The following is a 141,586-nucleotide window of genomic DNA, read 5'->3' on the forward strand; positions in this document are numbered from 1 at the left end:
TAATTTTCCCATTCTGTGGATTCTTTTCACCTTTTTTTTTTTTCTGTATTTTTCTGAAGCCGGAAACGGGGAAAGACAGACAGACTCCTGCATGCGCCCGACCGGGATCCACCTGGCACGCCCACCAGGAGGCGACGTTCTGCCCACCAGGGGGCGATGCTCTGCCCCTCCGGGGCGTCGCTCTGTTGAGTCCAGAGCCACTCTAGCACCTGGGACAGAGGCTGAGGAGCCATCCCCAGCGCCCGGGCCATCTTTGCTCCAATGGAGCCTCGGCTGCGGGAGGGGAAGAGAGAGACAGAGAGGAAGGAGAGGGGGAGGGGTGGAGAAGCAGATGGGCGCTTCTCCTGTGTGCCCTGGCTAGGAATCGAACCCGGAACTTCTGCATGCCAGGCCAACACTCTACCACTGAGCCAACCAGCCAGGGCTTCACCTTTTTGATGGTGTCCTTTGAACCATAAACATTTTAATGTTGATGAAGTTCAATTTATCTTTTTTCCTTTTGACACCTGAGCTTTAGGTGTCATATCTAAAAAGAAACGAGGACCTAGGACTGCTTAATCCCAGGTCCCAATGACTTACACCAGGGGTCGGGAACCTTTTTGGCTGAGAGAGCCATGAACGCCATATTTACTTATTTTTATTTTTATTTATTTATTTATTTATTTATTTACAGGGACAGAGAGAGAGTCAGAAAGAGGAATAGATAGGGACAGACAGACAGGAACGAAGAGAGATGAGAAGCATCAATCATCAGTTTTTCGTTGTGACACCTTAGTGGTTCATTGATTGCTCTCTTATATGTGCCTTGACCGCGGGCCTTCAGCAGACCGAGAAACCCCTTGCTCGAGCCAGCAACCTTGGGTCCAAGCTGGTGAGTTTTTTGTTTTGTTTTGTTTTGTTTTTGCTCAAGCCGGATAAGTCCGCGCTCAAGCTGGCAACCTCAGGGTCTAGAACCTTGGTCCTCCGCATCCCAGTTCGATGCTCTATCCACTGCACCACCGCCTGGTCAGGCTGAATGTAATTCCCTGAGAGCCATACAATGACTCGTGTATGTTACGCATTATCCAATACAAATTTGGTGTTGTCCCAGAGGGCAGCTGTGATTGGCTCCAGCCACCCGCAACCATGAACATGAGCGGTAGGAAACGAATGGATTGTAATGAGAATGTTTTATATTATTTATATATATATATATATTTTTTTTTTTCATTTTTCTGAAGCTGGAAACAGGGAGAGACAGTCAGACAGACTCCCGCATGCGCCCGACCTGGATCCACCCGGCATGCCCACCAGGGGGCGACGCTCTGCCCACCAGGGGGCGATGCTCTGCCCATCCTGGGCATCGCCATGTTGCAACCAGAGCCACTCTAGCGCCTGAGGCAGAGGCCACAGAGCCATCCCCAGCGCCCGGGCCATCTTTGCTCCAATGGAGCTTTGGCTGCGGGAGGGGAAGAGAGAGACAGAGAGGAAGGCGTGGCGGAGGGGTGGAGAAGTAAATGAGCGCTTCTCCTGTGTGCCCTGGCCGGGAATCAAACCCGGGTCCTCCGCACTACCGCTGAGCCAACCGGCCAGGGCAGAATGTTTTATATTTTTAACATTTTTTTAATTAAAGATTTGTCTGGCCCTGGCCAGTCAGGGCAGAATGTTTTATATTTTTAACATTTTTTTAATTAAAGATTTGTCTGGCCCTGGCCGGTTGGCTCAGCGGTAGAGCGTCGGCCTGGCGTGCGGGGGACCCTGGTTCGATTCCCGGCCAGGGCACACAGGAGAAGCGCCCATTTGCTTCTCCACCCCCACCCCCTCCTTCCTCTCTGACTCTTCCCCTCCCGCAGCCAAGGCTCCATTGGAGCAAAGATGGCCCGAGCGCTGGGGATGGCTCCTTGGCCTCTGCCCCAGGCGCTAGAGTGGCTCTGGTCGCGGCAGAGCGACGCCCCCTGGTGGGCAGAGCATCGCCCCCTGGTGGGCAGAGCATCGCCCCTGGTGGGTGTGCCGGGTGGATCCCGGTCGGGCGCATGCGGGAGTCTGTCTGACTGTCTCTCCCCGTTTCCAGCTTCAGAAAAAAAAAAATAACAAAAAAAAAAACCAAAAAAAAAAAAAAAAAAAAAAAAGATTTGTCTGGCCTGACCAGGCGGTGGTGCAGTGGATAGAGCGTCAGACTGGGATGCAGAGGACCCAGGTTCGAGACCCCGAGGTCGCCAACTTGAGCGCGGGCTCATCTGGTTTGAGCAAAAAGCCCACCAGCTTGAACCCAAGGTTGCTGGCTCCAGCAAGGGGTTACTCGGTCTGCTGAAGGCCGGCGGTCAAGGCGCATATGAGAAAGCAATCAATGAACAACTAAGGTGTTGCAATGAGCAATGAAAAACTAATGATTGATGCTTCTCATTTCTCTCCGTTCCTGTCTGTCTGTCCGTCTATCCCTCTCTCTGACTCACTCTCTGTCTCTGTAAAAAAAATAAAATAAAAAAAAAACAAAACTAAAAAAAAAAAAAAGATTTGTCTGCAAGCCAGAGACAGCCATCAAGAGCCACATCTGCCTTGCTAGCCATAGGTTCCTGACCCCTGATTTACACCTATGTTTCCATCTGAGTTTTAATAGTTTTAGCTCTTATGTTTAGGTCTTTGATCCATTTTGAGTTAATTTTTATACATGGTAGGAGATAGGGGTCCAACTTCATCCTTTTGCATGTGGATAGTCAATAGTTCCAGCACCATTCGTTGAGAACTATTCCTACTCACTGAATTGTCTTAGCACCTTATTTTTTAAACTAAATCTTATTTCTTATTAAACTAAATTCTCTAGGTTGCTCAATAATTGGCTATAGTCAGTAAAGTATATGACAACAAATACACAACTGAATGTGGTTGAAATGTGTGTATGTGAAAAGCCTCAACTGTAATCATTAGTTACTTTTACTTTACATACATTGTGGTTATGCTAGCCAGTACATTGGATATATTTACTATCTTGACTGTGGTGACGGTTTTATGGGTGTATACCTATATCAAACGTATCAAATTCTACATTTTAAATATGTACAATTTATTGTATGTCAATTATACCTCAATAAATCTATTTTTAAAAAGAGATAACCTGCCCAGGTTGGGTGGCTCAGTGGTAGAGCATTGGTCCAGCGTGTGGAAGTTCTGGGTTCAATTCCCGATCAGGGCACACAGGAGAAGCGCCCATCTGCTTCTCTGCCCTTCCCCTTCTCCTTTCTCTCTATCTCTCTCTTCCCCTCCTGTAGCTAAGGCTCCATTGGAGCAAAGTTGGCCCCAGGGGCTGAGGATGGCTCTATGGCCTCTGCCTCAGGTGCTAGAATGGCTTTGGTTGCAATGGAGCAACGGCCCAGATGGGCAGAGCATCGCCCCCTAGTGGGCATGCCGGTGGATCCTAGTTGGGTGCATGTAGTAGTCTGTCTGACTGCCTCCCATCTTCTCATTTCAGGGAAAAAAAAAAAAGATAACCTAAGGGCAAGAAGAATAAGTGAAATAACTTCTTTTCCTATTCAGTTTTCAGGATCAGCTTCTCTGGTTGGGCCTAAGGATATAATACAGACTAGTAATTTAGTAAAACTTGTACTTCTACACTTCTCTTAACTGACTGTTCTAAAATGAAAGCAAACCATTTAAATTCAGTATTTGTGAGGCTGGGACCAACTCATCACTATGAGATAAGAATTAACTAGAGCTGGGACTGACCGGGTGGTGGCGCAGTAGATAGAGCATCGGACTGGGATGCGAAAGACCCAGGTTCGAGATCCCGAGGTCGCCAGCTTGAGCGAGGGCTTGTCTGGTTTGAGCAAAAGATCACCAGCTTGAGCCCAAGGTCGCTGGCTTGAGCAAGGGGTTACTCAGTCTGCTGAAGGCCCGTGGTCAAGGCACGTATGAGAAAGCAATCAATGAACAATTAGTGTTGCAACGTGCAACAAAAAACTAATGATTGATGCTTCTCATCTCTCCATTCTTGTCTGTCTGTCCCTGTCTATTCCTCTCTCTGACTCTCTCTCTCTGTTAAAAAAAAAAAAAAAAAAAGAATTAACGAGAGCTGGAAATGTGTTTTGACTCTTAAGGAAAAGCGTTTTTAAGTCCCCATGCAGAGAGAAGTCAGAGACTGGGTTTTCTTTCCCACATAGAATGTAAGCCCTCCCAACTGCACCAAGCTCCATTTCAGCAGAGAGGTCATCTGTCTGCTCATCCTCACATCAAGAACACTGCCAAACACACAATAGCGCCTCAGTAACTATCCATCGAATGAATGAATAAAATCCCATTTAACCCACACCATCTTTTCCTGGGACCACTCTGGACTGAGGCAGATGACAAATTTGTTCCTCCCTCTAACTCAACAATTCCGTCTCTAGACACAGATGCTGTTTTCTGCAAAATCTTTTTATGTGTTCCACTTTTTTGTTCAAAAAAAATTTTTTTTTCAATTTTTAATTACAGTCAACACTCAATATCATATTAGTCTCAGGTTGCAAATTTTATTATTCAACTTTTTATATTTGGAAAAACAAGGTAGTGTGGCTTAGGACATCTCACATCCAAGAAATGAACTGAAATACTGGATCAAATATTATGCACAGGATCTACAAACTGGAAGCAACCAGAGAAGAGCAGTAAGGGAAATCATGGGATACCCCCTGGAAGAAATAGCTGGTAGTTTTAAAACGATCAATATACTGCATCTGCAGTGACATGTAAAAAGGGTTAGTGTCAATCAGGGGATGAAAAGCACCTTCATCATGATTACAAACAAGCTTCTACACAGTTACCTGCCAGAATTTATACTTCACGAAGGCAAGATGTTCTGGCTTGTTCTGACCACTGGTCAGTGCCTGGCATATGGAAGGTGCTTATCAACCCTTGCCGAACCAATTAATGAAACTAAAAGTAAAACATACCTGACGGGAATGCACAAACGTGGAAGAGTATGTTCAAGTAGTGGGCCTGTGGGTGTTTCCTCCATTTCCCCTCTAATTTCCAATTCTCCTAAAGTGACAGAACTGGAGTGACAGAAGTGACAGAAGTGGGCCCGTTCCACCGCCCCCACCCCCACTGCAGCAGAAGTTTGGACCTTCGGTGGGGTGGGATGCCCTTTCACCTAAGCTGTCCCCGCGGGCCCCTCCCGCAGGTGCTCGTAGGTGGTGGACCCCCTGAGGGGGGTCACTAAATACCCAGGACCAAGCCTAGGCCCCCTGAGGGGGTAACTCCCTGCCCAGGGAAAGTTCACTCTCTTCCCGAAGGTCTCAGCTCCCTTAAGACGGTCCCAGCCCACCTGAGGGATCACTCACCCCGGCCCCGGCCAAACCCCTCCCCCCCCCCCCCCCCCCCCCCGCCCCGTACCCGAGGGCGAGGGGACGGACGCCTTCCGCCCAGCCCCTGGCCTCGCCTCCTTCCGGGCCCTCCCCAGCTGATGACGGCGCCGCGGGCGGGCCGGTCGGGCCTCCTGGGCGGGGCTCCCGCGCGCGGCGAGGCTGCGGGGCGGCCGGCGGGCCCCACTGCGCGGAGCCCCGGAGGCGCGGCGGCGGGCGCGGCCATGGCGGGCTGCTGCTCCGTGCTGGCGGCCTTCCTGTTCGAGTACGACACGCCGCGCATCGTGCTTATCCGCAGCCGTAAAGTGGGGATCATGAACCGGGCCGTGCAGCTGCTCATCCTGGCCTACGTCATTGGGTGAGCGCGGCGTGGTAGGCACCCCCGAAGTTCCGGGGCTCACTGGCCCCTGGGGGGCCCGGCCGTGCACCTGCTCTTCTCGGCTTAGGCCCGCGGGGGAGCCGCGTGGGCGTCCTGCAGGTGCGGCGCGGTGGGGTCCGCGACCAGAGGCCGGCGACACACTCCTCCCGGACCGTAGCCCCGGGGGACGGGCTCTGGGCCAGGCCCCGTGGCAGAAGACTGCCTTCCTGTGGTGTTGGAAGCGCAGACCCTGGCTAGACCTTCCTCCTCTCCTGTCCTGCTTCTTGTCATTCTGACGTGCTCCATGGTGTCCCGTGACTGGGGGCGGGGGTCATTGCCTCAACTTTTCAATCTTTGTTAGTCACTTCCCATTCTGATGATCTGCTGACAGAAACCAGAGTTTGGGATTCCACTTGGTTCCTTTTGGGTCTGTGGTTTCCGGTTTTGTCCCTTAGCTCCGTGTGGTAATCCAGGATAGTGGAGGTCACACTTTCAAAAGGCATTTAAAGTTCGCTCCCTTCGGTTTTCTGGGCTTAGGCACCTGCCTTAGCCTCATGTCTCCATATGCTGCCTTCTTTGTTTACATATGTTCTCACTGTCATTCCTCACCAAGTGTTTAATTTTAGCCGAATGCAGCCCTTACAAGCTAATAAAACTGGAGAGAGGAGGTGGAAATTAATTTACCAACTGGGCCTGCTTTCAAGATACACCTGGGGTGTTATGGTGGGTACAGCTGCCGAGCTGACAGATGGTATCTGCTTTTATCATTTCTGGTCTTAAAAGGCCTACTGCAGCGGTACCCAAACTGCACATCGAACCTTTTGGGAATCTTTTAAAAATACTAATGGCTGGCTGCCCTCCCCAGACCTGATTCTGAGGTGCAGCAAAGTGTGAGACTGGTGTGTCCAAGGGTTTCCCAAACCTACCTGATCATGAAAGACCTACCCTGAGGAATTGTTTTAAAGTAACCTGGGGTGGGGCTTGGAATCTGTTAATTGCTCAGGGAATTCACCTCATCTGACAGGTTCAGCCTCTGACATCTGTCAGCCCAGCAGCAGTAAGGATTGACAATATTCAATAAAATGGCTTTTCAGGTAGGGACTCTACAGAAGAACCACCTAGCCCACCCCCAGGTTTGGACTCAAGTCTCATCTATCCCACCGTGAACTCCTCACCACCCCCAGTAATTGTGATGTACCCTTCAGTTTTGAGACCGATACCTAGCTAGCGGGTTAACTGAACTCACACTGCTGGGTTGGACCAGAAGATTTGGTATCCCGCGCTCATGCAGCTTTTTACTCTTTGCTCTTGATGCTTCCATGGAGATCAATTTACATCTACTTTAGGGCATCTGTGAAGTTCTAGATTGAAGATAATATAGTTAGTCCCCCCTTATCTGCAGGTTTACTTGCCACAGTTTTTGTTACCAAGGTCTGAAAATATTAAATGGAAAATTCCAGGGAAAAAAACCAACTTGTAAGTTTTAGATTGCATGCCATTCTCAATGGCGCAATGAAATCTTGAGGCTTCCTGCTCCATCCCACTTCAGACATGATCATCCCTTTGTCCAGCGTTTCCATGCTAAGTCATATCCCTTCCCAGTAGTTACTTAGTAGCTGTTTCAGTTATCAGATCAGTTACCAGAAAGAGAGTGACCATGTTCACATAACTTTGATTGCAGTATGGTGTTATACTTGTATTTTATTAGTTATTGTTCATCTCCTACTGTGCCTAGTTTGTAAGTATGTATAGGAAAGAACACAGTATAAATAGGTTTTGGAAACTACTCGCAGTTTCAGGCATCCACTAGAGACCTGGGACCTTATCCCCAGCAGATGCAGGGGGGATTCTATATCTATATCTGCACTGTACAGTATGGTAGCTTCTAGTCACATGTGGCTATTGAGCACTTGAAATGTTCCTACTCCAAAATGAGATGTGCTATCACTGTAAAATACACACTAGATTTCAAAGGCATAGTACAAAAACAACCCAACTCAGTGGAATATCATACTAATGTATATTATATTGATAACTTTAAAATATATGGTTACATAAATATATCATTAAAAGTAATTTTACCTCTTTATTTTTTAACATGGCTACTAGAAGTTTTTAAATTACATATGTAGCTTATGTATATTTCTTTTGAGCAGTACAGCTTTCTAGGATTCCTATGACATGTTTTCTACCTTGATCATGAGGGTTTTTTTGTTTTTGTTTTTTTTTTTTTTTTTTTTTTAAATAAATTTTTATTAATGGTAATGGGATGACATTAATAAATCAGGGTACATATATTCAAAGAAAACATGTCTAGGTTATTTTGTCATTAAATTATGTTGCATACCCCTTGCCCAAAGTCAGATTGTCCTTCGCCACCCTCCATCTAGTTCTCTGTGCCCCTCCCCCTCCCCCTAACTCTCCCCCTGTTCTCCCTCCCCCCACCCCTGGTAACCACCACACTCTTGTCCATGTCTCTTAGTCTCATTTTTATGTTCCACCAATGTATGGAATCATGTAGTTCTTGTCTTTTTCTGATTTACTTATTTCACTCCTTATAATGTTATCAAGATCCCACCATTTTGCTGTAAATGATCTGATGTCATCGTTTCTTATGGCTGAGTAGTATTCCATAGTGTATATGTGCCACATCTTCTTTATCCAGTCTTCTATTGAAGGGCTTTTTGGTTGTTTCCATGTCTTGGCCACTGTGAACAGTGCTGCAATGAACATGGGGCTACATGTGTCTTCACGTATCAATGTTTCTGAGGTTTTGGGGTATATACCCAGTAGAGGGATTGCTGGGTCATAAGGTAGTTCTATTTGCAGTTTTTTGAGGAACCACCATACTTTCCTCCATAATGGTTGTACTACTTTACAGTCCCACCAACAGTGAATGAGGGTTCCTTTTTCTCCACAGCCTCTCCAACATTTGCTATTACCCGTCTTGTTGATCATAGCTAATCTAACAGGGGTGAGGTGGTATCTCATTGTAGTTTTGATTTGCATTTCCCTAATAACTAATGAAGCTGAGCATTTTTTCATATATCTGTTGGCCATTTGTATCTCTTCCTGGGAGAAGTGTCTATTCATGATCATGAGGGTTTTTAAAAGCAATAAGTGCTTTGCTTTTATCCATCTTGCCATGATCAAAACTGACTCAGGATCCGAATTAAGGACCTTAAAAAAACAAACAAACAAAAAACAAACCTCTTAACTTCCTGATCCAGTTCATCTTGATGAAACTGTGGTTTTTTTCCCCTAGTGACCCATAGCAATCTTTTTTCAAAAATAGACTGAACATACATTTATCAATTATCTAATGCTGTTATCAGTCACATGATGAGGAAACAGTTAAATGACATAATGATTATTGTGATATTTTGTGTCTCTTTCGCAATTCACTGTACTGGTGGTAAAATAATAGTGACTTTCCTGCCCTAAGCATCAGTGTGTCTGACTAGAATTAAATGAAAGCTTGTACTGCAGGTGAATTCCTGGCAGTACTGAAGAAGACGGTTCGTTAGGGGAAAAGCTCATGTCTAGGATGGGAAATGAATTTGGAGACTGGTCAGATCAGACAAACCCACAAATAAGTAACTGAAACCAGTGATTTCTGAAGTTTCAGCATCTAGAAATTATAAGGAGAGAGGAATGCTAGCGTCTCTTGATTCTAGAAAAAATAAGAGTCAATCTGTATTGGCCAATTTCAGCCTATGATGGCGACTCACATTGTTCTAAGCATATGACACGCACTTACTCATAGAACCTCGCAACAACCATTCTGTGAAGTTCTGTGATCATTCCCATCTTACAGACTGAAAAAACTGAGGCACAAAGAAGTTAAGCAGCGTGGCTAAAGTTGTGCCTGGTGAATGGCACAGCTGAGACATGAACCGGAGATCAGCTGGCTTCAGTCTGTTTTCTGGTGTCCTGACCACTATGTGCTGAGGCCTTTAATTATTCAGACTGATATTAAGGAAAGAAGCGTACATGTGACTTGCATTCTTGGAGAACAAAATAAGTTACTATAAAAAGCTCATTGGAAAGGTGTATCTTTTCTAGAAGGAGTATAGCATAGAGGGCAAGAGAAGAGGCTTCAAAGGCAGAAGGCTTGAGGTCAGATCCTGATGATGCCATTAACTCACTAGCTGTGCAGCTTTGGGCAAATGACTTAACTTCTCTGTGTCTCCGTTTCCTTCTCTGTACAATGGAGATAATAATACTTGTCTTACACAGGGGTCAGGAATAAATTAGTTACCATCTATAAGGAGCTTAGATCAATGCCTGGCACCTAAAAACAATCATGTGGTAACCATTATCACCATACTTTTTATTCTCTCTTGGTGATTCTGCAAGTCATGGTGCATTGAAAGTGCTCAAATATCTAATAAGAAAGATAGCGTTAACTGAGCGTTTTTCTCTGTGCTAATCACTGTGCTGTAAGTGCTTTACTTGCATAATAGCATTAATTTCCCACAAATCACCCTGTGGTTTAGGTGCTGTTATGCCTATTTTGCAGAAGTGGAAGCGGAACCCCCACTACCACCACCGTTGCAAAGCTAAGCAGCTCTTGCAGTCACATAATTAATGAACGCAGTCCTTTCAGCCTCTGGCTGGCAGAGGCTCCCTAGTATCAATTCACATTCACCAAATCCTAATGGCAATTCAGGAGGCCTGTTTTATTTTGTAGGTGGGTGTTTGTGTGGGAAAAGGGCTACCAGGAAATGGACTCTGTGGTCAGCTCAGTTACTACCAAAGCCAAGGGCGTGGCTGTGACCAAAACTTCTAGACTTGGATTCCGGATCTGGGACGTAGCTGATTACGTGATTCCAGCTCAGGTATGCTGTCCATGATGACTGTCTAACACTAAAGCCTCTAGTTACCTCCTTTCTCTTTGCTGACACTTGCGTACTTGATTAATCATTGGCATGGCCAGAGTTCTAACATCCCCAGTGCCCAGACAGATTGCTTTAGTCCAAACAGTCAGTACACACAGATCTCCTTTTGGCTTGCTATCTAAGAGGTAATATCCAATCAGCTATGTTTCTTCAGCTTTAAAACATGGCTGGCTTAAACACAGGAAACTTTCCATATGGACATCTCTGTCTGCCTCAAGCCCTGAGATGTAAAATGGCAAACGTCTTAAATCCTGGGGGAGAAATTCATGTAGAAACATCGCCGTTCCACGTTTTGTATTTGCTTTATGGTTATAAACCCACAAGGTGAACCTTTTCAAACTGCATTAAAACCTTTAACGGCATCTAGAGATGAAAAGCCAATCAGAAGTAAACAGACACACCCTCACAGGATCCCATCAGGAATAAAGGTGAAGGAAGAAAGTTATTTGATACAGCGCCCTAGTTTCTAATCTGTGAACCCACAAAACTCCCAAGTCAAATATTGACTTTCTTTAGCCTCACTAATGGCTGTGCTCCACACAGTCAACCCCAACATATCTCTCCAGATGGCTTATGTACTAGGGTGGCCCGGAGTGACTAAATGCAGATAAGCTGTCAACTCTTGGCTCAGAGCTCTGCAAGGATTTTAGAAACTCTTTCTTCAACTGTGTTCATTTTCCCCTTGCCTTCTCAAGAGATGGGTGTTGTGGGGTGCCCAGAGAGAAGAGAAAGCTAAGGAGCCATAGAAGTAAAATGGAACGGGGTTCCCAGTTGCTGGAGGCAGCTGGTCCTGTTGGCATGCACTGTCTCAGCAGAGACCTCTGCTTCCTGTTAAGTCACAGCCTCATCCTGGCAAGCTCTGGGGACATCACCCAGGCTGTGGATTGGAACCAAGGACAGATAGGGCCCTTGCTCCTGCCCCTCAGTGGGAAGAAACACACCACCACTTCACCTTGCCTCTCAGATCTGGGGGTCGAGAGAGCTCCCCATGCTCTCCTCATGAGCTTCCACGGCACCCTTCTGCCTCTCCGAGGTTGGAACACAAACATCTGTTTGTATTGCACTCACTTGGCTCATCTTGACCCTGATGTTTTCCTGAACATACATGAACACTAGGAACTAGAAAGGAAATCATACTGAATTGTTCACGTCTAACTCAGGAGAGGTGGAGGGGCAGCCTTCTGTCAACACCACGGAAAGCGTTTTGACCTACGGACACCTGGGAGTCGGGCGGGGGCGGGAGTGGGAGCAGGTGCCCGGGGAGACTGGGCTCCCTGCCACCACCTCATGCTTCCTCCTATGGCCATTTCCTTACCTCCCAGCATGGCTTGTTCTGGAATTTTTTTTGGAAGACGCCAACTATTCCCAGAGCTTCCACCACTTTGTCAGACCTGGGAGAGGAAATGCCTGCAGACCTCAGTTACTGGGATCATCCAGGTGGCCATCAGCACCAACTCCGCCCTTCCCAGGAGCAGGAAGTGCTGCCGAGGCCTGGTCACATCCTTTTCCAATGGCAGTGCCTAGTGAGGGGAAGATCCAGCTAGAATCTTGGGGGCCTTTGTCTTCTACTTCCTGTGCTAGGAGGTCATGATCAGCAATTCTTTAGTCTCGTCCCCAACAAATGGCTCTCAAATTTCTCAGAAACTTGAATAAATTCATCATTTGGAGAAAACAGAACCTTCTCAAAGAGAGAAGTGTCGATTGCTGACCCTGACCGAGTCTTCTCTGGAATGTTTGATTTATTTAGATTCTGGTTAGGGAAGAAAACCAGCCAAATTTGATACCTTTAAATGTTTGTGGGTGTTTTTTTGTTTGTTGTCCCTCTGAGGTAATCCAGTTGGCAAAGGATGTTTGGAGTATTTGTTGGCTCTTTTTCCCTCAATAAGTCAAGCTTTATTTAAGGAATCATTTTAGGTTATATAGACTTCTCTTTTAATTGAGGTGACCGTCACATATCATACTATTAACCATTTCAAAATGAGAAATTCGGTGGCCTGTTAAGACATTCATGATGTTGTGTTCCATCACCTCAGTCTAGTTCCACATTTCCATCACCTTCAAAGGAAACCCCATACTCATTAAGCAGTCACGCTATTCCACCCTCCCCCTCACCCCCCACAGCAACCGCCAGTCCGTTTCCCGTCTCTGTGGCTTTGCCTGTCCTGGACATTTCGTATCAACAGGATAGCATGGTATGGGACCCTTGTGTCTGGCTTCACTCACTTGACACCATGTTCTCGAGGTTCATCCACCTTGTATACAGTAGGTGTCAGTGCTCTGCTCCTTTTCATGGCCGAGTAATATTCCATTATAGGCATAGACGGCAATCTGTGTATCTGTTCACATGTCAACAGATGCTGGGGTTGTTCCCACCTTTGGGACATGGTGAATAATTCTTCTATGTACATGAGTACACAAATATTTGTTTGAGTCCCTGTTTTCAGTTAAATTGTAAACTCTCAGAGGAGAGAATGGGAGACCCTAAGTTGTTTTTTTGTATTTTTCTGAAGCTGGAAACGGGGAGAGACAGACAGACTCCCACATGCGCCCGACTGGGATCCACCCGGCACGCCCACCAGGGGGCGTCGCTCTGTCGCGACCAGAGCCACTCTAGCGCCTGGGGCAGAGGCCAAGGAGCCATCCCCAGCGCCCGGGCCATCTTTGCTCCAATGGAGCCTCGCTGCAGGAGGGGAAGAGAGAGACAGAGAAGAAAGAGAGGGGGAGGGGTGGAGAAGCAGATGGGTGCTTCTCCTGTGTGCCCTGGCTGGGAATTGAACCCGGGACTTCTGCACGCCAGGCCGATGCTCTATCACTGAGCCAACCGGCCAGGGCCTAAGATCTTTTCTTTTTTAATAAAATTGTTTTCTGGAGAAATGAAAGGTACCGTCTTGTTAAATGAGCATCTGGCTTTCTTTGCAGCTCTGCTGGGCTCCTCTGAAGGTAATACGGCTCCCTCCCTTCTGTCCCTTCTACAGGAGGAGAACTCCATTTTTATCATGACCAACATGATTGTCACCATGAACCAGACCCAAGGTCTCTGTCCTGAGGTAGGGAACAGCCTGGCACCTCCTGCCCCCCTCTCCACCCATGACCCACTGTGTGCAAGGCTGGCCCCGTGGAACCCGTTTTAACTCCTTTATTCAGATTCCGGATAAGACGACTGTGTGTGAGTCAGATGCCGACTGTCCTGCTGGCTCTGCAGGCACCCACAGCAATGGTATGAACCTGTGACTGTATCCTCTCAGCCTGGGAGGACAGCCCCCGACCACATCACCTCCCCTGTGGGGCTCCTTGTCCCCCACATTCCCCAACAACTTCATGACTCACAGGGAGCCTGGTGTCCAGATTGAGGTCCTGTGACCCTCTTGACAGTCACCTCTGTCATCCGCACCCCAGAGGCCATCCCAGATCTTGCCCTGTGGTGTGGCTTGGCATCACCCCAGCCCTGCAAAAGCAAAGCAGAGATGTGCCTAGGAATTAGGCAACAATTTTCCTCCAATCCCAATTTTTGGACACTGTCTAAATCCCAGAGTTGGATGAGCTCAAGGCTGACTTCATAGGACGCCGTGGTGGGCCTTCCACTCTCTACTTCACAGAAGTAGAAAACAGACCAGCTGTGGACCTGGGTTCCCCTCGCCCCTGCAGGAGTGGCGACAGGGAGGTGCGTGCCCTTCAACGGGACTGTGAAGACATGCGAGGTGGCAGCCTGGTGCCCGGTGGAGGATGACGCTCACGTGCCAAAGTGAGTCGTGACCAAGGGAAGGACGTGCCCTGAGCTCGGGTTTTTGGGCCCAAGGGACAGCGGCAGGGGAGTGAGCAAAGCCTTCGTGTTATGGCTTTGTGCTCTTGACGTCTGGGATGGCGGCTCTCAACCGCCACCTGCTGCCGAAGGGCAGCAGCCATCAATGTCGAGGTGGGTCACAGCGTTGTCATGATAAGAGAGCAAATGCCTTATTTGTGTTAAGATTCTGTCAGGGGCAGATAAATGCACAGGAAACAGTTCTCAGCTGCCTTAAGTCCATTTCTCACAAAGAACAAGCCACAGACAATAATGGTAACTGTATTTTTAGTAACATTGTTTGACTTTGTTAAACAGTGACCTCTAACTTGTGGCAAAGGATGTTTTTTATGGCCACAGTTGCAAGTTTCATTTCCCAATGAATGGCTGATCCCGAAGGTGAAAACAACAGACGAAGAGACAGACTGTGGTCCATTTACACGGTGGCATGTTATCCGGCCCTAAGAAGCAATGATGTTCTGGCCCGTGCTCCAGCATGGAAGAGCCTCGAAAACATCATGCCAAGTGAAAGCTAGACACAAAGGACCACATATGAAACATCCATTCATGTGAAATATCCAGAACAGACAAACCTCAGAGACAGAAAATAGTTCTCGCTGGTTCCCAGGGGCCGAGCAGAAAAGAGACTAGATACTAACTACTTAATAGGTGTGGAGTTTCCTTATAGGGCAGCGGTTCTCAACCTGTATTTCCGATGGCTTTAAGCGGCCCGTGTTTCGGTCGTTCAACCCCCGCCAGGGTCGCGACCCACAGGTTGAGAACCACTGTTATAGGGTGATGACTGTTCTGGGACTAGATGGAGGTGATGGTTGTACAACACGATAAATGAACCGAATGCCACTGAAAGTATTGCCTCTGAGATGCACAGAGGTAGGGAAAGTTATGGTATAGGGAATGACAAAAGTTTGAAAAACCCTGATGTAATCCCCCCCCCATACAGGGATGAGGGAGTTTGAGGTCCCCAGAAATGTATGTTGGTCAAGGTCGTCAGCAGCAGAGGCAGGCTCAGCTCTCACTGTGTTGCCTTGTCATTGGCCTTGCGCCTGTCTCAGGGCTGGGAAGACTACTGTTGATATTTTCAAAGATTCCATCTGGATTTGGGGAGGCCGCCCCCACAGAGGGGCCAGCCTACAGGGCCGGATCCTCCCATGGGAATCCATCCAAGAAGCGAGGTCCCCTTAGGGACGCATACTACTCATACTGCCAGCCAGGAGCTGACGTGGCACTTGTGAGAAGAGGCTGTGAGCCAGAGGACGCCACTTTTTGTGTATCTTTGAGAGGTCAGGATCTAGCCTACAGGTGGATTGACCTTTGCTTTGACTTTTGTAAAGACCAGATTTCCAGAGCATTTCCCTGCAGGCAGCAAGCACCAGCATGGAATAGGGAGAGAATTCCAGGGAGGCCACCGGGCGCTTCCCACCTTTGCGGGTCCTTCACACCCCTTCGTGGGGTCCGCCACCTTGGTTGAGAGGCCAGGAGAGGAAGGCCCCTTAGGGCTTGGTCTGCAGCCTCCTCTCTTACCCTGTTGTTTATGCAGAGAAGAGTAGAAGATGCTAGAAATGTCTCACTTTTTCTTCTTTGTCAAAATGACCTTTTAAGATGTGTGTATATATGCTTATAAAAAATAACACATTGGTGAGTATACATATATTTATACTTACATTAACAAGAACAATATAATTAACAATGTGTTATAATTTTTCTCAGACCTGCTTTTTTAAAGGCTGCGGAAAACTTCACCCTTTTGGTTAAGAACAACATCTGGTATCCCAAATTTAACTTCAGCAAGTAAGTGGTGGCCAGCTGTGTGGGTTCAGCCACATCTTGGAGAAGCATCCAGCCCCTTTTCTGAGATTTTGCTCACTTCCGTTTTGTGCTTCTTCCCGACTTCAGGAGGAACATCCTTCCAAACATCACCACTACCTACCTCAAGTCGTGCATTTATGATGCTGTGACGGATCCCTTCTGCCCCATATTCCGTCTTGGCAAAATAGTAGAAAACGCAGGGCACAGCTTCCAGGACATGGCCGTGGAGGTAAGCGCCGGCCCTGGCTTGTCTAACACAGCCTCCAACAGGTCTTGTTCTAGAACGGGCTCAAAGAGAAGCTCGTTCCACCTCTGCTTGCAACCCACAGGGAGGCATCATGGGCATCCAGATCAAATGGAACTGCAACCTCGACAGAGCGGCCGCCCTCTGCCTGCCCAAGTATTCCTTCCGCCGCCTGGACACCCGAGACCTGGACCACAACGTGTCGCCTGGCTACAACTTCAGGTGCGTGGGCCCTGTTTCTCTGTGTGTGTGTGTGGGGGGGGGGGTGGCTGGATCATTCCCTGGTGGGGACATCCACGCCCACCGAAGACCAGCACTCCGACGGCCGCCAAGGGCAGGTAGGATCGTGCGCCAGGGAGAATGCTGTGAGCGGGGCCCTGCGCCTGGGGTATCCTGGCCCGTGAGAGAGCCCTCCTTGCCCTTTCTTGCTTCAAGAAACACATTAAGATGGTTTACAGAGTAGCCGAGAGAGGCTGGCCGCCTGAGCTTTCTCAGGCCGGCCTCTGCTGGGACCTCGCTCACTCATTTTGAGGAGTGGATGAGCTTGTGATCCTTTAGTCCAGAGGCTGGAAGTAGGTGGAGGTGGGCGCTGCCTTTGGTTGGAAACTTCTGGAAAGTGAATGGGGGAAGGGGCATATAAGCCTACCTTGCACCCAGAAATTGGTTTCTCAAAGACCGAGTCGGCCTCGGCATCTCCAGCATGCAGAGGACACGGGGCTAGCCTCAGGATGGGCCTTCGCTGGTGTTTCTCTGCTGGAAGTGCGGTCCACTGGTTTCCTAGGGCTGCCAAAACATGCTAACTGGGTGGCTGGAAACAGGAATGGATTCTCTCACGGTTCTGGAGGGTAGAAGCCCCAAATCAAGGTGTCAGCAGGGCCAGGCTCATTCCTTGCCTCTTCCAGCTTCTGTGGCTCTCAACAGTCCTTGGTGTTCCGTGGCTGGTAGACACATCACTCCAATCTCTGCCTTTGTCGTCACATGGCCTTCTCCCCTGTGTCTGTGTCTCTGTGTGTTCTTACCTCTTCTTATCAAGATAGCAGTCATATTGATTTCACCTTAAGTCAGTATGTCCCCATCCTAACTAATGGCATCGGCAAAGATCCTTTTTCCAAGTACAGTCACACATTCACAGGTTTCACATGAGTTTTGGAGGATATTGTTCAACCCAGTACACAGCTAATAATCTGATGAGAAGGCCAAGGGATCAGGGTCATGTTGCCACTTTCCTGAGGCAGTAAAATCAGCAACCATGTATGTTTTCACATGCCCTTCCTTGCATCTTGCACACAAGTAGCCACTATTAACAATAAGCTGTAGGAGGGGTCCACCTGAGTGGGTCAGTGGTGCTTTTGTTGCACTTGTCTCCCTCTAGTGGTGACATGTGGAATCCAACGCAGACCAGATCTACTGTCCTTGGAAACCATCTGGCTCACTGAGAGGGCAGATAGATGTTTGAATTTCTTGCCAGAAAGGGAGTTAGATTGTGTCCTCCATCTCTACTCTTACACAATTCTTGTAGGAACCACTGGGTTGGAACTCCAGAACAAAGACAAGCCGATGGGACCCTCACAAGGACACCCCACTTCCTGCCTGGACCGTGACATGGAGACAGATCACGGGCCACGAGTTTAGGAGCTGGTGGACCCCCTGTATAAAACAGGGCAGCACACGGTGCCACATCTCAGTGGTTCTCCCCCAGTCATTTCCCTTTGTGTTTTTTTTAAAAAAGGCTTTACTGAGACATAGTTCACATATCACACAGTCCACCCATTTAGAGTGTAAACGTCAGCTTTTTATTTAGTACATTCACAGAGTTGTGCAACTATTACCATAGTCACTTTTAGAACATCTTCATCACCTCAGAAACATTTCCATCACCTGCACCCTCTATCCTCCTTCCGCCAGTCCCTGGCAGCCTCTGATCTCATCTCCTTTCTGTCTCTCTGCATTTGCCCATTCTAGACTTAGTCAATGTGTGGCCTTCTGTGTCTGGCTTCTTTCACTTCGCATCATGTTTTGTTTTGTTTGTTTTCAAGATTCATCCATGTAGGCTTGACCTGTGGTGGCGCAGTAGATAAAGCGTCAACCTGGAAATGCTGAGGTTGCCGGTTCGAAACCCTGGGCTTGCCTGGTCAAGGCACATATGGGAGTTGATGCTTCCAGCTCCTCCCCCCCTTCTCTCTCTGTCTCGCCTCTCTCTCTCTCTCCTCTCTAAAATGAATTAAAAAAAAATTTATCCATGTTCTGGCATTTATTAATACTTCGTCTCTTTTCATGGCCAAATAATATCCCATTGTGTGGATGTACCACATTTAGCCATTCATCCATTGACGGATCACTGGTTCTTTAAGAAAAAAAGGCCAGGCCCTGGCCGGTTGGCTCAGCGGTAGAGCATCGGCCTAGCGTGCGGAGGACTCGGGTTCGATTCCCGGCCAGGGCACATAGGAGAAGCGCCCATTTGCTTCTCCACCCCTCCGCCGCGCTTTCCTCTCTGTCTCTCTCTTCCCCTCCCGCAGCCAAGGCTCCATTGGAGCAAAGATGGCCCGGGCGCTGGGGATGGCTCTGTGGCCTCTGCCTCAGGCGCTAGAGTGGCTCTGGTCACAATATGGCGACGCCCAGGATGGGCAGAGCATCGCCCCCTGGTGGGCAGAGCGTTCGCCCCATAGTGGGCGTGCCGGGTGGATCCCGGTCGGGCGTATGCGGGAGTCTGTCTGACTGTCTCTCCCTGTTTCCAGCTTCAGAAAAAAAAAAAAAATGAAAAAAAGGCCAGTGCTGACGCTGTGAGATTCAGGACCAGTTTTTCTGTCCCGGAGGTAGCTGCTGGCTGGCTCCATGCTATTAGTGGCCAGAGTCCTTGAGAGAGGCCAGTGGGTCCACTGCGAGGAGGAAGGACATTCAGAGCAAGAGGTTCTAGTTTAAGACATCGGAGGCAACGGTGATAACAGAGCAGGGAGCTCTCCCTGGGCCTGGTGGACCCTGATGCCCTCTTTGTCAACAGGCTGGCTCCCACTGCGTGGCCCACATGAGCTGGGAGGGGCCCCGAGGTGCTCAAGGTCATCTTAGGCAGAGCAAACCTTAGGCCAGTGTCAAGTCTGCAAGGCCGTGGGTTGGGGGTGGGCTGTAACATCCAGGGCCCGGGGTCTGGAGGATAGATCAGCCTCTGTCTCCCTACCCTGTGCGTTTCCCTCTCACCTGGCCTCCTCTCCCCAGGTTCGCCAAGTACTACAGTGACCCGACGGGCACCGAGCACCGCACACTCACCAAGGCCTATGGCATCCGCTTCGACATCGTCGTGTTTGGAAAGGTAGCCTGGTCACCAGCTCCTCACTCAGGACCCCGTCAGCCCTCTTGCCAGGGTCGAGGGGTCCTCTCCCCACGCTTTACCGGCCCTTATCCACCCCTACCACACCTCTTTTTTCTTTTTCTCCTGTCACGTGCAGGCTGGGAAATTTGACATCATCCCAACCATGATCAACATTGGCTCTGGCTTGGCACTCTTAGGGGTGGTGAGTAAGTAGGTCTCTCTGCTCGCCCCCAGGGCTGGGCCCTCCTCAGCAGTCAGTAGCATGGCAGTCCAGCCCCTCAGCTAAGGGCCGGGTCCCCCCCCCCCATCCCTGCCTCCACATCCCTTTTCTGAGGACCGCCCCTCCGGGCCTAGCCTTCTCTAGATTAACACAGCCTGGCTCTCCTTTCAGACAACAGTGCTGTGTGACGTCATCGTCCTCTACTGCATGAAGAAAAAATACTATTACCGGGACAAGAAATATAAATACGTGGAAGACTCCGAGCAGGTAGGCCACCTCCTGAACTCGGCGAGGAGGAATGTCCAGGCGTCTTACCTTGTCAGCCTCCTATAGCCGCGGTGACGACCCTGAATGCGGGGTCTGTCCCAGCAAGGCCCAGGCGCAAAGGCTGGTGCCGTCTCAGTGTGCCATCCACCCAGGCCACCACACGCCACTCTCATCATCTGCTCCTTTCCTAGACCATCTGTGCTAGGACTTACTTCACATGGACTCACTCTTTAAAACGGGTCAGGAACCTATAGCTCGCGAGCCAGATGTGGCTCTTTTGATGGCTGCATCTGGCTCGCAGACAAATCTTTAATAAAAAAATGTTAAAAATATAAAACATTCTCATGTATTACAATACATTCATTTCCTACCACTCATGTTCATGGTTGCGAGTGGCTGGAGCCAATCACAGCTGTCCTCCAGGACACCACCAAATTTTTATTGGATAATGCATAACGTACACGGGTCGTTGGTGGCTCTCACGGAATTACATTTTAAAATATGTGGCATTCATGGCTCTCTCAGCCAAAAAGGTTCCCGACCCCTGCTTTAAAACCTAGCCTATTGTAACTAATGACATCTCAGGTTAGTTATAACAACACATGGATATTATGAGAAAAGTGACGTCTGCACACTACGTAGATGCACCTTGCAGAGCAGGAGTCGGGTACCATGCTCCGAGACTGCTGCCCTGGGACCAGCTTCAGTACGTGCAGTTGGGAAGGGCTGTCCCAGGTCCTCAGGAAGAGCACCTGACCCACGCCACCCCAGATGCCCCAGGCCTGCAGGAGGGCAGCGTGGGGTGGGTGCACCCTTATCTGTAAGCAGTGATTAATGAGCATATGGTTCTTCGCAGGGTTCTGACACTGAGAGGGACCAGTGACGCCTGCCCCTCCCTCGGGCTCCCGACAGCCCTCATCAGAGCCCAGTGGAAAGCAAAGAGAAGGGAGAAGAGGCCCGCATGGCATCCCAGAGAAAGTTCGAGCCTCCGAGTCAATCTGCACTCCACAGGGACCTCAGGGTGGCCCAGTTGATCCCATGTTTTGTGTGATAGCACGTGCATCGTACACCAGCCTGCAGGGGGTGCTGTTCTTTCAGCAGGCTGTGGCCCAAGGGCAGTGTGCTGCTGTGGCTGCAGGGCCCAGGCCTTCTCCAGGGCCAGCATTCCTCGGCAGCCTCCTCCCCAGTGCCCTGCAAGATGGGTCCAGCAGCTCTGTGCTCTACCCATGGCTGGCACACAGGGCAGCTGGGTGCGGTCACTGGAGGCAGGGTGTGCTGCGGGTGTGGGTGGGAGATGCCGGTCCCCTTCCCCCACCAGACTTTGTCCATGGGATCATGAGGTGGAATTCGTGCTTCTCTTGAGAAGAGGTGTGTTGAGATGGTTGAGGACCAAACATTAAAACAAGTGTGATTTTCTTCATCTCTGTCTGTGTGGTTTCACGGCACGAGCCAGGACATTCCTTCCATCCCCTCGGAAATCCACTTGTGGTCCCAGCTCACTGTTCTCCGAGGAGGCTCCCAAAAGCACGCTACCGGGCGTCGGCATCTTTCCTGCTTTCACTTTCTCCTCGAGTTCCTAAGAAACTCGATCTTCATTAGGTTGTGTTCTTCCCAAGTGCACATTTCTTGTCCGTAGCGACGGCTCGCCTGGCCTGTGCTTACATCTGACCGAAACGATGGTATTCCATACACTCAGAGGGAGGAACGCAGTTTTAGGTAACATGAAAACGGGCTTATCCGCCCCTTCTTCCCCACTTGCTTTCCAGAAGATTCCAACCAATAGCAGCACCACCTCCAAGCACCTCGCCATGGGTTTGAAATGTTAATGAAGCTATTTCTAGCTCAGCCTTCACACCACTTAATTCTGCATTAGGTGTTCAGGATCTCCCTACAGAAAGCAGCAGGCCCTCCCCCTTGGCTTGAATTCATTTCCAAGTATTAAAGGAACATTTTATTATTATTTTTTTTTTTCTATTTTTCTGAAGCTGGAAACGAGGAGGCAGTCAGACTCCCGCATGTGCACGACCGGGATCCACCCGGCATGCCCACCAGGGGGCGCCATCCGGGGCGTCACTCTGTCGAGACCAGAGCCACTCTAGCGCCTGGGGCAGAGGCCAAGGAGCCATCCCCAGCGCCCAGGCCATCTTTTGCTCCAATGGAGCCTCGGCTGTGGGAGCGGAAGAGAGAGACAGAGAGGAAGGAAAGGGGGAGGGGTGGAGAAGCAGATGGGCGCCTCTCCTGTGTGCCCTGGCCAGGAATCGAACCCAGGACTCCTGCACGCCAGGCTGACACTCTACCACTGAGCCAACCGGCCAGGGCCAAAACATTTTATCTTAAAAGCGCTCTGCTTCTGTTGGATAAATGACCCACACCTGGGCTTTTCTTGCTTTGGGGGTAAAAAAATTTACTCAACCCCTTTGAAAATGCTCTGGTTCATGCTGCCTTTTTTTGAAAAACACCTGCTTGAACCTCATGGCTCAAATGGAGCTGGCATTTTTAGGAATGGCTTCTTCCCTTGCCGGCTGAGTGACGGTTACAGGGAGTGGAGGAGACTCCTTTTAGTCTCCCCTTTTTTCTAAGAGAGTGCTCGGACCAGCTGGGGTGAGGGATGGGGGCCACGGGCGGCATCGCTCGTGTCATTCAGCACAGTCACCTTGCATTCAGCTGCATCCTCACTTGTGGGCGCTGCCTCGTAAGTGGGGGTCCTTGCATCCAGGGATGGGCTTCCGGTAGTCTCTGGGACCTCTAAAAGTTGGCAAAGTGAGGCGCCTGTGTGCATTCTCTTAGCTTTCATCAGCTTCTCAGAGGGATCTTTAATAGGAACGCCTGCTCTGGACCCTTCATCAGAGGCCGGTATTTCAACGTTGGATTTCTGCAGCAATAGGACAGGCCTCTTGCAGACTTCATCTGCCATCCTTTGTTATCAGGACAGAGGTGCAGAGCCCGTCCAGCAATGCCGTGGGCTAGATCCACAGCTGGAACGCAGGGAGCTCATCCAGCAATGCCGTGGGCTAGATCCACAGCTGGAACGCAGGGAGCTCATCCAGCAATGCCGTGGGCTAGATCCACAGCTGGAACGCAGGGAGCCCGTCCAGCAATGCCGTGGGCTAGATCCACAGCTGGAACGCAGGGAGCCCGTCCAGCAATGCCGTGGGCTAGATCCACAGCTGGAACGCAGGGAGCCCGTCCAGCAATGCCGTGGGCTAGATCCATAGCTGGAACACAGGGCACCCTCAGCTGCTCTTTCATAGAAACCATCCATCCTGAAACAGTCTCCAGACACCACAGAGGCTGGCAACCCTGGAGGCACGGTGAAACGCTGACTTCGCTTACAATCCCGGGCAAAGCCCCTGGACGACCGACTGAGCTTTCCTGAGCCTGTTTACAGATGATCCATAAACTGGGGTTCACACCTACCTTGTGACTATCCACAGGGAGTGGTTCATGTCTGATTAAAACCGCTGCTCACCTGTTTGGTCTCCCCCAGAAGAATCGAGTGATGTACCTGCCTGCAAGAGCCATGCTCCTCCAACTTTAGCTGAGCTTGAGATGAGCCACCAGGGCAGCCTACTGAGGTGAGGCCTGGGAATCTGCCTTTCTAACCTGTTCCCAGGTGCTGATGCTGCTGGTCTGGGGACCACACCTGGAACAAGACACTAGGACATGCTCACATTAGGGATGAATAATGTAACACTAGACACATTAACCCTGACTTGGTGATCCCACCATTGACCTAAGGAGGAAACACAGACATAAGGACAGAAGTCATGGAGAGCGCTGACTTAAGGACCAACAGAAAAGTCCTCCCCGGCTGGTTGGCTTAGCGGTAGAGCATCGGCTTAGCCTGTGGAAGTCCCGGGTTCAATTTCCGGTCAGGGCACACAGGAGAAGCAACTATCTGCTTCTCTACCCCTCCCCCTCTCTATCCCCCCCCCCCTTCCACAGCTCGAATAGTTCGAGCAAGTTGACCCTAGGCACTGAGGATGTCTCCATGGCCACTACCTCAGACACTAAAATAGCCCGGGTGTTGAGCAACCAAACAGAGGCCCCAGATGGGCAGAGCACTGCTCTCTAGTGGGCTTGCCAGGTGGATCCTGGTCAGGTCCATGGGGGAGTCTGTGTCTCTTCCTCCCTACTTCTCACTTAATTAAAAAAAAAATTAAAAAGAAAGAAAGAAAAGTCCCAGGGAGGCCCGGCTTTGCACCATTTGGCTGTCTGTTTATTTCAAGTTTACAGAGACGGCTTAAACATCTGTGGAAAAACACCAAAGGCTTATTTTTCTCTTAGGTTCATGTCTTTTTAAGTGATAAATACACAGTATTTAACTTTGTACACCTGATAAAAGGAAAATGCATAGTAGAAAGGATCAGGAATGAAACAGAAGCATTGGGCAGGAAATCAATCACAGAACAGAGAAGTCAGCAGTCCCGCAACCCGCGGCCATGAAGCTGGACAGAAGATGGGAACCGAGGACCTTGGAACCTTCCCTAGCACCTTAGAAGCCAGAGGAGGTCGTGGTTCTTCCCCTCTGGCAATGTGAAGCTCCCCTTTGGAGGATGAGTGAGAGCGACAGCTCAGACCAGTGTGCCTAAACGCACAGATATTTGCCGCCTTGTTCCAAAAGGGCTTTGAGGACAGGAGCCCTAACTCGCAGGAAAGGCCAGAACAGTGGGGAGACGGCCTCCCCGGCCCCCAGTGCCGACAGGGAGCGAGGTAACGCTTTCTGGAAGCCACTGGTGAGCCAGCAGAATAGATGGGGATGCAGAGCAGAGCAGAGCAGAGGAAAAGATGGGGAGAACTTGCGCTTCCTTCAGGGCCAGAGATGCAGGCCACAGCTTGCTTCCACCGAATAGGTCCCCCCCGGTGAGCCAGCAACAGGAGGAACGGACAGGCATCCTTTCGGCTCACCTGAAACACCTGCTCCTATCAGCTCCTCCCCTCTCCTGACAGAGCTGGCTTGTGAAAAACCAATGTCTGTGCTCCAAGAGGGTGGTAGTGAATGCTTTATGTGACAGCCCTCTCTGCTCAAACTTTTGGGGAGTGGCAGCTCCTTTCCACAGCTTCCTTTGGTGTTTGTTTTTTAAAAAAAATTACGAACGCGGGACTCCCCCAACACATCGGCCTGAAGAGTTGGGTGCTGCTTGGTGGCTGGCATCCCACGTGAGAAACCTTCTATGCCATTTCGTGGGGGGAGAAACGGCACTGCCCGATGCAGCTGTGTAAACACAGGAGTCATGCAGAAGCTCTGCATGCTGCCCGCCCTCCCGGGGCGAGCCACCAGCCTGGCCAGTCCACACAGACAGGCTGGGACGAGCACGAAGGACCTGCTGACTTTAACCACTGCACGGTGCTTGTTGCAAACTCACCAGGCTCCATCGGCTCCCAGAGGGGTGGGGCCCATAAAGTTAAACAAGCATAGGAGGGCCAGAGGAAGTATGAGGTTACAAAAAGCAAGCAAGCAGGCTAGAGAACCCTCCATCAGACGGGTATCCCTTTGCTCTTGGAAACCAGTGGTTCCTAATTCTGTACTTTTATACGATAGCAAGAAAAGTCTGGCAACTGACAAAGGCCTGGGCTCTGTGACCTCTCTGGGCAGGGGCCCAAGTCCTTGCTTCTATATCTCTGCAAAAAAGTCTTTGTACCAAGGTTGATCAGACAGAAACTACAGGAAAACAACACATCCTTTCAGCCCCGTTACTATTTCCTCAAGGCAGGTTCCACAAAGCACTGGGTATCCCCCAGGACAAAGTCCTCCAGGTTTCCTACCCCTTGAACTCCAGACTCACCCACGTGTGGCGCTTGAAGAAGTCGCCCTTGAACTGCAACCAGACTTCCGAGTATTAGATGGAAACAAAGGTAAACCTTTTCTTTCTGGACGGCTGGCTACAAAAGGGAACGTCCTGTGTCAAGCAAGCCCTGGATCCCTTGGACCCTGAGAAGTGCTCTGGGTTTCAGCAGCCTTCGCTAAAGGGCGCCCAAAGTTCTTGTGTCGATCCTAACAGAACTTTGCTGGTACAGATGATCATCTGCGTCTCAGTCGAATGAAAGTATTTCCTAACCGGCCCTCCAGAAACTGGATAAAACTGTTTCAGTAATTACAACACTCAGCTAATATTTAAGAAGATAACAAAACGTTAGCAATGTCTACACTACACAGGTTATAAACAAGCTAAACTTTATAACAACAAGCATAGGTTCCATTGGCTGTCCCTCCGATCACATGCCTGAAGCCGTGGGTGGATCCTGAAAGCCCTCAATGAATTCTGAACTACTCTGGGGTTCCGCCTAAGCAAAAAATTGAAAATTTTTTCTTGTTTGTTCACTCTTAAGCCATGTAATGTACATGGAAGTATAGGATTTCACCCTGATGTTTTTGTAATTTAACAAGAGGTTTACTAAGAGAGCTCAGTGAACTCCTTCAGAAATCTACTTTAAGTGGCTTAAAAAAAAAAATGCATTCAAGTCCTTCAAGTGAGACCTCTCCCAGCACAACCACAAATGCCCTTCAAGGGTTGGAAAATCGCCTTTGCAAAGCAAACATCAAGCCCTTTCCGTTTTTCTGACTACAACTCTAGCCATAAAAAAAAATGTTCAAGTCTTTCTTACAAATAAGTTGCACAGCAGCTCCCTGCAGCTACTGAGGGCCAGCCCTGCCTTGACTCCTTGAGTCCACAGTTCAGTTCCCGAAGGTGGCACAGGTTTTAGGTTTGGGGTTTGCAGGAGACACCACGTCCACTCTGCTCCCTTTCAAATACAGCAACTGACTAACTCTGTGGTCTGAGGCTACACCGCAGGAGTTTTCTGCCAGTTTATCACGGTTTTCAAACCTCACACACGTTCTCTTGGAATACCTGACACGGTTCCCAGTTCACAATGAAGGATTTTTGGCATAACAACGTTTTAAAAAGCAATTGTCCCCAAATGCAAGTGGCTCTGGGTCTGCAACTTCTCACACCTGCCCATTCAGCCAGCCAGCGGTCAAGGTCGATGTCATGGAGTCTTTTTTTTTTTTTGTCCCCTTTAAAACAACAAAGGAAAAAAAAAACCCAACAAAACAACCAACCAGAGATGACGGGCAAGGCTCTACACACGTGCTCAGTTTCCGTAGGACATGCTGCTATGGAAACGCAGGGTGCGCAGCCCGGGAGATGAGACGCCGAGCATGCGTGGTCACAGGCGGTCCGGCAGCTACTCCATGGCGTCGTCTGGTGGCAGAGGATGCAAGCATGCTCGGAGGCCTGGGCCTGGGGCCCCACAACTCTCCGCGGGCAAACCGCCTTTCACAAGAACACTTCCTCCTCCCCCACAGGGGGCGGGGCGGGGACCCGCAGGCTGTCTTCGCTGCCTTGCTTCCTGCTCACGGAACAGAAACCCAACGTTAAGATCAGGCAATGCTGGTAAAAGCCCAGAACCAGTGTTCTGGGGTCCTGCATGGCCTGCAAAGTTGTTTCCTTAACCTCTTCTTGTAGGTTCTCTGACCCTTTTTCCTTGCTAATAGAAAATTTTGTATCACCTCTGAAAATGGAAAACCAGCGTCATTTGCCAACAATAGCTGAGAATACTACAAAATACAGGCAGATCTTCCTACGTGATTTAAGCCTTAAATCATGGCACAGGTAGTCCTTTGTGGGACCCACTCTGCAGCCTATTCACTGAGGTCTTTTAGGTTATCTCGACCCCCGTCCCTTTTAGGGGTTACGCTCTTGCAGGGCAGGAACCATGACACTTGTTTTCAGTCACTAGGTGAACTTCTTGGGAACAGCAAGTAGGACCACCTGGGCTTGTCCTGGCACATAACCGGCTTCTAAAAACAGTTGTCAACAACAACAACAAAAAAGAGAAGGGCCCTCCCTCCTCTTGGCAATGCGAGTGATCAGAGTAGAACAGACCAAGTTGGTGGGAGGAAAGGAGTCCTTAGGTCCCAGAGAGGCCGTAGCCCCAAACACCCTGATAGAAGCTGCCTGGGGGGGGGGGGGGGGGGGGAGCAGGCCTGTGGAGTGATGGAGATGGATGGAAAATCCCTAAGGAGAGGCCCAAACCCTCTGCCACCTCCAGGCAAAGTTGCCCTTTCTACGGGAAGCCACTGGACTTGTCATACAGGACTAATGTTCACTGTGTGCCCCTGGTCGGAAGGGAAGAAGTCCATTTGTTTAAAAATCACACTCTGGCCCTGGCTGGTTGGCTCAGCGGTAGAGCGTCGGCCTGGCGTGCGGGGGACCCAGGTTCGATTCCCGGCCAGGGCACATAGGAGAAGCGCCCATTTGCTTCTCCACCCCCCCCCCTTCCTCTCTTTCTCTTCCCCTCCCGCAGCTGAGGCTCCACTGGAGCAAAGATGGCCTGGGCGCTGGGGATGGCTCCTTGGCCTCTGCCCCAGGCGCTAGAGTGGCTCTGGTCGCAGCAGAGCGACGCCCCGGAGGGGCAGAGTTTCGCCCCCTGGTGAGCAGAGCATCGCCCCCTGGTGGGCGTGCCTGGTGGATCCTGGTGGGGCGCATGCGGGAGTCTGACTGTCTCTCCCCGTTTCCAGCTTCAGAAAAATACCAAAATAAATAAATAAATAAATAAATAAATAAATAAAAATCATACTCATTGGCTCTACGTTTCTGCCAAAGAAGAGGGTTCAATTCTCCAGGGGAGGAGTGTGGTCACTAGATGGCCAAACAGACTCTCAGTTTATGCCCTACTGGCTGGCCTTGCTGCAGACAGCTGGCAGGACTTGGGACCAAGGTTTCCGATGACTGACTAAGCCCTGCAGCTACTGACTGCTGGACAAAATGGACAACCGAAGTATCCCACTTGTGGCCCGAGGGCAAGGGCAAGCCAACTCCAGGTGTTGCTGGGTCTGCAGATGAGGGAATAAAGGGGCATTAAAGCCCTTTGGACCAATTTCAGCCTGTTAATGTTGTGAAATGTTGATCTCATGGGGGAAAAAAAAGAATAAAAAGAACAGATTTGCATCCAGACTGGAGGCAAAGCCTACAACTCAGGTTGAAAAGAGAAAGGCCAGTCCATTACACTTATACTCCCTGTCACTCTGTGAGGCTCCAACTATAGGAGGGCCCACCCTGTCATCTGACTGCAGAGACATCTGGCAGGGACTGAGGCAGCCTTCTCCGTCTGGTGATGACCGGCTCTGACTGAAAATTATCACTTTCCCTGCTCCAGAAAAGTACAAGTAATCCCCAAACATCCCTCCTATGTTACCATCTAAGCCCTAACTCCTATGGTATGGGTGTGGACAATACATTTCATCTAAGCCAGAGGTAGTCAACCTTTTTATACCTACCGCCCACTTTTGTATCTCTGTTAGTAGTAAAATTTTCTAACCGCCCACTGGTTCCACAGTAATGGTGATTTATAAAGTAGCGAAGTAACTTTACTTTATAAAATTTATAAAGCAGAGTTACAGCAAGTTAAAGCATATAATAATAATTACTTACCAAGTACTTTATGTTGGATTTTTGCTGTTTGGCAGAATAAATCTTTATAAAACAACTTACTATAGTTAAATCTATCTTTTTATTTATACTTTGGTTGCTCCGCTACTGCCCACCATTAAAGCTGGAACGCCCACTAGTGGGCGGTAGGGGCCAGGTTGACTACCACTGATCTAAGCCAATCCCTAACAAATGGAAAAAGCTGATGCTTGTGCAAGAATGTTCACGGCAGCGTTACTCATTCATGATAGCCAAAAAGTGGAGACAGTCTCCATCACCAGTTGAAAAGATAAATAAAATGTGATCTCTCCATACAATGGAATACTCTTCGGACATGAAAAAGAACGAAGCAGCGACACATGCCACATCATAGATGGAACCTTAAAGACATGATGCTGCCCTGGCTGGATAGCTCAGTTGGTTAGAGCATTGTCCTGGTCAGGGCACATACGAAAATGGATCAATGTTCCTATGTCTCTCACTCCATTTCTCACTAAAAATCAAGGAATAGATGTAAAAAAAAAAAAAAAGAAAGAATGAATGAAAACATGATGCTGAGTGAAAGAAGCCAGACACAAAGGACCACATACTGTGTGATTTCATTTATGTGAAATGGTCAGAATAGGCAAATGCAGAGAAACTAAAAGTAGATTGGCGGTGGCTGGGGCGTGGGGGAGCTGGGTGCTTGCACAACTCTGTGACTATGTTAAAAAACCATTGAAATATAAGCTCTAAACGTGTGAATTGTACGGTATGTGAATTATACCTCGATAAAGCTGCATTGAAATTACAGAAACGGCTGCCCAAAGCTCCCGGCTGAGGCTGAGGTGGTGAGTCAGGCTCAATGGGAAGAATGCTGGGACAGCCACCCTGCCACAGGCACTGGGGGGATGAGTGGCAGAAGGGGTACCATTGGTCACCTCAGTCTTTCAGGAACAAAATTTCTCATCTGTCCCGAAATGCCGGTAACACTGACCTGGGTGTGTGTTTGGAAGAGGGGTGGCCAGCCAGAGGAGAGAGCACCAGACCCTCCTCCCCAGAAGCAGAGGGCTCTTACATTAATTCACAGCAGACTGGAAGGAGACTTATTTTCTATAATAGGTCTTAACGAATCGCAGGACAAAGGGCAGATGCCAGAGAACCACGAGGGAGAGCCACATATGCAGCATGCCTGATCTCCGAGCTGACCATGCCGACCCAGAGGAGCAGGGGCAGCCACGGGGCCCTGGGACAGAGCTGCAGCACCACTGATGGGTACTGAGGACCTGTGGGTGCCCGGCTGGGCCGTCAGACCTGAGCGAGTCCACAGGCATTCCGGGTGGAGCGCCATGCACCCGCAGCCCCAGTCCACATGCATGACCCGCCTTTGGGCCCAAGCCCCTGGACAGCCCTCCTTTCCATCCTGGGTCCAGAGGTCCAAGGTGAGCCTGGCACAGCAGGAAGAAACATCTGCCGGCGGGGTGCCCACCTCCCCTCCCCCATGCCCTGCAGCTGCCCCGCCCCCAGGTCCCTGCAGAGGCGGCTGAGCAGGCAGGCTGGCTTTACCTTGGGCTCAGACAGGGGTTCCCACTCCCTGGTTGGCTTTTTGCTGGAATCGCCAGAGGGGAGGGAAAAGGGAAGTGAGAAGGGACAGTTGGGGGCCATGAGATGCCCACTGCCCATCTCCAGAAACACTCAGACCCCAAACACCAGCTGACAGAGCTGCTGCCAGGGAGGTTATAAGGATGCCTCTCTGCCATGACACATAGGGTCCCGAGACTGGCTTGCTCACCCAGCACAGGGCAGAATACCCCTGCATCAAGCAAGCCTGCTTCTGGCCACAAAAGTGCTTTCTAGTTGTCAGGAGTCCCCCTCCCCCGTTAAAGTGCAAGCCCCCTGAGAAAGGTGAACCTTCAGGGTGGATGAGCTCCTGACAAAGGGAGGCGGCAAGGGGAGGCGGGCTGAGCCCGGGTGGGGTGAAACTGCAGCAGGCAGCTGCTCTGCCTGCCCCAGTGTGCCCGGGCCGGTCTCGGTCTGTCCAGACAGTCCTGCTCCAGGGACGGGTCTGGCAGAGTGGGCCCACTGACACAGCGGGCTGACCGGCAGAGCAGGCCAACTGGCTGCACTGCATGCGCCCCCCCCCCCCCCCGCGCCCCCGGAAGGCAGGCGGACACTCACGCGAGAGGGTTCCCGGGCGCTGACAAGCGCTCCTCACGCCGGCTGCCCTCAAACGGGTTCCCGAAGGAGCGTTTTCGTATCATGGTCTTCACCAGGATCTGAAGGGGAGAACATCTGTGTCCAGCACTGGGAGCAGGGATTCCAGGCAACATCCTCCCTTCCTCATCTTTTCTCCCCTAGCCCCTTGCCAGCTCCCAGGGCTGGTGGCCCACGGCCGGCCTTTGAGAGACACTAGGCAGCATCCGGGCTAGAGCAGCCCAAGTCGTCACCTCCTCAGACTGGCCCACTCCCAGAACCTTCCCGTGCCAACGAGATTCAGTCTAAACTCCTGGGTCTGACATTCAAGTCGGGCATAATCTACTCTTGGCCTGCCCGGCCCCCAGAGAACCCTGTGCTCCCGGAGAGCGGGCCTGCACTGTCACTCCAGTCCACCTGTTACCACCGTCTCACCTGAGCCATTGCTGATGTGCCCTGCTGGCTCATCAACCTGTCCCGTCTTCAAGGCCAGGCCTCTAGCTTCAGTGAAAGCCATTTATGACCACACCAACAAGAAGCCAACTATTGCTTCCCAGGTATAACGGAGGTGTGGGTATGGGCGGGGGGGGGGGAAGGGGGGGACGGGGGGGTTACTGTACTTTTTAAAAATTGAAATATAATTCCCACAACATAAAATTCACCATTTTTTAAGTGTACAATTCCATGGCTTTTTGTATGTTCATATCACCACTATCTAATTTCAAAACATTTCTATCACTCTATAAAGAAACCTTCTCCTCATTAGCAGTCAGTCCCTCCCTACCTCCCTATTCCAACTCCCAGTCCCTGGCATATACCAAACTGTGTTCTGTCTCTGAATCTGTCTATTCTGGACATTTCATGTAAATGGAAGGACACAGTCAGTGACCCTTTTATTATTAGTAGTATTAATCGAGAGGCAGGGAGGCAGACAGACTCCCGCATTCTCCCTGACCAGGTTCCACCTGGCAAGCCAATTACTGGGCAATGCTCTGCCCATCTGGAGCTGCTGTTCCACTGCTCGGCAACCAACCTACTTTAGTGCCTGAGGCAAGGCCATGGAGCCATCCTCAGCACCTGGGGCCAACTTTGCTCAAATTGAGCCATGGCTGAAAGAGGCAAAGATAGAGAGAAAGGAGGGGGGGGGGGGTGAAGAAGCAGATGAGCGCTTTACCTGTGTGCCCTGACCAGGAATCAAACCCAGGACTTTGACACACCGGGCAGATGCTCTACCACTGAGCCAACCGGCCAGGGCCATAGGTGACCCTTTGTGTCTGGCCTCTGTCACTCAGCATCATGTTTTTGAGGTTCAGCTACATTATATCAGTATTTCATTCCTTTTTGTGGCTGACTAGTGTTTCTTTGTATGGACATACACTTTCTCTGTCCATTCATCCATCGGTGGACATGTGGGTTGTTTCCCCTTTCTGGCTATTGTGATTAATGCTGCTGTAAACATTTGTGTCCAAGCTTTTGTGTGGATATGTTTTCCACACAAAATGTTTTCACTTCTCTTGGGTCTCTCCTCAGGAGTGAAAGCCTCAGATCACACGGTAACTGGGTTCACCAGTTTGGAGGAACTGCCAGACTGTTGTCCACAGTGGCTGCACTACTTTATATCCCTGACTTAGAATCTCTCACTCTAGGAGTTTGGAACTTATCCTCTTGCCAGCCAGGGAGCCATGGAAGGTTCTGGAGCAAGGGAATGAACCAGTCACCCTTGGTTCCCATGAAGGAATTTTCAAGAAAATGGCCTCAACACCCGTAAGTCTATGGCCCCTACCCCCTTCAGGCAGAGCACAGTGCCTCTTCAAGCTGACTCACATATTGAGATTCTGATTATTTAAGGATTTACTGCTAAGAAGATAAATGTTACACACACACACACAAACACACACACACTGATTTACCAAAAGGTGGAAACACCCAAATTTCCAACTGAAGAACAGATAAACAAAATGTGGTCTACCCATACAGGGGAATATTCCTCAGCTATAAAAAGAAATCGCATGCTACAATATGGATGAACCTCGAGAACATAATAATTAAAAGAAGCCAGACACCAAAGGCCACAGATTTTCTGACTCTTTTTATATGAAGTGTCCAGAACAGGCCAATCTGTACAAACTCAGAACAGACGAACAGACTGGTGGGTGGCAGGGGCTGGGGAGGAGAGAATTGAGAGTGACCACTAATGAGGACAAGGTTGCCTTTAGGGTGACGGCATCACAACTATCGACCTGACAGTCACGTATTATAAATGTAACACATGCCACTGTATTGTTCACTTTGAAATGGTTCGTTTTATGTTACATGAATTTCATCTCAATAAATAAAGAAAAAAAAAAAAAGACACTGACTTAGAGAACGAAGGCCATCGCTTGCCAAAGCCTGGGATCTGCAGCCTCTGGGTCACAACAGCCCTCTCCTCCAGGCCTTTGCAAGGGTCGCCTCTGCCCACTCCCTGGCAAGACCACCCTGCCCTGCGCCTCCCCTGTGGTCTTCTCTAACTAGCCAGCCCTTCCCAGCCTCTCCTCTGTGAAGCCTCCGCTCCTGCCTCTCTCCGCGCTGGCCTGTCACTATGTGGTGGCACAGTAAGGAGATTCATCCCAGGCCCATCTTTCTCATGAAGCCAAGAGCCCCTTGAGGGCTGATATTGTGCCCAGTTCCTCTCTGTAACCCCATGCCCAGCACCCACAGGGTGCCAGGAGGGGACCTGGACTCCCCTGCTCCAGCCACGCCCCTCTCAGATGGCTACAGTAGCCCCCACTTCCTTCCTGACCCCTCACCGTCCACCCTCCACGTGGGACCTTCCAGAGGCCAACCCTGACTGTGCAGCTCCGGATTCAAACCCTGCATGTGCTTCCCACACCTCTCAGCACACAGCGCTTCTTCCAGGTGGCCGTATCCAATCCGTCACCCAAGTCGTGTCCCCCCTTAGGGGTACCCCTTGCGGCCCCTCCGTTACACCGTACATTTGTTGGTGGTTTGCCCAGCGTCTGCCTCTCCAGGACGGGGGGGGGGGGGGGGGTGTGTTCCCTGTTAGTTTTCTTCATCACTGCACCCCTGCTCCCAGCACAGGATGGGAGACCACTCAAGTGTTCAAGAGCTTCCTAGATAACCAAGGACTAGCTCAGGCCTCTAGGGTCAGATGCCTTCTCCCAAGAACATCCCAAGCCTGGAACAGGTGGGTGCTGGGGTCCGACACCAGCCACTGGCCCCACTAGGGGCGTAGGACATGGGCGCAGGAGGTGGATGAGAAAGAGTGAGCGGGTGCAGGTGAGTTTTTAATAGTGCAAGTCATGCAGAGGCCCCAGGAAGGGAAGGAGGAGGAAGATGTGAATGGAGGCCCTACACAGGGGCTCAGGGATTGAGAGCAGGAGAGAGAAAGTGTGTGGGGAAGCAGAAGGCAGAGGTGCAAAGCTAGGAGAAAAGGGACCAGCACTTGGGCTCCTACCCGAGGAGTCACACGAGGCCCCGCCCAGAGCCCAGGGCCTAGGGCCCTGCCTGTCTGTGGGGGCTAGGGCTTTGGAGGTGGCCATGGTGGGTGGCCACTGGATTCTGCCCCAGGACTGTTGCCGGGGAGCTGGGTCCCTGAGGGTCCTGGTCTCCCTCCTGGGGCCAAACACCCTGAAGTGCAGGGGCTTGGCTAGTGGGTGACCCCCAGAGTCTCTGTCTGAGGTTGAGCTGGAGGATTCCACATTCTGGCTCCTTCTTCCTGGATCAGGATCCAAGTGTGAGGCTATGGAAGGGGCCTGGTGCCTTGGGAACGAGCCCCACCCTCGGGAGTGAGGAAGAACCTTATGAGGTGTGTGGAACGGGACCCTGCCCTTATCCCTGAAGCTGTGCGCACAGCAGACACGAGAGAAGCTAAGCCATTCGCCCTGGAGACTGGAGATCCGCCCAGGGTGGGGGGAGTCCTGTCTCGGCAGCCTTGGCCCTGGCTCTTCCCTGGCACCCGCCCTGCCCCTTCTCTTCCTCCTGCTCCCCGACATGCTCTGAAAGCAGGCGTTCTAGACGGGGCAGTAGGATCCTTGCAGAGGGGACACCGCTCTCCACTGCAACACGGGGTCTGGCTATAGATAGAACTCAAGCTAGAAGACACGGGGGCACCTGGCCCGATGTGTGCCCGACACCCAGAGGCCGGTGGCCGTGGGTGAAGTGCAGAGCCAGCTGTCCGTCCCCTGACCTTGAGGCCCACTGCCTGCTTCTCAGATGCCTGCCTGTGTCCTGGCCTGTCCTGCCAGGGCCCGCCTTCAGCGACTCTCTGTCCCTGTTCTTGGTCAGTGGTTCGTCCCGCCTTACCACGGTCGCCAGGCTGGGAATGTGTTTGACCGAGTTCTCGACTTCCTCTTCGGTCACCTCGACCAGCGTGCAGTTCTCATCCTCCGACGGCAATGGCTCCGCCCCGTGCCTCGTGACCCAGGGGTGCAGCTTCAACGAATGACAGGAAGGGTGAAGGGTGGGCCCTGCTGGCTCCAGAGGCAGGACAGCGGAGCCAGGGAAGGGGTGCAGGAGGGGAGAGGCAGTGGCCTGAGGTCAGACATGCAGGAGAGCTGAGAAGCTGGGCAGAGGGCAGGGGTGAGCAAGATGGGAGGGAACATGGAAGAGACGAGAGACAGAGAATGGGAGGGAGCAACGAGGCTGAGATGTGTGCAGACCAGAGTCTCCATCTGGCCCAGATCTTGGCAGAAGTAACTGGGATTTGGTATCTGCCCCGCATGGTTTCCAGAGGAGCGCCCATCACCCCATCACCCACTTCTCTCATGCTCGGAAAGCTCAGCTCAGGGCAGGCAGCCTCCTCCCCATTTTATAGCAGGGCACACAGAGGCTCAGGAAGGCACCGTGACCACAGACCAGCTGGAAGGACACAATAAAGAGAGGACCCAGGCAGGGGTCTGTCCCCCATTAAACACCCCTGGGTCCAAGTCCTAATCTGTGACATCCTGGGCTTCCCCCTGTTTTAATGCTAGTTAGCTAGGCACCGAGGGGTCCTAGAAGCAAAGCTCTAGATTTCTTAAAGAACCAGATGTGTGGGTGTGGCTGTGGCATTGGTTGGGGTGCTGGGAGTAAACAGGGGTCTCTCCTAACAGTGCTTTCTGCAATAGGGTGGAAGTCGGCAGGCCAGGGTGAGGAGTGGGGTCACACTGCTCACTTCTTCCCATCCTCACTGCCATTTCTCAAAGAGATGGGCAGGGTCCAGTCAAGGGCCCAGGACTTGGGCAGCCAACGCGTGGAGCACACAGAGGCCACCGTCCTGTCTGGGGAGGGTGGATGCCATCAGCCCGAGCCAATCAGAGTGCGCGCAGGCTGCCCTGGTGGCAGCAGGCCCCCACTTCCACAATCACATCCGCACAAGCCCCAAATCCTCCTCCCGCCTCCCAGCCAGCAGCTCACAGGCCTCACGGTATGGAGAGCAGCGGTCCAAGGAGGGCATGGCACGGAGGGTGTGGGGCAAGGGGCCTGGCCAAGGCAGTGCTGAGCCAAACAGTTCCAAGCAGAGGACGCAGGCCAAACCACCAGCACGTGCCCCACAGGACAGCAGCAGTCCCCAGGTACCTTGATCTCCGGCACCATGATCCTAGACTCGGGGTTCTTGTCCAACATGCGGGTGATCAGGTCCTTCAAGTCCTCGGCTATGTCAGGTCTGGGGGCGAGAGACGTGTCAGAAGTCTGAGAGACAGACGCACAGGACCACTTAGGGCTCAGAGAATGAGGCGACTCGGAGCAGCCAGTCGATACTCACTGGTCTGGAAATTCCAGAGCCTGACTCTTGATCTTACTGTGTAAATACAGGATCCGCTCGTCCATGAACGGGCACTGCAAAGAGGTCAGAGCGGCCGTCAGTGGCTGGCACACCTGTCCTACAGGGGCCGCTCTGTGCGGTGTCACTCCACAGGGGTTACAGCAGAGAAAGAGACAGCCCAGTGGCCTGATCTAGGGAGGGAGCAGCTCCCACCCCTGTCCCCCACCAAGTTCTAGAAGGATCAGAAAAAATGCAAACACTCTTCTTTACCCACCTACTCGGTGAACAACACAAAAGTCATCACAATCATAGCAGAGATTTGTGAGGGCTTACCCTGGACCAGGACCTGTACTGAGGTTTCTCAGGACGAATATTTCATTGGCTCGGAATTTCCTCTGCCTGGAATGTTTGCCCCACCAACACCTGCCTGGCTTTTCTCCCACCATTCAGGTGTCTGATCAGAGCCCACCTTCTCAGGGAAGCCTTCCTGAGTTCCTGTCTCAGGCAGGCACGCCCTGCCCACCCTGCCGCCATGCGCCTTCTCATCACGGCATCTATTCCTGATGCTATATTACATATGTATTTGTTTTCTGTTTAACTCCTGTCCTGGAACATCAGCTCCAGGAGGGCTGGGATTTCTGTCTGCCTTGCTCATTGCTGCCTCCCCACTGCCCAGCAGCATCCCCAGGCACAAAGTAGAGACTCAATAAATACTTGTTGAGTTAATGAGCACTGGTTTCTGTTGATCCTCTCAGTCACCGTAAGAAATAATAAGTATTGTTCTCATTTTACAAAAGAGAAAATCAGAAAGTCAGAGAGGTGACATGTCTCAGGAAGTGCAAAACTGGGATTTAAGTCTAGACTGGGCTGACTCTGCAGCCACTCACACGCCACCTCCTGGGGACAAATCAGCCATCTCCCCCAGCAGGGGAGGGCCTGACTCCGGAGAAGCTCAGTTATTACGTTGGAAACAGGAACCTTTATGTGAATGCTTAGAAGGTTGAAAAAGTCTCAGAAAGTGACCTAGTCCACTCCTGTCCCAAGGAAAATGACTTAAGAGCAGTATCTTGAGATAAGAAGTTTGGACGACGCAGGTATATCTACCTAACAAAACTTATTAAACAGTACACTTAAGACCTGTACATTTCACTATATGTCATCTTTACCAAACACACACAAAAAGAGAACTACGAACACACAGTGAGAGCTCCAGCTAATCACTGCACCCTGGAGCTCTGGGAAGTGTCGAGATGCTGGTAACTTACTCTGAAATACGTAAAAAAGGTAACGTAGACTGAGGCAAAGCAAGATTCTTTATGGCAGAATCCAAGTGGCAGGCTCATGGGTGTTTACTGTACAATTCTTTCAACTTTGCTATATGATTGAAAATTTTCCAATCAAATGTTAAGGGGAGGAGATTACAAACTCCCCTACGTTCTCACAGAACCAGTTTTATAAACTTTCCTCAATAGAAGCACAAGCTCACAAAAAGAAAATCCATGCTTTTATCTCTGGATATCAAGCCGCACTTCAAAGTTAAAAACAGAAGCTCCTAATTGGCTCAGTGGTAGAGCGTCGGCCTGGTGTGCAGGAGTCCCGGGTTCGATTCCTGGCCAGGGCACACAGGAGAAGCACCCATCTGCTTCTCCACCCTTCCCCCTCTCCTTCCTCTCTGTCTCTCTCTTCCCCTCCCGCAGCCAAGGATCCATTGGAGCAAAGCTGGCTCGGGTGCTGAGGATGGCTCCTCTCCCTCAGGCGTTAGAATGGCTCTGGTTGTAACAGAGCAGCGCCCCAGATGGGCAGAACATTGCCCCCTGGTGGGCATGCCGGGTGGATCCTGGTCGGGCGCATGTGGGAGTCTGTCTGACTGCCTCCCCGTTTCCAACTTCAGAAAAATTAAAGAAAACTTAAAAGAAAAAAGAAAAATAAATAAAAAAATAAAAAAAAACAGAAGCCCCTAAATATCAAGATTAACAACGGCAAAAAAAAAAAAAAAAAAAAAAAGAGGACAAAAAAGGACAAAACACCAAAACAATACTCCCTAAATCAAAAACGCTAAATGGATTTCAACATCGATTCCAATTCTATCCCTCTAACAAACAGCTTCTAGGAATGCTCTGTGGAGGAAAACATCAAAGCAGTGTTGGGCTCAGGAGGAAAAGTGCAATTATTGATTAGTATTGTCTGTCTCAGGTTTAGAAGTGGGGACAGTAGCACACTTGCTGTCCTTGCCCTAAGTCTATCAACTATGTACAACCTCTAAGAGCCTCTGCCCATCTTTCTATTTTAACAGATCATGTTTTCACAGATATGACTATCACATACAGATATATACCTGTGGGAAGGAATCCTTTTTCATTTTCAGACCTAACTGTAGAAATAAAAATATACGACTTCTAAATGAGTAAGTACTGTTTCCCTGCAAAGGTCACTATTAATCTGAGGCAGCCATCCAGCCACACTCAGGAAGCAGGGCACCACCACGCTGTTACCTGGCCAAACACAAAGCAGTACAGTGTCACACCCATGGCCCAAACGTCCAAGGCCTGCAAGGAAAAAAAGAAGGAGTTTCATGACAGGGGACAACAGTGGTGATGGGCACCTACCGCTTTTGCTTGTCCAGCATCAACTCCTCCAGCTTTCCTTTGGGGAACCACCTCTCACTGATTCTCAGTCCATGGAGTTGAGGTGGGGTTGATCCTGTCCCTAGCTTCTGGGCAGGCACATGACCCAGGCCTGATCAATGAGAGTACTGCTTCCCCCAGGCACAGTGATTGGTTCAAGGATGGGCACATGACCCATGCTGAGCCAATCAGAGCCAACCCCAGGATTTCTGCTGGTGCTCTTCAGGAAGAGGAATGATTATTTCTTGTTGGTAAACTGATAGAAAGGAGCCTGGAGCTGCTGGTGACCCACCCACCTGGGGAGGAAACCCATTCAGGAAAACAGACCTAAGAGGTAGACAGATGGATTCCTATTTGAATCTCTGTATGTAACCAAGCCCAAAGCCAAATGTACCCCACTCATCTCCATAATTGAATGGATTCACTGCTTCAGCCACTAAGTTGGATTTTTGCCACTTACAACTGAGAGGACCCGAACACAGGCAGAACTCAGCACCTTAGGTAAGTCCAAACCTACCTTCCCAGAGAAGATTTTCCGGGTCTCAGAGAGCGACTCGGGCGCCATGAAGGCGGGCGTGCCCACAGTGTTAGACAGGAGCGCATCGCTGCCCTTGAACTCGTTGCTCACGCCAAAGTCGGCAATCTTGATGTGCCCATCTTCTCCGACCAAGAGGTTGGAAGGTTTGATGTCCCGGTGGATGATCTTCTGATAGTGTACTGGGGGGCAGAGAAGACACCGGATGGGAGAGAGGGGGCAGGAAAACCACAGGAGGCATTCCAAGTGGTCAACACAGCCCAGATACCCGTGCTGGATGCCTCTGTTCTACCATGGTCCCAGAGCCTTCCTACGCTCCCTCTCCAAGACCTGCTAGACACCCACCTGAACATCTTTAAGGATGTTCCCCGTCCTCAGAAATGATGAAACACAAATGGCCAAAAGCAATTACGAACTACCTGCTATAGTCTTAGTCACCAGTGACAGAGCATGGAGAGTTTTTGTGGAGCTTGGCTCCCCACTAGAAGCTTCAAGATTTGTGACAAACACATTCTCATTTACTAATGCCAGCACTCAACCTGCTCACCAAACCAACAATGACTAGAGCAGGTCTATTTAAAGTGTCAACCATGAAACAGGACTGAGGACTTAGTTAGTTCTTCCTGCCAATAGCCTGGATGTCAACCCACGGGGGACAACAAGCCTATGGTCCGGAAGACCCAACTGCATTTCTGTGGTGGTGATGATGATGATGATAATGATGGAGGAGATGATGACATGGGTAGTAGCGTCCTGTGTTGAGTGCCCAGTCTGGGACCTATTCTTGTGATAACTACTTCCTATTTACCCCATTTAAATCTTGCCACAATCCTAATGTGACAGGCAAGGATAAGAGTCAAAATGTTTAACAACCAGAATCAGGAATAACACCTGCCAATCAGAACCACTGATGTGCACTGGCTGATTTCAGCCCTGGTAACAGACACTTTATTCCCATTTTTCAGATGAGGAGACTAAGGTTCCAGGAGATAAACAGGATGCCCATCCCAGGGTTGCTGGGAATAAGGAACAAGGGAAATAGAATCCCTAACAATGCCTGGTCAACACAGCAAGTGATGGATAAATGTTCACTCTTGCCATTGCTCTTAATTTTTGCTGTGGGGTAGGAATAAGGGTTTCTGCTACCAGGGCATGGCCACAGGAGGGTTCTCTGCAGCTGCCCGTGACTCTGCATCTCAGACAGTTCTGTTTCCTGCCCGCCTCTTTGAGCTCTAGGAGAAAAATAAGAAACTCCCTACTTTCCACTCACGCCCTAGGAATGCTAACTACCCTGGGAGAGACCCTTCCTCCAGGTCCCACTTACAGTACTCAATGCCTTTGATCAGGTCCTGGAAGTAGAAACGGGCCTGGTCTTCGGAGAGCGGTTTGAGGGTGGGCACCTCCATCACAGGCCTGAAAGTTCGACACCCACATGAGGAGCGGAGAAGACATTGCGCATCTGCCTCCTCTCACAGCAGAGCCCAGAACCGCCTTGCTCAGCTCCGCAGCCCACCAAGCTTTGGGCATCACAACCGCCGGGGGTGGGATGGGGACACTCACCCTTGGTTGACCAGTTCAAACACTGTAGGGAACAGAAGGGGTAAATTGTTTCATTGGGATATTAGAAATCCATCTTCTTTCCCATCATCCCCTCCTCCCAACTGCCCCTAAAAACACCAAGAAGCACAGAAGCTAATTTGAGACTAGAGAGAGAACAGTACACCAAATCAAGCCACTAAGTTCCCATCAGGAGTTTAGGGGTCAGAGATTTCTTTCTTTTTTTTTTTTTTTGTATTTTTCTGAAGCTGGAAACGGGGAGAGACAGTCAGACAGACTCCCGCATGCGCCCGACCGGGATCCACCTGGCACGCCCACCAGGGGCGATGCTCTGCCCCTCCGGGGCGTCGCTCTGCCGCGACCAAAGCTACTCTAGCACCTGGGGCGGAGGACAAGGAGCCATCCCCAGCGCCCGGGCCATCTTTGCTCCAATGGAGCCTTGGCTGCGGGAGGGGAAGAGAGAGACAGAGAGGAAGGAGGGGGGTTGGAGAAGCAAATGGGCGCTTCTCCTATGTGCCCTGGCCGGGAATCGAACCCGGGTCCCCTGCACGCCAGGCCGACGCTCTACTGCTGAGCCAACCGGCCAGGTCCGGGGTAAGAGATTTCTGATGTCCTTGGGACCCCAGCCTGCCTGGACTTCTAGTCCTCAAAATACCCAGAGAAAGCTCTGGGACAGGAGGTTCAGTTGGTTAGAGCATCTTCCCAATATTCCAAGGTTGCAGGTTTGATCCCCGGTCAGGGCACATACAAGAATCAACAAGTGAATGCATAAATAAGTAGAACAACAAATCGACGTTTCTTTCTCTTCTTTCCCTTCCTCTCCCTAAATCAATTTAAAAAAAATACTGCCTGACCTGTGATGGCGCAGTGGATGAAGCATCATCAACCTGGAATGTTGAGATCATTGGTTTGAAATCCCAGGCTTCCCCAATCAAGGCACACATGAGAAGCAACTACTATAAGTCAATGCTTTCCGTTCCTCCACCCTTCCCGTCTCCCGCCCTCTCTCCTCTCTCTAAAAAGCAATAAATCAAATCTTAAAAAAAAAATACCCAGAGAAAACAAAGCAGGAACACAGGAGACATGCAGGGACATCTCTCTCCACTCATACCTCAGAGGTCCCAGGGATAAGACCAATGCTAAACTCTGTCAGATGTAAGGGGATACAACCCAAATGTCGATTTACTTAGGTTCAAAGAAGTAGCCCAGGGGTCTTCAAAACCCTAGGAAAGCTTCGAGTCAAGAAACAGCATGAATAGGTATCAATAAACTGGTGAGCCCGCGTCAAGCTGGCAACCTTGCGTTTTCAAACCTGGGTCCTCCGTGTGCCAGGCTGACACTCTTTCCGCTGTGCCACCGCCTGGACAGGCTACTAATCTGATTCCTGTCTCTACAGATTTGCCTATTCTGGAGATTTCATATATGTGAAATCATCCACTGTTGACTTTTTGCAACTGGCTTTTTCACTTAGCACAATGTTCTTGTCCGTGTTGTAGCATTTATCAGTGCTTTGTTCCCTTTTATTGCCGCGTATCATTACACTGTGTGGACGGACCACATTGTGTCTATCCGTTTCCCAGTTGATGGGCACCTGGGTCATCTCTACACTTCAGCTGTGGTGAATAATGCTGCAGGGAGCGCTCACATACACACATTCATGGGCAAGTGTTTGTCTGCTTATGTTTTCAGTTCTTCTGAGTCTATGAATTCCACCCAAGTGTGGAATTACTGAGTTGCGTGGCATTGTTATCTTGATTTTGTTCTGCTTGGGCAAACCGAGCTGGGGACATAAAGCTGTCCTTGAGAAAGTGAAAGCATGGCTCAGTAGGTTTCAAAATCAAGTAGAGATGACTTTAGAGTTGCCTGTGGCTAGATTCACCTACCCATGCTGGAGTGAGTGTATGGGAAGAGACCAAAAGGTTTTTCAAAGCTCTCCAAGGGCTGAGGTGGCCAAGGGGAAAGAGCGCCAACTGCTTCAACAAACAGGTTCTAACCAGAGAAGGAACTTGACTCTCCGGGGGCAGGCCCCCCCCGTCTTCAAGTTCATCAACCAGCGCTGGGCAGAACAGAGGTCGGGCAGACCCGTTGTGGCTTCAGACTGGCCAAAAGCAAAGGCAACAGCCCTGACGGTAAGGCCGCAGACTGGAGCGCTGGTCCCTCAGCCCTGGTCCCCCCCCCCCCCCCACCAAGTGGTTATGTGAATTTCATCTTTCAAGAGCCCTTTTGTGAATTTCTGCTCCTTCCTCCCACCCACCCCAGTACCAGAAATCAGTTGGCACGGAGGGGGAAGCTGGCTTGCTGCAACAAGGTCTATTTTCAGTCACTCACAGTTTAACCACACTTGAGGCTGAGCAGCAAGCAGGTGGGAAGCTTTTAACCTCTAGCAATACTGATCATGTTCGCCACCCTTTGAGGATCAGGACGGCAGCTGCAGGACTCGCACTGACACCTGCTGTGGGCCACATGTGCTACCCTGGAAAGATTTCCAAAGCCTTCAAAATCAAATACCAAAGGTCAGCATGGCTCCTTGTCACAACAGCACCTCAAGAAGTGACAAACTCTGTTGGCAAAGCTGCCTGCCTCACACTTAAGAAATGGCTCTTTGGCCTGACCAGGCGGTGGCGCAGTGGATAGAGCATCGGACTGGGATGCAGAGGGCCCAGGTTCAAGACCCCGAGGTCGCCAGCTTGAGCGTGGACTCATCTGGTTTGGGCAAAGTTCACCAGCTTGGACCCAAGGTCGCTGGCTTGAGCAAGGGGTTACTCGATCTGCTGTAGCCCCATGGTCAAGGCAAATATGAAAAAGCAATCAATGAACAACTAAGGTGTCGCAACAAAAAACTAATGATTGATGCTTCTCATCTCTCTTTATTCCTGTCTGTCTGTCCCTATCAATCCCTCTCTCTAACTCTCTCTGTCTCTGTAAAAAAACAAAACAAAACATGGCTCTTTGGAGCTTGGGTCATGTTCTTTTTATCCTTGTTGGACTTCGCGGCTCAGACCCTCCAATGGCGCCCTTCTTGCTCAGAGTAACGGACAAGGTTTTACAAAGGTGTAAGGTGTCCTCTGCCATCTGGCCCCCACGGTCCTGCACAAATGCCACTCGGTGAGGCTCCTCTATAGAGGAGCCATTCTATTTCCCAGTCCTCCAACCTGGACTCCTGGTTCCCCTGACCCTGTTCGGGTCTGCTCTTCTCCACAATGCTGTCACCTGCGGACACCTACACATAATGCTTGGGTACCAAATGTGTCCATCTGCCCTCACTAGAGCGATAAAGTATCCCAGGGGCAGGGAGTTTTGAATTCTTGTTCCGTGAAGAATCTGGAACAGGGACTGATACATTGTAATGTTTGGTGAATGAATAAACGACTTTCTCAAAAACAGGCCAAAGCTATGGGGAGTCAGGTCTGGGGTCCCAAGTGAGCGAATTAGGCTGGGGATCCCACCATTCTGAGCCAGAAAGGATCTTTTACATTTTGTGATTTCTGCTGAATTTCCTCCAATTTCATTCATGGGCCTACCGTGTTTATAATCTAGCCGTATCTATACATCATGTAAACTGTTACTTGTTTCATTTTTCTCCTTCTCTCTAAAAGACTCAGTTTTAAATTTCCTGGCCTTATCCTAGGTAATGTTATCCATGAAGTCATGAGTTTAGTGTGCTGGTTAGAGTTTTTCCTATATAATGGCAAAATGAATCTAAAAGAAAATTTTTTTTTTATGTTTGGCTACGTGCCACCTAAATCATCTATATTTAAAGTAGCGATGGCACCACATTTTGAGAAATATTGTAACTCTGTAATGTTCACATTTTTATTCGTACTTTTGTAATGTTCACATTTTTAAATGTTCACATTTTTCTTTGACAATTTTTTTTTTTTTTTTTTTTTTTTTCATTTTTCTGAAGCTGGAAACAGGGAGAGACAGTCAGACAGACTCCCACATGCGCCCGACCGGGATCCACCCGGCACGCCCACCATGGGGCAACGCTCTGCCCACCAGGGGGCGATGCTCTGCCCATCCTGGGCATCGCCATGTTGCGACCAGAGCCACTCTAGCACCTGAGGCAGAGGCCACAGAGCCATCCCCAGCGCCCGGGCCATCTTTGCTCCAATGGAGCCTTGGCTGCGGGAGGGGAAGAGAGAGACAGAGAGGAAAGCGCGGCAGAGTGGTGGAGAAGCAAATGGGCGCTTCTCCTATGTGCCCTGGCTGGGAATCGAACCCGGGTCCTCCGCTCTTTGACAATTTTTTAAAGTGAACACAGCTGATGTTATTTTCTATATAGCTTCTAAATTGTTTGTAAAGGCATCCTCAGTGCCTACAGCGGTGCCCAGCATTCATACTCTTCGATATCTGCAAACGAACGCATAGGACATCCAGACAAAGGAAGTCCCAGCAAGTCCACGTCCTGCTTCCCATGAGGAGTGCAGCGCTCTTTGGGGCTCCCGGTTGGCCCCCCGCTGACACGGAAGAGGAGAAGCTGTCCTTGGTGAGAGATGTCAGGGGCGGGGGCTACCTCCAGAGGACACCTGGGCTTGGGCAGGCACAGCTGCCTGAGCAAGGGTGGCTGGAGGCAAGGGCTCAAGTCTTACCCATGTACAGATGGTCCTCATTAGGGTCATCCAGGACCTGGTGGCACGGCCACGCAGAACAGGCCGGAATCAGGCACAGGGAGAGGAAGAGAGAGAGAGAGAGAGAGAGAGAGATCAGATACGAGCGGAGGAGAAGCAGCATCTGCGTGACCACATTTGCCAATGGGGGGGTAGCGCAGCCACTACTTTTCCTAGTTAAGATGAAGGGCACAGGAAAAAACCCCCGAGTGTGCCATCCCGACGGCCATCTGGAAAAGAAGCACCATCCGGCGCAACCCTCAAGGGTCTGAAATACCCAGACAGGAGATTACCAATAGGAGGGGGCAAATTCCTCCCTGGGAAATGTCTCAGCTTGAATAAGACTCCCACCTATCTCCTAGGAGACAACTGGATGACCTTTAAGGTGAAAATTCAAACCCTATCCCTTTTCTCCCCACCCCAGCAGGACATGAGGCCTCCGAGCCTGGAACTCCCCTCAACACTCTCTCTTTTCCTTCCTTCATGGCCTCTGCTTCCATCTCATACTATTTCTACCTTTCTTCCTCCTCTCCAAAGGACACGCACCAGGCTGTATCCACCTCAGTTGACTACAGGCTACCCTGTACAGGACAAGGCACATAGTAGGTGCTCAGGAAATATCTGATGAATGGAACAAACAGGTGGGCTGGCAAACACTGCTGTTGGGTGGAGAGGCCACCTGTCACAGGGCGGTGGGAAGAAGGGAGGTCCCATCAGGACCCAGAGCCACCTGCTAATGAGTGCCCCTGGGCTTCCTGTCAGATGCCCACTCAAGAACCCGGAGTTGAGACAGTGCCGGCTTGCAGCCACCATCTCTCTACTCTCTCAGAAGAAACAAAGGCAGGCTCTTCGGCTAGACAGGTCCTCCTGCCTCCTCTCACATCACACTCCCCTTCCCCAGCCACCCAAGATCAACAGGACAAGAGCCCTGAGAAAGGGATGAACCCTAGGCAGAGGCCCAGGGAAGCCAATCTGGAGCCCTAAACCCTGCATGGCAGGGTCAAGACAGACCCAGGGGATGACCCACCTAGAGTTCAGTACCCAGTGGATACCAGGCAGTGTGACTGCTGACCCTCACACCTACCAAAAGTCAGGATAAGCCCCTTCACATAGAAGCCTCAGGCCCTTTGCATATGCTGTTCCTTTCCCTGTGATACCCTTCCTTATCCTCTCCATCCAGGAACAACCAGGCCATTTCAAACATCACTTCCCCCAAGAAGCTTTCCCCAGCCTCTTCAGGCTGAGCTGGCTCCTCCTACTCCGTATTCCAAAGGACTGGGAACATACATTCAATACAGGACGTATCATGCATTTACAAGTCCTTGTCATCTAGATCGGAGGAGCTCTAAATATGACCCAGGGACTTCTGGGTGTCCCCACGATGCTTTCAGGGAATCCACGAGGTCAGAACTATCTTTACTTTAAAACAAAAGCAATGTGTGCCTCTTTCACTCTCATTCTCTACTAGTGTAAAGAGAATTCCCGAAAACCACATGACGTGGTATCACAACAGGCTGAACGCAGGAGCAGACTAGAGAACCTAGCTGTTCTCTATTAAGGCAGACCTCAGCCACAAGGACAATCTGCAAAAATGTAAAAACCATGTCTCTCTTCTCACTACATGTCTTTATTCAGAAAATATATTTTTCCATATTAATATGAAGTAGGATTAGTCTTTTAAATGACCCAATAATTTTTAGATTTCTCAGTTTTAAATTCTCATGTAGTAAATATTAGTAAGTAATATTTACCCACATAAATAAGAAAGTAAGACCAACATAAGCAAAAGCTTTAGAGGGGGGTCTTCAGTAATTTTCAAGAGTATAAACGAGTCCTGAAACCAGAGTGTGAGAACTGCAGGTCTAGAGCCATGGCTGGCAAGCTTTCTAGTGTCCACACCAAATCCGGCCCGTCGCCTGTTTCTATAAATAGTTATATCAGAAGACGGCCATGCCCATCTGTTTACTTATATATGGCTGCCTTTGTGCACCAATTACACATATATGCACTAGAAAGAGAACCAGCTTCAGAGTGATAAAAATGAGTGAAGGGCACGCCTCAGTATCCATCTGAACCTCAATTTCTTCATCTGTAAAATGGGAGTAGTCTCAGGGAGGGGTAAGGATCACACGAAATAACAGGGTTGTGAAGGAGCCTAAATCGGTAATGACTACTGAGCCCCACAATAAGCTATTTGACATGACGTGGCTCTACCCCAGAAATACCCATGTGGCATTTGGGTGATAACAGAGCCAGGCCCTCCTCCTCTGTGTCCCCCCCCCACTGCCGACCTCACCTCTACCAGCTTCACTACGTTGGGGTGGTCCAGCTTCTTGAGGATGGCGATTTCCTGGTACACCTGCTCAATGGGGCCCCTGGGCTGGATGCAGCCCCCTGGGGCTGGCCGGGTGCCTCGTGGCGGGGGGCGACCTGAAGGAGACACAAACCACCTCAGGGTGAGGGCAAAGAGACAGTCCCCTGCCAAGGGCTGAAGTGACTGAGGCCACCAGGGTCTTTATGCAGCCTTCTCATCATCTGTCTCTCCTGCTGTTGAAAACCAGTGAGGCTGAAACCACAATCCCCTTGCTCGGCCTACTGTGAACCCCCTCCCTTCCCATCCCACGTCCTAGGCCACAGGGAGAGTCAGGTTCACCAAGGTACCGAGGTCTGGTTTGGTAATGTCAGCCTATCAGGGTGGGTCGGTCACTTCTCTCTGGAGCTCCCAACCATTACCCCTCCTCTCCTTAACACTAGAAACAGCAGAGATAGACAACGAAGTCAGAAATAGAAAAAAGTTAAGAGCTGATGAAACAAACAAACAAAAAAAACTAACCTACAACACTACGCCAAAAAATGTTTACAGATCGGTGACAAGGGCCAGGCACAGGATCCGGCTGCACTCGGTCTTCCAACACGTCGTACTTCCAAACTCAAGACCAGCCCAAAGCTGTTTTGCTAACATCTCAGGGCACACCATATATGCAAGCAACGATCTAAGCGTGATTCACAGAACCAAATGTAGGCATGGCGAGGCTCGGGAAAGTAAAACCAAGGAGCAGGGGTCAGAACTGGGATGTGAAGAAGAGTTCAGAGGAAAAGGGGAAAAGGGACGGAGGGGACAGGCAGGGGACAGGACACTCTCACAAAGTGAGTAGTTGGGAGACACCCACGACAGCTGTTGGAACAAGGAGGGAGGTGACAGATGTAGCAACAATGCAGGGGCTAAGCAGCATGGCATCGTTTCTTTGACTGGTTGGGAAAGGGAGGTAAGGCGCGTGGCTGAAGCACACGAAGTCCTCCGCTGTCTTTGAGGAAGTTGACAATGGATAAATCCAGAAATAATGGCACAGGATATTATCTGGCTCGGAGTTCAGAGAGGCAGGAGAAACAGGGTCTTGGTGAGAGGAGGGGGTTTGTGATTTTCCTTATCTACTTTCTCTGCTGGGCCCATGCTGACATCCTGCCCAGAGATGTTGTTGCGGGGCTTATGTCGGAGCTGCCTCGAAGAGGGTCACCTGCAGGTCTACGATATGACCACATGCCGTAATTACCAGCTTCTAAAAGAGCCAAAAGTAGAGGCTGCCCGGGGGGGGGGGGAGCCCCCTCCATTCTCATTTCTCCTTTTTGTTTTTTTTTGTATTTTTTTTTTCCTGAAGCTAGAAACAGGGAGGCAGTCAGACAGACTCCTGCATGCGCCCGACCGGGATGCGCCCGACCGGGATCCACCCGGCACGCCCACCAGGGGGCGAATGCTCTGCCCATCTGGGGCGGTGCTCTGTTACACCAGAGCCACTCTAGTGCCTGCGGCAGGGGCCACGGAGCCATCCCCAGCGCCCGGGCCATCTTTTGCTCCAATGGAGCCTCAGCTGCGGGAGGGGAAGAGAGAGACAGAGAGGAAGGAGAGGGGGAGGGGTGGAGAAGCAGATGGGCGCCTCTCCTGTGTGCCCTGGCCGGGAATCGAACCCGGGACTTCCACATGCCAGGCCGACGCTCTACCACTGAGCCAACCGGCCAGGGCCCATTTCTCGTTTTATTAGACATTCTTTATAAAAGGCAAACAGGGCGAGCTTTGGCGAGGCTAATTTTACATCCAATATTAATATCATTGTAGGTTTATTTTTTTTAAATTGGATTTATTAGACTGACACTGGTTAACATAATTATACAGGTCTCCAGGTGCCCAATTCTACCTCACGTCTCTGTGCACTATACTGGGTGTTCCCCCCCAAGAACCTGTTGTTCTCCATTACAAGCCTTCCTGTTCTTTGCTCTTTTGGTAGACATGGCTTCAAATTCCTCATAGTATATAAATTTTTTTCATTCATCTTTTTTTTTAATTAATTAATTTATTTTTTAGAGAGGAGAGAGAGAGAGAGACAGAGAGAGAGAGAGAGAGAGAGAGAAGTGGGGGAGGAGCTGGAAGCATCAACTCCCATATGTGCCTTGACCAGGCAAGCCCAGGGTTTCGAACCGGCGACCTCAGCATTTCCAGGTCAAGGCTTTATCCACTGCGCCACCACAGGTCAGGCCTCATTCATCTTTTTGAAAACTAGACTTCGGTGGTTTTTAGCACATTCATGAGGTTGTGCGACCATCACCACCATCTAATCCAGAACATTTTCATGGCTTGCCCCCCAAAACCCTGTATCTATCAGCCGTCTTCCCCAGTTCTCCTTATCCCCTAACCCCTGGAAATGACCCGTCTGCTTCTCTATAGATGGATCTATTCTGTGCATTTCCCATAAGTAGCATCACACAACAGGTGACCTTATGACTGGCTTCTTCCACTCAGCATCATGTTTCCAAGGTCATCTGTATGACAGCATGAATCAGCACTTCATTCCTTCCTACGGCTGAGTAGGCCCCTCAGACGGACCACTTTTTGTTTATCCATTCGTCGGCTGACAGACATGTGGGTGGTTTCCACTTTTTGGCTATTATAAATATGTTTGTAAGAACACTCATGTGCAAGCTTTTGGGTGGACATATGCCTTCATTTCTCGTGGGTGTACACCTAGGAGTGGAATTACTGGTTCATGTGGTAATTCCATATTTAACTTGTTGAGGAGCTTCCAAATTATTTTTCTCTCATGGGTGTTTTGACTTGAAATCTGTATTATGTTAATAAATATTTTTTAATGAATATTAGTGAATAAAACCTCAGTAGGAGACCCAGCGCTGTCTCTGGGATGTCCACCCAAGGCACCCTCCGCAGGGGACACCACTCAGTGGGATCTTCTCTGCCAAGCCCAGGCCCCCGCACCCAAGAACAAAGGCCACCCGGCCTGCCCAACTCACGTGGGAAGCCCGCCTGTCGGATCAGCTTCTTTTTGGACAGCACCTTCATAGCCTGCGGGAGGAAAGACCCCCATGTCCTGATTAAAGCGCGGAGGAGGGGGTAGGGAGGGCTCCCTCCACTCCTGGGCTGGCCCAAGTTCTCAGCGCCCCAGGGAACACGGTGAGTACCTTGTCACCAGAGGGGGTCAGGCAGCCGCAGGTCATGCGGAGCCCTGAGGGTGCTTCCGAGGTTCCAGGTCAGCTCTCCCAGCTGGGAGAGCATAGCCTCAGGACTGACTCACTGCCACTTTATCAAGACAGGAGGGAGCCCGAGCGATGGGCGAGGGATGGGTCTGACGGCTACTTTCCACAGGGAGAACTGAGGTTCCACTGTTATGACAGCCACCCGAGGCCATGCAGTTGGCACACGGGAGAGGCAGGCTGTGAACCCACACTGGAGTGACTGCAAAGCCTCGGCTACAAAGGCCATTTGGCTCACTGCCTCCCAGTTGTGAGGGCTACGGTGGATGTAGAAATGGGAGCCCAGAGTGAGCACTATAACACATCTGCTGAATTCATTCATTCACTCTTCCTGAGCCATCACGTCACCTCCCTCTGTCCCCATCTGTAAAATGGGAACAGCACACCCTTCCTAACGCACAAAATGACTATGGACTAACAATAAAATGAGACAACAGCTAAGAAAACCTTCAAGGAAGCTGAGTGCTAGAAAGGAGACTTTTGTCCCTTTAGACAAGGATGGGGGAAGGGAGGGGGAATGTGGGTACTCACATAGTAGGTATTATCATTTTCATTGTAGGCCAACTTGACCACGCCATAGGAGCCCTGGATAAAGGGAGATGACCATGACAGACAATCAAAAATTGAGTCGCTAGGCCCTGGCCGGTTGGCTCAGTGGTAGAGCATCGGCCTGGCGTGCAGAAGTCCCGGGTTCAATTCCCGGCCAGGGCACACAGGAGAAGCGCCCATCTGCTTCTCCACCCCTCCCCCTCTCCTTCCTCTCTGTCTCTCTCTTCCCCTCCCACAGCTGAGGCTCCAGTGGAGCAAAGATGGCCTGGGCGCTGGGGATGGCTCCTTGGCCTCTGCCTCAGGCGCTAGGGTGGCTCTGGTCACAACAGAGCGATGCCCCGGAGGGGCAGAGCATCGCCCCCTGGTGGGCGTGCCGGGTGGATCCCGGTTGGGCGCATGCGGGAGTCTGTCTGACTGTCTCTCCCCGTTTCCAGCTTCAGGAAAAAAAAAAAAAAAAAAATTGAGTTGCTAAACGAGGACCGCAGTACGGGTTATAAACTGGCAGCCCGTTGGCCAAATCTTCTCTGCAACTGTATTTTGTTAGATCTATAGTTCTTAGAAAGTTTATTTTTAAAAACAGAACTGGGTATAAAAATTCAGATTCCCAGTCTCAGAAAAGCACATGATCTGACCATATGGAGTTATAATCATTTCCATATGTTGGTTTGCCACAGACCTCACTACTCTCTACTCTCATACCTAGTGTGCTTCATGCATGGAGCTCTCATTTCCGTAGGTTAAAAGCTGACCACAGACCTCACCACTCCTTACCGTCATACCTAGCATGCTTTGCTCATTTATGTTTGCTCTCTATTAGCAGGTGAGTTCTTTTTTTTTTTTACAGAGACAAAGAGTCAGAGAGAGGGATAGATAGAGACAGACAGACAGGAACGCAGAGAGATGAGAAGCATCAATCATTAGTTTTTTCATTGTGACACCTTAGTTATTCATTGATTGCCTTCTCATATGTGCCTTGACCGGAGGCCTTCAGCAGACCGAGTAAACCCTTGCTCGAGCCAGTGACCTTGGGTCCAAGCTGGTGAGCTTTTGCTCAAACCAGATGAGCCCGTGCTCAAGCTGGCGACCTCGGGGTCTCGAACCTGGGTCCTTCCGCATCCCAGTCTGATGCTCTATCCACTGTGCCACCGCCTGGTCAGGCGGTAGGTGAGTTCTTAACATTTATTTATTGATTGATTTTTAGAGAGCAGAGAGAGAAAGAGAGAGAAAAGGGAGAAGCAGGAAGCATTAATTCAGAGGAGTTGCTTCCTGTATGTGCCTTGACCAGGCAAGCCCAGAGTTTCGAACTGGCAACCTCAGCATTCCAGGTCAACACTTTAACCACTGTGCCACCAAAGGCCAGGCATAGATGTGAGGTTTTATTTTTGTTTTGTTTTTATTTTAGTGAGAGGAGGGGAGGCAGAGAGACAGACTCCCGCATGGGCCCTGACCGTGATCCACCTGGCAAGCCCACTAGGGGGCGATGCTCTGCTCATATGGGGCTGCTGCACTGTTCCAACCAGAGCCATTTTTAAGTGCCTGAGGTGGAGGCCATGGAGCCATCCTCAGCATCCAGGGCCAACTCACTCAAGCCAATCAAGCCATGGCTGTGGGAGGAGAAGAGAGAAGTGAGAGGTGGAGGGTGGAGAAGTAGATGGGTGCTTCTCCTGTGTGCCCTGACCCAGAATCAAACCTGGGAAAACCACACGCTGGGCCAACACTCTACCACTTAGCCAACCGGCCAGGGCCGGATGTGAGTTTCTTTATTTTTCTTTTCTTTCTTTTTTAATGTTTATTCTATTGATTTTAGAGAGAGAAAAGGAGAGAGCAGGAGAGAGACCGGAATATCTGATCCTGCATGTGCACTGACCAGGGATCAAACCAGCAACCTCTGTACTTCAGGGTGACACTAACCAACAGAGCTATCCATCCAGAGCCAGGTGTAAGTTTTTTTTGTTTTTTTAAAATTTTTTCTGTATTTTTCTGAAGCCGAAAACGAGGAGAGACAGTCAGACAGACTCCCACATGTGCCCGACCGGGATCCACCCGGCACGCCCACCAGGGGGCGTTGCTCTGCCCCTCCGGGCGTCGCTCTGTTGCGACCAGAGCCACTCTAGCGCCTGGGGCAGAGGTCGAGGAGCCATCCCCAGCACCCGGGCCATCTTTGCTCCAGTAGAGCCTCGGCTGTGGGAGGGGAAGAGAGAGACAGAGAGGAAGGAGAGGGGGGGGGGGTGGAGAAGCAAATGGGCGCTTCTCCTGTGTGCCCTGGCCGGGAATTGAACCCGGGACTTCTGCACGCCAGGCTGATGCTCTACCACTGAGCCAACCGGCCAGGGCCCAGGTGTGAGTTTTTTGAGTCCTGTGATGATACTGCCTTTGGGTAAAACAAAAGCAAAAAGAGACATGAGAGTATCTCAGGGGGAAAAAGAACCAACTAATATGGGTGTAATGTCACTATCACACCATGGTGATATGGATTTTCCCAGACGCTTTCTGTGCTGGTCCAGAAACATTAATATTATGATATAAAAACAAAACAAAACACACGAACCATGAATCATAAAACTCTGCCTCCACCCTTGTCTCTGAGGACTCCCCTCCGACTCCCGCTCCCAGCTCAAGCAGTCCCCACCCCACCCCCGTGCTGTCTGAGATGCCCTGGCTCCTAGAATACTTACCTTCCCAATCTCATCCTTCAGTGTGTACTGGTTCAGCTGCACACAGTCCTGGAAATTAAGCAGAAACACACAGAACATGAGTGGTATATTTGCAGCTAGACTAATGTGTCACAAATGGAAACAAACATTTTGTTTTTATTTTTATTTTATTTTTTTCTGAAGTGTGAAGCAGGAAGGCAGAGACAGACTCCCGCATACGTCCAACCAGGATCCACCCCACATGCCCACTATGGGGTGATTCTCTGCCCATCTGGGGTGTTGCTCCACTGCAAATGGAGCCATTCTAGCGCCTGAGGCAGAGGCCATGGAGCCGTCCTCAGCACCTGGGCCAACTTTGCTCCAGAGATAGAGAGGAAGGAGAGGGGGAAGGATGGAGAAGCAGATGGGTGCTTCTCCTGTGTGCCCTGACTGGGAATCAAACTTGGGACATCCATATGCCAGGCCAACGTTCTACCACTGAGACAACTGGTCAGGGCTGGAAACAAATACTTTGTAACCATGACCTCAACCAAGAAAGAGGGCATTCCCTGTTCCCTGGAAGCATCCTCAGTCACTGGCCCCTCTGCAGGGTGACTGACCAGTGTCCTGACTTCTAACAGCTGCTTCTGTACACTGCAAAGAAGTAACCAAACAGGATGTCCTCTCTTAATACCCATTTTTAAAAAAAATGTTCCCACTTATAAAATGTTCGCTTGAAATTAAGTTGCAGAGCCCCCGACACAATTTCCAACCATCAACACACACACATCTCTTTGCTAGAGGCTCTCTCTGGCCCTGAGCTGCTCTGCCCACACCCAGGGCAGGTCACCCACTGTCAGCTGCCCTCACCAGAGACTGAGCGGGGGTATAAAAGACCCAGTTCCCCTGCCCTCAGGTGCGATAACTCTGAGACTTATGTTTTACCTGTGCCCCGTGCTCCCCAGTTGCCCAGTAGTAACTGACTCCCTAACTGCATCCTTTGTTGCCTTCCCTTCCCTCGCTTCCCTTCCCACCTGGGGTCACCTCCCAAATCAGCTGGTCTCACTAGGATGTTCTGGGAGAGCCAATCTAACGTAGAGAACCCAGGCCATGATGTCCCTGCTCACGCACCTGCATACCAGTGATGGAGACATGGTGGGACTCCACCGTGGGCCTCCGGGGCAGCCGCGGCGAGGACTGTGGCGAGGCGACCGGCGAGGAGGGCTGGGCTGGGTGGACGCAGCGGCCATTTGCATCTAGCTGGGATTGCTCCTGCAGGGACAGCTTGCGACTGGACAGGTGGGGCCGGACCTGGGACCTGGCATCAAGGAGGACTTCTTGGCCATCAGCTTCCAGGGGCGGGTCCCGGGCCAGGCCATGGTCCACAGCGCAGCCTGGCTCACACTCCGTGACTACAATGAAGGACTCCATGCCCAGATGGATGCTCAGGGACGAGAGGCCCCGCAGGGCCTCGCAGGGCTTCTGGCCTTCGCTGCTGCTGCCAGCCCCGCCCCCCAGCTCATCCTGGGGGGCAGCCTGGTCACTGCTGGGCTGGCTAGAGACGCATGATGACATGGTGCGAGCAGGGACCTCACCGGATGTGGACACACCAGGGCACGCCCATCGGCAAGGCAGCGGTGCCGCCTGCGGAGAGAGGAAGGGTCTGTGACCACCCCCTGCTGCAGACCCAGGCTGGTGCCTCCTTCCAGCCTCAGTTGACATTCTAAAAAAAAAAATCTTGCAAAACCCGATCTCTGAGTCTACACAGAAATGAATACTTTACATTTCCTTATTTTAAAAGCCCTTCCTCCCACATATAACAAGAATTCCAAACAATTCCATTAGGAATCAAGTACAAGAAAACGCCAACATAGAGCAGAGACGCCCCCTATGGACAGGGCGGCTAATTCCAGCTCCGGACACCTGTTGCTAAGCAGGGATCTGAGCTGACTACTGCACCGCTCTCCCGTTTTTTTCTTTTCTTCAAAAGAAGCCCTAAACCCAGAATGTCAAGTGAGATCCCAAGATGTTTTTCTTAATTATCAATTATTTCAAGTATTGTTGAATGCTGGGCAGGCCAAATGGAACACTTGTGCAGGGTGATCTGAAGGCCGCATCACTTCGCCGGCGCAATGATTCAGACAGCTCTTCACAGTTCACAAAACATCCACACCTTGCCCTGGTGGGCTGGTTCAGTGGTACAGCCGTTGGCCCAGCGTGCAATTCCCGGTCAAGGCACATAGGAGAGATGCTCATCTGCTTCTCCACTCCTCCCCCTCTTGCTTCTCTCTCTCTCCCCCCCCTTCTCCTCCCCTCTTTTTCTCCTTCCCCTCCTCCTCCTCCTCCAGCAGCTATGGCTTGATTGGAACCAGCTGACTCCAGGCGCTGAGGACGGCTCCATGGCATCCACCTCAGCTGCTAAAAAAGGCTCTGGTTGCAATGGATCAGGGACCCCAGATGGGCAGAGCATCACCCCTAGTGGGCATGCCGAGTAGCTCCCAGTAGGGGCGCATGCAGGAGTCTGTCTCTGCCACCCCTCCTCTCACTAAGAAAAAAAATGTTTTTTAAACAAAAAAAAAAACAAAAACATCTATGCATCAGCATAACCTCACAAGCATCCTAGATTATTGGTGTGCTATCACACCCCCGTATTACAAATGGGGAAAGAGAGGGAGGCTTGAGAGAAAAAAAGGGATTTGGCTCTGAGGTCTCCTAATGTGCCCACGTGCACAGCAGTTCGGTCTAGCTAGCCAGTGATCCTCAACTGAGAGGTGGGACTCAGGGCTCCCATCAGACAAAGGACAGGTGCTCCAGACAGTGTGAGCTGGGGCAGTTTATGTTATCTGAGGGGCCAGACTTCATATCAAACAGGTTGATGGTTCCTCAAAAAATTAGAGAATTACCGCATGAGCCAGCCATTCTGTTCTGAGGTATATGCCCAGATATCCCGATGCTGGATAGCCAAAAGGGAAAACAGCCTCCACGTTCACCAACAGGGGAACGGGTAGGCACGGTGGGGCCCATCCACACAACGGAATATGATTCTGGCCTAAAGAGGGAGGAAGCACTGACGTGCTACAATCTAGATAAACTTGTAAAACATCACTCCAGGTGAAGGAAGCCAGTCCTGAAGGTCACATCTGTCTGAGTCTATTTATACAAAATTCCTAGAATAGGCCAAGCCCTTCAGACAGAAAATAGATTAGTGGATGCCTAGGTCTGGGAAGATGTCGGGCAGAATGGGCATGACTGTTCATGGGAGTGGGGTTTCCTACTTGGGGTGATAAAAATGCTCTGGAACTAGATAGATTGTGGATGTACTAAATGCCACTGAACTGTGTATTTTTAAATAGTTAATAAAAAAAAAGACTGACACACTCCCTTAGACTGTCAATTCCTTCTGTCCCTGGGATAGAATATTAACCTGTGGTTCATGTGTTTGACAATTTCTGTTGGACAAATGTCACAGGTGCCGCTGGAATTCAGGGAGTGTCCACAGGTGTGGACAGTGGCAGTTCATGCTGATCACCACAAAGGTGCTAAGAAGAGGGATTTTTTATGAATAAATTATCTCTTGATGACACTGGGTGGCAGTGAGGGAACAGAGAGGAAGGTGCCGATGGGAGCAGAGAGCCGGTGCTCCCTGGAGGACCGGAAGGAGGAGCAGAGGAATGCCACTGGCCCTCCTGGGACAGTCCTGCAATAAGTATTCCTGGACAGCTTCTATGTCAGGCCATCTCGACGTGATGCAGGCAGCTGGAGTCTCAGCCCTTGTGGGGTGAGGAAAGGCCAATGGAAAGGCATTGAGGAAATGCCCATGGGTCCCAGCCTGGACACAGACACGATTTATGAACACAGAGTTCACAGTAAAGGACCAGCAGAAACCCAATCATGCGACAAGATGCTTGCTTGGCCTTGGTTATGGCAGGAGAAACTCCAACTATCACAAAACGGTTTGATAGGTCCTCAAACAGTTCAATGTTAAATGACCGCATGACCCACCAAGTCCACTCCTAAGTACTGTATATACCTCAAAGAATTCAGGGCAGGGATTCAAACAGATACATACACATCCCTGTTCACAACAGCCTTTTATTATTCAGCCATAAAAAGGAAGGAGGTTCTGATACATGCTACAACATGAATGAACCTTCAGAACATGCTAAGTGAGACAAGCCAGATCGCAAAGGACAAATACTGCGTGATTTCACTTAGATACCGCGCTCAGGCAGAGTCACGGAGACAGAAAGTAGAACAGAAGCAGCCAGAGGTTAGTGGAGGAGATGGGGAGTCACTGTTTAAAAGGGACAGTTTCTGTCTGAGGTGATAAAAAAAAAGTTCTGGACGCAGTGCCAATGGTCACACAACACTGTGAATTTAACTAAATGCCATGGAATGGCACACCTAAAAATGGTTAAAATTGTTAATTTTGTGTTATGTATATTTTACAAAAATAATAGTAAAGCTACGGTGAAAACCACTTTTTCCAGCTGCCAGGTAAGGTGAAGACAAAAAAAAAAGTAATAATAACACGACTTTGGAGAAGTTACGGTGAGTATGAATAGGCACCGTCTCTACGAAGGGAAATTCATCACTCTTTAGCAAAATCCCGAATGCATATATCTTTGACTCAGCAGTGCCGCACCTGAGTATTTACCCCACAGACAACCTCACACACGTAAAAAGGGATGTACGTACAAGACTGCATTGGTAGTATGGTGTCAGTGAACCATCCACAGGGGAGTAAATAAATGAGGTAAATGTATCCCAGGAGGAAAACCATGCATTTATTTGAAAATAGGTGACTCTATACATCCCACGGGAAATTAGTCCAAGGCACACTGGTACATGGAAAAACCAAAGCATTAGCATGCTGTCGCAGACGCGGGGGCACAAAGGGCCATCCATGCGCCCATAATCAAACACAGAGCATCTTCCCAGAAAGGTACACGAGAAACCTTTCTCGTGTACACGAGAGTTGTTCTTTCTTGAGGTAACAGTGGCCTCAAGAGAGAACAACTGGTTTGCAGAAGTGGGGAAACTCGGTGGGTGGGACGTGCTTCTCACTGTCTTTACCTTTAAAAATAAAAACTCAGGAATACATGTTTAAAGGACAGAGAATGACTACAGCCATGATAGGACCTGGGATGATAAGGCCCAGCATGCTACCTCCCTCCTTGAGAGGAGAGGAGGGAGCAGTTGGTCCATCTCCCGCTCCTCTATGAGCCCCTTTTGTATCTGAGTCCCTCCCTGTCTTGGCTTCCCTATCAGCGAAAGAACACAAACCCAAGTTCAATGTTCTCTGCGGTCCTGGCTGCTGTTACTTTACAGATCCCTTTGATGGTCCTTGTCTCCCAGGAAGAGAAAAGCAGGGCCTCTGAAGTCCAACTGCTTAGGCTTGTCATGAGCAAGTGACTCAGTCTCTCTGGGCCTTGGTGTTCTTATCTATAAAATGGGCACTCGACCTGGAAATGCTGAGGCTGCTGGTTCGAAACCTTGGGCTTTCCTGGTCAAGGCACATATGGGAGTTGATGCTTCCAGCTCCTCCCCACCTTCTCTCTCTGTCTCTCTCTCCTGTCTCTCTCTCTTTCTCTCTCCTCTCTAAAATGAATTTAAAAAATTAAAAAAAAAAAAAAAAAGCCTGACCAGGCGGTGGCGCAGTGGATAGAGCGTCGGACTGGGATGCGGAAGACCCAGGTTCGAGACCCCAAGGTCACCAGTTTGAGCACAGGCTCATCTGGTTTGAGCAAAAAAGCTCACCAGCTTGAGCCCAAGGTCGCTGGCTCGAGCAAGGGGTTACTCGGTCAGCTGTAGCCCCATGGTCAAGGCACATATGAGAAAGCAATCAATGAACAACTAAGGTGTCACAACGAAAAACTGATGATTGATGCTTCTCATCTCTCTCTGTTCTTGTCTGTCTGTCCCTATCTATCCCTCTCTCTGACTCTCTGTCTCTGTAAAAAAAAAAAAAAAAAAAAAAAAGGCACTCATACTAAAGTCATGAAGATCATCCATCTATTCTCGTATGTGCCCTGACCAGCGTTCAAACCAGCAACCTCTGCCCTTCAGAACGATTCTCTAACCAACCAGGCTACGTGGCCAGGGTCAGGTCATGAGGATTATCAAATGAGCTATGTACTCAACATTCTGCCTGGGAGATGGTTAAGGGCTCAAAGAGCTCTTCCTTCTTCAAATACCTATCCAATGCCTACTACCTGCCAGGCTGTGTTCCACAATGTTCCTACGAGGCACTGATGTCCACACGAGCCAGCCTGCTCTTATGTGGCGTCCGGAGCGCTGGCCAGGTGGTCCTGTCTGCCTCAGAGCAGGGTCGCAGTTCCAGTGGCCCATCCTCCCTCCCAGAGCCACCTTGGACAGCTGCAGCATTTCAAAAAAGAAAACTAGCCCTGGCAGGTTGGCTCAGCGGTAGAGCGTCGGCCTGGCGTGCGGGGGACCCGGGTTCGATTCCCAGCCAGGGCACATAGGAGAAGCGCCCATTTGCTTCTCCATCCCCCCCTCCTTCCTCTCTGTCTCTCTCTTCCCCTCCCGCAGCTGAGGCTCCATTGGAGCAAAGATGGCCCGGGCGCTGGGGATGTCTCCTTGGCCTCTGCCCCAGAAGCTAGAGTGGCTCTGGTCGCGGCAGAGCGACCCCCCCGGAGGGGCAGAGCATCGCCCCCTGGTGGGCAGAGCATCACCCCTGGTGGGCGTGCCAGGTGGATCCTGGTCGGGCGCATGCGGGAGTCTGTCTGACTGTCTCTCCCCGTTTCCAGCTTCAGAAAAATACAAAAAAAAAAAAAAAAAAAAAAGAAAAGAAAAAAGAAAACTAGCCTGGCAGCACCTGAGAAATTTAACAGAGACTTTTTTTCTCTTGCCAACAGAAAAACAACTGCTTATTGATCTCCAATCCAGGCCAAGGACACCAAGCCATCTGCCCCCAGCAACATTGCTTTTAATCAGTCTCCTTGACAGGCTGGCGCCTGGCCTGGCCTTGGCCCGAGAGGTCTGCAGGAGGGAGGAGAGGACATGCACACTGGCCAGGAGGAGGTGGATGCCTCGTGCTGCACAAGCGGGTGTGTCTGGGTCTCAGGGAGCACAGGGCAAACTCAGTTTCTCCAGGCCACCTGGAGGCCATGGGTCTGCCATGACACCCAGCAGGCTAGGGCTTGGCCCTTCAGCCTAACAATTTAAGATGTTCTGCCACTGACCCCTGCAGAGTCCAAGCCAGTGTTCTGATCAGTTGTGGGGTCACAGGTCCTATAAGGATGTCATGAAACCTATCAACACTCTCCCCAAGAAAAGAAATGCTATACAAAAAGACAATGGTTTGCATAATAACAGCAACAGCTAACATCCAGCTGGGCACTTACCATGTGGCAACCAAGGCTACCTGCTGGCCACCAGGGGTCATTCAATCCTGTAGCAGCCCCCGCCCCGGGGGCAACAGAGGGACTGCTTGCTAAGCATTGGATTTCAGGGCCCCAAAGGAAGAGGACCTTTCTGCAGAATGGCTTGGGATGGACAAGATGCCAAGAGCCCTCTCTCCCCTGAGCCTCCAGCCCCAAACCTGGGCTCTTCCCTTACCCCCAAAGGTCTCCCCCACTGCCCTGGGCTAGCAGCCCAGAGCTTCCCTCCCCTCACGGGGCAGCACAGTGGAGCGACCAGACCTTTCCTGGACCAGATGGACTGGAGCTGGGGGCCAGGAAGGAGGGGAGTGCTCCTTCCACTGCCAGGAAGCCAAGTGGCACAGGCCTCTCGGAAACGGTTCCCATTTCCTGGAGGCCATTTCCAACCCGCGCCTTCTCACCCAATGCAGGGGCCACAACAGGAGCTGCAGCATGGCGTGTAGCCAGTGAGTGGGCCAGGGCCTTGCTGGTGATGGACACACACACACACACAGAGGGCACAGGGTCCCCTGAGATCTGGGGCACCATGGGACAACAAAGGAGCCCAAAATAGCTGCAGGATCCTGCCAAGGCCAGGGACGACCCCTCCCTGGGATAACAGGCCTGGCCAGCCACACCCGCTCTCATGTGGGTAAACTGAGGCCCAGGGAGGTCCTAAAGGGAAATCACTCACTTGTGTGTTCTATCAACTACTTACTGAGGACCTATTCTGTGCTGGAGAAATAGCACAGACATGCTTTCTGAACATGTGACTCTCTAAGCACAAGCTAGGGGAGGAGACCAGGAGGCAATCAGCAAGAACACAGGGCCCCAGTTCAGACCTGCACAGCAGGAGGTGGTCAAGGACGGCCTGGCACGCAAGCACTGGGAAATGAGACAGGCTGAGAATCCCCCCCTTGAGTGAGGCAGTGCTGTGGGGGCAGGAAAGCGGCCCCTGGGGCTGAGTGAGGGCGAGGGGAGCCGGGCAGCTCAAGGGCCCAGCGACCACGTGCTTTGTAGGCAGCAGGCTTTCCAAGTCAAAGCCATGGGGACCCCACTCAGCACCTGCTGTGGATTGAACTGTGCACCCCCCCAAAAAAAAAGATAGGTTAGAGTCCTAACCCCAGGACCTCAGAATGTGGCCTAATTGGACAGAAAGTCCTTACAGAGGTCATTAAACTACAATGAAGTCATTAGGGTGGGTCCCAATCCGATATGACTAGTTTCCTTATAAAAAGAAAAAATTTGAACACAGAGACAGACCCCGCACAGGGAGAAGGCCATGAGAACGTGACGGCGGAGATCGGGGTGCTGCACCCACATGCCAAGGAAGCCAAAGACCGCCAGCAACCACCGGAAGCCAGGAGAGAGACATGGGACAGATCCTCCCTCGCAGGCTCAGAAGGAACCAACCCTGCCGACACCTGGATCTCAGACGTCTGGCCTCCAGAACTGAGAGGGCACATTTCTGCTGTCTAAGCCCCCAGGCTGGGGGACTTCGTCATGGCAGTCCTATCAAACTAACACAGCTCCCCAGCCCACCAGAGGAGCCAGCTGCCTCAGAGGCCACACCATTCAGAAGTGTTCCCCAATGCGTAAGTGGGGAGACCTGGAAGGCTCAGGTGCACTAGCTACAGAGCTGAGGTTTGACACCAGCTAGACTATTCCAGATCCAGGGCCTTGGCCCAACCAAGCAGTCTTATCAGATTCAGTGACACCAACTCTGGCATCTGTCTGTCCTTGAACGCTCTTCAGTATGGAGGCACTGGCACTGATTGTCTCTGCCAAGACAAAGGCCCTCCCTGGGCCGATGGCAGGAAGCTATTGGAATACAGTGCCAACATTTCAGAGCTGGGAGGTTTCAGATAAAGATCAAAATTTCAGAGACTCTCGAAGAACTAGACATGCTGATAGCCCTGGGGCCCTTATTGTCTCTTGGAACAACTTGCTGCAGTTCTGGACAGCATGTCACAGTCCTCACCACTCCCCGCTGCCTCCCCAACATGAGGGCAGGCCGAGTACAAAGGCGAGCTGAGTGCCTCGTTACAGCCCCCCCCCCCCCGTTTTCACATCATGACCTATCTCACTCCCACAAGCCCTGCTCTGAGATGCACTAGACACCCGTGGCCACCTGCTCCAACCATTCTATCTCACCAATGAGAAAACGAAGGCCCAAAAAGTTTAATGATTTGCCCCAAGTCACGCAGCAGTACTAGGCAGAGCTACAATTAATCTGAGCTTTTCTAGGAAGGGACTGAAAATTACTGGTTCCGTCTTGCAATGTTCACATATTGTGTGGAATCAAGTGCATACTGGGCAACATCCCTAATAAAAGGGAGCCTATAGCCCAGTTTTCCGCCTCCCTGAGACTCCACTTCTGTGAGAGGGGAGAGAGCCAAGGCACAGTGCCTTACAGCGCTCAGAAAGAACACAGGATTTGGACAGGGAGACACTGAATTGGTTTAAGAGAGCTGTGGCTTTGCCTTTCTGGTTGATTGCTTAAACTCCAAGACTTACAACTTTCTAGAATATTATTGGCACTCGGTAAATATTGGCTAGAGAGCGTTGTTTGTTTCATTCATCCCAAGGCTACTCAGATAGCCAGAAGCTTTTTTTAGCTGGCTTACAATCTATGCTCCCTTAGTCTGATAACAGCAGCCTGATTCACATCTGGGAACCCATCCCTGCATGCACAAGGTGACTCCATGCGGCTGTCTGAACCAGCAGCTTCAAGGGTCCCCATATGCCTCAAGCTTGGTCAGCCGGGCATCTACTTCAAGCTTGGTCAGCTGGGCATCCACTACTCTGGTCAAGTGATTGATTCAAGAGTACCTGTGTGGCCCAAGTCAGTCTGCCCAGTCTTATTTTTAAGATTTTTGTAGAAGTATTAAGAAGAAAGTCTCTTTTCTGTGGAACTTACAGTAATGAGGATATACTTCTAGAGTTATCAGGGGCTGGGGAGAACCCTGCCTTAGAATGCAGTTGAAAGAGAGGGAAGAGAGGCAACAGATGGAGAAGAACTGAGATTGGAGACAATGTCTGGGCACCTGGATCCAGCCATGCCTGAAGCCCATATCCCCAGGAGCTGTTAATGACATGAATCAATAAATTCTCATTTTTGCTTAAATTAATTTGTGATTGGTTTCTGTCATTTACAACCAAGCATCCTGACAGACAGATAACATGGGGCAGACTGATAGAAAACTTCTTCACTAAACTCCCTGCCAGATAATTAATCAGTTCCCTACACCTTCAGGTTCCCATCCAGGCCAAACTGCCAGGCAGCTGCAAGTCCCCTGGATACCCAGATGGCCTTCACCTCGACACTCAGGCAGAAACCAGAAGTTCCAAAGTCTCTCTCTCTCTTCTTAATCTTTAAAAAATATATATATATTCAGTATACACCAACAAGCACCCCACAGGACGATGATCTGCTCATCTGGGGCGCTGCTTCGTTGCTTGGCAACCAAGCTATTTTAGCACCTGAATCGAGGCCATGGAGCCATCCTCAGCATCCGGGGCCAACTTGCTCGAATCATTCAAGCCATGGCTGCAGGAGGAGGAGAGAGAGAGAGAAAGGAGAGGGGGAAGGGGGAAGAAGCAGATGGCCGCTTCTCCTGTTTTCCCTGACTGGGAATCAAACCCAAGACTGATACACGCCAAGCCGACGCTCTACTGCTGAGCCAACCGGCCAGGGTCTCTTTTTTTTTAATCTTAAAGAAAGAAAAAGAAAAATCAAAGATGGGGAAAGACTGATGAACAAGACAGAGTGAAAGGAAGAAACTAACTAGCACTTTCAACACAAGAACTGTATCACTGCAGCAGCAGCCATGGTAGGTGTGGATGCAGCAACAGTGGTGGCTAGCCTTCTCTAGTGCTTGCCAAGCACCAGGCACTCTTCTAAGCACTCTGCGTGCATCATTTCACTTAATCATCACAACAACTTTATGAGTCGGGTACTGGCATCATGCTTATTTCACTGGTGAGGAGACTTAAGCACAGAGAGTCTGAGTGACTTGCCCACAATCACACAGTGATTGGGAGCCCACAGTGACTGGGCTCTATTTGGGCGAGCCCAGGTGCTACATCAAAGGCTCGTAGACAGGCAGAACCTTGTAATTGGGCACACATCCCCTGTCCTCAGCCATGAGGCCTTGGGGACAGCACCTGCCTCACCTACCTCGCCTACCACACAGACCCCTGCCTGCAGTAAATGCTCCCCAAACAAAAGCTGTTGCCAAGAAAGCACTTTAGTGGCTACCAAGTTCAAGCCCCCCAACTGATTTTTTTTTTCCGAAGTTAGAAGTAGGGAGGCAGAGACAGACTCCTGCATGCACCCGACTGGGACCCACCGGCATGCCCACTAGGGGGTGATGCTCAGTCCATCTTGGTCGTTGCTCTGTTGCAACGGGAGCCATTCTAGCACCTGAGGCAGAGGCCATGGAGCTGTCCTCAGCGCCTGGGCCAACTTTGCTCCAATGGAGCCTTGGCTGAGGGAGGGGAAGAGAGAGAGAGAAAGGAGAGGGGGAGGGGTGGAGAAGCAGATGGGTGCTTCTCCTGTCTGCCCTGACCGGGAATCAAACCTGGGACTTCCACACGCCGGGCCGACGCTCTACTGCTAAGCCAACTGGCCAGGCTCCCCCCAACGGATTTTAATTTATATTAAAATAAAAATGTGCCTGACCTGTGGTGGCACAGTGGATAAAGCGTCAACCTGGAACCCTGAGGTTGCCGGTTCGAAACCCTGGGCTTGCCCGGACAAGGCACATATGGGAGTCGATGCTTTCTGCTCCTCCCCCCCTTCTCTCTCTCTCTCTCTCTCTCCCCCCCTCTCTAAAATAAATAAATTTAAAAAAAACAAAACAAACCAAAAAAAACAAAAATGTTATCTCTAACCCCACCATACAAACAACTTTTCAAAATCTTCCCCTCTGTTGTCCATATGCACCACTTTTTACACAAAAGTAAAGACTATAATATTCAACATCCTTGCTGACTTGTATCATAAGAATTTCCAGCTTCTCACAGCTTTCATAATCATCTTTTTTTTTTTTTAAAGAGAAACATTGATTCGCTGTTCTCACCCATCCACGCTTCCACTGGTTGGTTCTCCTATGTGCCCTGAACGGGGTTCGAACCCACAACCTTTATCGGGACAATGCTCTGACCAACAGAGCTACCTGACCGGGCACAGATTTCATAGTCAGCACACCTGGACTGCCGATGGAGTTGCTGAGACCCACGGAGGTGAGATGAGAGGTCCTGTCCCGGGCGGCTCTGCAGGTTCCAGGACAAGCCAGGACCGGTGGCCCCAATCATGCAGCGAGATATCTAAGACAAGCATGTGCTGGTAAAGAGTGACGAAGTGTGAGTGTGGGAGTAGCGGTGGACGTATTTGGAAAAGGGAGGTAGAAGCCATCTTACTCCCCTTCCTCTTCCTCCACTGGATCCCTCCCCATCTTTCCCTGACCCGAAGGAACAGGCAGGGAAACAACTGGAATTGTGATTTGTAACCAAAAGAAAAAGACTTCAACTTGAACATTCTGCAGCTTAGCAAATCAGAGATGGAGGGGACCAGCTCAGAATCCACAGGAATCCACCTGCCTTGCCCACGCACGGCCCTCCTCCCTCCCTTTTCCTTGCCTATGGAGGTGATGCTCTATCTTCTTCCTTCCCTCCCTCCCACCCTCCCCAACCTCCAACACAAAGAAAGCAACCCCAGCCAGGGGCAAAGAGGGGCGGGGAGTGGCTCTGTGGGTCCAACTCTGTCCCTCACCCCTGGACCCAGAGGGTGGGTGGGGAGAGAACTGTCTGGGATAAATCTAAATGAAATCTCTTTCCACCAGAGGCATTGAAGACAAAATCCCAAAGTACCTTTAAGAAGGCCTATGAGAGGTGTCCTTCCTCCACACCCTGCCCCCTACTCAAACCACTGGTTCCCCATCTAAACTGCCGCACAGGCTTATCTCCTGCGCCACCCACGGTGCCCAACCCCGCCCACTCACTTCCTACCTTCTGTCACCACAAAGACCTTGGCCTCCCAGAGACCCCCACCTCCCGTTTCCAAATTGCAATTAGCATTTTTCTCTCTCCCATTGCCACCTCTCAACTATTTACAGACACCAACCCGATAAAAGGAGACAACATAAAAATAGTCTCCCAGCAGCTTTCTGGAGGGGGTGGGATGGGGGTGCGGGTGGGGGAGGGGGGCACCACAGACTCTCGGAATTTCCTTTCTCTCCTTTCTTTTGAAAGGAAGATGCTAGACTCCTTTACCTTTCCCAAAGCGCGCCCCAACAGGTCACAGGCTACTCGCCTGGGAGCTCCCTGGGGACAGGGACCAAGCCCCTGCATTACTCACTTTCCAGGGCAGAGCTTGTCACCGGCCCCCAACAGTTATGTCTTCAGTCAGAGCTGAGCGCACCAGGGCCCAGGGCCAGTGCCCTGGCTGCCCTCTTTCCATCACCTCCTGGGCCTCCTTCCAAAAACATGAGCCAAAAACACAAGACTTCTGGCTTTTCTCTATGCTCAAAAGGTTTCATCATTGAATAAAAATAAAAAAAATCAGCAGCAACAGGACCAACACGGTTGAAACTGAAAACGTCGGCAGCTAAGATCATGCTTTCTCCATTTTGGTCAGGAGCACCCCCTCAGCAGGGGATACCAAAACAGGGGGTGGGTCTTCCCTGTGAACTCTTACCACACTCACTCCTTTTTAAATATGCCTTTTCCTCCCCATTCTGTTGAGGAAGAGATCCAATCAGGGAAGAACAAAAAAAAGAAAAACTCATTCAAACTCTTATTTTTCAGAGAGCAAAACCATTTGGGAATTATTTCCATGTATAACCGCCTAGAAGAGGTGGTGTCTTCTCCCTGAGGACGGGCAACCTATGCCAGCCTGAGGAGGCCAAGGGACAAGGCAGACTTGAGAGCCTATCAGGAAACCATCAGGAAGCAACCTGAGCCTCGATTCTCATCTGTAAAATGGAGCCATCATGGCCTACCTTGAGGGTCGCTGTAGAGCCAGGCTTCTGTATGAAAGTGCCCAGCACACAGCCTAGCCTAGCTCTGAAGAAAAGACCCCAGCGGGAGGGGCTGAGGGGTGCTCAGCTGCTTCGTGGATATCTGGAAAGACTGAGGTGACTCCACACCTGGCATCGCAGTTAGGGCTCCATCTACCTGGTGGGGCTTTCTTTACTTTGCGTATTTACTTACCTGGGAAAAAAAAGTGTCACAAAATACACACCAGTAAATCACGTGGGGACCTACAATTAACAAATCATGGCGACTGAAAAGAATAGACCCGAATGAAATCAAGACTCCCCCAAAACCACCTATGCACTGCCCCGGGCGATGGGCTTAGAAGAATTCCCATGGAGGAGCAGGTGGGGGTGAAATTAAGCGAATCCCAAAAACCTTGTTCCAGGAAGTTGGTCCCCAAATGATTTTAGAGAATCTTTCTCCCGTCGCCCTCTCCCTGTAAATGGAGTGACCAAATAAGTCCTGTGCCCAGAGGTTTATTAACCAGGGGCGGTGGAGGACAGGAATGAAGTAGCCTTAAGGCCTTAAGGTGGAAACAACCAAGTGTCCACTAACAAATGAGTGGATAAGACAAAATGTGATCTATCCACACACAGGAATATTACTCGGCCATAAAAAGAAAGCACCAATATATTCTATGACATGGAAGAACCTTGAAAACGGTGTGCTTAGTGAAAGGAGCCAGATGCAAAAGGTCCCGTATTATGAACAGGTCGGAAGGGCAGCAAGCACAGCCTGGAAGAAGAAAAGTCCAGGCCCTGGTCAGTTGGCTCAGCAGTAGAGCATTGGCCCGGCGTGTGGAAGTCCCAGGTTCGATTCCCAGTCAGGGCACACAGGAGAAGTGCCCATCTGCTTCTCCACCCTTCCCCTTCTCCTTTCTCTCTGTCTCTCTCTTCCCCTCCCACAGCCAAGGCTCCATTGAAGCAAAGTTGGCCCGGGCACTGAGGACTGCTCCATGGCTTCTGCCTCAGGCACTAGAATGGCTCCAGTTGCAACAGAGCAATGTCCCAGAAGGGCCGAGCATCACCCCCTGGTGGGCATGCCGGGTGGATCCCACTCGGGCACATGAGGGAGTCTATCTGACTGCCTCCCTGCTTCTAACTTTGGAAACACACACACACACACAAAAGGTTCATTCTGTAAGGGCATCTTCTCAACTTCCAGGCGAGAAGGCAGAGAAGTGCTGGCAAAGGCCACAGCAGCCCATGGGGCCAGGCCTCTCTAACCCGGTCCACAGAGAGGGGCTATTGGAAAAGCAAAACATCAGCAAGTCCTGACTGAACAGCTCTGTTGGTTAGAGTGCCAACCCCATACCCCAAAGTTGTGGGTCTGATCCCTGGTCAGGGCACATACAAGAATCAACCAAGGAATGCATAAGTAAGTGGAACAACAAATCAATGTTTCTCTCTCTCTCTCTTTCTGTTTCTTTCTCTCTATCTCTCTTCCTACAATCAAATTTTTTTAATCTGCAAAATATAGCAACACAAGTCCCTCTGACCCAAAGGAAAATCTGAAATAGCACTTGCCCCAAATCTTCAGGATCAGGAAAGGAAATGGGAACCATATGTTACCCACAGCTACAGGAAGAAGACATATCAGGCTACCAGTCACCCTGAACAAGTTACTGAGCTTCTCTGAGCCGTTCCATGAAATGGGTTCATGTTAGAATAAGGGTGACTCTGTGGTCCATGTTAAAATCTGAGCCCAAATGCCTTGAAAACAGGCTTGGCCTACCCCACCTGGTCCAGATCTTCCTCCTGAGAGGTGCCACCCCACCCACCAGCCCCTCTTAGATCAAGGCTGAGGTTCTCAAGGAGACTGCAGAAAGTTTCCCCCACCAGGTCACCCCGTGCTATCACCCTCTCCTCCTCCTCCCACCAAATGCCACTTGTTAGCCCATCCTCAAGGCTCAACACAAATAACACCTCTCTCAGGAAGCCTCCTAGACTGGCACCAGGCAGAAGGGATTTCTCCAGAATCCCCACTGCCCTCAGCTCCCTTCATTCCCACAGCACTCATTCCTCCTGGTGTTTCTCAACAGGGCACTGCTGGCATTTAGGGCAGGGCAATTCTTCACGTCTGTCTGTGGAAGATCTGGCCTGCTTGTGGGACATGTGGCATCTCTAGCTCCCGCCCACCCAAACCCAGGAGTGCTCAGATTATTCTGACAACCAGAAGTCACCCCCACAGTTTTCCAAACACTTTCCAGGAAGGTGGGACCGCCCCTGATGAGAGCTGCTGGCACAGTTATTAGTAAATATTATTTGGCTACTAGACCATTAACAACCTGAGAGCACAGACAAGCCTTAGGCTGATCAGCATCGCGCCAAGCTTGTGTAGATCTGTGTCCTCCCAGGCTGGTTTAATGAACGAATCTGGACTCCTCAAGAAGCTGAGGGCGGCCCTGCAAGGGTCCCTGCTCTAAAACAGGTGGGAAAATGCAAAGGCTCCAGGAGCTGCCACACCTGGGTTGGCTGTGTGATCCTGGGCAAATTACTTAACCTCTCTGAGCCCCTCCATACATGGGGCTAACTCCTAGCAACACCGCAGGATTATTTCAAGCCTCCATCTCCTCATCTCTGCAATGGGGTTAAAATCTCTTCCTCCCAGGATAGTTTTAGGCATTAAATGAGATGATGCATGCAACACATAGCACAGTACTTATGAGCTCATCCAATGGTGGCTGTTTTTTATTCAAAAATGTGTGTGTGCTTCCATTACAAATGGCTTCTTTCTACATAGGAAGGGTTTGTGAGCAGCAATCTAAATGGAAGGTCCAGGCTCACATTTGCATAGCATATACACTGCTTATTCTTAAATTGAATGTTTATGTGGGTGGTTCGGAAGGAGGGGTCTAATTCCCCCTGAAGCCTACCCCTAGGAACAAGGAGGCTTTTGGGAACAAAGAGCTATCCTCTTGGCTGCCTGATGGGGGCAGCGCCAGGAGAGGGGAGTAGTAAATGACTGCACAGCTCCAGGGCACTCTAAGTTTCTATCCCTAGCTCTGTGGGGACTACCAGGCTGAGGAAGGCAAAAGTTGCCTCTTAGGAGGTGAACACTGCATGACCCACCCCAAGGCCAGAAGGCCCCTCTCTTGCCAACAGCACTGAGTTTCAGCCCGCGCAAACGCCACTCCCCTGCACCAACCCTCTGGGGAAGATAAGAGGGGCTGAGGTGCACCCTCTTCAGTGCCAAACGAGAGGATGGCTGGCAGAGCTGTGAAAACACCCTACTTCCCAAACTGGGCAGTGCAGGGGAGTAGGAGCCAGGAAAAGCTCAAGGCTGAAGTGGGTGGCGCCCCAGGCACCAAGATCCAGTGCTGAGTGGGGCTGGGCCAAGCATCTCCGCCTCCTCAAGAGTCAGGCAGGGGAGCCGGTACAGGCACCTCTCTGCATGCACACCGAGCTTGCTGCAGCCCCGAGGTGAATTTAGGTCAAAGGGACCAAGCCTGTGAGGTTCTGGCCGAGAACTTGGTGAGGGGGGCAGAGAGAGGTGGGGCAGAGAGCCGACTGGGGACAGGCAACGGTCCCCGGCCCCAAGCGCTGGCCTAGGGTCCTGCCGCCTGGTGTCCAATCTCCCCAAGGCCTGCGTTTGCCCCCAAGATCGGCGGGTGCTCCGAGTCCGTGGGCCCTCTCCTCCCCAGTGCGCTAGGGCTCTCCCCACCTGTCAAACGCGAGGGGGTGGGCCGAGGTAGCCTCCAAGATCCTTGCTGCCCGAGCCCCCGGGTGACCTCGGTTGCAAACTCCGGGACCACCCTGCCACCTTGGGCCAGGCGCCGTCCCGCCGAGAGGCCACCCCAGGCCCTGGGGCTCAGAGGATGCGAAGGAAGGGGCGCCGGGGACCGAGCCCCCACGTGGTGGGGCGTGGGGCGGCGCACGTGGGGTCCCTTTGGAGAAGGGAGCCCGGGGCCGGCCTCAGGGCTTTGTCTGCAATCCTGGCAGTGGCTCCTCCCGCCTCAAGAGGCCGAGGGCGCCGGGGCTGCCGCGGCTTAGTCCCCCGTCACCGTGACCCGCCTCTCGCCAGCTCACCTGGCCTCCGCGCCGCCGCCGCCGCCGCCTCCCGCGGTCTGCGCCCCCGGCTTCGCTTTGCTCGGCTCGGCGCAGCCCCGGCGGGCGTGCTGGGGGCGGGGGCGGGAGGAGCCGCCCGGGTCCCCGCTCCAGCGCGACACCGCCGCGGGCTGCACGGGGATTGGCCGCCGCCGCTGAAACCCGGCGCGCCGAGCCGGCCCCGCCCGCGCCCGCGCCCTGCGCGCGCCCCCCTGGGCGCGTCCCCGCCGCCTGGCCAGGTGCCGGGGAGGGCGGGGAGGCGGGAGCCCGCAGAGGCGAAAGTAGCGGAGAGAAAGGAGAAGAAAGGGGAGGCGGGGTCGAGCAGACGGAGTAGGCTGAGGCCGGGCCGGGAAGGAGGCCGCGGACTTGCGAGGAGGGGGAGACCCGCCGGGGGCACGAGCGCGGAGGCTGCGCTGCAACTTTACCCCCGGCCGCCGAACGCACCTGCCCCGGTTCTCCCCGCGGCGGCTGCGGCACCCTTCGGCGGGATGGGTTAGCTTTGTTTAGCCACGCGCGGGAACAGTCGGCAGCGGCAGAGTCCCTGAAAGTTCCCCAAGGCTGCGGAGCACCTACTTGGGGAATCCCTTCCGCACCGGCCCCACCACTGCTCAGAGCTCGCCCTAAATGCTAAAGGACGGTGTACCTTCCTCACCCCCTATGCCTCCTGGATGTACCAAAATACCGAAACCCAGTGAAATCTGGCTTTTCCCGAAGACTACTTAGATGCTTTGTGTAGAAAACACCATATTCTTACCAAACGTGCCACTCCTTTTAGTGCTCTACTTTGCTGGAGCCGTAAGTGTGTGGTTGGTGTCCCAGCTTGGTATCAGCGCCGCGGAGGGCGAGAGAAAACCAAGGGCTGCCAGGCCTCCCGCCTTGGGTGGTTGTGAACCCCAGTCCTAAACCAGGACTTACCACGGGGTGTCTCACTCTGCAAAGCAGCCAAAAGGGAAATCCAAAATTGAGAAGGGAGTCAAAAGCCAAAGTAATGAAAGGTTTGAAGTCCGCTTGTCAACTGGGTGCATTTCCAGTCCACTTCTGTTCAGCTCCTCTAGTATTTCCAGGCTGCAGGGGCGCTCTCCAACAATTGGGGCGTTCCAATAAGATGGCCACCCCTCCTGATGTTATTCAGCATTGCAAGTATTTATTGAGAATACCGAAGACCTGGGAACAACCGTCCTAAGTGATCAGCATGGGAATGGATCCATGAAACGTGTTATAGTCATTTGATGAATGTCATAAAGTTTTAGGCCTTTTACGTATAAGTGGGTTTGAAGCAGATGGCGAAATGTGAAGTCAATTCTCAACGGTGGATACATAGTTGTGTATTTTTCTATTTTCTTCCCCCCAAAAAATGTATTGAGGCTGATAGGGAACATCCGGAACATGTTTGTCTGACTATGTGACAGGAGTCAGCAAACTTTTCCTGTTGAGGGCCAGACAGTAAATATTTTAGGCTTTGCAGACCTTATGCTGTCTGTTGGCAACACCTTTGCCATTCTAGCAGCAAAAGTAAGTGAATGGACATGGCTGTGTTCCAATAAAACTTTATTTACAGCACAGAAAGTTGAATTTCACATAATGTTCGGATAACAAAGTATTGTTTTGATTTTTCTTCAACCATTTTAAATATATAAACCATTCTGAGCCAATAGGCCATATGAAAACAGGTGACATGCCAGATTTGGCCCACAGGCCATAGTTTGGCAACCCCTGCTATACTAAAGAAACCAAAATAGATATTGGTTGATGTTGTTTCCTGTTACGTGTTAAAATATACAGTTCTACATGTTTCCATCGTGTTGTCGAATTGTCTTTTTGTTTTATTAGAACACTGGCTAATGGGCAGAAACTTAGATGTATGTGCATCTGTGTAAAGTTAGAAGCCAATGATGTGAGAAAGGTAAGAAAGAGCCCATTCCAATATAAACTGTAGCCCCAAATTCACTTCTTTCTGGAAGGATTTCCTGCAGTGCTGTGACCCAGACCCTCCCTGTCCTCTCTCCAGTCCGATCTCCTATAGCAAGGACCGTGCCATTTATTTGATGCTCAGATACCCTGCCTGTGTTATTCTTCACTTTTCACTCATGCATTCTGACCTGTCCACAGAGCTATACATTCCTGGAATGTAGGGAGGTACCACTGCTGATTCACTGGTTTACCTTCAGCTTTGCAACTGAAAGCAGTGACTGGGGAAGTCAGGCAGACCTAGTTCAAACTCCAGCTTTTTTTTTTGTATTTTTCTGAAGTTGGAAACAGGGAGGCAGTCAGACAGACTCCCTCATGCGCCCGACCTGGATCCCCCCCCCCCCCGTCACGCCCACCAGGGGGCGATGCTTTGCCCATCTGGGGCGTCGCTCTGTCACAACCAGAGCCATTCTAGCGCCTGAGGCAGAGGGCACAGAGCCATCTTCAGCGCCCAGGCCGACTTTGCTCCAATGAAGCCTTGGCTGCGGGAGGGGAAGAGAGAGACAGAGAGGAAGGAGAGGGGGAGGGGTAGAGAAACAGATGGGCGCTTCTCCTGTGTGCCCTGGCCAGGAATCGAACCCGGGACTCCTACACACCAGGCCGATGCTCTACCACTGAGCCAACCAGCCAGGGCCTAAACTCCAGCTTTGATAGTTAATTAGCTCTGTGGCCTTGGACAGGTGACTGCTTTTATTAGCTGTCAAATGGGGACAATAAGCCTAGCTCAGCTCACAGGCTGGCTTGGGGTTGAAATACAGTTGTATACGTAAAGATAATAGCTCAGTGCTTGTCACATAAAGCACACAGAGGTGCTAACTATTAATATGCTTGCCACAGAGTGAAAAACGCCATCAGCCGTGTGCCTTTCTGATTAATGTGAATTAAAACAAAGCAGAGAACATCTCAACCGGCCTCTCATTGACATTCAGTCCCTTTGTGATAGGACTCAACCCACACAAACCATTTTCTTCTTAGTGATAATGGAAAGAAGAATTGGCTTTGCTTTTTGAGCTTTTCTCCTACAAAAGCACCAGGAAAACCTAATCTAGGCAAACAGATCTTGTTGTCTTGACAACACAGACTGACAAGAAAATAAACAAAGCATTTGAATCTTCTTTTTAAGAAAACTTGGGCAGTACCAGGGAGAGGTTGAGGAGTAAGACTTTCCAGTGATGACCTGACCCATTAGGAGAGCATCCTAAGCTCTTGCTATGGCTTTGTCTTTTCCTCCCGGAACTGCTCTGTGTGCTAGTTGTGTTGTTCACTGGCAGGTTCCACCTCCCAAACCTCAGACATCAAGTAGAGACATCCGGATTAACCACACCATTACTCATTGAATTCTTTCCCAGCCAACAGGACAGTAGAAAAATGCTGGCAAAAAAAAAGACCCTGAGAAGTTTGCATTTAACAGGCAGTGAGGTTAATATGTTTGTTAGACCCAAACATAAACAACAGTATAAAAGGGGAAGTCAGCAGGGCCTACATAAAGGTCTACATTTGTCTTAGATGTACTATGAGAAAGAACAAAATCAGTGTGACCACCCCAAAAAGCATCAGGACAAAACTTATGACACTGTGAACCAGCTGAAATATTCAGGAGATGGCGGTGTGGCAATGGGAGAGCAGACGTCACGAGCTGGTCACAGGGGGACTGAATCCAGACGGACTTGTCCTGGTGAGGGAGGTGGGGCAGCTGAAATCACGGGAGCGTACTTTCTCACCTGTGAAATGGTGTTCAGTTTAGCATTAGAGATGCTACCTAGTACAATGTCTGGCCTGTATTGGGCACTAGGTGAATGACAACTGAGAGTATCAGTTATGTGTCCAACCAACTGAAAAATAATATATATTCCCAAATCAGTGCAGGACTTTTCTTTTTACTTTATTTTTTTTAATTTATTCATTTTAGAGAGGAGAGAGAATGATAAAGAGAGAGAGAAAGGGGAGAGGAGCAGGAAGCATCAACTTCCATATGCGCCTTGACCAGGCAAGCCCAGGGTTTTGAATCAGCAGCCTCAGCGTTCCAGTTCGACGCTCTATCCACTGCGCCACCACAGGTCAGGCCAGTGCAGGATTTTTCAAAACTCAGGGAACAGGCAGCAGTAGGCTAATGTGCCCACTAGACTGGATTCCTAGCTCTGTAACTTACTTATACCTCCTTACACCTCAATCTCTATGTCTGTTAAATGGGATTAATGATACTGCTTACCTTTCAGGATTGTAATGAAGATTAATGTGTGAAGATACATAAATAACTTACTATAGGGCGCTCTGTGTTAAGCTATCTGTTCCCACCTGCCCCAATATTGGAAACACTCAACACCAAACCTGCTGGGTCGAGTTCTCACCATGCCAAACCACTGGCTCTGGTCACCACACCTTTCTTCTCTTCCCTTTTGAGGATAAATCCTAAGATCTGTTATAGACCTGAATGTCAACTGGCTATTTAGACATAATCCCCTCCTTACCAAACCCTTTCCACATTTAACCAAATCACCAACTTTTATATCCCTAATTATACCAGTCTGACTCTTTCTTCCCCTGCCAAATGATCCACCAGGAAAGAAGTAACCCAGACAGTTCTGAGTTTGGGGATCACTCTGATGTTTCCAACTTTTCATTTATACCACTATTCCTCCCTGGAGGAGATGGGCCCCAGACAATAAATCTTAAGTCACGGATGTCAGGGAGCTATGGCTTTTTAAAAATATATATATTAATTTTTTTTATTTATTGATTTTTTTTTTTTAGAGAGAGAAGAGTGAGAGAGAGAGAGAAGGGGGAGGAGCAGGAAGCATCAAATCCCATATGTGCCTTGACCAGGCAAGCCCAAGGTTTCAAACCGGCGACCTCAGTGTTCCAGGTCGACGCTCTATCCCACTACGCCACCACAGGTCAGGCTATATTAATTTTTAAAGAGAGAGGAAGTGAGAGAGACATCAATCTGTTGTTCAACTTATTCATGCATTTATTGGTTGATTCTTGTATGTGCCTTGACCAGGAACCAAACTCCAGCATGTGGGGACACCACTCTAACCAACTGAGCTACCCAGCCAGGCCTAGCCATGGTCTCTTTATGTTAGCTTTGGATTCAGTCCTACCAGGGTGAACATGCAAGCTGAGAGCAGGGTCAGGGGCGGTAGGCTGGCTTCATGGGCATGCAAACTGTGCATTTGCATGGGGCTCTTTGCATAGCAGGGCCCCCTATCTGGTTTAAGGCTCTGCTTAATATAGGCCTTGTAGTTTTACTTTGCACTGGGCCACATAAATAATGTAGCCCTGTCCTGGTTAGGTTTGATGACTTCTGGTTTTTAATGTTGACACCTGAGGGGACAGCTGAGCAACTGTGCCCCATCTCTTGGACCTTCTTACACTAAGGCTGAGTGGTTAACATCACTTCTTAGATTGGGAGGATCTTAGTTTAAATACATTGACTCAACATGACATCAGATCAAAGAATTAATTTGGGGGAATAAGAAGAAACATACAGTTATGGTAACTTTCTGGGAGGAAGAATTACTTTTTACTTATAAGGTCTTTAAGAATATTTTTTTTTACCTTCTACATGTATAACCTTTCAAATAAATTTAAGTAAATATTTTTAAACATCAACAGACCACCTGACCAGGCGGGCTGTGAATAGAGCATAGTGGCACAGTGAATAGAGCATCCACCTGGGGCACTGAGGACCCAGTTTCAAAACTCCACGGTCGCCGGTTTGAGTGCAGGCTTACCAGCTTGAGTGTGGGGTCACCAGCTTGAACATGGAGTCATAGACATGACACCATGGTTGCTGGCTTGAGCCCAAAGGTCACTGGCTTGAATTCCAAGGTCACTGGCTTGAGCAAAGGGTCACTGGCTCAGCTGGAGCCCCCCAATCAAGGCATGTATGAGATAGCAATAATGAACAACTAAAGTGCTACAACTCTGAGTTAATGCTTCTCATCTCTCTCCCTGTCTGTCCATCTCTCTTGCACGCGCGCCCTCTCTCCCTCTCTCACCTTTGCTAAAAAAAACCAAACACCCAACAACCAACATTCCAATTAGTCTATCTCCGCATTGAATCTCTTTTTTCCATACACCCTAATGGATGGAAGTGGTTTTACGTGCTTCAAAGCGCTTTGCAGGTAAATTATTTCCCATCAGAAGGTTTAAACTTAATGGAGAAAGAGCCGATGATAGAAGCTGCAAAATTTGGTTGGTGTCTTGTTGCTGTTTTGGACTTGAAACAGATTTTCCTGTGAACACTCAAGGATAATATAAAGTTCATGAACAGACAAAGCAATTCCTGGCTTCTGCTTAATTGCAGAGTTGAGCAAATTAGAGACATTGTGTGTTTGATGGCATTACACACCTCTGAGCTTCAGGTGCTTTCTTAATTTATAATCACCTTATTCATGATGAATTCCTAGACTTAAGATACTATCATCTCTTGCCTGACCAGGCAGTGGCGCAATGAATAGAGTGATGGACTGGGACGCGGAGGACCCAGGTTCAAAACCCCAAGGTCGCCAGCTTGAGCGCAGGCTCATCTGGTTTGAGCAAGGCTCACCAGCTTGAGCCCAAGGTCGCTGGCTTGAGCAAGGGGTCACTCAGTCTGCCATACCCCCTCCCCCCGGTCAAGGCACATATGAGAAAGCAATCAGTGAGAAACTAAGGTGCCACAATGAAGACTTGATGCTTCTCATCTCTCTCCCTTCCTGTCTGTCCCTATCCCTCTCTCTGTCACAAAAAAAGAAAAAAAGATATTATCATCTCTCATTTATATAGTTACAGAAAAAATATACCAATGCAGAAGATAGAAGAAAGTCGACAGCCAGAAAGTGAATGAAATATGCTTGTCATTGATCTAAAATCCATAAACACATCTTCTCCTTCTTAACTCCAGTCAGGGACCAACACGTACTCACAAGCACCCACGGGCCCACTACCAGCACCAGTCAGTCGTACACAGCAGGAAAGCTTCGGAAGGAAACTCAAGCCACAGAAACACCTGCACTGACCCCCTGGCGATACCTACCGATACCCAAAAGGGGTCTTGCTTGAGCATGTGTAAACAAAGCTACATAATGATGGAGAGTATGCACGATTTCTAATACGATATTGGCAGTTTTTCCCAGAGAAACATTATCTTTAACACATGCTAATAATAGCTGTTCATTAACAAAAAGCTGGTGTCTTTGCAGCCTGACCTGTGGTGGCTCAGTGCATAAAGCATCCACCTGGAAAATGGAGGTCTCGGGTTTGAAACCCTGGGATTGCCAGGTCAAGGCACATACGACAAGCAATCAATGAACAACTAAAATGAAGCAACTATGAGTTGATACTTCTTGCTCCTCCCTCCCTCTCTCCTCTCTCTGTAAAATCAATAAATAAAATCTTTTAAAAAAAGGTTGGTGTCTTTATTATCAAAAGGAAAAGGGAAAACAAATAGATATGTATCTTCTAGAAGCAAAATTAAGACTAACGACTCTGAAGTTTATTGATAAGACAGACATCAAAAACATCATGAATATGGAAAGAGGGAGTGTAAACAAGTCCAAAATCTTTCACTCTGCACAGCAGCCTGGCAGGGACGTTCTCACTAGAGATGATTTATCAAGGGCACCCCGTGCGAGGGCAGTTCCTGATGCAGCTGCCGGAAGAGCATTGCACATCGGTTCCTCTCCTGGGTCCTCCCCAGGGTGTGGTAGAGCCTGGCCTGGAAGTAAACGACATCTCTGATCCGCTCCTTGCAGTCCACCTTTGCAAAATAGTTCTTGGCTTCGCTGAGGTTCTCAACAGCAGCCTCCAGAGCTGATGGAAGGAGTGGAAAATACCACACGTTTAACACGTTACATAGTTTCCAAAACTCTATATCTACTTTTATTGATTTAACATGTACCAGTTACTTTTCTTTAACTTTAACTTAAATTGTGTGTGTATTAGCACTTAAACACACTTTTTAATTTTTCAATTACTGTTTACTTTCAGTATTTTTTTTAAAGACTTTAGTCATTTTAGAGAGGAGAGAAGGAGGAGAGAGAGAGAGAGAGAAAGAGAAGAGGGGAGGAGCTGGAAGCATCAACTCCCATATGTGCCTTGACCAGGTAAGCCCAGGGTTTTGAACAGGCGACCTCAGCATTCCAGGTCGATGCTTTATCCACTGCGCCACCACAGGTCAGGTTACTTTCAGTATTATTTTGTATTGGTTTCAGGTGTACAGCACAGTGATTAGACTATCATATACTTTAGTGTTTCTCCTGATATTTCCAGTACTCACCTGGCACATACACAGTTATTGCAATATTACTGACTATATTCCCTATGCTGTGCAGATACTTTTATATTCAACTCTTTGAGGAGAAAAAAATACACTAGAGCAAGATTTTATAAAAGATCTTTAGTCTTGACTTCCAGCCTGGTACCAGATTCTATAGTGTAATAACCATTCATTTGTCTCAACCCGCATGACAAACATACATGTGAAAGCACTTTAAATGCTGCATGAAACTTGAACATAGAATTGTGAACACTCAGGACTTAAATACTGTTCCAGGTCTAATGTCTTCTCTTTTTCTGGGCCCCACATTTTAGAAGCTTTCTGCAATAGTATTGCCTAACAATCTTTGGATGGCTTCCTACCTTCCGCTTTCCTTTCTGGATCATAGGAAGCTGCAGAAGCCACTTGGCACTTGGCCACTAAGAACATGGCCCGGCCTTTGTCCAGGACAGCTCCGTCAGCCAAGATGGGCTCAATGGCCATGTGGAGAAGACTTAAGGCCTGTTCCGGGATTCCAAAGATGAGCTGAAAAAGAAACATCGTCTTGATACACCAAATCTGCAGGTTCTATCCCAATGAGGACACATATAATAATCAACCAAGGAATGCATAAATAGGTGGAGCAGAAAGGTGACATTTCTGCTGCTCCCTCTTTCTCTCAAGTCAATAAATAAGAGTCATTTTGCCTAACCAGGCGGTGGCATAGTGGATAGAGCGTCGGACTGGGACACAGAGGATCCAGGTTCGAAACCCCGAGGTCACTGGCTTGAGCGCGGGCTCATCTGGTTTGAGCAAGGCTCATCAGCTTGAGCCCAAGGTTGCTGGCTTGAGCAAGGGGTCACTCAGTCTGCTGTAGCCCCTACCCCCCAGTCAAAGCACATATGAGAAAGCAATCAATGAACAACGAAGGTGCCGCAACCAAGAATTGATGCTTCTCATATCTCTCTTCCTGTCTGTCCCAATCTGTCCCTCTCTCTGTCTCTGTCACCATAAAAAAAATGAGTAATTTAAAAATAAAAACTTAGCTTTAAAAAAAATCCAACAAGGAAAAGCTTAGGCCCATTGGCTTCACAGGTTAATTCTACCAAACATTTCAAGAATTAGGACCAATCTTTCTCAAACTCCAAAATATAGAAAAGGCCAGTATTATTACCCTAAAAGCAAAGCAAAACAAAGCTATCACAAGAAAACTACAGACCAATCTCTCTTATAAGAGAATCCTCAACAAATATTAAGCAAACAAAATCCAGCAGCATATTAGAAGAACTGTACATCACAACCAAATGGGATTTATTCCAGGAATGCAACGGTTCAATAGGAAAAAAAAATCAAGTTAAACCGAATTATCATATGTTAACAATTCTACTCTTAAGCATACCCAAGAGAAATGAAAACAGATATCCACACAAAAACTTGTACGTGGATGTTTGAACTAATCATAACAGCCAAAAGGTGGAAACCACCCACTGTCCATCAACTGACGAATAAACAATACACGTGTACATGCAATGGAGTATGACTCAGCTGTTAAGAGGGATGTAGTACATGCTACAACATGAATGAGCCCTGAAACCGTTACACTAAGTGAAGAAGCCAGACACAAAAGGCCAGATATTGTATGATTTCATTATAGGAATATACAGAATAGTCAAATCCATAGAAGACACAAAGTAAGTGAGTGATTGCCAGGTGCTGGAACGAGAGGATAGGTAGGTCTGTTTAATGGGAATGAGGTTTCTTTTTGGTGTAATGGAAACATTCTGGAATTAGATAATATGATTGTTGGAAAACACTGTAAATATTCTAAAATATTCTCTCTCTATATATATTGGTATAATATAGATATTCTAAAATCCACTTAAGTATATACTTTAAAATGGTTAAAACCGTGAATTTAACATTATGTGAATTTTAACCTAATTAAGACAATAAAGAATCATTGGGGAAGCCACAAAGGAAAACAGATTCCTAGACTCCGCCATTAGAGTTCTGGGTAGGTTCTAGGGAAGGCCAGGTTTACAGATATTTTTTTAATTTCCCCAATAATTCTAATGCAGTTCGTTTGCAGAACCACTGCTTTAGTTAGTAAATTCGTCTAGTGAACTCAAAATTATAAATTGAATAAATATTCAAAGCCTGCTATATATAGATCCTATTAGGTACCATGGGATAAAGTAGGGGCAAAAACAAATGCCCTAGTGGTAGAGTGTTGGCCTGGCATGCGCAAGTCCCAGGTTGGATTCCCGGTTAGGGCACACAGGAGAGGCGCCCATCTGCTTCTCCACCCCTCCCCCTCTCCTTCCTCTCTGTCTCTCTTTTCCCCTCCCGCAGCCGCAACCGGGGCTCCATTGGAGCAAGGATGGCCCGGGCGCTGGGGATGGCTCCGTGGCCTCTGCCTTGGGCGCTAGAGTGGCTCTGGTCGCAACGGGGCGACACCCCGGTTGGGCAGAGCATCGCCCCCTGGTGGGTGTGCCAGGTGGATCCCAGTCAGGTGCATGCGGGAGTCTGTCTGACTGCCTCCCCGTTTCCAGCTTCAGAAAAATACAAAAAAAAAAAAAAAAAAGGCCCCTTCCCTCATAGCCTTTCTGTTCCACAAGGGGAGAGAGGAAACAAATATTTAGAAAAAAATTTCATTTCCAAAACCTTTCAATGACTTCTTCAGTTCTTTATTCTATTCATCCCCTCGTTAAATCAGGCACTGCTCATTAATATGATCCAAGTTTCGTCAGTGAAAAGGTGAGTACCCATTACTAAATACACAGCTCGGTGAAGCCAGAGCCACTGGGAGGTGTCGGCCTGTCACCAAGTTCACAAACCAGGCTGCTGTGGAGGGCTTGCCGTGGAGACTGCATTCCCAGACTGCCACAGGAAGAAGTCAAAGCTCATTATTACCCTATTCAAAACCAAAAAGCAGTACCAGCCATGCCAGTTCTTGAGTACAAATATGTGTTAAGAAAAACAGAGATTGGCTTACCTGGGCAAAAGCCAGGTTCAGCACCGTTTCGGAGGCCAGGTACTGCAGCCGATACTCCTTGGAGAGGGCCAGGGCTTGCAGGAGCACGGGCAGCGCGATGGTGGGCGAGGAAGACCGCCAGTACAGCTCCGCCACGGACAGCAGGACGCTGCTCGCAATGGGGAAGACACGCATGAGAGCTCCCGCCACCACGTCCCGCCTGTGGGGTGCATGCGAGGCCTCTCTTACCTGATCACCATTTCTGTGTTCCTGATTTTCTGACAATGAATCAACAATTTTTGTAAAAGCTTGTGAGCTTCTGACATTTGGTTCTGAGCCTGCAGTACGACTGCTTTTCTGACAGAAAACAAAATAAACATAAGTGGTTATGTTGATGTTTTGCAAGGGGTATAAGTATAGTCACTTTCAGGGTTAGAATCCCCACTTTCTCACTTGAGACTGGAATTAGATCCACAAAGGGAAGAACTGTGCTGGACAGAATTATGGTTAAGAGGAAAAAAAGTATGTGCATGTGTATAAGCATACATGTGTATACACACACACAGACACACACATGAACAAAGTCTGGAACTATAGATATCAGAATGAAGATTATCTCTGGGGGGGTACTTATTTTCTTCAATTTATCTGTATTTTCTCACTTTCTGTAATATATAATAAAAAGAAAAAAGTTTCTTCCTAAGCTAAAGTGAAAAACTCAATTCACAAACAAGACAAATAAGAATAAAGCCACTTGACAATGAATTCATTCCGGGCTGGAGTTTTCCAAGACTCTTACCGATATACACCCTCTATGCTATGAAGAGCTGTGATTCCTGTAACAAGTGAATCAGCCAAATGATATCTGCCATCGTGCATTGCTCTGTCAAACTGTATTTTCTGATCACATAGCATCCATAACTAATAAGAAAAAAAGTACAATTAGGGACAAAATGGTAAGTGATCACCTGATTATTCAATAGAGATATGAAAGCGTTTTAGTTTGCTTAGCAAATACCCTTACAATTCACACACTCTTTTTTTTGCTATTAAAAAAATATTTTTGCCCTGGCCGGTTGGCTCAGCGGTAGAGCGTCGGCCTGGCGTGCAGGGGACCCGGGTTTGATTCCCGACCAGGGCACACAGGAGAAGCGCCCATTTGCTTCTCCACTCCCCACCTCCTTCCTCTCTGTCTCTCTCTTCCCCTCCCGCAGCCAAGGCTCCATTGGAGCAAAGATGGCCCGGGCGCTGGGATGGCTCCTTGGCCTCTGCCCCAGGCGCTAGAGTGGCTCTGGTTGTGGCAGAGCGACGCCCTGGAGGGGCAGAGCATCACCCCTGGTGGGCGTGCCAGGTGGATCCTGGTCGGGCGCATGCAGGAGTCTGTCTGACTGTCTCTCCCCGTTTCCAGCTTCAGAAAAATACCAAAAAAAAAAAAAAAAATTTAAGTATTTCAAGTATGTGAAAAAGCACTAATGAAATAACAAACACATGTGTGTCAATTATCAACTCTGTCAAAATCACAACATTTTGCTTTATTTGCTTCAAACTATGAAGTACTGTACAAATTCCATTCCCCCTCTCTTTTTTCCAAAATAAGCATTGGGTTTGGTATTTATCATTCCCATCCATGTTCTTACACTTTTACAACATGCATACATATCCATAATTAGTATGTGGTAGAACCAATACATTTTTAAACTCTGTATAAATAAACGGTATCATCCTGTATTGCATCTTTGACAACTTGCTTTGAAAAGCTCAACATTATTTTTAGGGTTTACACATATTAATAAAAGAAATTCTAGTTCATTCCTTTTCACTGATAAATAGTTTTCAATGATATATGTGATACTTTATTCATTCTCATATTGATGGGTTTTTTTTAGGTGGCATCAATTTTTCCCTCTTCTGAAAAATGCTGCAATAAACACTTTCATGCACCTCTCCCTGCGCAAGAGTTGATCTCGGGAATACACAAGCGGCGGAAACACTGGGCTGTTAGCATGCGTGTTTCACTAAATACAGTCCCCATGTGTTCTTCAGATGGGCCTTGCCACTTTTCAGCCCCCAGCAGCAGCCTGTGACATTGCTCATCGCTCCACATTCCCACTGACTGCTGGTATTCTCAGATATTTTACCTATGGCTAATCTGATGGGGATGAAATATCTCATTATTGCTTTCATTTGTAATTTCCTGACCACTAGTCAGGGTTGAGCATCTTCTTATATATTTATCTGCCATGAATGTTTTTTCTGTCAACTGTAAATTAAATCGTAGCTTTTTAAAAAAAATTTTTTTTAACTGTACACCTTCTTTGTTACAGCTAGAACTGTAACTGAAACTACCGCAGCATGTTAGCACCGCCACAGAACCACACTTCGTCCCCCCAGGTGCTATCTGCTGTCTTGATTGCTTACTGCCCCCCTCCCCCATCCTGGGTGCTCTGAATTCAGATATTAGCACAGCTCACAGGCAGATGAGTGCTCACACCATATCTAATGACCACTGTGCGGAACCACTCCAGGGACTCACAGTGGGAGATTCCCAGGTCTCAATCGCTAATGATTTCAGATTCCCTACTCCACTGAAGACTCAACTTGCTAAGGGAAGGAAGAGAAAGCGGCCCCTTGTTAACAGTTTTTTCAGCCTCTTTAGAGATAAAAATCAGTGCTGTAAGAAACCAAGGGCCTGGGACTACTTTATAAATTCATTCCCTCTGGGTACAACATCTTCCCAAACAGTTATTTAATTCTGGGAGGAAAGGATTCAAGTTGCCAAGTACAAGGCAAAATAACAAAACCAGGACCTAATTCTTGATCTGATGAAAGACAGTGACGATTTCTTTTCCTCTTCCCACACAGTTAGAGATAAAGTATTAGGAATACTAATTTAAAACCGTGAAGACGGGAGGAAAAGAAGGATCCTGCTTTAAATCTCTTCTCAGGTTATGTCTCGGCCTTTTCGAAGAAGGCCTGCAGAATCCCCTAATTGCCTACGTTGACCTTAATGCATGGACACCACAGAAAGGAACCAGGACACAAGAAACTGAAAGCAGCATCTGAAATATTGCCCTTTGACAACAATACAGTAAAAACTGTCTTTTCAGAAATAAATCCAATGTCACGCAAAGAACCAGTTACCTGGGCATGCTGACTATTGGGCGGGAATCTTTCCTTCAGGTGCTTTAACACCTCAGAAGCGGCAGCAAAACAGCCCTAAACAAGAAGACACAAGTGATGAGCACAACTGTGTTGAAGCCGCACCTGCTGCACCAGGAGCAGGATGTATTCGGTTCACTTTTCTGGGTGCAATAACCTGGGATTCACTAGGCTGAGGCTGTCAGATATCAAAAGGTCACTTTATTTTTAGGTTCCAATATATTTTATGTGTGAAGTTACACACATAATACATGTTCACTCTAGAATAAAAACTTACAAATACAAAAGACATGACTTTTCATCCCATCAAAGAAATTACAGTTAATATTTTTACACATATCCTTCTAGATCTCTTTTATGAACATAAATATAAAACATAAATATTCCAAAAACCAATATTCATAGTACTTTTGTAAAGTGCCTATAACACATGGTAGGCACGCAATAAATATGTCTTCAACAAATGAATCTTTCCAGTGTCAATAAACACAAATCTCTATCATCATCATACTTATTAGGGAAATTATAGTATATACCAAAATAATCTCCTAGTTTGGAATATTGTGATTGTTCCCAATTTTTTTCATTTTAAAAAAAAATGCTACAATGGGGCCCTGGCCGGATTGCTCAGTGGTAGAGCGTCAGCCTGGCGTGCAGGAGTCCCAGGTTCAATTCCCAGCCAGGGCACACAGGAGAAGTGCCCATCTGCTTCTCCACCCCTCCCCCTCCCCTTCCTCTCTGTCTCTCTCTTCCCCTCCCGTAGCCAGGGCTCCATTGGAGCAAAGTTGGCCCGGGTGCTGAGGATGGCTCCATGGCCTCTGCCTCAGGCACTAGAATGGCTCTGGTTGCAACAGAGCAACGGCCCAGATGGGCGGAGCATCGCCCCCTGGTGGGCATGCCGGGTGGATCCCGGTCGGGCGCACGTGGCAGTCTGTCAGACTGCCTCCCCGATTCCAACTTCAGAAAATACAAAAAAAAAACAACTCATGCTACAATGACCACCTTGGTGCATACATACTTATATTTCTTTAGGATAAAACCATAGAAACTGAACTGCTGAGCAAAATGCTAGACACTTTTTTTTTTCTTTTTTTTTTGTATTTTTCTGAAGCTGGAAACGGGGAGAGACAGTCAGACAGACTCCCGCATGCGCCCGACTGGGATCCACCCGTCACGCCCACCAGGGGGGACGCTCTGCCCATCAGGGGGCGATGCTCTGCCCATCAGGGGGCGATGCTCTGCCCCTCCGGGGGGTCGCTCTGTTGAGACCAGAGCCACTCTAGCGCCTGGGGCAGAGGTCAAGGAGCCATCCCCAGCGCCTGGGCCATCTTTGCTCCAATGGAGCCTTGGCTGCGGGAGGGGAAGAGAGAGACAGAGAGGAAGGAGGGGGGGGTGGAGAAGCAAATGGGCGCTTCTCCTATGTGCCCTGGCCGGGAATCGAACCCGGGTTCCCCGCACGCCAGGCTGACGCTCTACCGCTGAGCCAACCGGCCAGGGCCTACAGTCTTATATTGTTGGGATGTTTATCTTTATCTCATTGACTCCAAAAGCTTTTCAGTTTGTCCAAATCTTTGATTAGGTAATGTATCTTCTGTCTATATCAGGGATTGGGAAGCTTTTTGGCTGAGAGAGCCATGAATACCACATATTTTAAAATGTAATTCCGTGAGAGCCATACAACGACCCGTGTACATTACGCATTATCCAATAAAAATTTGGTGTTGTCCTGGAGGACAGCTGTAATTGGCTCCAGCCACCCGCAACCATGAACATGAGCAGTAGAAAATGGATTGTAATACATGAGAATGTTTTATATTTTTGTTATTTTTTTTATTAAAGATTTGTCTGCGAGCCAGATGCAGCCATCAAAAGAGCCACATCTGGCTTGCGAGCCATAGGTTCCCAACCCCTGGTCTATATAGAAGCTCAGAGAGACCACAAGTGAACTTTCATTTGAAGTGGAAACTACGTCGAATTATAATAAAAGAGTATTAATCTTTTTTTCTTAGAGAGAGAGAGAGAGTGAGTTAGGGAAGGGGGTGGAAGAGGGTAAGAAGCATTAATCTAGTTGCTTTCAGTTTAGCTGTGCACTGACTGGTTCTCCTACGTGCCTGACTGGCATCGGACCTCAGGCTTCAAGCTGGCCACCAGCCTACCTGTTCGGCGTGCAGCTCAGCAAGGTGGCAGAGTGCAACCGCAAACGACTCTGTGTTGTTCTGCTGCACGCCCCCGTTCACCGACTCCAGGCTGTTCATGCTCAGCAGCATCTGGGCTTGCTGTAGCGCCATGGTGCTGGGGAGGGGACAGACAGGGACCCCCGTCAGTCAAGGGACCCGGGCTGCCCTCCTCCACACCCCACACTCATCATGAGTGCAAATGGAGGGAAGTTAAGCTGCGCTGCAGGCTCTGGCTTTGCCGAGCAGCCGTCCGGCCCTCAGGAGTAGGACAGCAGGAAGGCACCCGGATGTGCAGCCCTAGAGCTGATGGCAGAGCGGGGAGCTCCGAGCTCCAAACTCCCGCATCGCCTCTAGTTTTCCCTGTGGTCACGGTGTCTTCATTCATTTTCATGGCAAATTCAGACCCGATGCCATCCTGGCACCAGCTGCACTGGCCAATGTCTGCAGCTGTTCCCACCACATCATGCCAAAAAAATTATCTCAAGTACAAAAACAAGACTGGCCAAGCAGGCACTTTCTTTCATTACTGAATTCCTAAAAATAACAGATTGTTCAGGTGAGAAGTGAGGTAGTGACAGGGCTCCAGGATTGGAAATCTGGTTCAGAAGTGTACTTCCAAGCTAAGGAGGCTAAATGGAAATTAAACACAAGGCTGGACAACATCCAGAGAACACACTGTGGTTAATAAGGAAGCACTTTCCTTTACATAATAACTTTGGGGTCCAGGGATGCTTAACTTGAGTGACCACAGCCCATGCCTCCTGCAGACAGGAGGAGGTGCTGCCTGTTTCAGAGTGCAAGGGCACTGTGCTTGGAATCAGAGGACCTGGGTTTGAGTCCTGGTCTGTCACTTTTTATTATTAACTGCACTTGTTACTTGGGCAGATCAGACAGATGTGTGAACTTTGATTTACGCATCTGAGAATGGAAATCACCCACAGAACAGCTGGAAGGAGTGACTAAGGAACAAATATGGGCAAAGACTTAGTAAAGTCTGTGCCAAGCACAAAATGTTTGGAAACTATATATAAAGCACTCTTTAATTCCCTGCATAAACAACTTCCATCAAAGGGGAAGAGACTTGTCTGCTTGGCCTTTCACGGAACCAGTCTGCTAGCCTCTGTCCTTCTCTCTAAAAGGATCCACGGCGCCACGGCCCAGACCGTCTGCCCGAAGACTCACCTGCGGCCGTACAGCCTCCAGATGGCCGTTTTCTGTGCAATGCTGATGTCAATGAGCTCCAACAGGCTGTGTTTCCAATGCAGGAGGTCGGAGTCCTTCAGGGCATCCATCAGTTTGTTTGCCCTCTTCCCAGCAAAAGCCCTCTGCTGAACAAGGGACTGGATCCCCAGGGAGGCCAGGTACTAAGGGGACAGACACACCCACAACCCCAGGGAGAGATTATATGAGTGAGTTTGTTTTGCTCTTCAGAATTTGGGCATATATTTCCCATTTCGGCACACGTATAGCGACAGCACTAGTCAAAAGGAAAGTGTCTACAGCCAGGCCCTGCCCCGTATGTGATATGTTCCTGAAAAACTGGGGCTGAAGAGAAGCTGCTGGACACTGAGAAGAGCCAGGGCACTGACACGAAATGGACCTGTGCTTCAACACCACCTCTGCCCCTCAATGTGACCTGGTGCCAGTCACTCAGTTTCTTAGCCAAGCCTCAGCTTCCCGGTCTGTAAAATGGGCACCAAACCTAAGATAGAGAATTGTTGTGAGGATTAAAATGAGATAATAGGTCAAACTGTACTGGGCATATTACGCAGCAGGAGATGAAAAAAGGGTGCCTATTATGAATCTGATTTCTTTTCAATAACTTCTGGTAGTACAATTTCCAAGCAAGAAAGCTTCAACTAAAAAAAAAACAATGACCATAAAAACAGCTTAATTCCATAACAAAAATTGTACTTGGAAGTCTATGATTTATTTTAAGGAGACACTTATTTTTTGTCATTATAATCAATTCCATACATGTAACTTTCCTTTCCCAGAAATGAGTCAAGTAGACAACTGACAGATTTGAAAAGCATATACTTTAAATTATTACACATGATTACTTCCAATTTTCCTGGAATTGGTTGCTGCAAACTTTATGAGACAGATGCTGAAGCAGTCCCACAGCCCACAGTTTTTGAGACGGAATAGGGCTCTCTGTGCAACAACAGTAATCCAGACTCTCACAGCCATTGCTATGTGTGGAGACTATGCCCTTTCAGTGGCCCTCAGTACTGGTCACTGAAGACTATAATTCAGGTCCTTCCCTGAAATTCGAAATGAGAAAGGACAAATCTGTCTATCAGGTTTACTGGTTCCTGGCTTTGTTTATCATTAAAAACAAGTATCAGCAAACTTGCTTTCAAAAGGGCCAGATAGTAAATAATTTAGGTTTTGCAGGCCACATTTGGTGTTTGTTACATATTCTTCTCTGTTGTTTTTACCCTCAACTATTTAAAAATGTGAAACCCATTCCTAGCCTGAGGGCCATACATCAGCACGCATAGAGCCAGATTTGGCCCGAGGGCTGTAGTGCTCGCCAATCCCCGGTTTAAAAATAAGCCTGTACTGAAATTTTTGTAGATTAATATGTGGAAGTTAATATGGATCAATAAACTAAAAACAGTCTCATCAAATTGATAAATGGAACTTTCACAGCTGTCAGGAGAAGAAAGGGCGTAGGGACAGACCTATCAAACAGAATTTAGTGGTTTAATGAATAATTAAGGTCACAGGAAACCACCAAGAATGAACCCACACCATTTATTTAACCAATCTCACAGAAAGAGGATCCTTACCGGTAACCCAAAATGAACTGCTTTCTTCACGGAATGCACCAGCAAAACGGAGCTATCGGATCTCTTCTGTCCCAGCACGTAAAGCCAGCTCTGGTGAGAGAAATCATCCAACTGTGTCCTAACAACCACAATAACTAATGTTCTGTTGAAACATCGCACAGTTGTGAGAATTAACAAGGGATAAGATAAATCCTCTAACAGACTCTCTCATGAAGCATGAAACTAAATGAGGCTCGTCACACACGTGAAAACTGTCAGGTATGCCACTGATCTTCTTTCCTGGATAGCAGTGAGTGGACAGTGTTCCAGAAAAAAAACATGAAGCCCCCACATGGCCTTTAATTGAGAGTGGGATTCTCAGGCGATGGTTAAATAAATTCTGTGTTCTACTTGTGCTTGGTGATTATGCTTTTATAGCATAACATCCAGTTACAAGGTATTGCATTCACCTTTTAGTTCGTGCCAGTGTTTAATGTGGTAGTTTTGCGTGGCAAACTGCATTAAAAATTTTTTATTTTTTCTTAACTTAAATGAGAAGAGGGGAGATAGAGAAACAGACTCCTGCACGTGCCCTGGCAGGGATTAACCCAACAACCTCCTTCTGAGGCCGGCCGATGTTCTGCCTATCTGGGGCCATGCTCACAACTGAGCTAGTTTTAGCACCTAAGGCAGAGGCTCCATGGAGCCATTCTCAGTGCCCGGGGCCAATGTGCTTGAACCAATCAAGCCATAGCTGTAAGAAGGTAAGAGAGAGAGAGAGAGAGAGAAGGGAGGAAGAGGAGGGGGGATGGGGAGAGGGAGGAGAAGGGACGGAGAAGCAGATGGTTGCTTCTCCTGTGTGCCTGACCAGAAATTGAACCGGGGACTTCCACACACCGGGTCGACACTCTACCACTGAGCCAACAGGCCAGGGACACATTAAAATTTATGGATAAGAAATACCGCCAAAGCCAAACAGGTGTCATGAATTAAGAAAGATAAACAAATATAGTCTATGGCAGGGGTCCCCAAACTTTTTACACAGGGGGCCAGTTCACTGTCCCTCATACCGTTGGAGGGCCGGACTATAAAAAAAACTATGAACAAATCCCTATGCACACTGCACATATCTTATTTTAAAGTAAAAAAACAAAACGGGAACAAATACAATATTTAAAATAAAGAACAAGTAAATTTAAATCAACAAACTGACCAGTATTTCAATGGGAACTATGCATCCTCTCACTGACCACCAATGAAAGAGGTGCCCCTTCAGGAAGTGCGGTGGGGGCGGATAAATGGCCTCAGGGAGCCGCATGCGGCCCGCGGGCCGTAGTTTGGGGACCCCTGGTCTATGGTCTGCCTTTCCTCAATTATGATGATGACCTAACTAATTTTCTGTCACTGCTAAGGACCTTTGCTCCGACTACAAAACAACTCGATTCAAATGGGGCCTTTCAAAGGCCAACTCAACCCACAGGCAGAACTCCCAAGACAGGAGGGTGGCCTTACCAGGCAGTGCTGGAGACACACGTGATCGTTGGACTCCTGGGCAATCCTGATTGCCTCCTGCAGGGCGAGCTCTGCCTGTTGACTAGTGACAGACTGAACATTACTATCTCATAACAATCACAAACATGCACAAGCAATGGCAGCAGGAAGTCATCTGTACAGTAATTCATCCAAGAGCAGGCCTCTGGGTTGGAAACTGTCACTATGGGCTTATCTATCTCTCAGAGTCACTCCCATGCCCCAGCAGCAAGAAATATTCACAGTGGAGGTACAGAACCTACCCCCTTGAAAGTGGATTTCTACTAAAAGGGGCATCAAGGATTAGCTTTCTTGATCTCAGTTCTTAAGAGTTTCATTTTAGCTGTCCGTGGCTGATAAAAGGGGCACAAAGAGAATATAATATTTTACTTTTTACTGCATTCCTTTCTAAATTATTTTCCATGGTTTTTTTTTATTTTTCTTTTCCTTTTTTTTTTTTTTTTACTATAGCATTTGATACGTTTTCAAAACTAGTTTTAGAGAGTATTTTGAGCCTGGTCAGATGCCTCAGTGGTTAAAGCGTTGTCCCTAACATGGCATTGAATGCCTCCAACGGAGTGCCCCCCCCCCCCCCCCCCCCCCACTGCAGACTATGTCCCTTTTAAAATGCAACACCAGAAGTTAACAGAAGTCTAGGGTGTTGCCTGGCCCATACAGCAAGGGGTAGAGCTCTCAATTCTTGAACTCTGGACATTGTTTCCATTAATACACTCTAGAGCAGGGGTCTCAAACTCGCGGCCCGCGGGCCGTTTTGTGTAGCCCGCAGACTAATCCACGAAGTTCAAAATATTTTGGATAAAATTAAGTAAGCCTAGGGGCCTACTTGTACTTTTCATTTCTCTAGCATCCTAGCTAGATATTAGCTTAGTTAACAGCAGTTGTGATGCGAACTACAGTTTCTGGTCGTTTTGTGACACTGAGTAAACTGCATGTACGATTGTGCTTGTTGTACTGATTTTTTTTTGTTTTCAACTGCAGTGAGAAAAGTGTTGCGTAACAGTTGCCTTTTGTAGACCTAGTGCGGCCTGCCAAACGGCTGTGATCTTGCTCTGCGGCCCACATGCTGAGTTGAGTTTGAGACCCCTGCTCTAGAGCCTCTATTCAAAGATGCCTGAAGCAGAATCCACATTTCTTTCAAATGGGAAAAAGCTGAGCCACAGGGGGTTTGGAGCCACTTTCAGTAAGTCATCTCCTATCTTTAACCATAATTCACCATATTTCATTGTTTCCAAAATAGCCTCCAAGTTTTGAAGGATTTTATCTACTTAGCTCTGTTTACTAAATAACTGATCCATTTTCCTATTTTTATTCATCAAAGTCACAGGCATATTTTAGCAACGACAAAAGCCAAGCGTCACCTCACTGCGCTGCCTGAACCCCACCCAGAAGCACACACATGTGACTTCCAACAAGCCAGAGCAGGAAAGGCACCGCTTCCTTTTGGCTTTCTGAAATACTGAAAATAGCTTTTGTGTATCCCCATTATTACCTCCAAAAAATCCTTTTGGGCATTTCTGGCCTAATGACCTAATTTTCTTTTAATTCAATGGCTGTTGTTCTTAGAAGTAATGAAAGAAAGAGGCCACTGTACTGAGACAGCAATGTTAATCAGTGACGCCAGGGGCAGCCTGTTTCAGGAGAATGTTTTCATTACCTTCTGTCCAGTGAAAGAGCTTCCCTTTTGGAAGCTGCTGACAAGTCAGATAGTCGGCTTCCTTTCTTTCTTTTCTTCTCCTTCTTTTAAATACAGTATTAAAAAAAGAAAGCACCTAAATGAACGTCTGAGAGTTAACATCTTCAATTTTGGCCAGGATAAAAATCTGTGAACTTACTAGTGTCCAAAGCGGCAGTGCAGGGCGGCCAGATTCAGAGCGGCATATCTCAGGCTCCGGCCGTAGCCCTCTTCCCCGTTACTCTTGCTTTCTGCTCCAGTAAGAATCAGGCGGTCGAAATAATGCAGGAGGCTGTGTGTAGAACTGAAAACATCCTGGACCCGGAGGTTGTTCAAGTAGCTGAGGTAATGCTATGAGAAATAATCCACAAATTGAAAATATTCTTCTTCCTCTTGTACAAGACTAATAATGCAGAGTTCCGCTGGCTGCAAACACCCAGGTATCCCCTTCCCTTCTGACAAGATGGTCATAGTTTAGGTTCATCTTTTCCCCACACACAGAATAACATTGGTTCAAGATACACTGATTTCTCCCCAGGGGGAGCTCCCAAATGAAAAATGAAGAGTTCTACTAATGCTTGTGTCAGCGTTTTATCCTAAATATATATCTACTGTGTTACTAGTTATATTAGGACCCATGTGAGGGTTGAGGGGGGAACTCACTTTGCTCAGGTGTTTTAAAAGTTTACTGAGGCCCTGGCCTGTTGGCTCAGTGGTAGAGCATTGGCCTGGCATGTGGATGTCCTGGGTTCAATTCCTGGTTAGGGCACACAGGAAAAGCACCCATCTGCTTCTCCATCCCTCCCCCCTTTTGTTTCTCTCTCTCTCTCTCTTCCCCTCTGTAGCCATGGCTCAATTGGAGCGAGTTGGTCCTGGGCACTGAGGATGCGTCCATGGCCTCTACCCCAGGTGCTAAGAAGAGCTTGGTTGCTAAGCAACAGAGCAATGTCCCAAATGGGCAGAGCATCGCCCCCTAGTGGGCTTTTTGGGTGGATCCTGTCTGGGGCACATGTGGAATTTGTTTCTGCCTCCCCTTCTCTCACTGAATAAAAAAAAATTATTTTTTATTGAGTTAATTATTTTCTATTTTGAAAATATTTTCATTTTGTTGGTTTACTGAATTAAACTTCCTTCCAAACAGGCAAATCCCAGTTACTAGAAAACAAAACGAATACCTTTCTATATGTGGATAAAGTCAGATGTCAAATCCAGGTTTCAGGTAAAAATCCATTAAGAAATGGTGTAATTAAAAAAATAATAATAAAATAAAAATACCTCATACTGACAAAAGTAGAGTAAGGAATGAATTTTTAGGTCCCCAATTTTTAAAAAACTCAGTCTACACTATCATCTCTTGATAATTCACAACATTAGAGAGATGATGAATGAAAAAGGACATCATTAGATTGAAGAAATCCCTGCTGGCCAGGGGTGGTGAGTAGGAGGAACAGCTTCGCAAACTAGGCTGGGCTGTTTACTTGCCAGCAACACGATTTCTAAGAACCTGGGCCAATGGATGGTACTCATTTGTGTGGCTACTCAATATTAAGAATAGCCTTATCATTTCTTTCCTTTTTTTGTTTTAAGATTTTATTTATTCATTTTAGGCTGGAGAGAGAATTAGAGAGAGAGAGAGAGAGACCGGGGTGTGGGGGGGAGCAGGAAGCATCAACTGCCATATGTGCCTTGACCAGGGAAGCCCAGGGTTTCAAACCAACGACCTCAGCGTTCTAGGTTGATGCTTTACCCACTGCACCACCACAGGTCAAGCTGAGCCTTGTCATTTCTTTTCAAGTCAGCAACAAATTCTAGAAAAGACTCACCGCTTCAGCAAAATCAGGATTAAATTTCAACAAGTTGTTCAATTCCTTCTGCAAAGAAGCTGGAGTGAGGGCTTTAGTCTCGTCATTCTTTAACAAGGCAGCCTGAAATGGCAACATGACAGCTCGGGAGGAAGGAATGGCCGGTAAACACATGGACATGTCATAGTAAACAGCATCAGCTGGTTCCACATTCTTTCCCACAGCTACTCTGTCCTCCTGACCACACAGAACACAGTTCCCTCTTCCTGAAGCAGTAAGCCTCCCATCACCACTCCCCGTCCACACTCTCCTCCCATACAAACTCCCGTTCCTCCTTCTAGCCCCAGTATAGACCTTAGCCACCTGCTTCTAGCACCTTCCAGACTAGATAAGGTCCTATAAGCCCCCCTGTAGTAACATTTCCTGTAGTCCCTATCGGGCTACATTAAAAGTGCCAGCCTGACCTTACTTCAGACTATAAGCACTGCACAGGGCCTTAGGCACCCAGCTGCTCCTGCTTAACTGTTCCACATGGGTGGTAGCAGGCAACCAGGATCTAACATATGCAAGAAACTAGTTTCAAATTAAATATTAGTCCTTAACTGGGTTATAGATACTTCACTTCAATTCTACCTGGAGATCTTTCTAAATCACATGTTTTGGGCTGTGTTAGTCACATACCATTATTAAATGAACTTGCTTTATTGTTTTAATAGATCACTCACAAAGTAGGAAGTAACATGTAACTACATTTTCATTGTTAGTGGGGAAAAAAGAGGACCAAAAGCAAAGAATAATGCTATAATCAATAAACCTACTAACATAACAGGCATATGCCATGACACAGTGTGTCACAGGGTTTTTAGTAAGTTCATGATAAGTTATAGAATTAACATACCTGTTGAGAAAGAAAAAACTCTGCCTGTTTTTGGGACAGAGGCCCACTGCAAGATACCTCTTCTTCTCTAAAAAACATAAAACAAAAATTATAGAGAAATACATACAATATACCATAGCAAAAATGGTAATGCTTACAAAGTCAAATAGATTTTTTCTCAGAAGAGTTCAAAAATTTACAATTAATTCTCTTCTCTCAAGAACACAAAAGACATACTTAGCAACTAATGTTGAATGACCTGGCAAAGTTCAGACAGTATAATTGTGCACACATATAGACCTAAATTCTACATAGCTCTCAGCAAATCTTTCTACAACATAAATCTGTGCTCACTTCAGCAGCACATATACTAAAATTGGAACAATACAGAGCAGTTTAGCATAGACCCCTGCACAAGGATGATATGCAAACTTGTGAAGCATTCTATATTTAAAAAAAAGAAAAAGAAGAAAGAAAATAAAATATAATCTGTTGTGCCCTCCCTGATTTAAAGTCCTTCGGTGGTATCCTATCACCTTCCAAAATACAGTCCACAATGCTTAGCAGGGCAGGTGTAGTGCCTCATGGGTGGTGCTAGTCCCTGCCTCTCTCCTTTGCCTTCTCGTTCTCACCCACACCAGGCCTCCCAGTCCAGGGTTCCAGAGCCAGGAAGAGAAGTCTCCATAACTTCTGGCTGTGAGAACTTCAACAGCATGAGAAAGGACACAGAAATCATAAAAGAGACCCAGTCAGAAGTGAAGGCTACACTAACTGAAAGGAAGAATAATTTATAGGGAATTGACAGCAGAATAGATGAAGATGAGAATCAAATCAGTGATATGGAAGATAAGGAAGCAAATAATACCTACTCAGAACAGCAAAAAGAAAAGAATCCAAAGATATGAAAATAATGTAAAGAGTCTCTGGGACAACTTCAAGGGCACCAACATTCGCATCATGGGGGTGCTGGAAGGAGAAGAGAGAGAACAAGAAGTCGAAAACCTATTTGAAAAAATGACAGAAAACTTCCCTAACCTGCTGAAGGAAACAGACATACAAGGCCAGGAGGCACAAAGTCCCAAACAAGACGAACCCAAAGAGGCCCACACCAAGACACATCATAATTAAAATACAAAAGGTTAAAGACTAAGAGAAATCTTAGAAGAAACAAGAGAAAAGCAGTTAGCTACAAGGGAGCTCCCATAAGACTGTCAGCTGCCCTGGCCAGTTGGCTCAGCAGTAAAGCGTTGGCCCGGTGTGTGAAAACTCTGGATTCGATTCCTGGTCAGGGCACATAGGAGAAGCAACCATCTGCTTCTCTACTCCACCCCCTTCTCTCTCTTTCTCTCTCCTCCATTTCTGAAGCCATGGCTCGATTGGCTCAAGCAAGTTGGCCCCAGGCACTGAGGATGGCTCCATGGCCTCACCTCAGGTGCTGAAATAGCTCAGTTGCTGAACAATGGAGCAGTAGCCCCAGATGGGCAGAGCATCACCCTATAGGGGGGGCTTGCTGGGTGGATCCCAGTTGGGGTGGCTGCGTGAGTCTGTCTCTCTACCTCCCCATCTCTCACTTAATTAAAAAAAAAAAAAAAGATTGTCAGCTGATTTCTCAGCAGAAACTTTCAAGCCAGAAGGGAGTGGCAATAAATATTCAAAGTGATGAAAAGCAAGGACCTACAACCAAGATTACTGTACCCAGCAAAATGATCACTTAGAATCAAAGGATATATAGAGTTTTCAAGACAAGAAAAAGCTAGAGGCTCAGTGGTAGAGCGTCGGCCTGGCGTGTGGAAGTCCCAGGTTCGATTCCCGGCTAGGGTACACAGGAGAGGCGCCCATCTGCTTCTCCACCCTTCCCCCTCTCCTTCCTCTCTGTCTCTCTCTTCCCCTCCCGCAGCCGAGGCTCCATTGGAGCAAAAGATGGCCCGGGCGCTGGGGACGGCTCCTTGGCCTCTGCCCCAGACACTAGAGTGGTTCTGGTTGCGACAGAGCGACACCCCGGATGGGCAGAGCATCGCCCCCTGGTGGGCGTGCCGGGTGGATCCTGGTCGGGCGCATGCGGGAGTCTGTCTGATTGCCTCCCCGTTTCCAGCTTCAGAAAAATACAAAAAAAAAAAAAAAAAGAAAAGAAAAAGCTAGAGGACCACACCACCACCAAATCAAGAATTACATAAAATGTTAAAGGGTCTTCGTTAAGAAGAAGGAAAAAGATAAATAATATGAACAATCATATGGCAATAAACACATATTTATCAACAGATGAATTTAAAAAATAAAAGAAGCAGAACAGAAACAAACTCATAGACACAGAAAACATTTTGACAGTTGCCAGATGGGAAGGGCAACTTCCCCCCAGATGGGAGTCCTGGGTTCAATTCCCAGCCAGGGCACACAGGAGAGGCGCCCATCTGCTTCTCCACCCCTCCCCCTCTCCTTCCTCTCTGTTTCTCTCTTCCCCTCCCGCAGCCAAGGCTCCATTGGAGCAAAGTTGGCCCAGGTGCTGAGGATGGCTCTATGGCCTCTGCCTCAGGCGCTAGAATGGCTCTGGTTGCAAGGGAGCAATGCCCCAGATGGGCAGAGCATCGCCCCCTGGTGGGCATGCTGGGTGGATCCCGGTCGGGCGCATGTCTGTCTGACTGCCTCCCTGTTTCCAACTTCAGAAAAATAAAAAACAAAATAAAATTAAAAAAAAAAAAGAAAGAAACCTCTCATATCTCTCAAAGAAGCACTAGTGTTCCATAGAAACCATTTTGGGAAGAGATGCTCTAATATTCTCTTGATTTTATTTCTGATAAATATTACCTAACAATCCCCAAGGTGGTGTATCAGCTTCAGCAAATACTGGAGCTGCCAAGAACCAGCCCTGACCCAGGTCTAACAGAGATCAGTGACACAATAGTGACCTAGAAGGAAATGGAAAAAAATTTCACAGGCCAACCTCTCAAATGAAAAACAGTTAAGTGTCTGGGCAGTAAGCCCTTTACTCTTAACGTATCGCTTAAACAAAATAAGCCCAAGGTTTGAAATAAATATGGCTGTACACAAAAAGGCTTAGAGACAGATGAGAATCTGTATGAAACTGGACACAGCACTACTGGTCACACCCACCTCTAGAGTCCATGACATTCAGTAGTACCAAATGCTTTATGTACTTAAACCCATTCCCCCCAAAAAGATTTAGGATAGCTTATAATAAAGGACAGGGGAGCAATAAGGCTGATAAAATATGAGAAAATCAGAATCATGCAGAGTAACATTGCTACAAGTGAAGACAAATTGAGTTATTACAAATGCAGATCACATTCGGCTCTGGCTTCTGTGCTGGCAACCCTGGCCGACATGTGCAAGTTTGAGAAGAGCAGGTAAAAATTCGCTGGCCCAAACCATCCTTTAGTGAACCCGCCTTTGCTTCCTCAGGACCTCACAGGGGAAAGTAGGAAGTAAAAAGCCATAGACATTTAGGCCCTGGCTGATTGGCTCAGTGGTAGAGTGCTGGCCCGGCACGTGAAAGTCCTGGGTTCGATTCCCAGCCAGGGAACACAGAAGCACCCATCTGCTTCTCCACCCTTCCTCCTTTCCTTTCTCTCTATCTCTCTCTTCCCCTCCCGCAGCCAAGGCTCCACTGGAGCAGTCTGGCTGGGCGCTGAGGATGGCTCCATGGCCTCTGTCTCAGGCGCTACAATGGCTGTGGTTGCAGCAGAGCAATGCCCCAGATGGGCAGAGCATAGCCCCCTGGTGGGCGTGCCGGGTGGATCCCGGTCAAGCACATGCGGGAGTCTGTCTGACTGCCTCCCCACTTCTAACTTCAGAAAAATTAAAAAAAAAAAAAAAAAAAAAAAAAAAAAAAGAAGCCATAGAGGCATTCAACTTAGGAAAAGGGCTACCCATTTAGCAAAAGGGCTCACGTATACCTTGTTTATGAATACGGTTATCAGCTGAGACAGAATTTTAGACTTACTAGTGCTATAAATCAAGTGCACTTAACCTGGGTCCAGGATGGGCTTGAAGGAATCCATAAAGCTTGTAAAACTGCATGCAAAGTCTGTAAGAATGTCCATTTTAAAAAATTTTATTTATTTATTTTAGAGAAGAGAGGGAGAGAGAGAGAGAAAGGGGGTGGCGTCTGAAGGGATGCAAACGCAGAGGAAACAGACATAAACAAACATGCAAATAAATGTAAAACGTTACTTAGTTCTGAGAGCACCGAAGGAAATAGAGAAGCAGGAGGTATCTGGGGTGGAGGTACCTGAGACACGTGGCCAGGGAAGGCCTGTGTGAGGACACCGGGGTGGGACCTGAAAGGTGAAAGGGAAAAGCGACTGAGAAGCCGGGGAAGAGCATACCAGGCAACATGAGGCAGAAAGCAGTGTGGGTAGTCCAGAAACTGGGAGCAAGCTGGGGCGGTCAGGCGGCCACAAGAGGAGGGCGGGGAAGGAGGAGGGAGGGAGGGTGACAGGGCCAGGCCCCACATGCACTGGGGCCCTGGCAGGCCTGGAATTCCATCTAAACCCCAAGGCCAGTCAATGACGGTTTGGGGAAGAGGAGTGCCATGAAGTGCTTTGCATTCATAAAGATCCCTCCGATTGTAAGGAGATAAGAGCGGAGACAAGGAGACCGGTTAGGATGAGAGACCACAGGGGCGCAGGGGGCAGCAGAGAGAGGTGAACTAACTCCAGACACACTGTGGAGGAAGGATTGGCTGTCAGAGCGAGGACAGGGAGGGACCAGGGCCACTCCTGGCTTGAACCATGAGGCACGCAGTGCTACCCTGTCCCCAGTGCTTTCATTTCAGTAGGCACTCACTCCACAGATTCTCACTGAACTAATCAATTCTTATCTCACTCTGATGTAATGAACACTATGGTCAGGGTCCCAGCAAAAACAAAAGGCACATTCAAATGGGGTAAACTGAGAAGGGTTTAGTAACAGACCACTTGAAACATAGGGGCAGGGGACAGAGAAACCATGAGAGACAACAGTCCCTGAGGCTGGTAACACAGGGCCCTTCCACGCCAGGCCTGGGAAATCTTCCTAGTTACCCGGTGCAGAGAGAGAGCCACCCAATAGGAGCTGTGACCTTGCAGACAGCCCACCATGACCATGAAGGAAGGGAGCCAGTGACTCAATGGCCTGACCTCACCCTCCCTGGCCCTCCAGATAGCGCACAATGCCTCCTACCAGAAGTCAGAGGGCAGGGAGCCCAGTGACACAGCCTGTAGGGGTCAACTTCCCGGGTCTGAAGGGGCAGACAGGTAACAGCTAGTATGTGCACGCTGAATTAAAGGCTTCACCGTGCCTGTCACCATGCTATTTCGCAGGAAAGGGACCCCGTCAGAAAAACCCAAGATACCTTATAGACACGTCAAGTTCTTCTTTTTCCATTTTTCTTTCGCCCTCTTCTCTGCTAGTCAGCTCCATATCAGCATCCCCCACGGTCTTTTTCTCACCATTTTGGAAGTACTGTTGAAGGGCAGTGTACAGTTTAAACACTTGACTGAATGAAAGCTTACTGTAGGCCAAGATCATGTGACGCAGAAATAAACCTACAAAATAAGACACAGACAAGGTGAAGACATTAAACGAAATCAGGATACACCAATTTGATGACTATTTGTTGTGATTCTTCCTTCAAAAGAATCCAAGAGACACTTGAAGTTGCTATTCCCTCCGCCTAGACTGTCCTTCACCCACCCTTTACAAATCTGGTTTCTTATTTGGGGCTCAGTCCTCCCACCCCCACTCCACCATCCTTATCCACTCAATATATATTTTTTGTGGCTGTTACAACTATCTGAAATGATTTTATTTACTTTTTCCATTTGGCCTCGCCCTACCAGAATGCAATCTCCATAAAAAGGAGGTCCAGCCTGACTAGGTGGTAGTGCCATGGATAGAGTGTCAGAGTAGACTGTGAAGGACCCAGGTTTGAAACCCCGAGGTAGCTGGCTTGAGTGCAGGCTCATCAGCTTTAGCACGGGGTTGCTGGCTTCAGTGTGGAATCATAGACATGACCCCATGGTCGCTGGTGTGAACCCAAAGGTCGCTGGCTTGAGCAAGGGGTCACTCACTTGCTCTGCTGTAGCTCCCCGCCCCCCGTCAATGAGGCACATGTTAGAAAGCAATCAATGAACAACTAAGGTGCCACAACAAAGAAATGACGCTTCTTATCTCTCTCCCTTCCTGTCTGTCCCTATCTGTCCCTCTCTCTCTCTGTCTCTGTCACACACACACACACACACACACACACACACACGAAAAGGAGGTCCATGTCTATCTTATAAGTTCAGATCCTGGCACATAAGAGAGATAGCAATAAATAATTGATGTTGAAAAACAAAAACTACCATGAAAAAAAGCCAGGTGGATGGAGCATGGATAGAAAGCTAAGAGAAAAACATCATGTATGCCCTCACCTTATAAACTAGGGCACTCATACATTCTTACTTAACTTCTCTTCATAGAAGTTTAGTTGGTAACCCTGACTTAGAGTTGTGAAACGCAGACAAGTGGTCCAGAGGACTATGGGAAAGAGTTGAGAAATCTTAAAAGCACACCCCGTCCCACACCCCCGACCAGGCTAATACTTTGACTATTATAGACAAAACAGAATATGCTTTTCCACAAGACAATTATTTAAACACAGATCAAAATGGCAAGGCAACAAACACAAACTAACACACGTGCTACATCCACACTGGCTTTGCTCAGACACTGCAGAGCAATGATAGATGTGGTTGAGAAAGCCGCTCACATCAATGAACACATTCCCTGCTCTCCTCGGAACTCCATACCTACCTACTACACTTGTTTTGTGGACATCTGGTTCAGTTCCAGAAAAAGAATCTGACAGGTCATCAAAAAATTGTTCCATATCCTTCAATTCGCCTTCAGCCATCAGTTTGATTCTGAATGAGAAAATCAAGGTGCGTTTTTTAGGTAGGTCCTTTGAACAGCTTCCCATGTTTTGTATTTATCTGAAATCATCTAGTTTAAAAGCAATCCAGGGTTTCAGATAAAATGGTGGTATATAAAACCAACTCGATAACCTAAAATGTCACTCTCATTTCCTGAAAAGTATCATTGCTGTTTTCTTGATCATAAAATTAATCAAAGTAACACATCATCCAATAAAAAGGGAATTCTCTGCAACAATTAAAAAGAAAGAAGTAGAGCCAGATAGAAAAATAAATTCTGAAACAGTACGTTTAATGTTAACCATTCTTCAAAAAAATTAAAAGTACTTAGGAAAACAACCTAAAATAATAAAAGATATATTTTGTAAAAGAATTAACATGTGCCTTTTTCATTTTCATCTACTTTGACATTTCTATACAGAGAAAAAAATTAAGTTTACCTGATCTGTACTGAATTTGCCAGCTGAGGACAAGATTCTTCAATTAACTTGTATAGTTTAGACAATGTAATATCTGGGCCCTGAGTAAAGAAGATATGGAAGTTACGAACACATTTTAAAGAGCTGGAGATATGATAAACAGCAGCAAACATTAATTCACATATCAATCCCTCTGCTTTTTTTATTATTATGACTGATTTGAGAGGGGGGAACATATATCTGTTCCTGTATGTGCCCTGAACAGGGATTGAACCGGCAACTTCTGCACTTCAGGATGACACTCGAACCAACCAAGCTATCCAGCCAAGGCTCAACCCCTATGCTTTAACAATTATTTCAAACATGAAATCTCAAGTCAGAACAGCGGGGGAGACTATTTAAAATGACAAAGTAATAAATACTGAAGTTTGCATAGCATTCTCAGTTAGTCAGTGGAATGGTTTTGTTTTTTTGTTTTTTTTTCTGAAGCTGGAAACGGGGAGAGACAGTCAGACAGACTCCCGCATGAGCCCGACCGGGATCCACCCGGCACGCCCACCAGGGGCGACGCTCTGCCCACCAGGGGGCGATGCTCTGCCCCTCTGGGGCGTCACTCTGCAGCGTCCAGAGCCACTCTAGCGCCTGGGGCAGAGGCCAAGGAGCCATCCCCAGCGCCCGGGCCATCTTTGCTCCAATGGAGCCTTGGCTGCGGGAGGGGAAGAGAGAGACAGAGAGGAAGGAGGGGGGTGGGGGTGGAGAAGCAAATGGGCGCTTCTCCTATGTGCCCTGGCCGGGAATCGAACCTGGGTCCCCCGCACACCAGGCCGACGCTCTACCGCTGAGCCAACCAGCCAGGGCCAGTGGAATGGTTTTAAAAGGGGGGAAAACAGTCTGATCAGGCAGTGGTGCAGTGGATAGAGCGTCGGACTGGGATGCAGAGGACCCAGGTTCGAGACCCCCGAGGTCGCCAGCTTGAGCGCGGGCTTATCTGGTTTGAGCAAAGCTCACCAGCTTGGACCCAAGGTCACTGGCTTGAGCAAGGGGTTACTCGGTCTGCTGAAGGCCCACGGTCAAGGCACATATAAGAAGCAATTGATGGACAACCAAGGTGTCGCAACGAAAACTGATGATTGATGCTTCTCATTCCTCTACGTTCCTGTCTGTCTGTCCCTATCTATCTATCTTCTCTCTGACTCTCTCTCTGTCTCTGTAAATAAATAAATAAATAAATGGGGGTGAAAACATAGAACCTGTAGTCCAAGGATGTACTGTTCCTTCTTCCTTAGTTTTTATAATTATGCAAAGTTGTAGCCTCCTGAGCCCTAGTTTCCTACATACATAAAATGGAGATAATAATAACCATTTCCCTTGTTTGTGGCAAAGATTAGGTAAGATCATGCAAAGTTCTCTGTGAACTGGAAAACACTATACAAACATAATAATGTTTTCATAAACATAATCTCCTTTGGTTCTTTCCCAAAACCTCATAAATTAGGTAGACATACTATGTGTCTAAGTCCATGTAAAGTACCTTTAGAGACAGAGAGTATGAAACCTCTTCTATCAAAACTATAATCTAGACCGGGCCAGGTTGCTCAGTTGGTTGGAGCATGGTCCTGATACACCAAGGTTGCAGGTTTGAGGCCTGGTCAGGGTAGACAAGAAATCAACCAAGGAATGCATAAATAAGTGGAACAACAAATCAGTGTTTCTCTCTCTCTCCCCTTTCCTCTCTTTCGCAAACAAAAAAAATTTTTTTTTTAAATGGAAGACTACAATCTAATTGAGATTTAAAACTAAACACTGAATCTTTTTTGGAGAGCAAGTTGACAGCATATATGCCAATTGTAGAGGTGGCTAGCCCAGCAATTCCATTTGAGGAAAAGTATGTCCAGCATGCATTGTTTGAAATTAACTAAACTGAAAAGAACCTGTAAGTCCATCAATAAAGAATTAACTTATAGTTAATCATAAATAAATTTATCTTAAATTAATTAAAATTGAGTTAAATTATTTCCCTTCTTACTGTGGAATACAATGCAGCTGTTTAAAAGAATGAGGTGGGTCTACATTCAAATGTGCTGACATGCAAAGAACTCTAAGACTTGCTCAGGGAAAGGAGAGCAAGCTGGGGAACAGAAGCAGCAATTGTGTAAAAAAAATTGTAAGCAAAATTAAAAGGATACATGTATACATACTAATAATCATATGCATCTACTTATCTTTATGCATATGCAAAAGGTCTAAGAATCATTCTGAACTGTTACTCAATAAATAGTTGAATAAATCAATCTTGACAGTAATAATCTCTGAGAGGAAAAAAATTTCACTCCATCAATTTCAGTATCCTTTGAAGTTTTTACACTAAATCTTTGTGTATTGAGTAGTTAAAAACTAATTTTGAAAGCCAAACAATAAGTAAAGGAAGTGGGGTCTGGTTGGAACATTACTAGACCAATTCTGCATACACTTTGATTAAAACTATCTAATAAACAATGGAGCACACTGATACTACTTGGCACAATTCTACTTGGAGTGCAAGGTGTTCAGAGATACCTAAAATCATGAATATAGTCATCGTTACTCAGAATAATTTAAACACCTTTGATAAAGCCCTGGACAGTTGGCCCAGTGGTAGAGCGTCCGCCTGGCGTGCAGGAGTCCCATGTTCGATTCCCGGCCAGGGAACACAGGAAAGTGCCCATCTGCTTCTCCACCCCTCCCCCTCTCCTTCCTCTCTGTCTCTCTCTTCTTCTACCGCAGCCAAGGCTCCATTGGAGCAAAGTTGGCCCAGGCGCTGAAGATGGCTCTGTGGCCTCTGCCTCAGGTGCTAAAATGGCTCTGATTGCAACAGAGCGACCTCCCAGATGGGCAGAGCATCGCCCCCTGGTGGGCGTGCCGGGTGGATACCGGTCGGGCGCATGCAAGAGTCTGTCTGACTGCCTCCCCTTTCCAACTTCAGAACAATACCAAAAAAAAAAAAGGAAAACACATTAAAATAAAAATAGCCAATACGGACTATTTACTGTGTGTCACACACTGCTAAGTACTTCCTTCCCGTGGATCTTCTAATTTAACCCAGCCATCCCATGACCTAGTTGCCATTATTATTCCCATTTTACAGAAACCTGAAACCCAAATAGGCTGGAGAACTTGCGCGAGTCCCACAACTTAGTAAGTGGTGGAGCTACAACCTGAATCTGCAAAATGAAATAAATCATGTAAAATGCTTGGCACACAGTAAGTGTTCAATCGATGTTCACTGTTAGTTTTATGTCATTATTTCTACTTATTAAGGTCCACGGAGTCCATATGATCCGTCTGTGTCTCACACGCTCAGGACTACGTGTAGTCAGCCCCATTCTACAGAAGACGGACGATCTAAAATAATAATAACTTCAGATCCATAATCAGATCCAAATAGCCCCGGTCACTCAGCTAACAAATACTGGAGGCATGGAGGCAAGATATGAACCTGCAAAAACATGCATATGAAGCGCCAGGCCCATCGTAAGTGCTCATTAAGTGTTATAGGTGGTGGGTTTTTTTTTTTTGTTTTTTTTTTTTTTTTAATTTTTTCCCCCCTGCGGTCCTCCAGGGCTAGAGAGTTATCTGATGGGCCCCGTACCCCCAGGCCCAGGTAAGTGGCCAGCAGAGAGCAGGTCCTCAGCAAAGGATTGCTGAAAGAGCGGGAGCCGGCGGGGCCCCTCACCTGCAGCAGGGGCAGGAGCAGCTGGTTGAGCCTCCGCCGCTCCATGAGACTGACAGCAGCCTCGCCCGTGCGGCCCATCTCGTTCAGCAGCACCAGCACCGCGACCTTATACGGCGTCACCCAGTCCTTGATGCCGAACACGTTGGCATGCACTACCCCATTGGTCATCATGGGGTTGAAGTAGAGGCTTTCGTGGACACTGGCCATAGTGCCCGGTGACTAAGGCCTGGACCACCCCCCGCTCCCGACGCCTCACACAACCGAGCTCCTCCTCAGCAACACTCCACTCGCACTGCCTCCCCCAGCCCGGGACGCATCCCAGGAAACAAGCTTCTTCGCGCTCGCTGCAGGGGGTTGGCCAATCAGAGCATCCAAATCAGTGCTACAGCCAGTCATAATGTCCCAGAATGCCGTTAGAGGGCGGGGACAAAGGCGGTGCACCTAAAAACCGAGTCCCTACAGAAACTCTTGCGGAAGAAGAACAGGTTCCGGGCGACTTTAACTTAGAACCAAGTGAAAGTTGGTCCACATTTGGGGGCTGCGACTGAACCGCCAGGGGGCTGCCTATTGTTCATCTAATTTGAAAACAAAATTGATTTTTAAAAACATTGTTAAAAAGCAACAAAATTAAATCTGCATCTTTAGTTTTTTAATTTGCATTTTTAAAATTTGTGTTTGATTCATTGTGTTAATATTTAAATTCAAAGTTTGGGATTTTCACTTACCTCTTTTAAGACGTGAATAAACATTTTTTCTCAGTATTCACAAATGCCATATGGATTCACCCATGTCAGGTTACAAGTGGCCTTGTATCCTTACTTGAAATAAGCTAGTACCTTGGTATGGTGAGTCAGTTTCCTTCCTAACAAACTACAAAATCCCTAGTCTGGCATTCATAGCCCTCCATGATGAATCTCTAGAGTCTAGACAATATTTTCAATCTGATTTTCCACAACTCCTGTTCCATTCATCGGTACCTCTCCCAAGCCACTTCTCTACAGCCTGAATTATATTAATAATGACTTGCCTTCCGTATACGGCCCTTGATAGGAAAACCACGTACTTACTATTCAATGACACGGGCACACACACTGTGCGTAGTGCCTGGTTTTTGTTGTGTCAATCATTATTTCTTTCATGAATAATGAATGAATATGTGGTTTTGGTTCACAAAAACAAAAGGAGGAAAATATATAAGACTAACTATGCTAGAAAAGAAGCCACTGATAGTTCAGAATAATAGACCTAACCTTTATATCCTGAGAACTCTACATTTTAAGACATACAATTACATATATTTTAGACATACAACTTGGTATGGGTTACCACATGCAATTCTCAATAACTATCACTTATTCGTAAGAGGGGAAACTGACTTTTTGCAGGATATTTAATGTTTCTTTGCCTTGTATTTTGTACCCCACCCCTTTTAAATGATAAAGCATACTTATAATTTCATGGCACTCTCACAATCATTCTGCATAGTGGGTATAGCATAAAATAAAGTTTGGCAAAGGATACTTGTGCAGTAAACTTCTAGTTAACCCTAAAAACCTGAGTAGAAACACTTTACTAATTGTAAAATGTAATTTTTAAAAAATCTGAAATAGCAATTTAACTTGAAGGCTTTCATTCATTCATTCATTTAATGAATAAATATGTGCTGAGCTGCTACTATATTCTATAGCCTGTTCTGGTGGTGGAGATAAAATGAGGTGAATTTCTATACCAAAAATCATAAACTGGTGACCTCTGAACCAATGTGGTCCATTAGATGTGTGCATAGTTTTTGCCAACACTTAAAAATTGAGAAATTTCAGCCCCCCCAAAATCAGTACTTTCAGCTTTACTTGAAAAATTAAAAAATTTGGCAACATGGTTGTTTATTCCTGAATAGTAATAATTGACTGTATGGACAAGAGCCACCTTTATTCAGGCATGAAGTCCCCAAATCACTACAGCTGTAGCTATTCATTGTTGTCTCTTGAAGGGCACCTTGTGTTACCACTTCACCCTGCTTCATCCACTAACCCAGCATTTGGGTTGGAAACTCCTGCTTTAAATACTTCTATTTGAATATATCTGATTTTGAGAACATGGCTAAATATTATCAAAATCCTGAAAACATTTTAACTTTTAGGGATTTACTCCATCATCTCCTTAGAAATTCTGTGACCATTTTCATAGCACTTTGTTCAATGACTTGCATAAGTAGCTACCTCCATTGATGGACTGTGAGTGCCTCAAGGGCAGGGACCATGTTTTCTTTTTTCAACCTCAATGTCTCACTTAGGCACTTGGCATCCGGTATGTGCTCAATTATTGCCAAGATTCCTTTCAAGTCAGCTGTGCTTTAAATCCTTAAAATTCACTCCACAAATATTTTTGAGTACCTACTATATGCCAGACATTGTGCTAAGTCCTAGAGATACAGCAATGAATAAACAAACTAGACATTTAATCTCATAGAGAAAAAAGTGGCATAAGACACATATCAAAAATCCCTTTGGCCCTGGCGGGTTGGCTCAGAGGTAGAGCATCGGCCTGGTGTGCAGGAGTCCCGGGTTCGATTCCCGGCCAGGGCACACAGGAGAAGCGCCCATCTGCTTCTCCACCCCTCCCCCTCTCCTTCCTCTCTGTCTCTCTCTTCCCCTCCCGCAGCCAAGGCTCCATTGGAGCAGCATTTGCCCGGGCGCTGAGGATGGCTCCATGGCCTCTGCCTCAGGCGCTAGAATGACTCTGGTTGTGACAGAGCAATGCCCCAAATGAGCAGAGCATCACCCCCTTGTGGGCATGCCGGGTGGATCCTGGTTGGGCGCATGCGGGAGTCTGTCTGACTACCTCCCTGTTTCCAACTTCAGAAAAATACAAAAAAAAAAAAAAAATCCCTTTGATGAACCAGTGTCTCCGAGAGACTGAGAAAGACCTGCTCTTATTTTAATGATGAAAACCTAATGCTGATCTCCTTCACTTTTACATTTCAAAGCCGCCCTCCAAGCCAATAAAGGAAACAGAAATTTATAATTTGCCTAGGATTCAGTTTATTTGTCTCTCCAACATGTTCCACTACCTTCCCCACAAATGTGTTGCCTTTAATTTCAACAAAGTTACAAAACACCCCTGGGACTGTAAGGATGGGCATATGGCTTTAGCAGAGCCAATCAGATCCTTCTCTGGGATTGCTATGTGAACTTTAGCGAAAGAAGAGCCCTCTGTCTTGGGATAACTAGACAAGGCTATTGATGTCATATTTCCTGCCACCAGTAAAAGGCTACCTGTAGGAAGAGAGAACAAGACCAATTTTCAAACAGGAACAAGAGCTAAGCAGGATTGAGGGGGATGGGAAGGAGAAAAATAAATAGCTCTGGTCATTGAGTTTTATTTCTACCTTGAGACCATAGTTCTTGCAGCCTTTTCTTCAACTGTATCATGCATCCAGCCTATAATTTCCCAACAACAGAAATTAGCAAACATTTATTTGTTCAGTTTGGGCTTTTTGTTTTGTTTGCTTTTTGCTTTAGCTTGACTGAGGAAGATTTTTGGCTCTTGCAACCAAAGTCATCTTTATTAATATATAATTGAAAATATTGAAAGCAATTCATCCTGCCAGAACAGTTCAATCCCCAGAAAGATTCTCAGGCTCTTTTTTTTTTTTTTTTTTTTTACAGAGGCAGAGATAGACAGGGACAGACAGACAGGAACAGAGTGAGATGAGAAGCATCAATCATCAGTTTCTCGTTGCGCGTTGCGACTTCTTAGTTGTTCATTGATTGCTTTCTCACATGTGCCTTGACCGTGGGCCTTCAGCAGACCGAGTAACCCCCTGCTGGAGCTAGCGACCTTGGGTCCAAGCTGGCGAGCTCTTTGCTCAAGCCAGATGAGCCCGTGCGCGACCTCGGGGTCTCGAACCTGGGTACTTTCGCATCCCAGTCCGATGCTCTATCCACTGCGCCACTGCCTGGTCAGGCTCAGGCTCTTTGTTTTATATGAGCCTTTATCTCATCTTATGTATTATTGAGTGACTGACTCCTTCCTTTCCCAGTAGAGAGAGGGCAAGGAAAACCATGGCTTCTCCCTTTCACCCACCCTTCACTTTCCCTCCAGAGTCCCTTAATAGTACATCCCAGCCAGTTGACTTAGAAGCTAGGAAAGGAAGCCAACAAGCATCAGCACTATCTAATTCCAGAATATTTTAATGACTCCCCGAAAAAAACCCATACTGATTAGTAGTCACTCCCCATTCTCCCCCCCAACCCTGGCAATTATTAATCTTTCTGTCTTTATAGATTTTCATATTCTAGATATTTTATGTAAATGGAATCATTCAATATGTGGCCTTTTGTGTTGGATTCTTTCATTTAGCATCTTGTTTCTGAGATCCATCCATGTTATAGAGGTGTCAGTGCTTCATTCCTTTTTCTTGACTGAGTAATATTCTATTGTATGGATGTACCATTTTTTATTTATCCATTCATCTCTCAGTGGACATTTGGGTGGTTTCCACCTTTTGGCTACTGTGAACAGTGCTGCTGTGAACATTCAGGTACACACTTTTGTGTAGACATATGTTTTCGATTCTCTTTGGTATATACTATGTGTGGAATTTCTGGCTCATATGGTAACTCAATGTTTAACTTTTTTTTTTCCTTCTTTTTTTTTTTATAAATAAGTTTTTATTTTAATGGGGTGACACCAATAAATCAGGGTACATATATTCAAAGAAAACATGTCCAGGTTATCTTGTCATTCAATTCTGTTGCATACCCATCACCCAAAGTCAGATTGTCCTCCATCACCTTCTATCTAGTTTTCTTTGTGCCTCTCCCTCCTTTCCTCCCCCCACCCCCCATAACCACCACACTCTTGTCCATGTCTCTTAGTCTCGTTTTAATGTCCCACCAATGTATGGAATCCTGCAGTTCTTGTTTTTTTCTGATTTACTTATTTCACTCCGTATAATGTTATCAAGATCCCACCATTTTGTTGTAAGTGATCCGATGTCATCATTTCTTATGGCTGAATAGTATACCATGGTGTATATGTGCCACATCTTCTTTACCCAGTCTTTTTTTTTTTTTTTTACAGTGATTAAAGCCTTTAAGCAAACTCTTGGCCAATACCACAAGAATCCATAAAAGAGTAGTGTCCTTAACATGTTCACCAAGTCCAAGTTGGCCCCAACACCATGCTAAATCCCTGAAAAATGCAACCCAAACCCAGTTCAGTCTGTTATGAGCTGTCACAGGAGCAGGAGTCCAGGAAAAGTCCACTTCCAGGAAAAGTCCGCATGGCACTGGAATTGTTGTCACATTTCTATACTTTGCAGCTCATGTCCAAGTCCCAATGATCGTTGCTTCTAGCTGGTAATGATTCAGGTAGACTGGAAAAGCCTTCTGAAGCATGTGTGGAGATGGAGCTTCTGTTCTCCTCTGCCAGTCTTGGTGTGGTTTCTTCAGTGTTCCTTGGTTGAAGTTCCTCTTAGTTTAGTCCAAAGTTGGTTTTTCCAGATGATAGTTCTTAAAATTAGTTTGTAATCCACTTTGGTTCTGGGAGGTGGATGTTGGTATGTCCACCTACTCCAGCGCCATCTTGTCTTCCACCCTTGGTAGCTTTTTATTAGCTTGCTTAATATTTTCTCCAAGACAGATCTTCTTTTCTTTTTTGTATTTCTCTGAAGTTGGAAACGGGGAGGCAGTCAGACAGACTCCTGCATGCGCCCGACCAGGATCCACCCAGCACGCCCACCAGGGGGCGATGCTTTGCCCATCTGGGGGCGTCACTCTGCTGCAATCAGAGCCATTCTAGCGCCTGAGGCAGAGGCCACAGAGCCATCCTCAGCGCCCAGGCAAATGCTGCTCCAATGGAGCCTTGGCTGTGGGAGGGGAAGAGAGAGACAGAGAGGAAGGAGAGGGGGAGGGGTGGAGAAGCAGATGGGCGCTTCTCCTGTGTGCCCTGGCCGGAAATCGAACCCAGGACTCCCGCACGCCAGGCTGATGCTCTACCACTGAGCCAACCAGCCAGGGCCATGTTTAACTTCTTGAGGAACTTCCAGACTCTTTTCTACAGTGGCTGCACTATTTCACATTCCCACCAGTAGTGAATGAAGGTGGCCTCTACATTTTAATGAGGAGCTGGAGCTCAGCTTGCTATGATTAGCAATGTCATAATTATGAAAGAACTGAATACTTATCAAAGGTGTTTAAATTATTCTGAGTAACGATGATTATATTTATGATTTTAGGTATCTCTGAACACGGTGCACCCCAAGTAGAATTGTGCCAAGTATAATCAGTGTGCTCCATTGCTCATTAGATAGTAGCTCACCAGCAACTAAGTGCTGGCACATCACTTGCAGCTCCCACGATGGATGGGAAATCCAGCAGTGTCAGAGAATGAATGCTCTACCTGCTGATCAGATCCAAAAGTTCTGAAAATGACAAACATGAACCACGGTTCTTAGGCAATTCTTAGACACTGTGTGAGAGGAAATAGGTAATTGCTTCCATGGCTCTGAACAAGGAAAATATGACGTGTGAGCCAGGTCTCCCATGTGCATGCACAGACTTTCATTTGATAATCCAAGAAAATCCAGCTTCAAGGGAGAAAATATCTCCTATAGAATAACATGAGCCCCAACTTTGAGAGTCATACAGTCTCAGGGCTCAATCAAAACAGAAAGTTCTGGGTAATTAACTGAGCTCCGGGAGAAACTTGATCTTTAGCCTGACAAGCATCACTAAGTATTCCCAGACCAAGGTAACATTCCAACTTCTCAAAGCTCATGAACTGAATTGACCTCCCTCCCTGGGGAAAGAAACTCCTTGCTGTCTCTGGACCTCCTATTTCATCCAAAGTAGATGTTACCATCTGCAGCTGAAAGGACCAATGAACAAATTAATTGGGGCTGAGTTTGTGTTTCTATTGTCAACTCTCATTTGTTTGCTCGAACCCACTTTGCATCTCTTAGTGCTATTAAGTGAAGGATAATATACATTACGTAATTTTCACATGTATATAAGTACATTTCACACTCACCATGTTCATTTTTTTGTGAACACCCTGACTCATTCTCAATATTTGACTTAATGGCAGTTTCCAGTAGAAGCGGCTGCTTTCAGTAACAGAAGCAGAAGCTACATTTGCTCATTGCTTTCCCTTCTTTGGGTGATGTTGAGTCCTTGGTTTGCAAAACTTGCTTACATTTCAGTTTGCAAGTTTCTGTATCTGTGATGTTTGATGAAAAGCTGGTGCCTAATTGTGAGGATAAGGCTGTGTAACAACTACGAAACCTCATGACCTTGTCAACCTAATTACCTCCCAAGAGCCATTTCCAAACACTATCACAGGTGTGTGTGTGTGTGGGGGGGAAGGGCAGGGCTTCAACATGTGAATTTAGGAGGACACAATTTAGTTCACAGCACAAGCTAAATATAACCATTTTAAATTTAGGATCTAAATTCCTTTTTAATTCTATTCCCAAATATATCTCTCACTTCAAATTGGGACCAGCTATGAATAAAACTTCCTAATATTATCAATCAAAGTCAGAATTTTTAAAAAAAGTCAGAATTTAACTCTGGAGTCTGAGAGATCAGTCAGAACAAACTGCTAACATATCCATAGCATTTCTTATTTAATCTTTAAAAACATAGCTCTTTCCAGAGTTCAGGATATAAGCTATACTAGTCTAAAGCTTTACTGATCTAAGCTTGAAGAATTGATTAACCAGTCCTTGTCAAGCCACATTTGTAGAAAACTCAAAGTGGTTTCATCCTTCCCAGCCAAAGCATTAGAGGTCATCTTTCTCATAAGCTTCTGGAACTTCTGAGCATTATTCATCCAATCTTATAAACTGCATGGTTCTTTCATTCTTTATTTTCAGGCTCATAATGTTCTTGCACCACAAAAGCAATTAACTTGCCAGAACACTTCTTAAAAACCCTGTTCATTTGAAGGTCTCTGAACAAGTATCTAATTCACTCTGTGTGTGGGAGAGAAAGGGGAAAAAAGTGTTCTTTGAAACCTTAATTTGTGTCAATTAATACATAAAAGAATGGACGCCTTTAAGAGAAAAAAAAATTCCAAGAAGAAAGCCATTATCCCAGAGAAAAGATGAAATTAACCTGTTTAGTAAGTGCATTTAGGATAGACATATATTTGAGATCTGTTTCTGGGCTCCCTACCCACCTCCTACACCTAGCGGGGTGTAGCCCTTGAAACAGGCATTCAAGAAGGCTGTTGTTCAACCTACTCAATATCTCATAACAAGACAATTATTGATAAATCTCTAATCAGCTAAAGACATTTTAGAATTCTTTAAAAACCAACATTAATGGCCCTGGCCAGTTGGCTCAGCGGTGGAGCGTCAGCCTGGTATACGGGGGACCCGGGTTCGATTCCCGGCCAGGGCACATAGGAGAGGTGCCCATTTGCTTCTCCACGCCCCCCTCCTTCCCTTCTGTCTCTCTCTTCCCCACCCGCAGCCAAGGCTCCATTGGAGCAGAGATGGCCCCGGGCGCTGGGGTTGGCTCCTTGGCCTCTGCCCCAGGCGCTGGAGTGGCTCTGGTCGCAGTGGAGCGATGCCCCGGAGGGGCAGAGCATCGACCCCTGGTGGGCAGAGCGTCGCCCCCTGGTGGGCGTGCCGGGTGGATCCCGGTCGGGTGTATGCGGGAGTCTGTCTGTCTCTCCCCATTTCCAGCTTCAGAAAAATACAAAAAAACCCAAACAAACAAACAAAAAAACCCAACATTAATATCCCTGGAGGAATTTATGAAATAAAAAGATTTGGGAACTTTTTAACACTGAAATTCATTCCTTTTATCAACTTCTTTATATTTAAAAATGTTTCTGACCAGCCTTGGCAAAACTCACAAATGCCATAGGAACTGCCTAGGAGGATTACATAAAACTAACAGTGGTTGTCAATTATTTTATTCACCAGATATATTTGTTATCATCTAGTATGTGCTGGGAACTTAGCTGGACACTGACTGGTAAAATAGTGTGAATGAGACAAATTCAGCTCAGGCTGTCATTGAAATCACGGTCTAGTTCAGACACAGATGTGCCATAAACAGGGACAACCACATGAGACTCCATACCACTAGGATGGCTATAATCAAAAAGTTGGACAATAGTAAATGTTGACAAGGAAGTGGAGAAATGGAAACACTCACATTTACTGGTGGAAATGGAAATGTCTGGCAGTTCCTTAAAAAGCTAAACGTAGAGTTACCGTATGGCACAACAGTTTCACCTTCTATTCCTATGAATTTTGCCTGTTCTGAATATTGCATATCCAGATGCAAATGTTCTAAAACTAGATAATGGTGATAAGTGCCCAGCATTGTGAATATACTAAATGCCACAGAACTGTATACTTTTTTTTAAAATTTATTTATTCATTTTTAGAGAGGAGAGAGACAGAGACAGAGAGAGAGAGAGAGGAGAGAGAGACAGAGAGAGAGAGAGAAGGGGGAAGGAGCTGGAAGCATCAACTCCCATATGTGCCTTGACCAGGCAAGCCCAGGGTTTTGAACCGGCGACCTCAGCATTTCCAGGTCAACCCTTTATCCACTGCGCCACCACAGGTTAGGCAGAACTGTATACTTTTAAGCAGGGGTCCCCAAACTACGGCCCGCGGGCCACATGCGGCCCCCTGAGGCCATTTATCCAGCCCCTGCCGCACTTCTGGAAGGGGCACCTCTTTCATTGGTGGTCAGTGAGAGGAGCATAGTTCCCATTTAAATACTGGTCAGTTTGTTGATTTAAATTTACTTGTTTTTTATTTTAAATATTGTATTTGTTCCCGTTTTTTTTTTTTTTTTTTTACTTTAAAATAAGATATGTGCAGTGTGCATAGGGATTTGTTCATAGTTTTTTTTATAGTCTGGCCCTCTAATGGTCTGAGGGACAGTGAACTGGCCCCCTGTGTAAAAAGTTTGGGGACCCCTGCTTTTAAGGTTTTGCTTTTTTTTCCTTTGCATTTCTCTGAAGCTGGAAACGGGGAGGCAGTCAGACAGACTCCCGCATGTGCCCGACCGGGATCCACCCGGCTCGCCCACCAGGGGGCGATGCCCTGCCCCTCTGGGGCGTCGCTCCGCTGTATCCAGAGCCATTTCAACGCCCGAGGCAGAGGCCAGAGCCATCCTCAGCGCCCAGGCCATCTCCACTCCAATGGAGCCTCGGCTGCGGGAGGGGAAGAGAGAGACAGAGAGGAAGGAGAGGGGGAGGGGCGGAGAAGCAGATGGGTGCCTTTCCTGTGTGCCCTGGCCGGGAATCGAACCCAGGACTCCTGCACGCCAGGCTGACGCTCTACCACTGAGCCAACCGGCCAGGGCCGAACTGTATACTTTTAAATGGTTAAAATAGTAAATTTTATATTATATGAATTTTATCACAATAAAAAAATATAGACATCTGCATTTTCAAGTAAGTGGTACTTGCTGGTGATCATCTCAAAATTAATTTGAGGCCTACAGGAAGAGGAAACAGGTCTCAAGGTCATTCAGCTATTTGATGGCAGAATAGGGCCCATATTCCTTACTTCCTAATCCCTGCTTTTCCTGCTCTTAGCCAATGGGGCAAAAGCCAATTTTAAACGTATCATTATATTGAAAGGCAAGAAACCAGAGATCAAGATCCGTACCTCAATGCTTGCAATCTACTTTAGAAAACAAAATTGGCATATGAGTACAAGTGAGCTATCAGCAAATGCAGAATCCAATGTACAAATGTAGTGCAGTTAAACATCACTAAACAGGAGACCATAAATACTGCATTTATTTGGGTAATCGGCTCTGAGGAATATTTTCTCACTGTGAAGGAAGCAATTTTAAGTAAACAAACCAGGCACATCAGGCCATAGGAGGCACCTAATTCATTTGAAGTACAAAAATTAAAAATAAAAGAATACGTCTTTGTCCTTCTGAAGTAGCTGTAGTGAGCTTACTACTTTTAAGATCACGGCTAGAGGTGTGGGTCCTGTAATCAGACTGCTTGGGTTTGAACCTGGCTCCGCTACTTACTATAATAGGATTTTGGGCAAGTTATTTAATGCTCTGTGCCTCAATTTCTTGTCTATAAAACGGGAATAAAAATAGTACAAACCTCAGGAATTGTTATTAGCATTAAATAAGAAGATAGAAGAAAAGTCCTTAGAATAGTGCCTGGGACTTAATAAATGGTAATAAAGTTTAGTTATAAATTTAAAAACAATAAGTGTACACATAAAAGTAAGTATATAAACAAAATAAGTGTTTATTGTTGCATTTCCAAAAGCTGATAAGCTGAGTATTTTCTTAATCTATTCCAAGTCAGTCACTATCTTTCTTATTACCTCCAAAATGGAAAATATAATAACTGTCTCCTTTACTTCTGAGACTGAGGACCAAAATAAATCATAAAGGCAAAGTGTTTTGAAAATGATAAAGCATTATATAAACATAAACTTGTTATTGAATGCAGAGGAAATCACATTTATCTACTCATAAAATCAAATTTTCAAAAATTTCAATTTCCCTAGATTTTGTTTAGACTATTCAGAGTTGTTGCACATACTTGAATGTGTTAAAATCATGTCTCTTTCAAAATGATTTAATTCAGACTTTTCACTAATTCAGAGAAGCATTTTCTTCATTGATGCAAAATGTTGTAATTTTATTTTATATCAGAAAATACTAGTGTGAATTTACGCTTCTGCAGGAACTTTAACAAAAAGATTTCTAACGTCTCTTCCAACTTCATGGTGATGGAATCCAGACAGGATTCCTCAAGTGTAAAACATTTTCAGTCCAGTAAAATTGTTTAGGCCCTGGCCAGTTCGCTCAGTGGTACAGCGTCTGCAGGATGTGTGGATGTCCTGGGTTTGATTTCAGGTCAAGACACTCAGGAGTCATGCCTATCAGCTTCTCCACACCCCCTCTCTCACTTCTCTCTCACTCTTTCTCTCTCTCTTTCTTTCTTCCCCTTCTGCAGCCATAGCTCAATTGGAGCGAGTTGGCTCTGGGCACTGAGGATGGCTCTGTGGCCTCCACTTCAGGCGCTAAGAAGAGCTCAGTTGCTGAGCAACCTAGCAATGCCCCAGCTGGGCAGAGCATTGACTTCTAGTGGGTTTGCCAGGTGGATCCCAGTTGGGGCACATGCAGGAGTCTGTCTCTGCCTCCCCTCCTCTCACGGAATAATTAAAAATAAAATAAAATAAAATAAAAAGTTTGGGAAGGAGCAGAAGGCAGAAGTGGGCAAATGTACAGGACTACAAAGATAGTTGTTGGATGAGAACTAGAAAGAAATTCTGGAAGGAAATGGAGTTAACAGCAGTTATCTTCTGTATTAGAAGATTTGAGAATAATATCAATCTTTTCCATTGTAAGTACCATAGACTTGGTGGCTTAAACAACAGAAATTTATTTTCTCACAGTTCTGGACACCAGCAAGTCCAAGATCAGGGGCCAGCTGATTCAGTCTCTGGTGACAATTTTCTTCCTGGCTGGCAGATGGCTGCTTTCTTGCGGTGTCTTAAGAGAGGGGTGGGGGATCACTCATCCTCTTCTTAGAAGTCCAACCATCATATAGGGTTCGGGCCTCATCATTATGACCTCATTTAACCTTAATTATTTTCTAAAAGCCTCATCCCAAATATAGTCACATTAGGAGTTAGGACTTCAACATATAAATTTTGGGGATACATATTCAGTCCATAAAAATGTTTGTTTGCTTTTTCTGCATTTCTAAAATAGCATGTGTTATTTGTATAATTTTGTCTTTAAAATACAGAAATGGAAGGAAAGGGATATCCTGGAAATAATTTGAAGGAAGATATTACAAAGGAGGGTTGATCAAGAAGAATGTTAAATTATTCCTCAAACTTAAGCCTGCTAACACTTTGATAGCTTCTCTCTGCCTAGCTTTGAAATTACACATTACTCAGCCAGGCATTTGAACAAAAGATTGACATTTTAGGGAACAATTATGAGGCACATACATATTCTTCTATGATTGTAAATATATGTAGTGGTAGAGAAGAGAGAAAAGTACTAAGTTTTTTTATCTTGCATAGCCTGAAATTGGAATTTTTCAAGACAACTCTCTTATCTCAACCATTTAAGTATTGCCACTTCTGAATGTTTACCTTGTTCATTTATGAATTGACTTACTGTTTGTATTCCGTGGTGTCTATACAATTTGTCTGTAAACGTGAATGAGCGTCAGACTGTCTGCCTTGGCTGATAAACTGTTAGGAGAGGCAAGAGTTAGCTAATTCACTCTGTGACTCACTTAGCATGGCATAGCACCACATGCAATTAGAGACTTAATAATGTGTTTATTGTGACCTTTGGAAGAAGGCTTAGTCTTATTTATTGCAGCCTTGATCCTGCCAGCACATCTCTAGAGGGTGGAGAAAGTTGACTGGATCTACTTTTCATATCTTGTTAGTCTGGAAGCAAATGCTGAATGTGATAACTGAGGCCTATCACTGATGTCTATTGCTGAATGTCTGTGTGGTAATAATAAGAAATATATTTAGTCTTGGTCTGCAGGTTCCTGGCACAGAGCCCTTAAAACCCTTGGAATTTCCTGAGTGATGGGGGTGTGTTTTATTGTTATAAGGAGTTCCTTTTTAGCCCATCTGAATTTATGCTAATGAAGTGCCATAGGATAACTTAAGAAGAGGCTTCCCTGACCTGTGGTGGCGAAGTGGGATAAAGCGTTGACCTGGAACACTGAGGTCGCTGGTTCGAAAACTTGGGCTTGCCTGGTCAAGGCACATATGGGAGTTGATGCTTCCTGCTCCTCCCCCTTCTCTCTCTCTCACTCCTTTCTCTCTAAAAATCAATCAATAAATAAAAAATATTAAGAAGAAGCTGGTCACCAAAAAGAACAAGTGATTAGAGGGTTGGGATCTTCAGTCCCATCCACTAACCTCTGGGAAGATAGGCGGAACTGAAGATTAAGCTCTATAAAAATTCTTGAAACAGATGTGATGGGATTCTGGCTTTGTGAACACCTGTATCTACTGAGAGGGGAGCGCACACCAGTTCCACCAGGGCAGAGGCTTCTGCGCTCAGAGCCCTGCTGGACCTTTCTCTGTGTGCCACTTCATCAGACTGTTCATCTCTATTCTTTATTATACTCTTTAAAAAAAAAAATTATTTATTTATTTATTTGAGAAAGGCAGTGGGAGAGAGAGAGAGACAGGAACATTGAGCTGCCTGTATGTACACTGACCTGGAATCGAACCGGCAACCTCCGTGCTCCAGGATGACGCTCCAACCAACTGAGCTATGTGGTCAGGGCTTTATTATACTCTTTATATAAAACGGGTAAATGTAAATAAATGTTCCTCTGAGCTTTGTGAGTCACACTAGCAAATTATCAGACCACAGGAGGGGATCATGGGAACCCCAATTTATAGCCAGTTGATCACAAATACAGGTGACAACCAGACTTGCACGGGCATTTGAAAGGGGGGCAGACTGTGGGACTGAGTCCTTAACCTGTGGGATCTGATGCTATTTCCAGATAATTCATGTCCGAATTGAGTTAAACTTGTAGGACATCCAGTTGGGATCCACTGAAAATTGGAGAGTTGCTTGGTGTTGTTGAAAAACACTCCAGTCTGAAATGTCATATTTCCACATTTCTGTAGCTATTTGATGTGAAACAATTATATATACTTGGCAACTTGCCTTGAAATAAATGTCTTAAAATTTAGTGTGACATTCAAAGTTTGTGGGATTTGGCCAGACCTGTGGTGGCGCAGTGGATAAAGTGTTAACCTGGCCTGACCAGGCGGTGGTACAGTGGATAGAGTGTCGGACTGGGATGCAGAGGAACCAGGTTCGAGACCCCGAGATTGCCAGCTTGAGCGCAGGCTCATCTGGTTTGAGCAAAAAGCTCACCAGCTGAATCTAAGGTTGCTGGCTCGAGCAAGGGGTTACTCAGTCTGCTGAAGGCCCACAGTCAAGGCACATATGAGAAAGAAATCAGGCCCTGGCCAGTTGGCTCAGCGGTAGAGCATCGGCCTGGCGTGCGGGGGACCCGGGTTCGATTCCCGGCCAGGGCACATAGGAGAAGCGTCCATTTGCTTCTCCACCCCCCCTCCTTCCTCTCTGTCTCTCTCTTCCCCTCCCTCAGCCAAGGCTCCATTGGAGAGCCCGGGCGCTGGGGATGGCTCCTTGGCCTCTGCCTCAGGCGCTAGAGTGGCTCTGGTCGCGGCAGAGCAACCCCCAGGAGGGGCAGAGCATCGCCCCCTGGTGGGCAGAGCATCGCCCCTGGTGGGCGTGCCAGGTGGATCCCAGTCGGACGCATGCGGAAGTCTGTCTGACTGTCTCTCCCCGTTTCCAGCTTAAAAAGAAAAAAAAAAAAAAAGAAAGAAATGAATGAATTAACAACTAAGGTCTTGCAATGAAAAACTGATGATTGATGCTTCTCATCTCTCTCCATTCCTGTCTGTCTGTCCCCGTCTATCCCTCTCTCTCTCTCTCTCTGTCCCTGTAAAAAAAAAAAAAGTCAACCTGGAATGCTGAGGTTGCTGGTTCAAAACCCTGGACTTACCAGTCAAGGCACTAATGAGAAGCAATTACTACAAGGTGGTGCTTCCTGTTCCTCCCACCCCTCCATTTCTTTTGTGGGATTCAAGGGCTTTCAAATAAATAGAGAGTTACAAAGCTTTATTTTGACCTTAACAAGTGCTATTGGAGATGAAATGCTTAATCCTTTGAATTTCAACATAGACAAGAAGTTTGTCATTACCAATACAGATATAGAACCTGGACAAAGGCCCAGGGAGACAGGGCACTTCTACTTTCTGCATTCAGTTTTCCTTTATTTCACCTGATCCCATATGCTATTAACTTCTGTCTGAGGTTTAACAAACTTACACATAAGCATTTAATATTTTTTTTTTGTTTGCTTTTTTTTTTTTTTGTATTTTTCTGAAGCTGGAAATGGGGAGGCAGTCAGACAGACTCCCGCATGTGCCAAACCGGGATCCACCCGGCACGCCCACCAGGGGGTGATGCTCTGCCCATTTGGGGCGTCGCTCTGTTGCGACCAGAGCCAGTCTAGCGCCTGAGGCAGAGGCCACAGAGCCATCTCCAGCGCCCGGGCCATCCTTGCTCCAATGTAGCCTCGGCTGCGGGAGGGGAAGAGAGAGACAGAGAGGAAGGAGAGGGGGAGGGGTGGAGAAGCAGATGGGCGCTTCTCCTGTGTGCCCTGGCCAGGAATCAAACCCGGGACTTCCGCACGCCAGGCCGACGCTCCACCACTGAGCCAACCGGGCAGGGCCTTAATGAGTTTTTTTAATCAAGCAGAGACCCTTGATTTGGAGTCCCACAAAACTATAATCTGGATGTAAGGTTCTTATTAAGTGTGTAGGTGTGCAGTAGTACAAAGCAGATGTTCAGATCCAAGAGAACAGCTGAAGCTAACTATGGAACGAAAGAGAAATATTATTCCAAGAAAATCTGTTAACATTGTCTCAGATACTATTGCTATTAACATTAGCAATGTTGCCTGACCTGTGATGGAGCAGTGGATAAGGCGTTGGCCTGGAATGCTGAGGTCGCTGGTTTGAGACCTAGGTCTTGCCCAGTCAAGGCACATACAAGAAGCAACTGAGAGTTGATGCTACCTGTTCCTCCCTCCTTCCTGCCAGTCTCTCTCTCTCTCCTCTCTCTAAAATTAATAAATAAAACCTAAAAAAAAGTTAGCAATGTTAACCCTCAAGATATCCAAATAAATTAATCACTGCAGTTTTCTACCTATTTTATCCATGTTCCATGTGTTTATTCATGCACCCTGATTTACTGAGTGCCTATTATGTGCTAGCATGTGAAATATATAAAGAAGATAGACATGGAGCTTCCAGTTTATCCAGACAAATAAACGTAAAGTAGAGCCTTTGCTAGTGGGAGAGGTTGTTGACTAGAGAGAAAACACAAGGGAATTTTCTGGAGCAATGAAAATGTTTTAGATCTTCTTTTAGGTGGTGATTACATGAGTGTACGTAGCCACTACAACACTGGTCTTCACACTTAAGATCCATGCACTTTATTATATCTTATTTGCAACTCAGTTTTAAAGCAGTAGCAGTCAACCCCACCCACAAAAAGCAGGTATAATACAACGTGACAAAGGCTATGACAGAATGAGTGTAAGGTGCGATATAGGGTACCTGACCCAGTATTGGAGGTTCAGAGAAAGCTTCCCTGAAAAACTTTGCATAGAGGAGCCTGTGTGTGTGTGTTGTAATTGTGCGCATGTACAAGCTTAAATAATGTGCTAACAGCACTGTTTTCAAGTTGGTATTCATTAGGCTGTTTCCTCCTGGGCCAGGGCTGCACTAATCCTGACACTGGCTGCTAGGAGAAAACCTCGTGGATCCCACACTGAACCTTAATAACTGCATCCGTGACCTGCACTGTCAAGTACAGAATGGGACCCCCAGAGCTAGAAAATGTAGTTGTGTATTTTAATGAACTGCTACCCCTGCTAAAGATGCTTCTTTCACTTTTGTGCTCTGCAGAAAGACCAAGGGGTAGGAGGGACAAAGCTTTGAATAATTGCTTTCTAACACCGAAAGTGGCAAACACCGAAAGTGGACAGAGCACATCACAAATCTAGGCAGGTGTGAGGTACAGGGGCTGAGATTTGCCGGCTCCCTCTGCGTGCCCTCCCCCCAAAAAAGAAAAAAAAAAAAAAAAAAAAACAAAACAAAACAAAAAACTATGCATAGAGAGTACCTAAAAGCTGATTAACAATAATCATGTGAAGAAGCTAGTGAAGAACTCCTTCAATAGAGAAATTGCATGTGCAAAGGCCAGGAGGCAGGAGAGACTGTGACCCATTAAGGGCATTGCAAACAGTTCGGTATGGCTACAGTGGAGGTTATATGGTAAGGCTCATGGGAGATGGGGCTGGTGGGATGAGAAGGGAACAGAACAGGAAAGGCCCTGTAAAGCTAGTTTAATGAGTTTGGATGTTATCATAAAGCCATTCAGAAGCCTCAAAGGATTTTAAACATGAAGAGACATGATCAGACCTATGGTGTGGAGAGGCAATTTGTCTTCAGGGTAGAGAATAGATTGGAAGTGAGCAAGACTAACAACAGAAAGCCAGTTAAGAGCAGTCACAATAAAGTAAGAGAAGATGTGGCCTGAGCAAGGGTCATGGCCAAGGGTCGAAGCAGTGAATGGAGCTGAGCAGAAAGTAGAGGAGAACAATGTCTGGATATGGGATTTAGGGAGAAGTCAAAGTCAGGAATGACTCTCAGGTCTCTGGTGTGGTGTCACACACCAAGGAAGGAACCCAGGAAAAGGAGCACAAGTGAAAAGGAAGTGGGAAATGTGCACGCAGATCTGCTCACTAGGGGGAAATGTGCATGATCTGGGGCTCAGGAGGATGATTTGCAGGTCTAGACTTGGAATTCTCTAGAATGATTGTGGATTCTGGAGTCATAGGGCTGGTCCAAATGTCAATAGTGCTGAAGTTGAGAAACCTGGGTTTTAATGGACCCATTTTTTCTTACTTAGTACAGCATAATGATTCAATATTTGTATATATTGCAGAATGATCACCACAATAAATCTAGTTAACATTTGTAACCACACTTCATCACAGAATGTTTTCTTATGATGAGAACTTTTAAGATAGACTCTTAGCAACTTTCAAATATGCAATACAGTATTATTAACTACAGTCACTGTGCTGTATATTACATCACATGGCTTATTTATTTTATATAACTGGGTGTGTACTTTTTTTTTTTTTTCTTTTTTCCATTTTTCTGAAGCTGGAAACAGGGAGAGACAGTCAGACAGACTCCCGCATGCGCCCGACCAGGATCCACCGGGCCCGCCCACCATGGGGCGACGCTCTGCCTACCAGGGAGCGATGCTCTGCCCATCCTGGGCGTCGCCATGTTGCGACCAGAGCCACTCTAGCGCCTGAGGCAGAGGCCACAGAGCCATCCCCAGCGCCCGGGCCATCTCTGCTCCAATGGAGCCTTGGCTGCGGGAGGGGAAGAGAGAGACAGAGAGGAAAGCGCGGCAGAGGGGTGGAGAAGCAAATGGGCGCTTCTCCTGTGTGCCCTGGCCGGGAATCGAACCCGGGTCCTCCGCACGCTAGGCCGACGCTCTACTGCGGTTTGTACTTTTTGATTCCCTTCACTCATTTCACCCACTCACCATGCTAATGACAGGTGTCTTTATAAGATAAAGAGCTATTGTAAGCTCTGGCTGGTTGGCTCAGTGGATACAGCATTGGCCTGGGGTGCATAAGTCCCTGGTCAGGACAAACATGAGAAGCAACCATCTGCTTCTCTTCCCTTCCCTCTCCCCCTTCTCTCTCTTTTCCTCTCTCGCAGCCAGTGGCTCAATTGGTTTGAGCATCAGCCCCAGACACTGAGGATAGCTCCGCTGATTCGAACATTGGCCCTAAAGGGGGGTTGCCGGGTGGATCTTGGTTGGGCATATGCGGGAGTCTGTCTCACTATCTCCCTTCCTCTCACTTAAAAAAAAAAAAGCCTGACTAGGCAGTGGCACAGTGACTAGAGTGTTGGACTGGGACACAGAGGACCCAGGTTCGAAACCCCAAGGTAGCCAGCTTGAGTGCGGGCTCACCAGCTTGAGCCTGGGGTTGCTGGCTTGAGCGTGGGATCATAGACATGACCCTATGGTCATCGGCTTGAGCCCAAAGGTCACTGGCTTGAAGCCCAAGGTCACTGGCTTCAGCAAGGGGTCACTCACTCTGCTGTAGCCCCCAGTCAAGACATATGAGGAAGCAATCAACGAACAACTCAAATGCCACGACGAAGAACTGATGCTTCTCATCTCTCTCCCTTTCTGTCTGTCTGTCCCTATCTGTTCCTCTCTCTGTCTCTGTCACACACACAAAAAATAAAGCTATTATATACCTAAAACTAATACAGTGTTATATATCAGTTATATCTCAATAAAGCTGGGGGTGGAGGGGAAAGAGAAGATACCGAGAAGGCCATGTGATGATGGAGACAGAGGCTGGAGTGGTGCAGCCACAGGGAACACCTGGAGCCACCAGAAGTTGGAAGAGGAAGGGAGGGTTCCTTCCCTAGAGCACTTGGAAGGATGGCTCTGCCGACATCTTAGTTTAGAATTTCTAGCCTCCAAAGCTGTGAGAGAATACATTTCTGTTGTTTTAAGCCACCAAGTTTGTCAGTTTTTTATATGTCAGTCCCAGGAAATGCACTTTTGACATTTTTTCTTTTAATATGGCCATTTAAGGTCCAGGAGGAGAGGGGTCATGACCCTCTTTTTCAGTGCCTGACTTATAATGGATGCTTAATATTTATCACATGATATATCAATACCAGTAGGAAACTGTACTAATTCCACATTTCAGTGGGGTAGGTGAATTGTTTCCCCATAATGTATAAAGTTTACAACATCTATAAAGAGGTACAGATCAAATGTACAAGAATTAACTTGTTTTGCAAGGTCTGTCTCCTTATTAGAAGAGTAGTAATACAGGTAAGCAAAATACTGGGCTGAGGATAGGAGACTTGGCAGTTGTTCTAACTTTCATCACTGCCTCATAATCCTTAGGCAAGAGAGAACTCACTTCTGTGCCTCTGCTTCCCAAGCCATGAAAGGAAAGTCTTGTCCCCTTACTGCCTACTAAGGAGGACCATGGGGGCAGGGGAGAGCTGGTAAAGTGCTCCAGCTCACTTCAGAGAAATATAAAACAACCCTATATTATTTGCTTTACTCTCTGGAAACCAGTTTAAAGATTTGTTTCCATTTCACTTTTGGTATCAGGGCTCTTCAACCATTTAGCAACGTGTAAGACCAAAGCCAGTTAATAATCATTATGTCCATTTCACAGATGGAGGAACTTAAGACAGAAGAGGACTATATATTCAAGTCAGCAAAGTAATTAACCAGAATTCCAAAATGATTCTGAATCCAAAACAAATGATTCCGTGGAACCATCTGTTCTCCAACCTCAGAGATGGCTTTCTAAAGTGCAGTAAGTATTGTTGAAACCGTTTTTTCTGTAGCAGAAGTCAATCAATCAGACAGCCCGGATTCAGGTAAGACCTGGCTTAAGCATTCCAGTGGAGATGATATTTCATTCTACCAGCAGGTAGATTTTATGATCTATGTATAACTTCAGCATTTGCGAAGTCAGGTTAAATGAGGATAGTTAGAGAATCCCTTTAGCCTTTTTAAGTCGTATAATTTAAGTAATGGCTACAAAAAAGACGGATTACTTTGGGTAAATAATTACATTTGTGAAGGTGACCGAGGACAAATAAGCACAACATAGCAAACCAGATCCAATTCTCAGATACTTTCATTTGGCTCATGGCTAAGCAGCCAGTCATGCACTAACTTAATAATGCAGCTGAACTCTGATGGGGAGTGGGTGGGGAGTGGGTGGAAGGATGCAGGTGCTGGAGATGAGACAAGAAAGACAGAATGCAGAGAACTGTCAAAGCTGAGTGACGGATACCTGGGACTTCATTACACCATTTTATTTGCCTCATATATGTTTCAAGTTTTCCAAATAAGAAATGGTTTATTATAGCAAGTTGCTAACCAACTTTGCAAAAGTTGATAAGGTCCTCCATGATTTATTATTGTGGAGTCCGTTGCTGGAATAAAAGTAGCTAGCTTTCTACCCTCTTGTCTTATGAGTACACATGATGTTGAAAGAAATAGATTGCCTGACCTGGTGGTGGCACAGTGGATTGAGCATTGGCCTGGGATGCTGAGGACCCAGGTTTGAAACCCTGAGGTTGCAGGCTTGAGCCCAAGGTTGCTGGCTTGAGTCCAAGGTTGCTGGCTTGAGCAAAGGGTCACTGGCTCAGCTGTAGCCCCCCGGTAAAGGCACATTTGAGAAAGCAATCAATGAGCCTGACCAGATGGTGGCACAGTGGATAGAACATCGGACTGGGATGCGAAAGACCCAGGTTCGAGACCCTGAGGTCGCCAGTTTGAGCGCGGGCTCATCTGGCTTGAGCAAAGAGCTCACCAGCTTGGACCCAAGGTCACTGGCTCCAGCAGGGGGTTACTTGGTCTGCTGAAGGCCCGCAGTCAAGGCACATGTGAGAAAGCAATCAATGAACAACTAAGAAGTCGCAACGCGCAACGAGAAACTGATGATTGATGCTTCTCATCTCTCTCCGTTCCTGTCTGTCTGTCCCTGTCTATCTCTGCCTCTGTAAAAAAAAAAAAAAAAAAGAAAGCAATCAATGAACAACTGAGATGCTGCAACTATGAGTTGATGCTTCTCATCTCTTCCCTTCTTGTCTGTCCGTCCTTGTCTGTCCCTTTCTCTCCTCTCACTGAAAAAAAAAAAAAAAAGAAATAGTAACTTAAAATATTTCTAGGTAATAAAATTTTTGCTGCTTCTTGAATTTGAGAATTTGAAATTACTTAATCGACTTAAGTACATTGTGAATTCAACAAAAAACTTTTTTTAGGGATTAATAGAAATAGAAAACTCAGAGAAGAGCCCCAATATATCCTAAGCAAGTAGTTGAACAGCAATAGCTTGTCCCACCTATCTTGGTAATACTTTTTAACTCTGAAATACAAAGTATTGAGCTGTTATGACTATGGTAAGAAACAGACTACATTTTCCTGAACCACAATTGGTACAACTAGTACAGAACTAAAAAAAAAAAAAAGGATGTCATTATATAAGTCTGAAAAAAAATTTTGGTAATATGATGCATCTCTATTATTGAAAAAGTATGACGTTTATGCTCCAAAATGCCTCTCAAGCTTTAGGAAGTCCCAGGGTCAAGCTTTCAGAGATAGTGAACTCCTGTATTCCATTGACTCCCTTATTTATTTATTTCTTATCATATGCCTTCTTAGTCTTCCAGAAGAAATAATTCACTCATTATCAGGAGCTTGTTTATTCTAGGCACAGACTAAGACAAGTTTTCTGCGTGAATTGCGGTTTTAAAATGGTCTCCAAGCCTGACCTGTGATGGCGCAGTGGATAAAGCATTGACCTGGAACACTGAGGTCGCCGGCTCGAAACCCTGGACTTGCCTGGTCAAGGCACATATGGGAGCTGATGCTTCCTGCTCCTCCCCCCTTCTCTCTCTCTCTCTCTCCTCTCTAAAAAATGAATAAAGACTTAAAAATTTTTTTTAAAAATAAATAAAATGGTCTTCAATACTTCAGTCTCTTGGTAGCTTTGTTTTGTTTTACCTCGGCCACAATTCAGTAGCACTATTTTTTTATCTTTGGTTGTTTCTCAGTATCTTTATCATAATCATTGTTATTACAGATTTACTAGTTATAACTCACGTACCATCCAGTTCACCCATTTTAATTGTACAATTCTATAATTTTTTGTATATTTACACAGTTGTATAACCATCCCTACAATCAACTTTAGAACATTTCATCACCCACACACACACAAAAGAAACCCTGTGCTCAATTAGCAGTCACTCTATTTTCTCCTAGATCCCTCAACCCTACGCAACAGCTACTCTACTAATGTCTGTATGGATTTGCCTATTGTGTACATTTCACATATATGTTATTGTGGTAGGCAGTTAGAAAGGATGAGGGACCAGGTACAGGTCACTACGGCAGAAAGCCCTGGGTGCCTAGCAATGTGCAGAACTGGGAAAACAAGGACCTCACCCCCAAGGTAACCTTTCCTCCCCTGGCATATTGCTGGTCATATGGGTTAGACACCCTTTGAGGTGGAACAAACAAGGGTGCCAGAGAATAGTCCTTAAACATTCAGCTCCCAGGGTAATGAGGTTCTGACCCACATCAAATATACATCTAGGCCTCAGGTGTGTTTCAGCTGCAGGTCCAGAATAGCAGACAAGTGACACCATGGCTGACACGGGGACCAGCTGCATTGACTTATGACACCCTGGGCGCCAACCACTCAGTAGAGACCACACCCTGAAAGAACACACCTGGAAAGCTGATGAATATTCTATGGAATTCTCCAGTGAGACCTCAGGATACCCTTAAGTTGGAGAAGGCACTGTGGCTCTATGGTGCACGGCCACGCCTTTTCCCAACCCCTTCTCCCAGGTGCGTATTCCTTGCCTCTCTCTTGCATAAATTCTAAGGGCCCTTCTTTTGCCGCTTTAACTTGCTTCCTGAGGGCATTCTTCTGCAACACATTTTTTAAAACATTTTTATTTATATTTATTTATTTTTACAAGGACAGAGAGAGGGATAGATAGGAACAGACAGACAGGAACAAAGAGAGATAAGAAGGATCAATCATCAGTTTTTCATTGCGACACCTGAGTTGATCATTGATTGCTTTCTCATATGTGCCTTGACCGCGGGTCTTCAGCAGACCGAGTAACCCCTTGCTCAAGCCAGTGACCTTGGGTCCAAGCTGGCGAGCTTTTTGCTCAAGCCAGATGAGCCTGCGCTCAAGTTGGCGACCTCGGGGTCTCAAACCTGGGTCCTTCCGCATCCCAGTCCGACACTCTATCCACTGCGCCACCGCCTGGTCAGGCTACAACACATTTCTACCTCTGTGACTTTCTAAGTAAACCTTTCCTTGTATGAGTCTCGGCTCTGAATTCTTTCTTAGCCAGGTTGCTAGACTGAGGTCTGGCCTGACTCTACAGGTCTAACCCCTGGTACCTTTTCGCTGCCAACACCATCATAGAACATGTGGTCTTCTGTAACTGGCTTCTTTCCCTTAATATCATGTTTTCAAGGTTCATCCACACTGTAGCATGTATCAGTACTTGATTCTTTTTTTTTTTCTATAATTTTTTAAAATTTATTTATTCATTTTAGAGAGGAGAGGGAGAGACAGAGAGGAGAGACAGAGCGAGAGAAGGGGGGGAGGAGCTGGAAGCATCAACTCCCATATGTGCCTTGACCAAGCAAGCCCAGGGTTTCGAACCGGAGACCTCAGCATTTCCAGGTCGATGCTTTATCCACTGCGCCACCACAGGACAGGTCAGTACTTGATTCTTATTTTGGCTAAATAATATTCCATTGTATGGCTAGACCACATTTTATTTATCCAGTTATTAAACAAGGGACATTTAGGTTGTTTTCTCCTTCAGGCTGTTATAATTATACTGCTATGAACATTCATTTTTTAATATTTTTTTAAAGATTTTATTTATTCATTATAGAGAGGAGAGAGAGAGAGAGAGAGAGAGAGAGAGAGAGAGAGAAGGGGGGAGGAGCAGGAAGCATCAACTCCCATATGTGCCTTGACCAGGCAAGCCCAGGGTTTTGAACCAGCAACCTCAGCATTTCCAGGTTGACGCTTTATCCACTGCACCACCACAGGTCAGGCCTGAACATTCATTTTTTTAGTGGACATTAGTTTATTTCTCTTGAGATTACACCTACAAAGGGAATTACTGGGTCATTTCGGTAATGCTATGTTTAATATTTTGAGGAGCTGCCAGACTGTTTTCCAAAGAACCACTTTACAGTCGCACCAGCAACATATTCAAAGTTCCAATTTCTCCGCATATACAACACTTATTTATTACCGTCTTCTTGATTTTAGCTATCCGAATGGGTATGAACTGGAATCTCATTGTGGTTTTGATCTGCATTTCCCTGATGGCTAATGATGTTGAACTTTTCATGTGCTTATTCATTAGCTCTTGAGGTAGACCTGCCAGCTTCCTTTCTAAAGAGAAATATGTCTTTGCACCATTCAGTTTTTTGTTTTTTTTTCAGTTTCTTTGTGCCTACATCATTAGGAAACAATTCTTTCTTTCTCTAACAGGGAAGCTCGGCGACTACTCGGCTACTTTACCTCTTCATGTGCTCTGATTTAATGCTTAAATAAATAAATGCTGGTTGAGTTGAAGGGGAGAGTAAGAAACGCAGGAAAACCAACCGCGTGTCAGCCAGTTGGGCTGAAAAATACCTGGTACTTTTAATTCACAACCTCACTTTCCTCTTCAAATGCAGTCAACTGCAAGGGCTCACCCGAATTCTTTCACCGCGCTAGAATTTGGTTGTTTTGGACATCGTTCTTTAACAGCAGCTGGGATTTGAGAACTGTTCGTTGAAGTGTTTTCAATAAAGTCTTATTACAGCCGCATCCTCGCGCGCGGAGCTGCCGCGGTCACCGAACCCTCGAGGGAGAGGACCTGAGGTCACTGCGGAGTGGAGGGGCTTGCAAGTCTCAGGAGAAATCTGAGGCCCTGTTCTGAGCAAACCTACCGGCGTTTTTCAAATGTATGTCGCCCTTTCCCGCCTTCCCAGCCCGGGAAACGTGACTTGCAGGCAAAACCTCCGCAACACGGCTCCTCAGGGTACGCTGACTGCTATTTCAGCAATCCCAACGAACACCGCCGGGCTAAAGCGACCCGCCACGCCCAGACCCGCCCAGACCCGCCCTTAGCCGCCGGAGCCCGGATGAAGTCTTCCTCCGCCCCTCCACCGGTTGCGCCAGAGGCACCGCCCCATTCCCACTATTTGATAGGCTCTGGTGACCGGCCCCCGAGTATCGGCTCTGAATTGGTTGACTTGGCCGTCGCTCTGCGCTCTTCCTGGGGCACGAGGTGGGCGTAGCCACGCCCCTTACGTCCGGACGCTCGATCGCCTTTGGAGGCGCCGTAATCGCCGTCCGGAAAGAAGGAGGGCGTTTGTCTGAGGAGCTGTTATGGTGTTGAGTTTGCGGCTCGACCCCACCAAGACGCTGCAGTCGCGGCCATGAAGGTGAGAGACCGGTGAAACCAGGCAGTCCCTCCTCGCCTCTCCTATCCAGAAGGGAGGGGGGGGGTGCCCAAGTGCCTTCTTTTTTCTCAGCGGTTACCTCGGGGGCACCTCTCCCGAGACCTCCGCTGAGGGGCGCCCCGGCCTGTCGGCATTTGGGCCCCTGGCAGGCCCGGGGCGGATGGGTATCCTAGGCTGCCTGACCTCTCTGACTCCCACAGCGCCGCGGGCCAGCGAGTCCGAGGAGCCGGGAGAGGCCGGCGGGCGCGCCTCGGGGCCCCGCTCCGCTCCGGGCCCTGGCCCTGTCCGCGTCCCCAGGGGCCTGAGGCGGACTCCCCCGTGCTCACCGCGGCCCACCGCCCGCTCTCTCCCGCCCCGGGTCCTTGAACTCGCACAACTGTCGGGAACAGCACGGGACCGTCGCAGGACGGACACAGACACGGCGGGACGAAGGGGGAAGGAGTGGTGTGGGGCATTGTGAGGCTGGGGCCCGGCTCCCAGGTTAGAAATGCCGCTAGTCAGGGGTCCCACCCGCCCACCCAACCGGGAGGATTTTGTAGTTATTTTCTTTTCGTAAGCTTAACATGGGGGCCGGATCTAGAGCACTAGCAAACCAGACGTGTCTCCGTCCCCACTAGGTACGCAGCAAGCAATTTGACAGTTTGAGTTCTTCAAGGTGAGGGTGAGAGCGGGGGAGCATCCCCGAGGGAGAAGTGCAAGGGCAGGGGACAGATTCTGGCCTACTTTGGGGAGCTGCGAATTCCAAAAAGCTCCGGGTACAACTGTCAGTCCAGGTATCCATTCACTGCCCGAGGCCAGACCGAGTGGTACGAGTCATAAAAGGTGATCTTCTTTGGGACATAGCCGATTTCATTCATCTCAGGGAAGAGGTGCGCTGGATGCGGGTAAGAAAACAGAACGAGCTGCTGCTGGCTTAATTAACCCTCGACCTACACGAAGTCCTCTATACTGCGGAAAATTGATAAGGGAGTGCTAAGGGGCTAGAGAAATTCAGCAAATACCTGTAGTTTGTTGAACATTTCCTGTGTCGGCTTAGAGGGAGATACTCTTGAGTAGAAGTAATTCAAAAATACAATCGCCGCCTTTACAAGTTTGCCAGTCGAAGGAGAAGAGACGTTCTCAAGTAACCACTTGATGAGAATGAAAAAATGTGAAACCCCTTAGGAGCGGGGAAGGTTAGTTCTGGCTGCAGGAAGCAAGGAAGAATTTTGCAGTAGGTAGCTTTCGAACTGTGCGTTCAAGTGTGAGGCTGTCTTAGGAGCTTGTTTTTAACTTCCCGGTTTAGTTATAAAAGATTTCAGCTTAGAATACCAATTAAAATTTCTAAAAACTTGCTATCTTTCCTGAAAACAACCCTCTTCCAAAAACAACGCTGGGATCTTTATATACAATGCACCAAAGAATGCCAGTATCTTTATTAGTGTTTAAATTGGTGGCCCATCAAGGAACTAGAAGAAGAGAATTAGGGACAGGTCCAGGGTTGAGTTTGGAATCGAGTTCTTTAAAAACATTAGTGTTTTTGACTCTAGGTCAGGGGTCCCCAAACTTTTTACACAGGGGGCCAGTTCACCGTCCCTCAGACCGTTGGAGGGCTGGACTATAAAAAAAGACTATGAACAAATCCCTATGCACACTGCACATATCTTATTTTAAAGTAAAAAAACAAAACAGGAAGAAATACAATATTTAAAATAACAAACAAGTAAATTTAAATCAACAAACTGACCAGTATTTCAATGGGAACTATGCTCCTCCACTGACCACCTATGAAAGAGGTGCCCCTTCCAGAAGTGCGGCGGGGGCCAGATAAATGGCCTCGGGGGCCGTATGTGGCCCGTGGGCCGTAGTTTGGGGACCCCTGATCTAGGTGGAAAATAGTGCTTTCTGAGTTGAAATTTTAGAAACCAAGTTTGGTGGCAGTTGAAAATGTAGAAAAGATATATATTTTATGAAGTATAATGCAGACCCAAATAGACTTCAATCAGAGTGAGATGACGGTTACGAAGATACGGCTTTTCATTTATGTTTTTGTATGCTTATCTGTAGATTTCTGGGCTGGGTCAGTGATTCCTGATGTCATGGAATTCTAATATTTGAATGTTCATTTAAGCAAATACTTTCAGTGAAATTAAAATTACTTTAAAAGCTAAGCAATCAGATAAAGTATATCTTCACTCAAACCCAGGAGCAACTGATTTTAATATATATTTAGAATGAGTATTTTTTCCATTAATTTGTTTAGAAACAGATGTTTTGAAGTAGATTTTACCTCTCAAGACTTAAGTAACTGTTTAACCTTAAAGTAGCATCTAATTAACTCCCCATAAGGGATTTTTAAAATAAACCAAAATTATTATGTTAATTGGACTTAATCCTCCCTGTTTTTCTATCTTTGTATTGATATCACCCTTTCTTAAATGTACTAATCATGTTAGTTCTTCTAAGCTCAAAATGAAATATCAAAGACAAAGTAATCTGTTGACTATAATTTTCTTTTTTTTTTCTCTGAAAGGTTGGGGAGTGGTCCTAAGGATCAAGTACACTGTTTTAGAAAAAGAAAACAAAACTCAAACATGAGGAAGGTATGATTTCTAGCACAGGTTATTGTAAAATTCTATCAATCAATTTGACCAAATGTCTTGCCTAAAAATACTATATTTTGAAGATCAGCATCTGTTTTTGCAGCGTGCCTAATGTCCAAATGGTAAGAAGAAAGAATTTAGGGTGTAGGTAGAATTTCCTCCTTTGTGGTATATGGTATGGTACTTGGTTATTAATATAGCAGAGTCCCTTGCATATTGTGTTGCAGTTGAAGTAGCAGTTTCAATAAGAAATCCTTTCACATTTTAAGGTGCATATTTTTCTCCATTGGTTCTAAATAGGGTAAAGATTTTTGCTTATTACTTGAACTGTTTCTTTTGTTCTGCTTTAAATTTCTGTAGAAAAATTTAACCTAATTGAAATTCAGACTGCAAAACTTAATGTTTTATATTACTGGTTTTAACATTTGAAACATCTTTTCATATTTAACACAAGGACATTGCATTTTAGCAAATTGAAGGCTGTTTGGAGTCAAACAAAGCCTACAGTGGTTGAATTTTCAGAGGAAGCTTTCATTGATAGAATTGAATCCCTGCCTGGTCTTCATAGCTTCTTGCAACATCCAAGAAAATTAATGTTTTTGAATTTGAAACTTCTAGGTTTATCTTTAAAATAACTAAAATATTACCACATTTAATTCAGACTGGGGCAAGCAGCTTTTAGGGGGGAGAGGCTCAGGCATGTTCCATAGAGCCAGTGGTCTTCTGCCCTGAGGGTTTTTATCCCCTTTCTAAAGGCAGGGATCTCAGGAGAAGATCTCAATAGAATATTCATCAGCTCCAATTGGCCAGCTCCGTGGACATGAGTCAATGCACCTGGTCCTGTGGCATCAGTTGTCTGGTTTTGCTGTTTTTCTGGTCTTGGAGCTGAAACACAATCTGAGCCTAGATTTTATCCCTAGGGGTTAATGCTTAAGGGAGTGGTTGTACAAGGGCCTGTGTGGGAGTCGCATGAGGCCACTCTTTGGCCCCTTGTTCCTTTTCTATGGGGGCCTTCTACATGCCTAGTGACATGCCAGGAGAGGGATGGTCAGGGCAGGGTACAAGCCACATGACCAGAGATATGAAAAGTCAAGGGGTCTAAAACCTTAACCAATGAGCGATATGCTAGGGCAGTGGTCGGCAAACTCATTAGTCCACAGAGCCAAATATCAACAGTACAACAATTGAAATTTCTTTTGAGAGCCAAAAATTTTAAACTTAAACTATATAGGTAGGTACATTCCTTATTGAGCTAGCGCCCACACGTGGTATTTTGTGGAAGAGCCACACTCAAGGGGCCAAAGAGCCACATGTGGCTTGCGAGCCATGGTTTGCTGACCACTGTGCTAGTGAGGAAAGGTCACCCTGGGGAGGGGTCCTTGTTTTCTCAGTTTTAACCATTGCTAGGAACCCTGGGCTTTCCACCCTTGTGACCTTCAGTACCTGTTCCTTCATCCTTGCTCTGCTCATGTCTGTCTATCTACCACATAATTATTTAGTTTTATGCTGTTTTTAGCCCATTAGCTTTCTCTCTTTGTCCATAGAAACCAGGCCCTGGCCGGTTGGCTCAGTGGTAGAGCATCGGCCTGGTGTGCAGAGGTCCCGGGTTTGATTCCTGGCCAGGGCACACAGGAGAAGCGCCCATCTGCTTCTCCACCCCTCCCCCTCTCCTTCCTCTCTGTCTCTCTCTTCCCCTCCCGCAGCCAAGGCTCCATTGGAGCAAAGATGGCCCGGGCACTGGGGATGGCTCCTTGGCCTCTGCCCCAGGCGCTAGAGTGGCTCTGGATGCAACAGAGCGATGCCCCGGATGGGCAGAGCATCGCCCCCTGGTGGGCAGAGCATGCCCCTGGTGGGCGTGCCGGGTGGATCCCGGTCGGGCGCATGTGGGAGTCTGTCTGACTGTCTCTTCCGTTTCCAGCTTCAGAAAAATACAAAAAAAAAAAAAAAAAGAAAAGAAAAGAAACCACCATAGCTT

At 47.6% G+C, this 141,586-nt stretch overlaps 4 protein-coding genes, 2 long non-coding RNA genes and 1 other non-coding gene across 20 annotated transcripts in view; 4 read left to right on the forward strand and 3 right to left on the reverse strand.

Moving 5' to 3' along the window:
- Nucleotides 1-4,464: 4,464 nt before the first annotated feature.
- LOC136395726 (uncharacterized) lies at nucleotides 4,465-5,430 on the reverse strand. Its single transcript, XR_010749376.1, has 2 exons — nucleotides 5,347-5,430; nucleotides 4,465-4,992 (listed from the first exon to the last, which is right to left on the reverse strand). It is a non-coding gene; the product is annotated as an uncharacterized lncRNA (long non-coding RNA).
- Nucleotides 5,431-5,441: 11 nt separating this feature from the next.
- P2RX4 (purinergic receptor P2X 4) lies at nucleotides 5,442-21,634 on the forward strand. The gene is made up of 12 exons (XM_066370969.1): nucleotides 5,442-5,673; nucleotides 10,367-10,514; nucleotides 13,550-13,621; nucleotides 13,719-13,791; nucleotides 14,220-14,316; nucleotides 16,081-16,161; nucleotides 16,267-16,408; nucleotides 16,509-16,645; nucleotides 19,634-19,727; nucleotides 19,864-19,929; nucleotides 20,119-20,214; nucleotides 21,071-21,634. Exons 1-12 carry the CDS (start codon nucleotides 5,540-5,542, stop codon nucleotides 21,095-21,097), a joined length of 1,167 nt encoding a protein of 388 aa, XP_066227066.1. The 5' UTR covers nucleotides 5,442-5,539; the 3' UTR covers nucleotides 21,098-21,634.
- A 2,579-nt stretch (nucleotides 21,635-24,213) lies between these two features.
- On the reverse strand, nucleotides 24,214-74,240 carry LOC136395721 (calcium/calmodulin-dependent protein kinase kinase 2). Of its 9 annotated transcripts, XM_066370958.1 has the most exons (19): nucleotides 74,064-74,240; nucleotides 70,210-70,259; nucleotides 68,207-68,341; nucleotides 56,744-57,256; nucleotides 55,655-55,702; nucleotides 52,962-53,015; nucleotides 52,191-52,242; nucleotides 49,189-49,322; nucleotides 46,875-46,911; nucleotides 42,286-42,307; nucleotides 42,050-42,138; nucleotides 40,708-40,907; nucleotides 40,059-40,112; nucleotides 37,567-37,640; nucleotides 37,380-37,467; nucleotides 36,126-36,254; nucleotides 31,806-31,903; nucleotides 31,194-31,236; nucleotides 24,215-27,567 (listed from the first exon to the last, which is right to left on the reverse strand). In XM_066370958.1, exons 3-19 carry the CDS (start codon nucleotides 68,336-68,338, stop codon nucleotides 27,403-27,405), a joined length of 1,932 nt encoding a protein of 643 aa, XP_066227055.1. In that variant the 5' UTR covers nucleotides 68,339-68,341; nucleotides 70,210-70,259; nucleotides 74,064-74,240; the 3' UTR covers nucleotides 24,215-27,402. The 9 variants fall into 9 exon arrangements, with proteins under 9 accessions (XP_066227056.1, XP_066227058.1, XP_066227055.1 ...); XM_066370963.1 differs by lacking the exon at nucleotides 70,210-70,259 and having other exon boundaries at nucleotides 68,207-68,325; XM_066370957.1 differs by lacking the exon at nucleotides 70,210-70,259.
- Nucleotides 74,241-74,311: 71 nt separating this feature from the next.
- On the forward strand, nucleotides 74,312-81,394 carry LOC136395725 (uncharacterized). The gene is made up of 3 exons (XR_010749375.1): nucleotides 74,312-74,573; nucleotides 75,912-75,984; nucleotides 81,236-81,394. It is a non-coding gene; the product is annotated as an uncharacterized lncRNA (long non-coding RNA).
- Nucleotides 81,395-81,450: 56 nt separating this feature from the next.
- LOC136395720 (anaphase-promoting complex subunit 5) lies at nucleotides 81,451-110,688 on the reverse strand. 2 transcript variants are annotated; one of them, XM_066370955.1, is made up of 17 exons: nucleotides 110,325-110,687; nucleotides 106,634-106,713; nucleotides 106,075-106,184; nucleotides 104,630-104,822; nucleotides 99,301-99,367; nucleotides 98,424-98,525; nucleotides 96,761-96,951; nucleotides 94,890-94,971; nucleotides 93,399-93,488; nucleotides 91,783-91,964; nucleotides 90,580-90,715; nucleotides 88,406-88,480; nucleotides 86,064-86,185; nucleotides 85,514-85,621; nucleotides 85,286-85,433; nucleotides 82,674-82,836; nucleotides 81,451-81,845 (listed from the first exon to the last, which is right to left on the reverse strand). In XM_066370955.1, the coding sequence occupies exons 1-17, from the start codon at nucleotides 110,529-110,531 to the stop codon at nucleotides 81,634-81,636; spliced, it is 2,268 nt and encodes a 755-aa protein (XP_066227052.1). In that variant the 5' UTR covers nucleotides 110,532-110,687; the 3' UTR covers nucleotides 81,451-81,633. The 2 variants fall into 2 exon arrangements, with proteins under 2 accessions (XP_066227052.1, XP_066227053.1); XM_066370956.1 differs by lacking the exon at nucleotides 88,406-88,480 and having other exon boundaries at nucleotides 110,325-110,688.
- Nucleotides 99,626-99,733, forward strand: LOC136396493 (U6 spliceosomal RNA). Its single transcript, XR_010749779.1, has one exon. It is a non-coding gene; the product is annotated as a U6 spliceosomal RNA (small nuclear RNA).
- Nucleotides 110,689-136,858: 26,170 nt separating the features above from the next.
- LOC136395727 (E3 ubiquitin-protein ligase RNF34) overlaps nucleotides 136,859-141,586 on the forward strand; it is a 20,382-nt gene continuing 15,654 nt past the window's right edge. The window contains exons 1-3 of one of the 5 annotated variants that reach the window (XM_066370971.1): nucleotides 136,868-137,011; nucleotides 137,798-137,913; nucleotides 139,542-139,611. In XM_066370971.1, coding sequence (XP_066227068.1) covers nucleotides 139,603-139,611 — 9 coding nt within the window. In that variant the 5' untranslated portion in view covers nucleotides 136,868-137,011; nucleotides 137,798-137,913; nucleotides 139,542-139,602. Of the gene's footprint in view, nucleotides 137,012-137,797; nucleotides 137,914-139,541; nucleotides 139,612-141,586 lie in introns of all 5 variants that reach the window. The other 4 variants (XM_066370970.1, XM_066370972.1, XM_066370973.1 and 1 more) reach the window with 4 other exon arrangements.

The sequence above is a fragment of the Saccopteryx leptura genome, chromosome 2 (assembly GCF_036850995.1).
Source record: "Saccopteryx leptura isolate mSacLep1 chromosome 2, mSacLep1_pri_phased_curated, whole genome shotgun sequence".
Classification (NCBI taxonomy): domain Eukaryota; kingdom Metazoa; phylum Chordata; class Mammalia; order Chiroptera; family Emballonuridae; genus Saccopteryx; species Saccopteryx leptura.

Bases quoted from the DNA above. Each gene is read 5' to 3' on its own strand.
- LOC136395720 (XM_066370955.1), bottom strand. From the start codon at position 110,531: ATGGCCAGTGTCCACGAAAGCCTCTACTTCAACCCCATGATGACCAAT. The intron at 96,952-98,423 runs GTGAGTCTTTTC...TATTTCTCATAG, and splicing joins ATCCTGATTTTGCTGAAGCG to CATTACCTCAGCTACTTGAA. The intron at 91,965-93,398 runs GTAAGGATCCTC...CTGTCCCCTTAG, and splicing joins CAGTTCATTTTGGGTTACCG to TACCTGGCCTCCCTGGGGAT.
- LOC136395721 (XM_066370957.1), bottom strand. From the start codon at position 68,338: ATGCTTGTCTTAGATATCTCGCTGCATGATTGGGGCCACCGGTCCTGG. The intron at 52,243-52,961 runs GTGAGTACCCAC...TTCCTCCCGCAG, and splicing joins AAAATGATAATACCTACTAT to GCTATGAAGGTGCTGTCCAA. The intron at 49,323-52,190 runs GTGAGTTGGGCA...TGTCTCCTTCAG, and splicing joins CCGACAGGCGGGCTTCCCAC to GTCGCCCCCCGCCACGAGGC.
- P2RX4 (XM_066370969.1), top strand. From the start codon at position 5,540: ATGGCGGGCTGCTGCTCCGTGCTGGCGGCCTTCCTGTTCGAGTACGAC. The intron at 5,674-10,366 runs GTGAGCGCGGCG...TTTATTTTGTAG, and splicing joins ATCCTGGCCTACGTCATTGG to GTGGGTGTTTGTGTGGGAAA. The intron at 20,215-21,070 runs GTAGGCCACCTC...GGTTCTTCGCAG, and splicing joins ACGTGGAAGACTCCGAGCAG to GGTTCTGACACTGAGAGGGA.